Source organism: Simochromis diagramma, unplaced genomic scaffold (genome assembly GCF_900408965.1).
Source record: "Simochromis diagramma unplaced genomic scaffold, fSimDia1.1 OVJJ01000150.1, whole genome shotgun sequence".
NCBI lineage: Eukaryota > Metazoa > Chordata > Actinopteri > Cichliformes > Cichlidae > Simochromis > Simochromis diagramma.
The window spans coordinates 1,224,911-1,346,806 of NW_024387083.1; the positions used below are offsets into that span (position 1 = coordinate 1,224,911).

At 41.6% G+C, this 121,896-nt stretch overlaps 5 protein-coding genes across 10 annotated transcripts; 4 read left to right on the top strand and 1 right to left on the bottom strand.

Annotated features, from left to right (window-relative positions):
- Window positions 1-32,986: 32,986 nt before the first annotated feature.
- On the bottom strand, window positions 32,987-80,243 carry ntn1b (netrin 1b). The gene is made up of 7 exons (XM_040045789.1): window positions 79,965-80,243; window positions 78,748-79,795; window positions 51,933-52,121; window positions 45,316-45,465; window positions 44,163-44,216; window positions 41,818-41,892; window positions 32,987-34,819 (listed from the first exon to the last, which is right to left on the bottom strand). The coding sequence occupies exons 2-7, from the start codon at window positions 79,760-79,762 to the stop codon at window positions 34,500-34,502; spliced, it is 1,803 nt and encodes a 600-aa protein (XP_039901723.1). The 5' UTR covers window positions 79,763-79,795; window positions 79,965-80,243; the 3' UTR covers window positions 32,987-34,499.
- Window positions 80,244-83,169: 2,926 nt separating this feature from the next.
- On the top strand, window positions 83,170-93,584 carry LOC120742458 (phosphoinositide 3-kinase regulatory subunit 5-like). 2 transcript variants are annotated; one of them, XM_040045775.1, is made up of 18 exons: window positions 83,170-83,333; window positions 85,401-85,518; window positions 86,018-86,118; window positions 86,214-86,282; window positions 86,393-86,531; window positions 87,288-87,357; window positions 87,499-87,676; window positions 88,094-88,265; window positions 88,358-88,426; window positions 88,526-89,322; window positions 90,279-90,404; window positions 90,924-91,055; window positions 91,163-91,256; window positions 91,375-91,451; window positions 91,550-91,643; window positions 91,735-91,814; window positions 91,904-92,022; window positions 93,030-93,584. In XM_040045775.1, exons 2-18 carry the CDS (start codon window positions 85,410-85,412, stop codon window positions 93,175-93,177), a joined length of 2,574 nt encoding a protein of 857 aa, XP_039901709.1. In that variant the 5' UTR covers window positions 83,170-83,333; window positions 85,401-85,409; the 3' UTR covers window positions 93,178-93,584. The 2 variants fall into 2 exon arrangements, with proteins under 2 accessions (XP_039901709.1, XP_039901710.1); XM_040045776.1 differs by having other exon boundaries at window positions 85,404-85,518.
- Window positions 93,585-93,798: 214 nt separating this feature from the next.
- Window positions 93,799-102,041, top strand: pik3r6b (phosphoinositide-3-kinase, regulatory subunit 6b). The gene is made up of 19 exons (XM_040045781.1): window positions 93,799-94,180; window positions 94,282-94,377; window positions 95,721-95,833; window positions 95,988-96,056; window positions 96,185-96,320; window positions 96,400-96,469; window positions 96,562-96,745; window positions 97,515-97,662; window positions 97,742-97,834; window positions 97,946-98,291; window positions 98,379-98,475; window positions 98,556-98,660; window positions 98,738-98,848; window positions 100,381-100,483; window positions 100,570-100,643; window positions 100,722-100,809; window positions 100,922-100,974; window positions 101,095-101,195; window positions 101,277-102,041. Exons 1-19 carry the CDS (start codon window positions 94,165-94,167, stop codon window positions 101,419-101,421), a joined length of 2,148 nt encoding a protein of 715 aa, XP_039901715.1. The 5' UTR covers window positions 93,799-94,164; the 3' UTR covers window positions 101,422-102,041.
- Window positions 102,042-102,701: 660 nt separating this feature from the next.
- Window positions 102,702-106,885, top strand: mfsd6l (major facilitator superfamily domain containing 6-like). The gene is made up of 2 exons (XM_040045790.1): window positions 102,702-102,867; window positions 104,012-106,885. Exon 2 carries the CDS (start codon window positions 104,064-104,066, stop codon window positions 105,828-105,830), a length of 1,767 nt encoding a protein of 588 aa, XP_039901724.1. The 5' UTR covers window positions 102,702-102,867; window positions 104,012-104,063; the 3' UTR covers window positions 105,831-106,885.
- Window positions 106,886-107,579: 694 nt separating this feature from the next.
- zgc:171844 (uncharacterized protein LOC100151763 homolog) lies at window positions 107,580-118,740 on the top strand. 5 transcript variants are annotated; one of them, XM_040045826.1, is made up of 7 exons: window positions 107,580-107,598; window positions 109,131-109,213; window positions 113,289-113,409; window positions 116,157-116,230; window positions 117,007-117,121; window positions 117,728-117,798; window positions 117,920-118,740. In XM_040045826.1, exons 2-7 carry the CDS (start codon window positions 109,135-109,137, stop codon window positions 118,042-118,044), a joined length of 585 nt encoding a protein of 194 aa, XP_039901760.1. In that variant the 5' UTR covers window positions 107,580-107,598; window positions 109,131-109,134; the 3' UTR covers window positions 118,045-118,740. The 5 variants fall into 5 exon arrangements, with proteins under 5 accessions (XP_039901760.1, XP_039901762.1, XP_039901759.1 ...); XM_040045828.1 differs by having other exon boundaries at window positions 107,581-107,598; window positions 113,292-113,409; XM_040045825.1 differs by lacking the exon at window positions 107,580-107,598 and having other exon boundaries at window positions 107,606-109,213.
- Window positions 118,741-121,896: the final 3,156 nt, after the last annotated feature.

Genomic DNA, 121,896 nt, shown 5'->3' on the forward strand with positions numbered 1-121,896 from the left:
TGGAATGAAGTAGAAAACCATTTAGACGTCAGCACAAAATCGAATGCTGTTTTATAAGGAGATCAATAATGCTATTCTAAAGTCATCACAAGTGTAAGATCTTTCATTTCACATTTCCACATTCCACAGATCCTTTGGCTGAAGATACATTTGCATCAGTGCATCTTTTATATGGAATTTCCTTTATTATTCCACGTTTTACTGCCAGCATACCTCAACTTCTGTTACACAATGAATCGTTTTTTGCGAAGATGATATTACTTACGTGGGTAACGCTGTCAAAGCTCCCTGCAGTCAGCTCTCTCCCCTGAGGCCAATGCCAGTAAATTAAACTCTTGTTTATTGGCCTTTCACAGAGATATGGCTGCTAATGAAACTGCTAGTCTAATGTCCTGAATTCTAGCAGTTCTGAATAAAAAAGAAGGGGTGCATATCTTGAATGAACATGTGTGTGTGCGTGTGTGTGCGTGTGTGTGCGTGTGTGTGCGTGTGTGTGCGCGCGAGTGACCCCAGTAGCCTCCAGCAGAAATTCATTAGCTAAGCCTTGGAAGCTTTTATCACAGGTTACAGTGTTCTGGATTATTACTATCATTACTGGGCCGTGAAGCATGGGAGAGCTTATCGCATTTGCTCACCACATAGATATGTTTAATCACACTGTGCTGTCATTTATAATAACACTAAAAACTGCAGATTTATTGCAGCAGCGAGCAAAAGCGTTATGACCAAAGCTCCTCCTGCCTTCTAATGCAACCTGATGAGTGAGACTGAGCCAAGTTTTCTCCGAGAGCCTCCTACTCTTCTTCCCTTCAGAGTGGCGTTGATGATGATATGAAATACCTGCTGTTGTTGTCGGTAGGAAACAACAATCCCACCAGGAGGCTCAATTTGAGAGGAGAGAGAGAAAAATCATGAAGTGCTCTAAGCTGAGAGCCTGAAAGAGCTGTCAGTGCATACAGCAGAAGGGCTTGCAGTCTGAATACTACACGCTGAGTCTGAAGGCCCGTACCCAACCAAGCAAAGCCGGAGGCCTACTTTCCAAGCAGCATCTGACTCAAAGAGGAAGTCTCTCTCTGTCTGTCATGCATCACTTCCCAAACACACCACCTTTTCACGTGAAGCCACAGAGGCAATGCAAAATATAGTCAAGCAAATCTAACTTCCATGAAATTAAATCATGTTTAAATTGAAGTCGTGCTTCTGCACAGACTGTTTTTTTTTTTTTATGTTTTCTTAGTCACAGCAAAGCAGATCTGCTCAGGATTTTTTTTAAGTCCAATGAAGCTACAAGGAAGTCTGCCAAAAGGCTTGGACCAAAATATTTGCTTCATTCACTATCCAACTTTTTAACTTCGGAAATAATAAGCCTTGGGCACCTTTGAGTGGCTACCATCTATCATTATAATGCTGAGCTGTCTGTGGCAAAGCCGTAATCACCTCTGTTTGGCAGTTGCCTCCTTCCTGTTTCAGCCTCCTCTTTCAGTTATTTGATGTTATGTTTAGAGAGATTCTCAAACCCCCGTCTCCCCTGGACCAGTCGCCAGTCTGTCGCAGAGCTAACATAGACAGACAAACATTCACACCTACGAGAAATTCTGAATCAACAGACATGGGGAGAACACACAAACCTTGCCTCATGGTGGATTCAAACCCAGGACTTTCTTGCTGCTGGTGTCTGTTCAGGGTGAGTGACTCTAGCAGATCCCAGGAAGGACATCCAAGATTTTTGCCTAGAAGTGCAGTCCTAGGAGGGGCAATGATACCAGGCAGGACCCTTAAGCATCCAGGCCTCTCACAGAGGACCCGAAAAGACTACACACAGGTGAAGAGGGACGACTTTTCCCCAACCAGATGTACCGGATGGCCCCTCCCCTCTCTGAGCCTGGTTCTGCTGGAGGATTCTTCCTGTTAAAATGGAGTTTTTCCTTCCCACTGTCACCAAGTGCTTGCTCATAGGGGGTCATCCAATCATTGGGGTTTTCTTTGGATTATTGTAGGGTCTCTACCTTAAAATATAAACTGCCTTGAGGTGACTATTGTTGGGATTTGGTGCTTTATGAATAGCATTGCATTGAAATTGAATTTAATTAAAAATGCTATAAAGCAGATTGATATGTTCCTGCATGCACGGCCCATGCTTTATTGTCTTTGATGTGAGGAGGCTCGCACATAAAGCCGCAAGCCTTTAAAACATTAATGTAGTACCAACTCAAAGTTCTGATTATAAGGATAAAATACACAGCAGAGTGTTTTTCTTTCAGAGTGCCGCAGCATATATAATCAGTTCTGCAGCGTCTTGGCCCAGTAGTTAACTAATGTTATTCCTCTAAATGAAGCGCCGGTTTTCCCTCCGTGACACTTTTACTGCAAAGAAGAAAATGTCATCCCTAAAGATGAAGTAGACAGCAGAGCCCATCTGGTTTCCTGAGTCACATATGCTGTATGCTGCGGGAACAAATGCTGCCTTAACTGATAGAACAATGCGCTATCACTGTCACGCTGCCCTGTTAGGGCTGCCTTGACACGAAAAAATACAACCAGAGGCAAGAGCACACCAGTTTATAGTTTCTGAACATTTCTGAACTTCATCAAACATAATGGAGCACGGTGAAAGTTTTGTTTCATTTGACTTATGATGTGGAAGCCCCACTGTGGTTCTTTCAGTAATAATGGGAGGTACAGTGGGGCAGTGCAGATCACAATTATTTGTGACCACTTGACAGACACGGAGAGGAAACAGCACACCCTGAGGAAAACAAGTATTTTTACAGGATGTTTTGCAAAAGTTATTAAAAAGTTTAATAAGGTAATGGCAAATATTAGGAACTAAAATCATTTCAATAATTTCTTTACATGAATGTGTTTCAGCAAAAAGAAAGCAGAAGGGGTTGAGTGGGCGAGTTCTGGCTTCAACCGGGTCCCAGATTATGCAGGCCCCATCTGAGCTGGCAATAACACATTCCTTGTCAATGCCTTTAATCTTAATGCATTTGGCAGAGGCCTTATGCTTTCTCATGGACTCCAGGAGCCTGTGAGTCCTGGGCTGGATCTCCCACACACGCACCTGGATGGAGAATAGACAGCCATCAGCTTAACAGCACACATGAGGCAACTAACACAGCACTCCCTCCAGAGACTGGTGCCCAGGCTACTGAGCTATTTCTATTCATGCCCTATTTCATCCACTACCAGTCCTATTTTCACTGTATCAGGACTGTTATCAGTAACAGCAAGAATTCAGCAAAGAACCAAACTGGCTCACATTTAACACTGTGGCAGGAATGCCTTTTATTTCTTTCGCTCAGCACCGTGCTTAGATCATGAATATTAAAGATGTATTTTTATTAAAGTCCCCTGGTGTGTTTTTATCTTTCCTCCCGATCCTCATTATTCTTTTGCTAGTTCAGGTGGTGGCATCAGCTGTCAATCCCAAGCTGTTTGCTGTGAGACCAGACACCATCCTCTGTCCTCTCCCAAAAGTAAACACTTTTCTCGTCATTCCTGTCGAGAAAAAGAAAAATATTTATATATATATTTTATATTTATGTATATGAATGGAAGGAGAACGTTTGTTTTGTTTTGAAGCTGTTATAATTGTTGACATCTAGAAGAAAGAGGGGCATATATGACGGGAAGTATCTGCAAACTAAATAGAAAAGCGAGAGATGAATAGCAAAAAACACTTAGATTTGGTTAAATGAAATCTGCTGGTTAATGATGCTTCTATCTGTCAGGAACTGTAGAACAGCAGGCACCCGTACTGGATGCTTTGCTGCAGTAAAGGGTTTATAATTGCCTGTAGTGCCCCAGAAGCAAACCCAAAAGAAAAACAACCATCATTTTTATAATTTCTATCATCTCTTTTAATAATTCAGAAATTTAATTTCTTCAGAAATAATAGACAAAACAAAACAAAAAGACAGCCTTCTAGTCCATCTATCCAGAGGACTCACACAGGGCTTGTGCTGTAGCGCCCTCTACTGATGTTTTTTTGAGTTTTTCTTGCAACAATTTCCATTTCAAAGCAGAGAGCAAAACAGAGACATAATAACAAATGAATATTTAACAGATGATGCTGTTACTGATGATGATGCTACCAGTGACAACAGGCCAGCGCTCACAGCAGTAGGACTGCCACAGTGCACGAGCATCTGTTACAAAGGGCTGCCCATATCGTTTGCACGGTGAGCTCTGAAGTCTGTGAGGGCGAAAGAGACCATTTGTGCTGCGTCAGCATATCTACGCACAGCCACCTGGTACTCTGACGGTGCACCTGCAGCCACAAAAATGCAATCTGCTACATTCTACGTAAGCCGTGTTGTACCACTGATATCACCAGAAAGGTGATGCCATGTTTGACCTCACGAGAGCAGCAGGGGATCCGCTCCACAACAAGAGGCACTCAGAACAGGAAGAAGAGAAGAAGAAGGAAAAGCAAGAGTGCAAACTCGCTCTCTGGGCAGCATTTACTTCTAAGAGAACGTAACTGCATTTAGCTCATTCATGATATATAGAATCCCCATACACCAGTGTCATGTCCTAAATGTTGCCAATGCAAATAAAGGAAGCAGAATTTTGAGCAAAGTTTTAAAGATAAAAGACATTTTTATAAAAGCTTGACCTTATTTGACCTTTGCCCTGACTATTTCTTTTTCATTCGCCTTTTTTACTCACTGCATGTACACACCATTCTGCATTTAATCAGTAGTTATTAGCTAATCTGTTGCTCTCTTCCACAGTGAGTTTTCTGTTCTGTCTCCTTCCTTTCACCAGAAACCGGTCACAGCTGGCTGCCCGTCTCTGAACATGGTCGCTGGGAAGTTTCTGTGCTATTCACTACGTCTATGTGTTGCCAATGCAAACAATGGGAGAAAAAAACATAGCTTCTTAGCTCTATATATCATTATTATCACTTTGACCTTGAAGGAGGGATCAGAGGTCAAATGTGGCATATTTTAAATCTTTATACTGTAGTTTCTATATGTACAATACACACCAAACTTTCTGTGTTATAAGGCTTGTTGTCAGTTTTCGACCAATATATCACTGAATTAGCCTTGAAGACCTGGAAGGCTTTGAACCCTTAAGGCAGATCTCTCATGTGTTTTCTTCATAGTAGACTTCACAGATTTTTCCTTGGTTTCTGTTTTAAAATATCTGATGAAATATGTCTCACTCTCCTCCATGTTGCCTGCAGTGACATCTAACGGTCTGTTGCCTCAAGAGGAGTTTTTTTTGAAGGAGGCACAGATCAGAATGTATTCTGGTGTTGTGGGATTTTCCTCTTTCTAACAGATCATTTTCTGTCGTTGCATCATTCCTCAGCAAACTGGAGACCTCTGTCGTATATTTGTGTTTTTGTACACCTTACCAAGGTGTACCAATATATCCGTCCTTCATGAAGAGTATAACATTCAGTTATGTCCGAACAGATATTAATTTAAATGTCTGGACAAGCTGCTGTAGTAATTAAGCTTCACTTGTGCAACTGCAGAAGTCTGATAATTTATTGTGTCAGTTTTAGCTAAATAGAACAAATAACCTTAACACAGCATCACAGTTGCATCACAGTCTGCACAGTTTTCAGTTTGCTTATGTGTTCAGTATTACAGTCATGGGATTTGGTTTTACCTTTTCGATGCTGTAAATTACCTTGATGAGACTAATTTCCTGATAAATAAGTAAACATGTTGCTGTTGACTGGCAGTAAATTTCAATGTGTCTTAGTAAGACACGAAAGCATGAATCATTGGCTAACCTTGCTAACTTTATGTCAAGCCCTCGATAATCTAGTGCTAGTGAATAAAAGTAATATTATACACCTGCACAAATATGATCAGTATGAACCACCAGCCTGGGCCTCTGTGGAGACACATTACAAACACTGATGAAAAGTGTCTGATGTGTGAATTCTTCTTGTCCAGGACTCATTCATATACTGAATGAGTCCTGGACTGACACTCAACAACAAAACTTTGAGAATCCACTGATACAATGTTACAGGGAACCTGTGAACTAAATACTTGGAAGCCACGTGGAATTTTCTATCATTCATTGAAACACTTCTTATAGTCATGAATGACAATTTCTAGTTCAGCAACAATAGTGTCAAAAATACCATCAGACAGTCAGAGTTTCATATGTAAAAATATATATGGACCTGTTCATGTCAATGTTTGAGCTTTTGAGGAAAGATACAACAAGGTTTATCCATCACTAGCCACACATGGTTAGCAGTTTGGTAATGTAGTTAACCCAAAGGCTAATGCTATCTATGCTATCTATGCCCTTGTCTTTAAAAGAGGGTGACATAAAATATATTACCATTCTGTTACAACAGCATGCATACTCCTGCACCCTCTGTCATTGTCTCTTCTTCTGCTTCTTCAAATTTGGTGGCTGCAGACACTGGTAAAGAGAGAGGATAGGAGAAACTGGAGAACCATAAATTCACAAAAGATGACAAGATGACATAGTGAAAACATTTTATCACAAGAAAGTGATATTTTAAAAGAGAAAAATTCAAAAGAAATAATTCTGAGGAAGAGATTTCAGCTTTCACTCGTTTATTCAATTCTCAGAGAGGAGCTGTTGCTGTCCTAGCGTAGTTTATTGATGTAGTCATATTGTCATCATTCATTCTCTGATGATACAGATCCACTATATCAAGATCCATTACCAAACTAATCTATACAACTTAATTTGACAGGAAGCCTCTGCAGTGGTGATTTGATGTGATGAGTTTGCACAATCCCACAGCAATAACGAGAACAAAAACATTATTTATGTTATTATGACTAATTTTACACTCAAAAGCACCATTGATGCATACCTCAAAGTCATTTTCATTAAATTCAGAAGAAGAAACAGTTACAAGTAATTACTCTCCTTCGTGTTGTAATAAATAATAATGTTAAAGTGTCAAAATGGATGAATACATTAAGATCCATTAAATTACCAGCATAAGATAACAATAAAGAAGGATATTCATGCCATGCTGTAGCACAATACTCCAAATCTGGAAATGCAGCAAATAAAACAGGTAAGTTGATTATTGTGCTGTTTTTTTTTCACACAACATCTGAATAAACTAGTTTTAGAAATATGCACATAGTATTAAAAAATGTACTCATAATGCAAAGTCGTAAATATGTTTGTATCTCTAGTGCAACACTTTACTATATTTACAATGTATTGTTTTTCACAATTTCAAAGTAAGTCAAGTATACAACACAAATTAAAGGATGTATTTTGCATTATTTTTATTTTTATTTTTATTTTTTGCATAATTAAATGGGATTTCCCTCCAGCTGCAACTATCAAGACGAGGGGTGAGCCCTTGAAAATGACCAAGGCCCGTTCCATTAGGAATGGCAGTAAAACTCATTTTATATCATGCCATAAAATCCAGACGATATCTTTGCAGTGCATTTTTAAGAGCAAACAGGGTTTTATTTGTTTCTTTGTTTTGCATAATGTGTCGTGAATCACTGCCCCCAGACACTTCAACAAAAGCGAGGTTCGCGGCAGAACAGGCGCCGTTTAGAGGCACAGAACTCTTTATTAGGGTCACACTCAGCTGGGTGGGCAGACCACCCAGATGTGTGGGTGGGGACGCTTTCACGTCTACGTACCCTGAGCTTTGCCGCGATGACAAATGAGGAAAAAAAGTGTCATAATTCTCTCTTAGACATAAATGACCCATGACACCTTAAATCAAAGCGGCTTCAGTTGTCCTCTGCGGCTGACCTCCGGGGTGGCATCTGTGCAGGGTGAATTATGGCAAAAATGAAAGGCGCATGAATGCCTTTAGAGCTCTCTGTATGTGACATTAATCCCCGAGTGGGTAGCATGACCAAAAAAACAGTCTTCCTTTATGCCAACATCGTTTCAAAAGTGGACTTGTTCCCACTTCTTGAGCCATGTCGCTTCAGTCCTGCAGAGGGCAGTATTCAGCAGAGAATGTGGCCAAGGGGTACTTCTGTTTTTCTGAAGCACGCTGGAGAGTCCAACATGAGTGAAAACCACAGAGGTGGCCCAGAATAATTATGTCATAGATTTTGGCAGAGCACATCCTTTAATTATGAATGACTTAAGTCGAATGATTGTAATATGTGCTGCTAGTCAGAGTCAGTCCAACGTGGTGGTTTCTCTTCAATTGCAGGGTGTTTTATTGACCACTTTGAGTCCCCTGCATCATTATGGTGCTATTTGAGTGCAAATTTTACAATCACATTGGAAAGGACTGTTCACTTTCTTTGGTAATCAAGTTTGTTGGATGTTTTTAAAGCATTTTTTCTTAGAAATTTTATCAAGCAATATCTGTATGGACGGTCCTTAAGGACACACTGTGTGGTCTTGTCACAATATTGTTCATGCTTCAAGTGTCAAAGCTTTCTCCTCTCTAATGTTATTTATAAAAAAAATCTTCTTTATGTTTAAAATTCCTACTTTTCTTTGTGTTCTGCGGATGTGTGGCGTAGCTTTTGGTTTTAAATGTGTCTGATGGGTTTAGCTGGTCTAGGCACAAGGCTAATTGGATAAGCTTTTAATCTTCACACCCTTGCTGCTCACGCTGCTGGATTCAGGGTGAAGGATAGAGGTGGAATGGCTTGTTGAGTGCAGGGATACAGCCATCATTAAAGTCCTCAGCTCATGTTTTTGGACACGCTTCTTTTGTAACCAACAGCTTGTGCGTGCATTTGTAGTGTTAATATTTTTGGAAAATTGTCAAATCATTTGATCAGTTCTTTTTTTTTCTTTGAGGAGGATTTTTTTTTTCCTTTTGTGTCCTGGCTTGTTGCCTCTATTGGGCCGAGGCATTTGATGTTTTTGTGGCGGGACGTTAAGCAGATACTGTATGTGTTGAAAAGTCAGGTATGCGCTTGGATTACTTCTGTTTACAAAGAATTCCACATGATGTAGTAGCAGCGCGCAGCTATGTTTTTGCAAAACCACAAAATAAACTACTTCTCATATCACCTCACTGGTTTGACTCTGTTCTGAGATAAACATTTGTCGGCTGTTGGTGAAAAAACCCAGATGTTTATGGAGTCAAATCCATGCATGTAAAACATTGTGATCCATAACTGTGATTGAGTGCAGAGCGTGTGCTCAGAGATAGTTTTATTCTTCTTCTCGTGTGCCTACTTTTATTATAAAAATTATATTTATGTTTTGCATGATTTGCAGTATGCATGCAGTTTAGAAACGCTGTGCATTAATAAATATTGAATAAATAGAAAAGGTGGTAGTGTGCCTGCTCCAAAATGCCATGCTAACAGCTTGTACCAGGATATCCTTGAGAGGTATTTCCACCATCAAAGGGTGGTGGTTCCTATCCAGTGTCACCAATACGAAGGAAGTGTCCTTGTGAATGAATATGTGTGTCAGTGCTGAAGGCCAAGTAAATGTCACCAAGTCTAATTGTTGCCCAGACTGTGTTACAGAGATAGAGCGAGTCCTGCTGAAAACTCACACCAAAGCAAGTAATAAAAAGTCGACGTGCATTTCCAGGACCAGTGCTGAGGTCGTCTGGTATGCACTTCTTAATATTAGGCTGGCAATATTTTAAGCGTTAGGTTTAATGTGTGAGGTGCAGTCTAATAAATGGTGATAAAAATCTGTCTTCAAAAGCTCTGCTACCGCTTCCTAAACTGAGTGTGGAGCCGCTGAAGAGGAGTAACAGAGACAGAGTGAGTGAGGCAGTACAGATTCAACCTCAGTTTAGACTAAAGTATCTTAATAAATGTTACGTTTTCTACACACTTTCATCTTTTTCAGAAGATGACATTGATGAAGCCCAGACAAAGCACCACCATGAGGAGGAAATCCCTAAAATCCCTCTTCTGTCGTAAGAATTGCATAGAATTTGTTCCAGATTCAGGTTGCTCTCAGGGTATGAATTGTAACTAATAACTAATAAGGACTTTTTCACCCTTAAATTCTACCTCAGATACCCTACTTTAATATCTATGCTTGCTATTTTCAGTGCATAAGTACTTTTGCTGGAGCCCTACTGATAGAGGAATTTTAAGACAGATACTGGTACCGATATTTGTTGATTTGAAAAACTGATTTTCTGATATATTGCCTGATATTATTTTCCTTTCAGACATACAAAGCATAAACACATTTCTCTAAAATCTACTATGTGTAGTTATTTGTTTAATTGGTTACTCTCTGCTCAGCTCTGTACTGATCTTCCAAATAAGTGATGCTAACGGGGAAGTTGCATAATGCCCTCTAGTGGAAGAAAATGCAACCTCGTCTCTTATAGCATGGTTAAAGAGTGTTTCTTTTTCATTTTTCTTCTTCTATACCCACAGATTAGCAAATAACTAATACTGGTCTGTAACTTTGGTCCCAGCGGTTTCAGGTACTGGTACATATGTAGCAGTGCACTGTGATTACCTGGATGACACACATGATGTGGAATTGTTTGGAAAATGTTTGTTGAATCTTCATCTTTAAAAGCAGAAATCCCAGACGAATTCTGTAATAATTTCCAGGAGTTGACAACTGGCCACGCTTGATTTGAGACAACACTTCAATCCTCAAAATTCAAGCATTGTAAGACAGCTCGTGGTAAGCAAATGGAGACAGTGCAAAATGAATAGCATAACCTTTAACCTCAGATATATTTTGTGAGGAGTGTTATTTATTTGACTGGTGATAATGGTGACTGTCATAAACACAACACTTGAGTATTGTCCAAGAGAGCCATTTTGACCATGTTAGTATGCTAATGTTAGCTAACTGCTTAAGGCAGTGCTGTAGGTTCCTAGCACTGTTGACATATTTGTGTGAATTTGTTATTTTGGCATCTGCAGCAGCTGAAAGAAGTTCAAAGTTTTTTGGGCCTTAAGCGCTACAGCATGTGTGAATGTGTATATGCCAATAACAGCATGCCTGTGCTTTGTTTGTGTCTTGGAATATGTACTAGCAAATTGCAGACATAAGAATTTATGCGTGGCACCATGTTTCCATTTATGTGTTTACGCTGTGTGTGTGCAGAGGTCTTTGAGGTATTTTGGGAACATAAACTTGCCATAAATGAACGTCATTAGTGGCGATTGTTTGTAGCGCGCACGCAGCTCGGTGCAGCAAGGCACTGCAAAAGAATGCAAGATGTAAGTCCAAGTTAATCAGCTCCTCCGCTGCTTTTCTTGGCATTGGCCAGGCCCACCACAATGCCACAGCCCCAGAGGACGGTGTAATTACACGCTGCTATCGCGCTAAATAGGGCTCTTGCTCCAGTGCAGAACAGTGATGACATGATTAGTGTTTTCCTGCTCATCTAGGCCCTGTGAATGGCGATGATGACAGCTGTATGTGGCTGGGGAAACAGCGTCAGATTGTTCTGCAGTACCCAACAACACCTACCACAGTGAAAGCTTCTTGTGTGAGCCTCACAAATTAGCGTTAGAAGAAGGACGGTAATCTGTCTGCATTACGTCATTGTTAAGCCGAGTTTGTGATCTGTGGTATCAAAGGACAGCTGATTTTTAGGAGACGAACGAAGATAAACTGTGTTGCATTGTAAAATGACAAGTTAGAGCTTCACTCCAATACTGGAACCACTTTTTGCAAAGCAGATAGGATTGTGCGCATGTTCAAAACACCAGAATAAGGTTTAAATGAAATGATAAACATCCGAGTACAAATTCCTGCAGAAACTCTATAAATCAAGGCAAATAGTTTACCGTTGATTTTAAAGCATTTTCAAAAAGTCAAACTCTTATAGTCTTTCTTTGCCTTATATTTTATATGCTCTGTCCTCCTAAAAGGAGCTTTTATGGAAAGTTTTACGAGGCTTTGCATTAAAAGAAGACCTCTGCGCCTCTCGTGCCTGACACCTGTAGAAATATTAAAGGGAACTTTGCACTCCATTAAACGTGAGGCCCGGTGAGGAAGTGGCGGGTTCTATCATCAGAGCAAACCCTTGACGCGCAGGAAGGCCTTCACCCAGAAAGACTCGAGCTGGGATCTGCCACGGTGTGAGTTACTGGCGCTCTCCTCTGTCCTGCAGGTGCTGGTTTTTATAGTGAGGAGCTTTTGGGAGTTGGCGGAGGTCGCTAGAGGAGATTCCTTTAGGGAGTAAGTGACGTTCGCTCTAAACGGCATGTACAGAGAAGTCAGGAGGAAACGGTTTTAGTCTGAGCGATGAACGAGGCTGTTAACGGTATGCTTTAATAATGTTTCCATTAACGACTTCTCATTAAACACCTTCTGTTTTCCCCTGTTAGCAGTCCATAAGCTCCCTGCACTACACCGACACCATTTCAGCATTTTATTAAAATATAAGAGCTGGGTGTCTTTTATAATATATCACATAACTCATCCAGTTTTCCACCTCACACTTTCCTGGTGAGTGGATGAAATGTCTTTAAAGTGGTTTAGCAGTATCAGTTCAGCGCAGAGGTATTCCATCCCAGGCGAGGTTTGTTCTTGTTATTTTTAAACTCCAGAGGTTACATCGATCCATAAATCACCTGGCCCACAGTGTCGAAACGTTCAGCTCAGCCTGCCTGTCCGACGGTGGATTTATGATTCGCGGGTGTAGCAGCGAGAGCCAGCGCAGTCTCCTCTGGGCTCGCTGCCGCTCTCTTGTGCACTTGTGTACATATTTAGAAAAAGTGTGGGGTGGCTGAGTGTTGCTCGGTTGTGGGTCAGAGCGCCTGATCCTTTCTGTTAGGATGCTGCCTCACCTCTCCGGCTGCTTAATAAGATAACAGCACTAAAAGCGTAACACACATCCATGCGAGAGCCTTTTATAGGTGGGAAGAATCAACACTAAAAGATTTAGATTCAGGACAACTAGACGCACACAGATACAGTGCAGAGCTGAAACCCGAGGGAGGGCTGGGTGGTGACTGTAGAAAGCCACACTGTAGGGTCTTTTTTTCTCTTCCACATTCATCTTGTGAAACTATGCGATTTCGACAAAGCTTGGCAAAGGGGTAAACAGCAATAAAAGGGGATTGGAGTGTACAAGTCTCCCTTGCCAAGTGTTGGAAAAAAGATCTTCCCTACATTCAGCCTCTGGCAAAAGATCCTAGGCTGGTGATGTCATCTCCAGGTCCACAATTTCTGTTTGTTTCACCTCCATTATATGTGGAGGTTCAGCAGAACTGAATCTCATGTGGCTTCTACCCTTAGACACATTTTCCCTTGTTTGGTGTCCAGTTCAGGCTTCAAAGTAAAAGAAAAAGTTATGCCATTTATCCCCCAGAAAATTTTATTATTCTGACTTGTTTATTAATTCAGCAGGTAAAAAAATATAGTATTCTTAGAAGAAAAAGGAGGTGATTGATGGGAAGGATGGATGATTCAAAGTCCCACAATATCAGAAGGCTTTTCTTTACTCATGCTTGTAATGTCAGTGGCTGACCCAAAAACTATAGCTACAGTAACACTGGTTGGTTTGAATCATCATCACTTTATTACCTTTTTTTGGGGTTTTGTAAAGTTTAACATCAAGTGTCATCAGGTGAAAGTTTAAATGTGCCCAATACTTTGGTTCAAAACCAAGTATGTGAAAATTTTAAAAAGAAGTGCTCATAAGACCCAGCTCTGCAGCCACAGAGCTAATAACAACACTGTGGGCTCTTCATCGTGTGTTTCTTGTGTACAACACGACACTACCACCAAGCAAAGAAACAGAGAATTAAAAACGGAACATTTCTTCTAGTTTTTAAACATTTATGATATAAAGTAAAGCTAGCGCACAAAATAAACTGCTTACAAAAATGATGAGACCACCCATAGTTTTTAAAGTCTCCTAGTGTAGGTATTTACAGCTTAGCCTAACAAGTGAAAGCTCCCCAGTTTCATCTCCGGGGGAGACACAAATCCCTCTGGAATTACATCAGGTAGAGTATTTTGTATTTAAAACAATCTGCCAAAGAACTAAAGTGTGCAGTTACCTGCTGTGGTGACCCCTTTGTGAGTAAGAGAGCAGCTAGTAGATAAGGACTTAACCTTCTATGGCACGATGTTGTCCTTGGGCAACAAACCCAATTTTCGGTGATTTCTCCCTTTTTCGTCTATTTACTTATTTTGTCACACAAACAAACCTTTGACTTGGGGTGGAGCAATCCTTTGAGGAAGAATAATGTCATTTTCATGCATGTTTAAATTTAAATATGCATATTTGAAAAAATATGTGTAAGTTCAAGAACATCTGAAGAAGTATTTGTATTTGTTTATAGACAGATTCTAATTTAACGTATTTATTAAAGCAGGATTTTTTTTCGTTCATTGCCTCAGGCCAACAATGTGCAATAACGGTGCCAAAATGTCAGTATTTTTGTATATACTCATTTAGCAAATTTATGAGAAAACAACTAATTGCTTCAAATTTTTTATTTAACAAACATCAAGGCATTACATTTTCATGTAAGTGTTTAATGCAACAGATAAATAAATGGCGAATGGGCTGCCATTTATATAGTGCTTTTCTACTCTACTTGAGCGCTCAGAGCTCTTTATACATTTCTATCTGACATTCACACATACACAGCAGCCAGGGATCAAACCACCAACCTTTCAATCTTTAATTAATTCATACGAATTTGATGGATTACTCGGGGGTGGTCGTGACCTAGGATGTGAGCCAAAACCACCCCAGAGTAACAAAGTACCAATAACTGTGTGTTTTTGTGTGTCTGTGTCTATGCTCATGGACAAGTTATGTTAACTAACTAACTGTTCAATAAAATTCTTTCCTCCCATAAAATGTTCTTGTTACCATTTCCTGAACACATGATTCAAACGACCATCTGGGTATTATGTGCTGCAGCTGCCCGATAACAGACTGAATTTGAATCAGGTGTCTTGGAGTGAGGAAAGACCTAAATAGTTAAAACAAGCAGTCCAAAGAACCAGAATCTAGAACCACTCCTTCACTATTATTGTCTTCAGAAAAGTGGGCTGACTGGCTGGGGTCTAATTTATTGATTCATATATAAACAAGGAATCCCATGCTCCCATAAAGTAGAGTGGCATATTGTTTTTCTCTGAAATACTAAATGGATGCCATAGAAGGTTGAGCCTAGAACGTTGGCATTTTTTTAAGTAACCGTATTTCAGCTACAAGGTGGACTGATAAGTCTCATCAGAAAGGTGAAACATGAGGCATAGACCTACTATCAGGGCGTTCCAGAATAGTCATGGTTATGTTCTCAACAAACTGAAGCAAAATGGCACCAAAGGCACATTAAAAAATTCTTATACTGTTTTTTTTCCCACAGGTTATGTTAACTATTGAGACCAAAACCATTTTTTCCACCAGCCTGTAAACATGTTTATTTCACTGTATATTTTAGAATGAAAGTCTAAGAACTTTCTTAGCTAGCCCCAAGTGGCCATATAAGGAACTGCAGCTTATTACGCTCCCATTGGTGGCTTCATTTTTCATCTGTGACTCATGGTGGGACTCAAAGCTCATACCACAAGAAGAGAGTGAAGTGATGCATTTATTGCGGCATTCTGATGTGTAAATCTTTCACCAGCAAACTCTGTCATCGTGACATTTCATTCCTGTGCTGGACTCCCACCCACAGTGTCAGGAAGAAGTTGTCCTTTGCCAGGCTCTGTGTAATACGCGAGTGAGAGGATGTATGTTTCCTGTCAGTGAAGAGCAGTCTTCTTATTTCCTGTGGGGATGTTTGAAACCTTTCTGCACAAACATTTTCATTGGCCCTAAAGCTGATTTTTACCACAAAAATCTTCAACCTGCCAGCCACTGTGTTTCCCCAGCTGGTGGATAACCTCCACTCCTCACGCATCTCACCCTGTACCATTTATTTCCTCTTGTCTGCCTCCTACTGGCCTATTTTTCAGCACCTTTCAATAGGCAGTCATCATGAGTGAGTATGACACGATTTGTGCTGTGAGCTCAACTAAAAGCAAAATCAATTTAAATCTTAGTCAGTTCCAGTCAAACACGACGTAGAAATACATACTTAGAAATGAAACATTTTAGGGTTTGCAGACAGACAGGTCACTAACGCTGTCTTTTAAAAAGTGATTGTCCAATAAAACATTTCAAAAGCTGTCACGTTTTGAATTTTTCCATGTCTAAGCAATGCGTGATGTAATACACGTCACTATAGTAAGAAATGTAAGAAATAGTTAGAGAGTGATGCATTTTTCTTGCAAAAGCAAAAGCACAATTTTAAAGTGCAGGAAGCAGTGTATCGATTTTTAACAACTCAGTCTCCACAAAAGGGCTCAGTTCTCGGACTCGGGAGACCAGGTAGAAGTTCACACAGTCTTTTGTTAGGAGAGGATGGCAGAGTTCAGTGCACAGGATATCAATTCGATCAGGGAGACAAAACCACAAGGTGCAGGCAACGATGAAAACCACGAGTGCACTCATGGAAAGTTTAACATGGAGGATAAACAGCTAATGTTTGGCACACAGACAAAGGCAGAGATAGAGATGAAACCAACACATTTGCAGAACTTAAGGCTGAGGAAACCAACCATGGAGGTGGTGAAAATGAATGGACTCAAAATGGGCATTTCTGGGAAGAATAATACTTTATAGTTAAGACAAAGAGTTGGTACCGCACTACATAAAAAAGTCTGTACACTTTCATTTCTGCCCATTCATGCAGGGTAAATGAAACTACTGTGGTTGCCCTAAGAGGTCTAAATGCTCTACAGCTTAAGAAAACTCCAACAAATATAAAAATGCAGTAAACAGCTAATAACAAACATGTATCAACAGTATTATATCGCTTTACAACAGCTCAAAAATGCTGCTTCATGTTCCTGGCAGTGTTCTTTAATTCCATGTCTTGTACACCCTTAAAGCACTGAATCCTGAGTGCAGTCAGCTCGAGCCACTTAATATGGAAATATTAGACAATAAATGCTAACAATAAGATGGTCCCTATGAGCAACTTGGCGACTAGAAGGGAGAGGCAGCTGTCTACCGTGATTAGTTGGAGAAGGAAGGAAGAGAACCAAAAACTATGCGATAAAGTAAACAAAAATTAATGACATGCAGTAGAAAAAAGTAAAAAAGTAATATTGATGGACTTAATTTCAGTTTAAAAGTTAAAAAAGAAGATTGTTAGGCTGTAACTTCATTTATTTTCTACAGTGTATGGGCCCAAGCCCCCTTTTCTGTAGCTTCAAAGCACACCGGCAGGCCCTCCCCTGTGACCTCCCCTGCATATGCCTGACTCTGGTCCCAGCCAAAAATCCAACTATGTGGCAGGTTGGAGATGAGGAAGCCAAGGGTGAGAACAATGGCGTGAATGTGATACTTTGAAGTTCCTGCATGCTCTGGAAACAGGGCAAGGAATCACCTGCCATAAAGGAGTGTGCATAAGTGCTATGCTATTTGTTCTTGTGCCTTTGGGTGGTTATGGGTCTCCAGGGAGGGCTGGCCCAGGTTCCTGTGAGATCACATCAGTGTGGATCGGGCAGGAGTCCACCCGGAGGTGGAACTAATGGGCCCATGTGTTCGCAGACACTTCTAAGAACCAGATGCTGGGAAGAGAGACGTCCATTGAGTTTTTCACAACAGCTCCCCCGGAGAGAAGAGAGGGGAACCTCGTCAAGCTTCACACACATGCTGGACGTAGAAATGCTGGACAGACAGGAATGCTCTCTGTGACACACACACACACATTTTTAGCTTGTTGAGTCTGCACAGAGGCTGTTTCCACTCTCTCCCTCAGTGATGCGGCACGCAAGGTGAAGTAGTCTAATAAAAAAAAGATTTGGGGCTTACATCTATCTTTTCCATATGATTCGCCTGCCCCAGTAAAAGTCACGTACAGGACTTTAGTGGCTGTAGTTTTGCATGCTATTGATGCAATCTTGACCTCTCCAATCTGACATCTTATTTAAAGTGGATAATGAGTTCCATCTTCCAATGTGTTCAAGCTGTGTCACACACACACACACACACACACACACACCATCGATGGGTAGGATTGTTTCTGTGGTTGTTAAGGCCAAACAAGTCAAGGTAGGCCTACTAGCAACAGGCTACAGGATCAAGAGAACTACCCGAAGGCTTTAAATTTCTTTCATAGCTTACTGTTTTCTGCATGAACTCATACATTCATTGTGTCTCACTTAGCCACGTTCGTTCTATTTATTAGCCATTTTTCTTTAATAGACCCAGAATTACAAGAAATAAGTGTTAATGGTCGCCTTGTAAATCTCAAACAAGATGAACAATGCTCACTAACTTCACAAAAACTGACGCTGCCCTAATTGCTACAGACACAATAAAAGAGCAACACTAAACAAGATCTCGTGACTGGCCACCCCAATGAAAGTTTACCGTGCCGTCCAGACACGTGAGCCGCAATCTCTAGTGCTGATGCTGTGAGAAACCTCCATGTGAAACTGAAGGGGAATGCGTCTGTCACCAGTTCCAGTCCAAACCGGAAGACTGGCGCAGGCCAGAGCGCACAGATAATGCGACGCCACCCTCTTCCTTTTCTTGTGTATAACATCCTCGAGTTCTGTCTGGATCAGAGCTGAGCGGTCACATGTATCCTCTTGTAAACCCCAGAGAGTGACTGTTTGGGGGCCATATTAGTGTCAGAGAGGGTTTGTCCAAGTCATCTTCTGCAAAAAAGGTTTGCTGCTGACAGTAGCGGAGGCTCCCCGCATGAGGAAAAACAAGCATAAGAGGTCAGCGAGACCTCTCTGATGAGTGCTTAATAACAAAAACAGAGGTACAGATGAATCAGAAAATGAGATGAGGAACAAAATAGGAAAACAAAATGTGAGTCAGATCTGGCCAAGATGAAATTTCTATCCAACTTCCAAGGCTTTGATGGCTATTAGTGTGTTTAAAGTAGAGCTGTAGTCAACCAAAGCAAATTTTGGACAGTTGTAGCTTATTTTGAATCAGTGTATTAGTTGCGGGTGGGAGGGGAACGCACATGATCTCTAGATGAGTTAAATCTGCTACACTGAAAACTTGTCTTTGTAGCATAATAAATAATTCAGTGTCATTATTTTGAACTTAACTCCTAACTATAGACTTTCTGTGTTGTTGGAGAGGTGGCTTCGCACTACCCTTGATCTGTGCAGGAACCTGATAAGAAGGTGTAGCTGGTGAAGCTGTGCCTGTGGTGCATTATAAAAATGATAAATAGGCCAAACATGTTAACATAGGCCAATGTCCATACGTTCACATTCAAAGCCTGGGGCTTTAAACATGAAAGCTGGTGGAACAACCAAACAGAGACAAATTAGGTTACTGCTTTTACAGGTTATGCCATGTTAGAAGTTGAGCTGTTTGCATTCAACCGTGTTTTCTTTCTTTCTTTTTTTTTTTTGGCTGTTCCTTTGAGTAAAAATGCAGCCACACTGGCGGCATATTTGACATGGTGTCAATTAGTTTGGAGTCAGCTCTGAGTAAAAGTTCAATAAATATAAACATTAATTAAGCTAGTAGTTGCCATTCGGTTTTGACGATACCACAGCTGCAAAAACGTGAGGGAGTGGGTTCCTCTCACCGCCAGAAACTGTGGATCAGTCTTGAAAGGCTGCTGATGTCACACGTTTCTCATTAGGAAAGTGGCAAACAGTCATGTCAGCACATCACCCACTGGTACTGTGCAGCATAGTCCGTAAGCAACCTTGGACACACATCGTCTGGACCAGGAGCTTTCCCAGAGCATAGTCTTCCCAGCTCTCACCCTTGCCTCTGTGACAGACAAGGCTGGAGGAAGACGTGTGAGAGGGGAAGTAGCTGCCACATTAGACGTGGAAGGGAAAAGGGGAGCTGTGGTTGAAAAGCACACTTTTGGAGGAGAAGATGGAGTTGCAGGAGTGGGCGTAGTTGTGACTGCAGAGTCAAATCTATTGAAGAGGAGTGGTGTTTGCACAGATGTGGTACAGAACAATGTACAATGTACTGATCTTACAGGAGATAAACAAATGTAAAAATTGATCTTGTCACGCTAGTATCGATCAAATACCAATATCAGAGTTGTTATCAATACTTTCAGTATTTGGATATTGATCCACTCCTACCAAACAAAAGATCAACCAGCCAATCCTTAAACTACAGCCATAGCTTTTACTTAAAGCCCAAAGTTGATGACGTGAAATTACATCTTCATTACACGCTGCACCTTCAGTGTTTGTTCAACACCCATTCTTCAATTACTAACAATTAACTCATTAAGTTCAGGTAATCTCTGGGACATGTGTCTAGACGCTGCTCGTTAAGGCCCAATAAGATTCACACCACTGCTTACAGGATGAAAGTGCATTGAGATGCGCTGTCACACTCTGATAATGTGTTCGTGTGATTAGAAGTACTTGGTTTATCAGCGTTTTTCCCCACCACATGTGAAAGGCTTAGCTGTTAATTATGGTCCAACCGTGGAGTTCTTGTTTCCTCGAGAAAAACAAATCTGGAACAGGTTGATATTTTTTTCTTGTAGGGCTGGTTATCTTGTCTGTGCACATACAAGCATCAGATTAGTCGTGATAGCCCTGTGTTGATGTTTTTTTAATGTTGTTGTCTTTTGTGTTTAAAAAGAAAGAGGTAGAGAGATGTTTTATCATTTCTCACACAGGTGTAATCCAGACTCTGTTTGGTCATAGAGAATTTAACCGTTCCCCCAGATGGTAGCAGACAGCATGCATTGTTCAGGAATCTTAATCATGATTGGATGAGGAGAAAGTGGGACTCAAAAGCTCCATCCTGGTCACAGGGGTATTTTTAAGGGATAGATGATGTTAGTCTCTGGTTAGAAAAGATCATACAAATTAGTTTTTTGTACTTATCTTGACAAACCACTTATTGCATATTAAACATTGTGACTAGAGGAGTGGGGTTTCCAGCCTCTGTGTTAACTGTGCTGGAGCTCAGGAGTCCTGGCAATCTGTGGTGCTGAAAAATAAAGTGCCAGAAAAATGACACTTTCTGGACTGGTTACTTGAGGCTATTTCAAAAATGAGTGAGTGTCCACAGAGTCCCATATTAAAAAGTCCAACTTTACACAATTAAAAACATATTTACAACCTGTTGAAAAATGAATTTTGTTCACTATAGAAAGTGGATTTGCAGATGTGGCAACACAGGCACCTCCCCTAATCTGAGTCACAGCATTGAACCTCACAAGAGTTTCTTTTCTTTTGTGTTGTTGATGCTTTCTGGAGCATTTCAGTGGACTTGTCTGACCAATAAATGGTCTTCTGTGTAGTACAGCTCACCCAAAAAGTTTCTGTTCCACTTTGATGAGTGAGATTATTATGTTGTTTATCGCTAATTAGCAGTTAGCTTGCTAGCATTAGCTGATAACTTAAGCTGTGTCGACATACAGGGCCTGCATCCTTCGAAGGCTGCATTTCTAGGCTGATTAGGCCACAGCGAGGCAATGAAGGCTCTCCGTATTTAATTTAACAAAGCCTCCTGCAGGACAGCACTGTGGCATGGTGGAACAGTGGTTAGCACTGCTGCCTTAAAGTGGGAAGGTCCTGTGGTCAATTCCACCATCAGGTCGTGGTCTTTCTGTGTGTTTGTCTGGGTTCTCTCCGGGTACTCCAGCTTCCTCCCACTGCCCAAAGACATGCAGTTAGTGGAGATAGGTGAATTAGAAACTGAATGGTTGTCTGTGTCTATGTGTTTGCCCAGTGACAGACTGGCGACCTGTCCAGGGTGTACCCTGCCTCTCAACCTAAGATACAGCCCCCCCTCGCGACCCTGAAATGGATAAGCGGAAGAAAATGGATGGAGGGAAAGCCTCCTCCAAATGTGGCACACTAATGTACTTCTTATTCCGGATATGAGGGATGTATTAGGTGGATCCTTTGTGGTCTGTCCTATGTCACGATTCATTGCATATCTAATGGCACATGGTCCAAGCGAAGCAGTCAAGGAGTCCACATGAGGTCAAATATGGAGACTTTTTTTTCTAGCAAAATGTTAACATCAAGGCTTCAAAATGCAAAGGTTGCTAAAGCCATCATTTGGTTCCTATTTATGATCCTAACAGTTCACACATTCACAGCTGGGTGCTGTAAATGGACTGAGCTTTTCTACTCTAAGCACTCAAAGGGATTTTTACAACAAGCCAACACAAGCTATTCTATGCTTTCAATTTTAACAGTATTTTAACACATGTCCCAGAGATCACTGTCCAACCTGTAACACCAGTGAATAAATTATGCAGCAATATTTCCAGTTTTACAAACTGACTCAACTTGCCTTAAAAATTCACACGTAACTGACAGCAGCGGCAATAACGATTTAAAAACCAGCCCAAAATGAATTTTTGTTTTTAACATTTTTTAACTGCTTACATGAGACACGCTGAATCAGAAGAGCATAACATATTAAAACAGTGATGAACGAAGAACGTTAAAGGCATAAATCTGCCTCAAGAGCTATGTCATCTCTCGGATGGGTGTTTGATCAGCTTCCTGAAAATGGAAGCAGGAAAATGGATCTGTTTTTCTGTTCAGTGCAGTAATTCTTCAAATGTTTGCCCCACAGAGGACCAGCTCAGCCCCCACACATTATCACACACAGGGGACACAGAGACAGGGTGATCATTTTTATGAAAAATTTTAATTTGTGCACCAGTTTGTTTTGAACAAGGTATTTACATGTAGCATTTTTATAGCATTTGAGCTTTTAAACTAATTTGTAGAACATGGCAACAGGTAATCAAAGCCATTTGGACACTTTAGCAACTGCTGATAATCGTACAAAATGTCCTAACAAAAATCTCAAAGCCATAAACCCAAGGTCGCCATCCTGAAGGTGAATGTCTGTGCGTGCAGGTATCTGAAAATGGATTTCCTCCTGGCTCCTGGCCTCCGGGTCTCCCTCCTGTGACCCTCCTGATGATTAGGGTGACTGAGGCGTGTTTGATCCCTGGGTTGATGCTGGGCTTTTGATGGCCACACCACTTTGATGCAGCAGCAAAAATTGAATCCAACCACCCACTGTGAAACACGCACAGGTAGACATTAACACACAAACACACATCGCATCCGCAACAGCAGCATCAGGCCTCACATGTAGAGAGGGGGGGCTGTTTCTTTTCTCTCTCTCTCTTTAATCCCGAGCATTGATATTTGTGGTATTTTTGACACTCTGCACCCACTATTTGATACTTTTGAAGGAGAATGTAGTGTTAGGCCTAAATCTCAGAAATAATATCTTTTATTACCAATGTGTACATTTTTAAATTCCTGTTGACATATATTTGTCTTCCTCTGAGACAAATTCAGTGCTTGTTTTAGACCTCACAGGAAATACAGGAAGGTGCACAAGTAATTGTCACTTGCACTGTCCACTGCTTCGCTGTGCAGCGGTTCTGCTGCTTCCTGACTGTTTGATGCCTCCCTGTGTTAATCTGAGCTAGTGAGGAGCCTGATTTACTAGCAGCGCAGGACCACTTTCCTTTTGCTCTGCTTTTATGTCCGCTTCAGCAGGATGGAACAACAGTCTGACTAATGGCTTAAGCAGACGCAAACCTCTTAAACACACAGCTTGTTGGGAAAAAAAAGAAAAAATCAATGCTTTTTAGTCACAGTACATGAAGACAGTTTCATTGAATAGGATTTATTGTAAAGCCAAAATCCAATACTCGCACACAAATTTGGAAAATATCCTTGTGTGTGAGTTTGATAAAATTACTGATTCTAAAGTTCACTAATCGGCTTGCCACATGACTGAACTCGGCTTTAACTTTTTTCATGTCACAGTATTTAAACTTCCGACTGATCTCTCTACACCCCAAAGATAAGCATTAGTTACAATGCAGCGGTTACAGAATGACAGCTTGGCTCGTCTCGCCGTTCTGGGGCCTCTTGTGTGCTTGTACTTACAGACATGAAAAATTCCTGTAAATGCACTGAAACAAGATCAGTGACGTAATTAATACGAGGAAAATGAAAACAAGAAGCCCTCTGAGAGAGCAAACCATCGCCAAGGCGGGATTTACTCTTAAGGGAACTGTATTGTGTTTTGTGTATATTCATTTTCTTTTCTTTGTTCTTTTTAAACGTACTTAAATCAAGTTGTAGTGCAGTAAAACTCAGATTATGTGGCTGTAGGTAATTGGTAATAAATAACATGAGCTTATTATACAATAGTATGGTACAGTATATGACCCCACGCTGCACCGCTACAAAGTTTTATCAGAATTTATTTAAAGCTTTTCAAGCTTTCATGTGTTCAAGTGTTTATTTATTTATCCTGTCATGATTTTTATGATTCCTTTAGAGATGCAAACCGGACAGAAAGAATGAGATTTTCATCTTAACAAAAGGAGCCCATAGACTCCTCGTGGAGCTCGCATAGCAGGATGTATGTATGGATATATGGACATTGGATGTTGGGATTCTCAGATCACACATCATGGAGCGTATTAAGTTAATCGTTATGATCCAACTTTACATCTTCTTTAATCCTGTAATCTGTGTGGATAAATCAATCTCACCTGTCCTTCCTCTTGACCAGAGTTTGATTCTGTGTTGCACACCACAGCTCCATACTGGCTTCCAGTTAGATTTAGAATTGATTTAAACATTTTAGCTATTTTTAAAGATCACAGGACTCGTATGTAAACTGTGAAGCAGCTCAGGTTGTCTGAAACAGGCTGCGTGGTGACGATCTCAGTGCTGCTGAAGCCGTCACACCACGTCATATTTGATGTGCTCCAATATGATGTTGAAACCAAACCAAAGACGTTCCTTTTAAGTTGTCTTTCACTAATCTTGTTCCCAATCTTAATCATGGTTTTATTTGGCTTCTCCTTTTTTTAAAATCTATTTTAATTTGGAGGATTTTCTTATTTTTTCTATTTTTTTGGTTGTCTTTGATCTTAAATGTTATTTCATTTCATTCATACTTCTTTTATTAGTTTTAGTTTATGATTCTTATCATTTTACTGCTGCTGGTTTTATCTTATCTATTTTTTTTTTTTACTTTTCTTTTGGTGCATTGTTGTTGTTTTTTTCTGTGATTGTTGTTCTTGATTATTTTATTCACTCAACTGATTTAGTTTCACTTTATCCATATGTTGTCTCTGTAGCTCACGTTTCATGCAGCACATCGTGCTTTATTTGGAATGAAAAGTGTGATATAAATAAAATTTTGGTTTAAACAGAAGCATGCAGATGTAGGAAAACTGGCAAAAGTTGCACCTGACCAATACCAATGTTATTTAATAACTATTCCTATAAGATGCTGTTTTTTAAAATGCTTTTTCTTATTTTCTGTCATTTACTGTTACAGTTGTGGATGTTCATATTAAACATGGGCAAAGTGAATGATAATAATAATGAGGTGTGCAAGCCCAATTTACAAATTGCTGTACATGCTCTGATTTTTTCTACTCTTTGCTCTGTGTGATGTCAGAGGATATTCTTAAAATGGAACAGCCAATCAGGAGAAGGTGAGGGTGGCCTTAAAGGGAAAGGCGCTAGCAGCCTGTTTCAGAAAGAAGATGAACTGAGGAGCCCTCATCGTGCAGTTCTAAGTCTAGTAGGTTCTAAAAAGTGTGAATATTCTACTTCCTGTTCTGACCACTGATTGAATACAAGTTATCAGACTGCACACTAGAAAAGGGGGAAGGTTTTGAGAAATTGTTTCACATTAACCTCGCAGCCGCTCTGGAAACTGAAGCGTGGCATTTGCAGATAGTTGCCTTGCGTGCTTTTCCTAAAACTAAATCTCACCATAGGTCTGCGTACGTTTCAGCCTCACACTCGACCCAGAACTGTCTGCTAGCCTCTCAGATCTCCACGGATGGGCCAGAGCAAAAGAAGGAGAAATGGTGATATAGAAAGCGATTGTGAAATGTGGGAGCGAGGAGTGTTTGGCAGGGCTCATCTTGTTTGCTCAGTAAACCCCCGAAGCCTGTGTTTCTTCGCCGAGGGAAATGCCCGCATTGTTGGGCCCGGAGACCGTGGTTACGCGCCAGCCCGGGGCCCAGCCAGGCAGGTTGGGACAAACAACAAGATGAAGGTCAGCTAATATAACAGTTAATTCCACTTCCTGGTCACCATGACACCCAGGCAGGGTTTATTTGAAGATCCCAGACCCTGAAGTCACTCTGCACTTTGTTTAGTCAATGAGTATTTCTGGTCCAAGCCAGCACTTTTAGATATGAGTGTATACAGATGAGAAGGGAAGGGAGGGAGGAAAAGGGGATTGAGCCAAGTCAGTTTTTTCCCGATTCTATACATTGATGCAATATATCTGTAACACGCCAGTAGCCTTGGTAGTATAATTTATTGAATTTGTGACTAAACTACACAAGCTGAGCATTAACTACATCATCTGCATCTTTATTCAGCTTCACAAGACTCACAGAACTGGCAGATTCTGTCACGAAACTAAATGAAAATTTTTTAACTAATAAGTTGAAATTATGTAGGAATAAATTGCTCAGTTATCTCGGAAAAAAAGCCAAAAAAGTTTCTACTTTGGCATTTAATTTGAAACTACAAAAATGTATAAATTGCTTGTAGTTTCTGGTAAACTGTGTCTGGTGTCCCTTTGGATGGGATGCCACTCCAAGGCAACTGAAGGACTCTCCTCATGGCACCAACTCCACAGAGATCTATCCACTCTGGCATCCCCTGGACCCGGCAGCGTAAATGAATAGACATTAAGCAGGGCTAGTTTATGAGCTGATTGTCTTACCGATCATTTAAGTTGAATCACGAGAATGCAGAGAGGATGGGGAGGGGGGAGGGAGGGGTTGCATGGGTGAAAAATATAGCACACACCATCCAAAAGCCAAGTGGCTTAATCTTGTATGGGAATGTTAATGAGGGGAAAAGGAGAGCTAACTCTTTCTGTGCGCGCTCTTCTAACCGGGATGGGATCGAGGCCTCTCTAGTGGGGCTTCTCCGGGATGTATAAGAAGAGCCTTTGTGCTCCAATCTAGTAAGCCAGAAATACAGCTTTTGAACTATGTGCATAGGAAGAAAAGGCAGAAAAGGAGACGCAGTTTTGGGAAAGAGTGAATGGCCGGGTGGGGAGGGCCTTAAAGGTGTTGGTGTCAAAAGCAGGGGGTGTAAAGCATTGTGTGTCTGTGCACGTGTGTTCGCATACGTATCACGCTGATCACATGGCGGGCCGATATAGAGGATTTCCTTCTGTCTCCAAAGGTGCATCATTGTTTGTCTCTTAATTATCCATTTTGCTGAACCCTGACCACTGGGAATCAAAAGAGCGGCCATCGATGGATGCAAAACACCACTAAAAGAAACAAAGGAGAGGAGCTATTAGAGAACCTAATTTTGTCTTTATCTAACAATATAAAACTCCTCTAGATGACTGCTGTTGTCAGCTGGCGCCATGTAAATAAAAGCGAAATGAATTGAAAAATACCAAACACCACCTGCCTGAAGATAAACTGTCAATCCAAATTCCCGAGTTGTCATGTTCTGTCAATCTTCACGCACATTTGCATAATTGCGAGTTGAAATTTGCTCTGCTTTTTTTTTTTTTTTCATTATTCCTCCCGTCCTTATGAGAAGCAAAGCAAACAGAGGTTGGAAATGCATTTAGTCAGCTGAGAAAACACAGTGTTGTTTTGTTCTCTGTTTAGTCGGGTGCTTAGGAGCAAACAAAACAGCATCTGCGGTGCAGCTCCGGTTTTTACAGAGGGTTAAGAAGAAGGAGCAGGAGGCCAAGTGGGTTTCAGAAAAACAAAAGGCTGTGATTACATGTAGTTTCCAATCTCAGAGTGAGCCTGCAGAAATCTCATGCATAAAATCAGGAAAAATCTTTCCTGACTTGATAAAATGATGGAGGCTCTTTGACTAAAATTAAATGTGGTGCTACTCGCGGAGCCCTTCTTGAACTACTACTAGTGATTTTCCTGGAGGCGCAGAGGTCGTCGGTGAATACTGATTAGAATTGATGGATTTAAATATTTGAAGCTGTTTGGAGTTGTGAGATGATGCAAAACAAAGCTCATTAAGGTTGTCCTGTGAAAGTATTAATCGTTATGTTTTTGGTTTGCATGCGTTTAAATGCATGCGCGTCATTCTGTCTCTTAATGCGATAGACTTCATGTTAATAATCCATTTGACTTTGACTTCCAGGTCTTCCACACCAACTTAATGACCTATTGGTGAAAACGTGACCAAAAGCCTTATAACTATGATTCTGTGTGCGGTGTATTGTCAAGATTTAGCACCACATAAGGAATTGAAATATCATGTCACATTTGACCTCTGACCTCTCCTTCAAGGTCAATAGATTGATCTTAAAGTCAAATGGATAATTATGCTATATAAAGCTAATTAAAATGAGAATAGGTCAGACTGGGAAGGACATTTTGCTGAGGGATACTTTGGGAATATAGTTGGTTTGTTTTATTATGACTTTGTTTTGTGCGTTACTGTAACAGTTATAACATTTAAATACACAACAACTTGAATACATGAGCAATTTTCATGAATGTGTTCTTGAAAATCTGGGAGGGGGAAAAAAATAAACATGTTATCAAAAAAATTTTTACACCTACTTTTTCACGTAGCCTTTCACAACGACTGTGCTCTGTGCTTGTTTTTGCTGCAAACTTCTTAAAGTGCATTTAAAAAGAACAAAAACAGTAAAAACAAAATATTAACAATGAAGCTGGAGGATGACTTGGAAATACACTGTAATTACATTGTAATAAGGTTGTTATTAGATGGGTTTCTTTGTTCATTTTCTATTGACTGCTGATTTAAACCTGTTGGTGAGGGTCTATGCACGGGAACAAGGTGCTTCCTGCTCCAATATTGTGGTCATTTTATCAGAATGAATTTTTAAGAGCTTTTGTGTGTTTCATCGATTTCTCAGTGTATGGATTTATTCCAAACTCGTGCTGAAAAAGCTCATACAAACTTCATAGTGTGGGCTCTTGCACAACCAGTTAGCAGGACCTTTCCTTTTACTATTTTTTCCCCAAAGTGTTGGACTACTTTGAGGCCACTTGGGTTTAAGGACCTTGGAGCACGCTGTGTCTCTGTAGACTTTTAAAATATGTGGAAGTTACATAGCCCCTGATGTGATGTTGTTTCAACATTGCAGACAGCCACAGTGGTCTCATAATGGCAGCTGGTTACCTTTCGGGGAAAAACAAGGGGGCAAGGAACAATACGGAAAGGCAATAAATTCAAACCGTCTGGTTGTTTTTATGGGCTCGGTCTGATAAAGAAATCAGGGTCTTTTCCATCCTGTTGTCATCAGCAGACATATAGGATATACTGCTCGTCATGGGACTTTTTAGCCACTTGCTGTTTCCATTTCCTGCACAGCACATAACCGAAGGCCAGCGGGCCACCCTGCCACCAAAGCTACAACCTAAGCCTGTTGAGCTATCAGAAACACCCTGCTTGGCTTTGTTTTCCGAGGAGGACAATGGCTGAGGGATTCGTCTGTGTGGAAAGTTCCAAGTTGCTGCTGCTGTGAAAAACTCGACCCCGCCGTTAGGTCGACTTTGGGTAACTTCCACGCACAAAACTATCGTCATATTGTGTCTGTGTGTTTGTTGTTCCAGCCTCATCTCTGTGCATACTGAGAGGGAAGTTCACACACGCCCAGATCTCTTTTCAGCTCTCCCATCCCACCCAAATCATGAGAAAAACTACAGTCCAGCGGTCTCTCTCTTGTGCAACGCTCGGACTCCGAAAGAGTCTGTTGGTGGAGTGAGATTGTTGGTGTTTTCAGGCCTTTATGACCTCGCTAACTGAGCAGTCAGGGAGCTTGAAGCATACCTTTAACAACAAAACCTAATAGACTTTGACGATGCATTTATCCACTGAGCTCCTCATATCTTGCTCTTCTCTCCTCTTTTTACCGTTGGAGTGATTCTGTTTCTAGTGATCCTGGTGGCCTTATATTAATGGAGAACACAGCTTAAGCTTTCAGCACTCGTTGTATAATTGGTTGGCCCCTTCGGAGTGTTTTGCACTGGGCATTGGAGGAACAGTATATCAATACCCCTCCATGAGCCAAGACAGATGGACTCTCATTTGGACCAGGTTCAGAATAGTGTGCTTTTGTGTAAAAAAAGCTCCCGTAGGAATAAGTTAAGGGTTTCCACCGAATCCAAAACCTCCCAGCTACAACAATAACATCTGCGGTTTGGATTAGACACGTTGGTGATATCACCCTTTTTTAGTAATTTGCCTGCAGAATCTTACAGCCAGTCGTTATTGTCTGTGAAGTCTATCGAGGCACAGGATCCAACACAAATGATCTGCGCTGCAGGACACGGTTCAAGTTCTTTGGCAGCGGCCGATGTTTTCATTTATTTGCTGCTAATGCTTTACTATTGACTTCACATTTTTCTGTCACACTGACACCTCAGTTTAAAGAAGTCACGTCTTCAGAAAAACGAACCAAATCCTGTAGATTTAAAACAACGTAGCAACGCGATCGTTTTTCAGATACTTTAATTATGTAAATGTAATGTAATCTTTGACAATGGGAATATACTTCAACAAAAACGAAACACTATAATTTGTAAGTGCTTACTTTTCTGTACAGCATAGAAATACTCCTTGGCTCCACTCAGTTGCTTTGTAGCAGAGAAAATATGATAGTAATTTGTACACAATATGGACAAAAGTACTGCCACCTACACTTTACACCTACATGAGCTGCTCAGCCATGGAAATCCATGCATGAAGCTCTTGGCACACAGTTTTTGTACTGATGTTAATGATGTTAAAGATTTGGAAAGTTTTACGCACTAAATGCTTCTGTAACGTTACACGGTCCGACACTTTGTGGCTGAGTTGCTATGGGTCCTAAATGCTTTGGAACAGAGACAGTATAAAAGATGCACATAGCTGCTATGACATCACCCACTGCTTTTCTTAAGTTGCATTTTGAACCCTCGACATGAGAGCTTCCTCCATCATAACTGCAACAAAACCCCAGATGTGTGAGTCTGGTTATGAATATGAATATCACACATAATCCTGCATTTTCAAACATGTTATAACGAAACAGAAAACTGCTATGGGACTGGGAGACTTTTTGCAACCACAGCTGCTATCTGGTAGCCTGGTTTGTGGCACTTCCAGGCCGGTTTCATTTATCTGAACCAGAAGCTATGTCCATGTTTTATACAGTTTATGCTTTGCAATAATAGAACTTAAGCAGAGGTGCTTAATTTTATACACCTGGGGACATAGGACTGAAACATAATGATAAATTTAAGATATGTAGCCTAATACGTTTGTCCCTACAGTGTAAGTGTAATGGCACCAAAAAGAAACACCTTCATGCACAGTTCCTATACAATACTGTGCAAAAGTCTTTAGCCACCCCTTCATTTCTCTATATTTTGCTAGGAAAATGGGAAATGGGTGTTTTTTTGTTTTTTGTTTGGAGATATCTCCACACATTCATGAAAACACAGCAGACACGACACTGGTTCATTCCTTGAATTAGATCCCGTCATTTTTATGCTACAATGATCCACAGGTCAGTGTTAAGTGGCTTAACGACAAAAATTAATAAATAAATAAAAAAGGCCAGTTTGTCTTCAAATGGTTAGGTAAAGATAAACTTTGAAAGACCTTCAGAAAGTCAAGAAAACTTCTGGTCAAGACCACTTTAAAAAATTACAAGTAAGTCCGGCTCTTTGGAAGCAAAGTATAAAGAATAAAGGGGTGAGTTGAGACTTTTGCACATGAGTGTAATTTGTTAAATTGATGGCTTTTTATACTCTTTATTCTGTATATTGTGCAATAAATCTCAATAAATGTGCAGCTTTTTTTTATTGCAACGATATGTCAAGATCTAAAAGCTTTAAACTCAACATTGATGCGAGCATCTGGTATTGGATCTGACAGCTGCAATGTCTACATCAGTATTTTGTCATTATTTAAAATGTAACCCTTTTTAATTACCTGCTGCATTAAAGGCAAATCTGTGTGTTTACCACTTTACTGTGTGTCAAATCCACTTATTCTTATTCCTCCTGAACTCTTTTCCTGTACTTAGCGTGTAACTACCAAATAAGTATTTGCATGAGCTCTCATACCCAAATTATACTTTTGGGGGGCTGTAATCTAGAGTGTTACCAGAATGGAAAAATCTACAATTTTATATTTGGCAGGACTTTCAGGAACATTTTATTGTGTTAGATTCTTCTTCTTATGTCTTGCAATGCAAAATTCATGTTACAAAGTGGTTTCCAGTTGCAGCTGAAACTTGAAGCAAATAGTAGGAACTGTGCGTGTTGTGTCGTGATAGCAAAAGAAGCTTTTTGATCATAAGAGGAAATAGGAGCTAAACATGCAATTTCAGCAACAGATCCTCATTTGTTTGTTTTTCTTTCTTTTCTTTTTCTTTTCTTTTTTTTTGCACAGCTTTATTTCAAATTAAATTTCAGGTCTGTTAAGCTGTTCAATAGCCAAACACGCATCAATCATTTTCATTACAGCCGTCTAAAATCCAATGTAAAAGTAAAAAATAAAAGATCGACAGCAAAACACCACAAAAGCCACATTTTTTTTTTGTCATGTGTCATTAAATATATTCATTTTCGATAAACATAATATATTAGTATTACAAGACATTACACAACCATTTGCAATGGACACTGCTAAACAACATTTACAAGCCAATGTATTAACATGAGCAGATAATTATTCTGATATAATATCCATGGAGAACAAAAGTCTGGCGGGCCGTACCTTTCTGCAGATGCCTGCAGGTTGAAAAATGTCGGTACAGCTGAGTGAGCGAAGACTTTGTAAAAACTTTGTAATCAACAAATACATACAGTATGATGCACAGAGTACTGAGGTGTACCCGTGTATTTACGTCAAAGTGTACATGTGTGTATTTGGGTGTTGCTTGTGTGCGCGCGTGTGTGTAAATTCAGTCCAAGTTTCTCTCAGTGTATGTGTGTGTGTGTGATTGTGTGTGAGAGAGAGTATGTGTGATCCCCTGGGTGCACAACATGAGAAATTTGTCTGACATTCATTTGTTTGTCTTTTTCTTTTATTAAGCCTCTAGTATTTAAAAAAAAAAAAACTCTGGTTAATTTCACATGGATAGATCTAGTTAATGTTTTAACAACAACAAAAAAGTAATACTATACAGCTATATAACATGTAGACAATCGGTCATGCCTTTTTGTCCAGTACCAAGTCTTAACGATGAAATTCAGTCCTCAGAAAGTCGTTTTGAGGTGAAGAATATTTTACACAGTGTGCTAAATAAACATCTGTGATATTTTTTTTTATCACTCCACAGGTTATTTTCCCACAACATTGAATATTGTGTACAAAGTAAATGTGTACATAATTCACAATCATCATTAGCCAGTCAGCTACAGTAAATAGTGAGCATGCAGTTTGTCAGTGGTATGAGGTTTGCTTGATAGGTCGATATTCTCTCTCTCTCTCCCCCCTTTTTTTAATGAGGTGAAATAGTTCACTTCATCAGTTCTCCCACTGGGAAATACTTGGGAAGTCCAACTTACAATTAGTCCTTTATTAAAGAAAAAAAAAACTACATTCTGACTCCACTGTAGTTGTGATTTATACAGGGTTGTTACAGTCCACCAGAAACATCAGCCTATGGAGTCATGAGTGAGGCAAGCGGGGTTTCTACTAGCTATACATTCTATTAAATGGTAAAGGCTTGTTTTTTTTCCCTTTTTTGGACAGCACTCTAAAAATGTTGGAACATATTTTATATGTTCTTAAACGTCTGACTAGTAAAAATAAGTGCATGGTTGACAAATCTACTCTACACCTACTTGATGCTACGGCATCGTCTACTAAAAATAATGTCTATGTATCCAAATATGGTTACTTTACATTGCAGAGGTCACAACCACAATATACTGTTGATATATCAATAAGCGCTGAGCAAAGGCTTGCTTGTAGTGAGATCATTGTACAGAAAAATGGCATTTTTTTTCTTGTTTTACTGAGGTAACACTCGCCTATGAGCAAGAATGGCACTATAAGACAACAATTACCATTTTTTCACTTGTATCTGAAAATTTTTTGCTAACGTTTGGCAGGTTGTGGAGAGAAATTACGGCCGTGCTATAAGTCTTCATTGAACTAGACAATGATTTTTACAGCACAGTGGAAAAAGATCCTCTGAAGACACAAACAGGGTGACAGAGAAGATGTGTCACTCTTTAAAAACCGAGCAAGGGGCTTTAATAAAAATGCATTGTGGGTAAAATGATCAGGGTGAGACATATCTGTAACACTAGGTGCAAACTCTGCAATAATACAACAAAACAACCGCTGAAAGACAGACTGTTGAATGAGCTCCTTCACAACTGTTCCTAAAGAAGAAAACACTAAACTCTTCGCTCCAGCTCAGAGCAGCAGCACTCAGTCATTTCCACATTTCTCCTACGTATTACCTGTCTCTCTATTTTTAATTCTTCCAGTTTTTTTTTCATCCATCCTTATCCCTCGTCCTTGATTTCATCCCATCAGAGGCCTAATTCTGCCTCTGACTCTTTTTTCCCTCTCCTCTGCAGATACTTTTAGCACTTCCCCCTCTTGTCGCGCTGTTGGAACTTCCTCAGCCTGCGGCCCCACAGGTCCTTCCAAGGGATGAGGAGGCTTCCCTTGTCGGCAACTACGCCGCTCTGCCCAGGGGAGTCGTCGTCTGTACCCAGGAGCAGGTACTTCCTTCCGGGCTTAATCTTGGGACATTTGCAGGCCACGTCCTTGGCGCGCACCCACAGCAGCTGGTCTCCACGACGGATGCGGTGCTCACCTTGTTTGTAGATAGAAATGATGTTGACCGTGAACTTCCACCACTCGCCCGCCTTGTCACCCTTAAGAACGTGCACTTGAACAGCTGGTTTAAGAGAAAAGCACAGGTTAAGTCACCCACAAGAAAAAGTGATTCAAGTCATATAGTAATATAGTAATATAGTGTGGATATCAGCACCCCTTGTACTGGTTAAAATCTAAATATCTGGCTAAAATTACAGGTAAATGTCAAATTCTTTACCAAATTCAATGCAAACCAACAGGGGTGTGTCTACAGCTGAGGTATGGGGTGCACCATTTAACTGAACATATAATCCCCAACACCAATTAAACATTAAAGATGTATACGCAATAATTGCAGCCCAATAATATCCTGAAGAAGACTGTAAAAAGTGTCATGTTACATGAGTACATTTAAGGTACTTTAAGTATATTTCAATATACTAGTATACAGTGAACTATTGGGGCACTTAAAAAGGATTGTATCTTATACTTCTTTTCTACTTTTCAATAAAGTATCCATCAACAAGGCTATTTTCAAATTGTTAAGCAGGTCTGCTTTCCTGATAACAAATATGCAATAGGATGCACGGCTGCATAACTTGAAAATTGTGACTTGTATACACGTTTTCCACGTTGAAGTACATTAAATATTTCTGACTAAATAGTCTGATTTCCTGTGGCCCCTCTGGTGCATTCTCAGTCACTCCCCATTTTAAAAGTCCTGGAAACAACCCTGGATACCAGTGACAGAAAAACATATTGTAACAGTGTCAACTTGTATAATATAATTATAATTATATAATTATATATCAAATCGACTTCTATAAGTATACACTACAGCAAATAGAGCCCTTCAAAATTATTTTAAATGACCACATTTGCCTTGAGATGAATTGGTGAAGTGGAAAAATAGTGGGAATGATTGACAAGCACCTTCTATTTCAACAGCGTTTATATATCATTGCATGAAAGGGTGAATAAAAATGTCTGTTTGAACCCAGTAATCTGCAGCATATCACAGGCCCCTCCCTTCATCTCTGACCTAGGACCTTTCCTTTTCGTGCCCCTGAGCACACTCCCTATTACAGCAACAGTTTCCACAGCACTCCCTGACTCCCTTTGCACTACGCTTTCTGATGTAGAACATCTGAAAGCACGCATCGGCATAAAGGGCACGGAGGCATTTTACTTTTAGGTGGCCAGGCTGGGTTAAAGAGAGAAGAAATAGGATATAGGGTTCTCTAATTCTCTTTTCAAAACATAACTGGCCAAAAAAGAAGTTTTATAGGAAAACACCACATCTGCTAGTAATATAACTTCTGAAACGAATGCTTTTCAATTGGTCTTTCAGGTGTTAGATCTGAACATCTAAACACGGACGTCCTCAGGCTAAATCAGGCCAAACCTGGTAACTATTGGTGCACCACTTGCAAGTGATATATTCATACCAGGATGTGACTCGAGCTCCACTCGCTGACGCTTTCTTGTGTAGATTCTCCATCAAACCAAGCAGGTAATTACTGCATCACTAAGATAGTAGCAAGAGCCAAACAGCGAAGACGCCGGAGCTAATATGTCCTTCAAGTGAAGGACTCTTCCTGGGAGGGAGGGTTAGCTTGGTATGCATAGTATATCATCTAAGCTCCAGATTCTCAAAGAGAGGCCCGCGGGTGGTTCATCAAGCAATTATATTCTGCTTTTCATACATCAATTGAATTATAAAACAGCAAACCATGAATTGGAATCCCTAAATTGCCATCACATTGTTGGAGCTTGGATTTAGAAATGACTAACTATAGAGTGCTACTGAGATGTATGGAAAATTTGTACACTTGTCCTCTTGGTCGATGTCCGTGCAAGCTTCTCCCGTGCCAGTAAGGACGCTTTTTAGCACCTAAACACAATCTAATCTGGACAAGACTTCATTAGATTCCATATAATGCTCATTTGTATACCCAATTTAACGCTGTGTCAGCTAATGCGTTACCTCTGCAGTTTTATAATAATAACAAAATAGGGTTTACTTTCTCTGTTTTTAAAGCAGGTTGGCCTTATAGTCGCCTTTCTGGCTTAACACGATCACTTTCCGTGTTCATCGCCCGTCTTATATCGTTGCCAAGAATGCAGAGAACTGAAGGAGTGGGGTGTTTAAGTATGTGTGTCGATGCATGGTGTGAGCAAATTGCACACAATTTCAGAAGAAAGAAGGTTTGTTGGGCTGAGTAGAGGGAGCTCTCACAGCCCCGCCATTCATCGCAGCCCTCTCCTTCATCCAGACACATAAAGGGTGTGTGAGGAGGAGGAGGGGGAGGAAAGGAGGGGCCACTATTTGTCTTCGCAGCCACAGAAAAAGTTCCAGCAGAATCGGGATGTGTTTCCGACCTCATGAGCTGTCCGGGTTCTGCTCCCAGAGCCCCATCCAACTTTGCAGCGTGAGAATCCAGTGGAGATAGCGCTCTCCTCCCCAGAGCTGCTGTGCTCGACTCATTGGAGGAGACTCTGTCAGGCGCAGTCTCTCTGTCAGGGTCTGCCTCTCTCTCTTTCTCTCTCAAGTATGTTTTCAGTCTTTGCGACGTATTCAAACACACACAAATCCACACACACCTTCTGCCACTTGGTTTGAGCTAAATAGACAGCACAGAGGGAACGGGAGCACGGGGTCAAGCAATCTATTACAAAATAGCGCACACTGTTTGGTGAGGCAGACTGTGAGAGGAAGTGTGAGATGATCCTGCAACTCGCACAATGGCTGCCAACCGAGCCTCCCTCTCACAGCCAAACTTCCCACTGGGTTTATCTTCTTTGGGTGTGCTGCGACTTGACACTGCGTGCCACCAACAGGCGAGGGCTAATGAAATTAGAGCTCGCTTAATTACCGTGCAGAGGCCCCTGTCCCCTCTGGTTATCAGCTGAGTGAATGATCAGGGACCTGTTACCCTCGGGTGAGCGAAGAGAGGTGGCCAGCTAGGCTGGGAGGCCCTGCCTTTGAGCACCATCCCGGAGCGTCGGTAAACACGCGGCCCTTTGATTCATTGTCCTCCCTGTGGCAGGGAGAAGGGAGGGTATGTGTGTGCAGAGGAGGGTGTCAGGCGAGAATATAATCCCTTTATGTCCTCCGTCTCCGTAGCTACGGCAATGATGAAAAACAAAAATTGAATAAACAAAACATATTTCTTTTTCTCCGGGGTGGCAATCCGTCACCGTCTGGTTAATTTACCACCTGTTTGCGCCCCGAGGAATGCTCTGTGCCGGCGGAGTGCACAACTGTGTTTAAACAGAGGGCCCCTTCCCGTGACCCCCGGGGGGCCTGCATCGCCACTCACACATGGGGGTGCCCCCCCCCTCTCCGAAGAACAGAAAAGAGACTCAAAACCCCCACAAAAGCGAGGCGACAGGCCTGAGAAATGAATTAGACCACGGCAAAGGAAATGCATGCTAAGCAATGATGTCTGCCATAATGCCCCAGTGCCGCGCCGCCAGAATCATCTGCTTCCAGAGTTTTTTTCCGTTTTTTTTTTTCTTTTTTCTTAATGAACGTGGCAGATTTATAGCTGCACGGCCTGTCTCAGCTCCAATAACTAAGACTTAAGTTGAGGGAAATATGAATAATAGCTAAATTTGGCTCAGTAGCAAAATGTCACAAATGGACTGAATTACTGTCTTCCCAACTGTAACGGGCAGGGGCGGGGGGTCAAATACAGTTGGGCAATTTACAGTTGGATGCTGTTTAAAGTGTAACTGATGACGTTTCACCAATGATTTCGATTGAAAGACACATTAGTCAGCTCTGATAGAGATCAACGTAACTGGAAAGGAACGGCTCTCAGCAGCCCTGATCAGGACAAACTTTTTGCAGCAACCAGTTTTTGCATGAATTGACATGAAGTTAGTTTTAGTGAGTTAACTAAAAACTGGGTGGTTTACCTTTTCCGGATAATGTGCTGAAACTTTTTGTGTATCTGTCTCTGTTGTTAACAAATGTGGTTCCACTGATAACAGATAATGGATAACAGTGTGACTGATTAGCATTGCTGAAAATCTGCATTGAATCATTTACCATGTAGATGAATGGAGAGATAGAGTGAAATTAAATAACTGCATATGTTATTTTGTCTATTTTATCACCCCACCACTGTGTGGTTGTGGTTTCTGCTTCATAATGGACCTGCATCATTAATCATCAAAACATCAAATATCCTGCAGCCAGTTTTAACACAGTGATAGTGATATTTATATACACCTGGCACTGCCGTGTTAACGGTTTGTTGCAGCCGCTTCGTGTCCTGCACATTCACTGATGACATAATTTGATTTCTGTGTATTTTGGCCTCCCTTATAGTTTGTGATTTGCTCTGAAATTGCAGTAGGCCTTGCAAAAAGCTTCAGAATAACCAGCCTGGGCAAAGCGTATATGAGTGTGCATGTTTGTGCAATCTCTTTGTCTTTTACAAACTCTGCTGCAGGGGTACAAAGCTGCTATAATTTTAACATAGTTCAGACATCCATACTGTGATTCTTTTACAACTGGTTGTATATATATGGCTTTTACCCAGTACAAAATAGTGAGAAAGCAATGCATCCTAAACAGTTCCTAATCTTCATATCCAAGCATTACTTTCTGTGAGATATAATAACTAACCTCATGTTGTGTTTCAGTCTTTCAGTCACCAAAGTGATTAGATCACCCTTTTTGGATGTCAAGAACAATATCAGATTCACATCTGCATTGTAAATTTTTAGCTGGAGCCAAAAGTCAGTTAGCTTAGCTGGCTATTAAGAAAAAAAAAAAAAAGCTAATTTGCGGAAAACAAAAATCACAAATTATAATGTGCATGAAGTAATCAAATTAAATTCAGGCAAGTCACAAAGTGAAGCTTAGTCACTATTCCAGAAGATCAGCTAGCATCAGCAAATTCCATGTTGGATATCTATTTAAGCTGCTGTAGCCTGCACATAATCGCAGTGCATTTGCATGCCACTTTGCAACCCACCTGAACACCAGCCCCACCTTTCATGCTGTGACTGACTTAATCAGTATCAGGTCTGTTGATTCCTGTTTTGTCTTGCTGCTTCCCTCTCCTGCTTTCAAAGTATTTGTGTCAAAATTGGTAACAGATCCACTGCCAAATCCAAATTACAGTGCATGGAAATAACAATCTTCCTTTAACTACAATGACTGATTGAATTATTACATTTCCAGTTTTCGGCCAAAGTAATCTATTGCAAGCCAAGCTCAACTCAAGCCAGACTTTCTTCACGTTAGCTGGCTCCACAAAACCTAAAACCCCAGTAAGAGACAACCGTGATGGTTGGGCTTACGAAGCCCCAGCTTTCTCTTGTTAGGCTTTGTGTGTGCTCACATAAAGTGAGACTTCTGTCTAATTTAGTCAAAAGAAACAGCTTGTGTAGGGCTGTGAAAAAAACCCCAGTTATTTTGGCAAAAAGCAGCAGAGGTGCTACAAAAAAAAAAAGGCCAGATCAAAGTAAATTTCACATTACTGACTAAATATTCACTCTGAAAAATACTAATAGGCCATAATGGATTAAAATCTTGCAGTGCCCACAATGTCCCTCTGCTCAAGATAGCACATGTGCAGGTCCACCAGACGTTTTCTCATGAAATTGAGCTCTACAGCATCAACTGGACCCATTGTGTTTATAGGGAGCGAAATGGTGAGCATGACCCAAAGAACACCATCCTCTCAGTCAAGCACGGAGGTGGAAACATTATGCTTTTGGACATTTTTCTGCTTAGGGTACAGGATGACTTTGCCGCATTGAAGGGCAAATGTATCCTGAAATGGATGGGTCTTCCAGCATGATAGTGACAGAAAACATACCAACTAAGGAGTGGATAAAGAAGAAGCGCAATACGATCATGTAGAAAATTTGTGCGCTTCCAAGCAACAGCAAAGAAAACGAAAGGATTTAGAGTTTCTGTAAAGATCAGTGGGCCAAAATCCCACCTGAGATGTGTTCAAACCTGGAGAATAAGTACTAAGTGATGTTTTGCTTGAGGATCAAGTACTTATTTCAATCAATGAAATGCAAACAAATGTATAACTTTTAAGTAATGTGGGTTTTTTTTTATGGTTTATTGATTGATATTCTGTCTCTTTGCATCAAAATGAAACTACCATAAAATATTTGAGACTGTGCATTTCTTTGGAAGTGAACAAATTTGCATATTCAGCAAAGGACCCTTTCATTACTTTCTCCACTGTATAGCTCCAAATGTTTGTATACATACTTTAAATACTTTTTTGTTACAATATGACGTTTTTAACATATCATACTTTTGCTGACATATTAATTTTGTCCCATACTTTTCTCATACCTCACACTTTTTAAAATGACTGGTTCTAATCATGTAAGACCAGTAACTCGCACCAGTGTGCCAGTTGCAGCATCATCTGACCATCCACATTTGCGTTCAGGTATGGATCCTGTACGCATTTACATTTTCAAAACATCCTCTATTTCCTAACAAACACACTCTTTTAACACAAACATCTGGTATGAAGTCAGGCTGAGTGTGGTGACTGGCCAACTATTTTTATATCGCTATAGCCACACAACTGCACAAGCAACTTTAATAAGTGACTTAATCAAGGTTAAACACCCACGGTGACCCATGCTAATGGTAATTCTGATGTATACGCACCTTCAAATGAGTCTCTATTGTACTCATGAGGGATAAGAAAAAGAAATATGTCACAAGCGTGATGCGATCAGATCAGCTGAATCAGCATAACAAATGAGCAATTACAACTTGACAGAATGTTGGCTGACGGTCACACATCTTGAAAAGCTTAATTTTCAGGAGAGTGCTTTTTTTTTATAAACCTTTTTTTTTTCCAGGGGTCAAACATGTTAGCTTGAGTGCATGGAAACTCTCAGAGAGAGCAGAGATGGTTTTATATTAGTGGACGTGTTCTAAGGCTATTTAAAATAACCTAGCAGTAAAGCACAAAGACCAGCTACAGGGTGTGGACTGGCTATGCTCCGGATCAGATTAATTGAGACATTTGACCTTGTGACATCTGGCGGGGCATATTCCTGTGTGCTGGGCTCACTCACCGTAGTCTTTTTTACAGTATTTCTTCAACGTGATCTTCATTTTGCCCTTGGAAGCTTTACAGTGAGATTCGCAATCTGAGGAAAAGAAGACAGAGAAGGGGAAGGAGTTTAAGAAAATGTTTTAAATTTACATTCGCAGCATGTGAGCTTCGTCAGACAGGGCTTCAGATGGATGACCTTCACACTTAGTCCCTTACGTCACGCTCCTTGTGCCCCCGGGGTCTTAAGGATGCTTTCAAAGTGCCACTGTGAAACAGATTACAGCTTACACAGATCCTCCTGTGTCCGTCAACACGCTCCTACTATACGCCTCCCATGTTTTTCCATTCCAGCCCGCTCCCTCGTCACTGTCCTGGCATCCCTTATGTCAGCTCTGAGGGCTGCTGAGGTCACTCGTGCACAAGAGAAGGTCGCAGGGGGGGGGAATTAACCGGAGACCTACCAGACATTAGTGGGGACCCTTAGCACACTCTAAGCCACATGAGGCGAGAATGTGAATACTCTATAAGGCTGGCCGGGGCTAAATGTTCTGGATCCCTCCAGAGAGTAGCAGTGACAGAGAAGCTCACAGACTTATGATTAATGTCTCAGCAGCGTCCCCCCCCTGCACTTTTACCTCACTGTATGTGAACGTGGGTTTGAGCGCCATGGGGCTTTATCGATGGCCACTCTGGTGTGCTGTCACCCCGCCAGGTACCTTTTGTAATGAGGAAGGTGGTGGTGGGACCAGAGGCCAAACTGAAAATTGAAATCATTTGTTCCCTCCACTTTCCACTGACTGACACAAATTGGAAGCAGACCATCTCCAAGTGTACCCCCGCCGCCCCCTCCCACTTCCCACTCTGCCTCTCACAGAGCAATAAGCCTTGTGCTCCTTTCTCTGGGGGGATGGGGGGGTGGGGGGTGGGAAAGCTGGGCTGGGCAGTCTGAAGAGAAAGGAGGGGGGCAATTGAGAGAGAGGGGGAACCTTTCAGCTTGCCTGAATATGGACAAACTTCATTATTTCTTCCAGCCCTCTGTCCAGTCTTCCCCTTTCTTCCCCATTATACTCTGTGTGAATGAGGTTGCCTGGGTAATGATGGAGAAAGAAAAAAACACCCCTCTCCTCCCTCTCAAAAAAAAAGGAGAGAGAGAGAGGGAGAGGAAAAAAGAGCGGTTTGGGACGTGGGATGAGGATTGAATTCATGTATGTAGAGAAAGCATTTCTGCTGGAATTCCTGGCTGGTTTCTGGGTTGGCGGGAAAAATAAGAAAAGAGGAAATCCCAAAGTAAATGAATCTGACGAGTCCATATCGAGCGTGCCTGATTTCCATGTAAATGAAGTGGTGGTGGTGGTGGGGCTCTTTATCTCCTGCAGGCCCCTGGGGGCCTTCATCATACCTTTCTTTGATAGCTGACGTTGCCCATTAGCCCCTTAGCGCAATTGCTGCTGTGGGCCATTACACCCACGGCACTCATTAAGGTCCAATCTCCTGCTGTGAGGACAAACGCCCCCTTTGTGTATCTCTGCAGCAGTGCCACGTTCTTTCTGCGGGGTCCCCGGGGACCACACTGCTCCTAATTTGGAGGGTGGTGTCTGTTTGGAGTCTCTGACAGGAATCCAAACTCCACACAGCCTCGGCAGTCACTATAGCAGGAAGTGGGGCTCGCAACAAAGCACGCTGAAGTCAGTGGCGCCACTCTCGTCAGACGCTGATCGATGATCAGAGGTGACTCAGCCTATTTAAACAAACCTGGATCACGGTGAAAACTCATTAATATGCTGAAATTTATTTAAGCTGCTGTTGGTTATTTAAGAATAATTTGAAATAGGACAGACCTTCCCCAAAAACTGCTGCACATTAAAGGTATACTAGCGTGGCACATGATCCAATGCCAGCAGCCTGACATGGAGATTCTTGTCAGAGCACATGAACAATAGGTTCAGGCAGAGCTTCACTGCTGGTACAGCCAGCCTTGATTGAAATACAAACTGGTGCAAATGAAGCATGTAATCAGATTAGGGCCGAAACCCCGGGGAGGCTGCTGGGCAGGCTGGGAATACGGGCAACAAGGCCACAGGGAGCACTGGCAAAATATCTGGAGTTTACATCAGCATCAGTCTGACCTCGCCGACGTGCGTTTAGCTGAGGAGCGTGGAAAGATGTGCGTGTGCTCAAAATGCACTTCTGATTTCACGCATGGAGGAACAGTTGGCTTAGTTAAAAAAAAATCCCACCCATGGTGATACATTAACATAGCTGAATTAATATAAATGAAAGGGCAACAGCAGGTTGAAAACGGAATATCTAGTAAAAAAAATAATTTTATTTTAAAAACGACACAAAATCTGTTTGGTTACTCACCTGTCGGCTCCTCGTAGCTGCTGTAAGTCGCTGTCGGAGATGCAGCTGGGATCTCTGTGACAAAGTAAGGAGCACAGTGAAGAGACAATTTTCTCTGCCGCCATATTGTTCTGTATATTGAATAACGATAATTCCAACTGTGAGAACATGAAGGAATTTCCAAGTGCCGTCGGACACGAAGCTGATTTTGACACACAGATGTACTGAAAAGATTTCCTATTAATGTCCTGCTCCCTCCTGACTCTGGTATGTTGTAGGTACAGTGAGCCAAGGCCGCTGGTCTCGTTAAACTCGGAGCTGGCAGCGATTTAGATATACACAAAAATTTAATATCATACTATTAAAACCAAAAGACATTATCTGAAAAAGTTACAAGAAACCAAATCCATTCTACTCTACTAGCTGAGTCTCTTCCAGCTTTTACACCACATTTGTAACTGCCCCAGCAAAATTAAAGAGATCCTGGTCCAGCAGGTTTGCACTTTGAAATTATCTTTGTGAATTCTGGCCAAACACTCTGATTCTTACTGTACAAACACCACTGCTCCACTTCCACACATGGGCTTTATCAGAAATGTCAACCCTGTTAACACAGGGGACAATCATTAGGGTGTATACATCCACCGTGGACGTTGCTGTTGTCTTATCTGTTCATACCAGCCACCTACGATGTCCCGAGCTAAAGCAGCTACTAGTGACCCATCTTTGCTTTTGTGAGACGTTGGTGTTTACTGCCAAGGGCCTGGAATCTGCCAGGGGTAGATACAGCCAATAAACATATCAGCCATCAATCCCTTGGATTCATTCCGGGGGATTTACTGCGAGTTAACGGCCTCGAAGGCAAACAAGGCCATATTAGTCAAGCTGTAATCGTCTGTTTATCCAGACTCAGGCTTAAACAGCCAAATATCTATCCAAAGTGATGGAACAAGGGGATAAAAATAACATGGGACGAGAGACAGAGAGCAATGGATTCATGGATAAAAAGGCACGGTCTGTCCTTTTCAGGTCCTCTCTGTGAGGCAACCTGGGTGTCACCACCTCCAATTAGAGGTGTAGGAGGTGATCTGGTTAAAGGTGTGCTTGTAGCAACATTTAAAATGAAAAATAAACACAATATTTGATAAATAAAAGTGGTAGAAGTAGCCCTTACTGATACAGGGGGCTATGGGAGAGCGGCTCTGCTGGTAGCCCTTGGCACAGCGGTTGCAGGTGATCCCCGTCACGCCGTCCTTGCAGGGACACTGGCCTGTTGTCTGATTACACGTCTTCCCTGCTGCTCCAACTGGATGGCAATCGCATGCTAAAGAGGGAAGAAGAGCACCAAGCTAAACTGTACACAAGTAAACAACTTGCAAGTTAAAAAAAGAAAAAGAAAGGAAACACGAGCGGTTAAAAGTAAAAAACAGATATCAGCTTACAGATGACTACAGCATGTCTCGGGCCTGTCCTCTGCTGACTCTACATATTCTATACAATAAAAAAAGTCATCTTAGCACTAAAACCTAGTAAGAAATCATTCGCATTAGAGGAGGCTGTGTTTTGCTTCCAGACCATCACAGATGGGGAACTGGGCCCTGCACCAGCATAAAACCTCAATCAAATTACACTGCTTCCCTCCGCCCATTACGACCATAAGATTCTTCATTAGGTCTGCTTTGGAAGGCACGCAGCAGGGTAAATAACTTGATTAATTACAGTGTTTCACTTTCACCGCGCAGCACGACACCAAATGTTTGGCGTGTGCGCGTCGCGGATGTGTCTGTGCGTGAGGGCAGGGAGCTCCTCGCGAGCCGGCTTTGAGTCCTCTGCTTCGGTGCGATCAGACAGGCTGTGCGCTCTTCAGATTGAGTTTCCAATGTAAAGCCTTTTGGCAAAAGGGCTCCTTGCAAATACTGCCTGAATAATGTTTCCCAGTAATGGACCAGTGGAACGCACTTCAAAGTGTGTTTAAGCTTTTAGTTGGGAGGATCGCACGTTAAATGTGAGAAATTTGTTCTGTGTGTGTGTCACTGCCAAACTTTTACTATAAAGCCAGTGTTTGAAGTTGAAGCCCAACCTCCCTATTAGTCCTGCATGTGTACCAGCAGAGTCATTCGAAATTTGCTTGAAGTGGTCCAGTAGACGTTGCTTTTTACTTGGAATTTATGGAGCTTTATGAACATTAGGGGATACTTATTAAATCTTTCTTTAAGAAAGCCTAACGTCTTTGTTTTTCTTCTGCCTCATTCGTATCATATAAAAGCTTCTGCCAGTTTGCTGAAATAAAACCAAATGGTGACATTTTTAGGGATCTACCTCTTTTCCCCTCCAAGAAATCAACACCAGTGTGTTTTTCACATAAATCCAAGGGATGGTCGTTTAACGGAAACCATAGCTGCAATAAAATGATCATCACATAAGCTAACGATAAAAATTAACAATGCGATGGAGAGATGTTTTGTTTCAGTCGAACCATTTCAACCAGCTTAGTTTTCTTTTGACTGCTACTGTATGTTTGCATGTATATACTGCAAAATATCAGTTCATACAAATAAAATTTCAAGCTAGTATGGGAACAAAGCTAAACTGTAACTTCTGGTTTCTGCTCCACAAGTAATTAAACCTCATTCCAAAATCCTATTGACTTTATGACAACACTGATTAAAATCCAGGCTTGGAAGAGGTCTTTTGTCAACAAATGCTGTGAGACTTGCTTCATATGTCTGGATAAAGGCTGTAATCAAAGACTCAAACAATCCAACTTCGTTATTTATTCAATAATTCAGGTTTTTGCAGGAGTTAATTAACAAAATTTCCCATGAGCAACAGACCACAGGGAGTTAAATGTCACTTTGACAAAAGAGTTCATGAGCAGGTTGTGGCTTTGCTTCGGATACTAATAACAGCAGGATGGAGACGAGCATGTTGTCGTTTTCAGGGAGCAGAGAGTAAAGCCAACAACTAAAAGACATTGAAATATGACTTTGGAGGAGAGCTTTGGTGAATTTTATGGATATAACTTAAGATCCAGGGCAAGCAATAGAAGCAAGTATCTGGATGATGACTTTAAAATTAAAGTGGCTCTAATTTATTTTGCTGCAGTGTAAAAAAAAGAGAAAAAGCCTAATTTTTTCATGAGAGACTGTAATTTTATTATGGTGTTTAAGTGGATTAATGAATCTTCCACACACTAGGACAGAGTTGCTAATTGTAAGTGGAGACTCTCTTTAGCACATTTGAGTACACTCATGCTTTAAAGGTACTTACACAACATTATGACCAGGAGAAGTGAATAACACTGATTTTCACTTCATCCTGGCACCTGCAAACATTATGTACTCAAAGTTTATGTGTTAGAAGGAGGAAAATTGGGCAAATGTAAGAACTTGAGAGAGTTTGGCAAGGACCAAACTGTGATTGCTACATGAGTAGGTTAGATCATCTCCAAACCTGCAGCTCTTATGGGATGTTCTCGGTCTGCAGAGGTCAGTATCTTTGAAAGTGGTCCAAGGAAGGAACAGTGGTGAACCAGTGACTGGGTCATGGGCGGGCAAGGCTCTCTGATAGCATGAGAGTAGCAAAGGCTGACCTGTGTGGCCCGATCCAACAGATGAGCAACTGTAGCTCAAAATGGTGATGAAGTTAATGCTGGTTCTCATAGAAAGGCATCAGAATACATCACGGTTTGTTGTGTATGAGGCTGCATAGCTGCAGACAGGTCAGGGTGCCCACGCTGACCCCTTCCCACCACTGAATGCACCAACAATCGGCATATGAGCATCAGAACTGCAGCACTGAACAATGGAAGAAGGTAGCCTGGTCTGATGAATCACATTTTCTTTACATCACGTGAATGACTGGCTATGTAGAAACACCTGACACCTGCACGATGGGAAGAAGGTAAGCCAGCAGAGGCAGTGCAATACTTTATTTAATATTCTGCTGGAAAGCATTGGTCCTGCCATCCATGCGGATGTTACTTTGAGACTTCAGCATTGTTGCAGGCCATGTACACCCTATCATGGAAACAGTACTTTCTGGTGGCTGTGGCCTCTTTCAGTAGGATAATGGACCCTGCCACGAAGCAAAAATGGTTCAGGAATGATTTGAGGAGCACAACAAAAAGTTTGATGTTTCCTCCATTTGCGTTAAAGCCTGTTGTTAGTTTTGGAGAGTTTTAAGCTATTTCAGTATTTAAACACAAGAATTTACCATCAGTATCTTTAAAGATGGCTGCACGAGGTAACGAATGACATCTTTAATAGTTCAAAGTAGAAATTGGGGTTCTTCCAAGTCTAGTTTACATCTCCTGTAGCTCAGTGGTGTCAGATTTGTCAATCATGCTGCTTACCTCTGTTGTTGTAGGTGAACTACGCCTCATTAGCTTAAGCTGGCTAGCACTGCAGTTACTTATTGCTAATGAGGGTCTTTAAGTCTGCCACTAATATGAATGTCTTAATCTTGTAAAATTATTTCAGACTTCTATCAAAGAAAGAATTCAGCTAAAGATTCAGAGTGATCATTATAGATGTGCCTAAACTGCCAAAGTCTAACAATAACACTAACGCTGAAAGCAAGTAAGCATATTTCCTAAATATTATTTTTCTGAATCATATTTATTTAAGTAGTTGTAGACTTGACTCGAAACTCTTTAAGGTTTCCAAAACAATATTTGATCTAAAACTGTGTAAGCGGATGGATAGGCTAGACTGTATATTAACCACTGGAAAACTACAGTACTATTGCCCTCATAACAGGTGTTAAATACCGGAAACATGACTTAATTTCATGAATGGTTACTGAATGGTTTAGGAGGGAAGGGGGGGTACGATGCAGTGAACCATGTACCAGTTCCATCTCTCTGGACTCACCGTGCCTAGTTAAATACTTCTAGGCCGCCAACCGTAGGAGGTAATTCGAGAAAAAACAAACTGTTAGGGGCGGGCGGCGTGCGCTGTGGTTCTCCATGAGCCATGTTTACACTGCGCTTGATGAGGGGTGAAGTTGTTAATCTGGGAAATAAAGCATGAGGCATTCCATGTAGCTATTGGAAAAGTAGGCACAGTATAAGGAAGAGCCTGTTTTTTTTCCCACTAAACCTACAAGCAAATTATTGGGAGGAATGTTTTTTGTTGAGATGTGAAGTATTTTGGGGGGTGGAGGGGGAAGCAGGCGGGCGCAGGAACGGAGAATGAAAGCAGAATTCCTCCTGGCTGTGTTGGCGCTGCGCTGTATTTCCTGTCCAACAACAGCAGAGTGGGATGGTTGGCTGAATTGAACAATAAATATAGCGGTTTTTAACTGATGTCACATCACCGTGTTTTTGTCACCTGAGGAGTAAGGCAGCAATCAGGCTGTTTGGGTTTGATTCCAGAGCAATGAGCAGCACACGTGAAGGGGATGGGAAGAAGGGCTTCAAGTGTTCAGGTTACACTACAGCTGTTTGTAAAGACTTTGGAAAGATGTATGGGTGTTGCTTCACCATTAGGCGCAGTGAGAACCTCTGTTAAAATAACCTGCTCTTAGCTCTGACCCCCTGAACTGAACAACTCCCCAAATATAGCCCGAGAAAATGTTTATGCTGGCAGACTGAAACAGTGCCGCGAAGAACCATTCGTCATGTTTTAAGCTAAGTGCGCAGATGATCTATCAGGCTTCAGTTCGCCTCATGCAGCAAGCTCTGTTTGAGGGTGTCTCTGATATAAAACGCCTCTATAAAACACATTTGTGGGCTCGGCTTCTCGTGCATTCGCTTTCCTTTCATGCGAGCTGGAGAAGTCTGAGTGAATTAGGAGAGGAAGCTGTTGTGGCATGCAGTAGGAAATATCACGTTGCTGTTCCAGTGTTTTGATAGCCAGCGGTGTACCAAGGATAGAGGCACCAGAGGATAGGCATTTCAAGACTTTGTCACCAGCCAATCAGAGCTCAGCGGTGGATGTGGCTGAAGACCACACTATGAGCATCTATCCAGAGTTTCTCATTTGTCATTAGTGTGTGGGAAGAGGTTGGAGATTAAATGCACAGAGGCAGGGTGAAATATTGTTTAAACAAAGCATGCTGAGGCACTGCTGTAAAGTTAGTAAAAAATTACATTATTTGTTATCCAGACTTTCCATCCAAAAGGCAAACTTTAGCCCGACTGATTACAGAAATAAAGAACAACGGTCCATGCACTCTTACTGTACATATCTCACACAGGACTGTTTGTGCATCTGTTGAGTATTTTGCTAGTGCATGTGACTGAGTGACAGCAGTTTGTTTGCTCAGGGCCTCTGAGCCTGTCTTTACTCCCAGAGGTGCTGCAAGACAGAAGGAGCTCAGCTTTTGTCCCCCACGCACATTAATCCTCTGCAGCTCGACGTATGTGCTCACACCTGTGTGCGCGTGTTGTTTTTCCTTTCTCCCCGTCCACATGCATACGTGCGTTGGAAGTATGAATGGAAGAGAGGGACGATTAGCGAGCTGTTTTCACCGCTCCACTCAGTGGATCAGCTCGCACCTTTGCTTTGTTATGTTTGTCTTGTCAGGGATTCACTGAGAACCTCAAATATCTGGGGAGCTGCAGGGGTCCTTTCATCGACACCAAGATAGGTGTGTGCTTTACTCGAAACTTTTTAACGAATTCTTGTCATACCTGAGCATGGTGAAGAGTGAGTGTATAAACTATTACAAAGAGCCTGGTTTTGGAGGTTACAGTTTCTATAAAAACTACATCTTTCCTTTTTTTTTGTGATTTTTGTAGGCATTTTTTTGTAGTATTTCTTGGCCAAATTTGTATTACTTAACTTAAGTTTCATTTATTTTTTTGGTAGCCTCTCTTTTAAAGGGCTGGGATTTCTGGATCCAAACATAGACTGTATATAAAAGATAGTCGCATACCCAGACATTGGTGGTGTGGGCATGTGGTGGTTTTTTCACCCGACATTTTTTTCACGGACCGGCCTTTAAGGTGTCGCGGATAAATACAACAAAATAAAACTAGTACCGGTACCGAAAAAAAGAAGATTTATTCATAACACACGTGAAAAGACCCAGGAAAACCGAGTTAACAATAAAAATGATAACAAAATAACGCTGAAAACCAATAAAAACCCTGAAAACGATACATTTCACACCTGAGCCTCAACTCTCGCGGCCCGGTACTATACGACTCACGGTCCGAGGCCCGAGGGTTGGGGACCGCTGACTTAGATAATGACATTCAGATAATGTTAATAATAATCCAATAATAATAATCCAAAGCACACCAACGCCGAAAACATGCTCAAGAGGTCCAGCTCAGTGGTACAGATGAGTTGAGGTGACACCTAGTGGACATCTCTTTTCAAGCAACCACACCTGAAAGCCCTCAATTTTTGGCTTTAAGCCTTTTTTTGTGCAGCTTACAAGATATGAGATTTTTAGATGTTGCTTACTCAAATCTGTTTCGCCGGCTCTGTAGTGTGGTGGTTTTAAACATTTGCCTAACAAGCGAAACATCCCCAGTTTCATCCCAGGCAGAGATACAAATCCCTTTGGGGATATGTGAGGAAGAGTATCCGGTGTAAAAATCTGCCAAATCAAACACATGGAACTACCTGCTATGCCAAACCTCGTGATAAGGCAGCAGCCAAAAGTCGCTTACTCAAGTCTGTTTTAAACTGTTGTGTTTCTACTTGTATACATTGTATCAAGCACAGCATTTTTTTTCCTTTTGGAAGAGACCTTCAACATGTGTCCAAAGGTTGGTCTTAGAGAAAGACTGAGGATCATTCATATTCCAAGGATTACACCATACCATCCTGTTACCTTTGCAAGCTCTGCGATGAGAGATGGATTTGGTCATGTCCCTGTAGTAACCCTCCTTGCAGTAGTGACAGTGGCGTCCTGCTGTGTTGTGGCGACAGTTGAGACAGACTCCACCGCTTCTACGGCCGGACAGCTTGTACAGCTCCATGTTAAAACGACAGCGGCGGGCATGCAGATTGCAGTGGCAGGCTGAGTGCATAGAGAGAGAAAGAGAGAGGGAGACTTTCATCACTAATGCAGAAACTCCTACCTTGACATTTTGCAGCTGGGCTAAGCATAATAAGTTCATTACTTAGTTTATTGAATTTAAACAACCCTTTGTGGTAATGCCATTGAAAACCGTTCAGTTTTTCTGATTTTCATGTTTTCACTTTGGTTGCGTGGTTACACAGTCCCCTGTCGTTTGACACACTCTAAACCCATGGACACGCAAAACCAAATGCGGTGTCATCAAGCTAGAAAACAGCGCTGTTTTTCTTAGCTCCTGAAAAGGTGACGTTTTAGAAATATGAGCTTGTTATCTGACAGTGACGAACTCGGCACACAAGTTTAAAGACTTTCCAAATTGCAATTATGAGGCAGCCAAATTCAGTCTGAGAAAATGCACTTTCTTAAAAAACATCACAGAGTTCAATCTCCCAGTATGGGTTCGTCAGAGTAAGACGAGGTTATTGAAACAGATGGTGTGCTGTGGTCTGGATTGGAAATAATGAAGCCTCTAAAAGAAACGTCCTGGTTCAAGCTCTGTGACGCTGGGCCACCTGCTTGTGAATTTAACCTCTGAACTCTGGTGATGTCTGGCAGGAAAACTTTCTTCCGCTCTCCCACGCATCTGAGAGACTTGTTAATATCGACCCCAAGATACATATTGCACTGATGCATTAAATAAAGAATTCATTTTTGAAATCATAGCTCGTGTGAATAAAAATGACATTGTACCTGTTTAATTTCTCACACTTTTGTCACTGGTCACACAGTTCAATTCAATTAGCTATTAGATTATTAGCTATAACAAGAAGTGTATCAGAACAAGTATTATTAAACCAAGTACAAGTCACTGAAATGACAGTAATACTTGGTTTAAGCAATTAACAAGCTGACTAGCTATATTGACCTGTGAGCTTGGCTCAAAACACACAAGTGACACAAAGTGTGTTTCCTCCAAGAGCCACTTGAGGCTGCTTCCAAATGTTGAGCAGAAAATTAAGCATGGGGAAAATAAGCATAGGCTAGTACAAGTGTACAGTGTTGATTTTGTATAAATACTTCATTAAATTCTATGAAAATTGTCATAACACTGAGGTATTTATGTCCTAACTAAGCTAACGTGCTAGAGCTAGCATTAACTGATACTGTTTACCTTTCTGGCTCTACCTCCTTGTCCAAAGTAAAAATAAAAAAACAAATAAAAATCAAAATGGCAAGTCAAAACTTTATAAGCATAGTCCATTAAATACATACGGAGCCCCGCAGGGGACATGGGAGAAAAAAAAAATTAAGACGGACTTTTGCGAGATCTCGCAAAACTAACTCGGGATCTCGCAAAAGAAAGCGGTGTTCCTCCCGGCTGTAGTAGGTCTCGACCTCCCGTTAGCTTCGAGCTAACGGGAAGAATGCGGCTAAAAGTTTTGCGAGATCCCGAGTTTGTTTTGCGAGATCTCGCAAAGTTTACGAGATCCCAAGTTTGTTTTGCGAGATCCCGAGTTTGTTTTGCGAGATCTCGCAAAACTTTTGCGAGATCTCGCAAAAGTCCGTCTTAATTTTTTTTTCTCCCATGTCCCCTGCGGGGCTCCGTAAATACATGCTTTTGTGTCTAGGTCAATTTTTTAATGTAAATATGGAGCATCTGTAAAATGTTAGCTAGCTTCTGTTATCTCAAGTCTGTCTTTGTGATTTTCACAGTTATGTTTCTCAGAGGAACATCAATGAGGAAGATTAGTAAGAAAAAATTAGTAAGCTGCTTTATTACCACTGGCTAAACTAAGTAATAAATACCCTTAATTACTATGGGTAGCCAGTTAACAGGGTGTGAACTGACTGAAGTGTGACCTTCTCTCCTGAAAGTATAGATAGATAGATAGATAGATAGATAGATAGATAGATAGATAGATAGATAGATAGATAGATAGATAGATAGATAGATAGATAGATAGATAGATAAATTGAGCTGACATTGTCAGAAACCCATTGTCAGGCTTTCCTGGTGAGGTAATCATCTTCTCTTCGCCCTTCACCGGACATTCAACCCATATTTGATAAATGAGCAGGATGAAGGCAAATGTGCTTGTTTTCTTTCTAAACCTCCGAGGGCCTGGCGTCCACATATGTGGACATCACATTTTGGGTTATCTAGACCACAATACAAAATTCTGCTCTACGAGGGCCTGATATCTACTTACGAGGATATTGTACTGCCACTGTTCTATTGAAATTTTAAACAAATGTCCTCATATGTGGATCTCAGGCCCTTGTAGAGTATCATCAGGTCCCAATCAGCACAAATAGCAAAGGGAAATTAAAAATGCATGCCATGAAAGAGTTCGGGTCATGGAAGGTTAAGGCAGTCGTCTTTATTTGTTTCACCAAAACGTCACCAGACTAAAGTTTCAGCATAATGTCGGCAGACAGTACATGATTGCTGTAATCTCTGTTTCAGTGTTAGTGCTGGTTTTTCACTTTGGCTTTACTGTATGCACGTCCCTTTTCATTCAGCCCATTTCTTACCGTTCCTTCACAAACACTGGCTCACGTTTCTGCACATTTGCTTTTCATTTCTTGTTTTGGTGCAAATAACATCTTTAAGGAGTTGCATAATCTTTTCCATTGTTTCCACTAACAGCTCTCTTGCTGGGGCCACGCTTCCTTTCAATTAGCCAGGTACAACAGCTTATTTTAACATATTTAGATTTGTGCAGGTATTTGTTTCAGACTCGCAGAACACAAAGTGATTCCACAATTCTTCTTCTACTTGGAAAATATATGTGATGAATTAACCTAATTTAATTAAACTTGTTTGATTCATGCGTCACACATTTCAAACTTTGTTTTGTGTCATATTTGTGCTCGCTCTATTTGCTACAAAGTGGTCCTTCAGGTGTTTTGATTCTATAATTTTTGCCAGGTCTTGTTGCATGCGTTGCCTTTTAAGCAAAAGTGAAACAAGACACTGCTTTTGGGGAACTTTAGTGTTTTTTGTGGCAGGGTAATTTTGCAAGTTATTTTATATATAAACACCCAGCACGCCGCTGCGGGCGGTTTATCCTTCAAGCTCGGGTCCTCTACCAGAGGCCTGGGAGCTTGAGGGTCCTGCGCAGTATCTTAGCTGTTCCCAGGACTGCGCTCTTCTGGACAGAGATCTCCGATGTTGTTCCCGGGATCTGCTGGAGCCACTCGCCTAGTTTGGGAGTCACCGCACCTAGTGCTCCGATTACCACGGGGACCACCATTACCTTCACCCTCCACATCCTCTCGAGCTCTTCTCTGAGCCCTTGGTATTTCTCCAGCTTCTCGTGTTCCTTCTTCCTGATATTGCTGTCATTCGGAACCGCTACATCGATCACTACGGCCGTCTTCTTCTGTTTGTCTACCACCACTATGTCCGGTTGGTTAGCCACCACCATTTTGTCATATATATATATATATATATATATATATATATATATATATATATATATATATATATATATATACCATAATTTCATATTTGTTTTAATATTAAACACATTTAAATTCTCAGCTGTTATCATCTTTGTGTTATATATATAATTTATTTTTTCTTACTTTTTTATTTTTTTTGCCTCTGTCAGTCATGTACCATTTTTATGAGCAGCCCCCACAGTACCTCACATTTTGGTAATCTCTCCATCAGTGCGCCCGTCTTGCTGTTATTACAGGGAGATGCAGGCGATAAGACTGTCACATATGCTCCATGTTCATCAGTGGTCTGAATCACGTACAAACGGATTCACACCTGCCATAAGAGACCGGAGCTGGCAGGTGGCTCGGATTCAAAAACACTGCTTTTGAATGGGAGGCCCAGAAGCGCGCGCACACACACACAGTAAAACACAGAGGTGTTTGGCAGCTGTCGCAGGCTTATCTCCCACACCTCCCTCCCCAAGACTGATCCAACACGCACTATGCCAGGCTTTGAAGAACCTCTCTCTCTCTCTCACACACACACACACACATACACACACACACACACACACACACACACACACATACACACACACATACACACACACACACACACACACAGGCTCCCTCCTCCCTTTCCCTCTTACTCTTTGCTGCTTTCTTATCCCAGATGTTATCTCCACTTAAGGGAAGTGTGAGGGAAAATGCAACAGGGCCTTTTCATGACTAGGTAACGGAATGCTCTTAGTTGTCTTTCTCCAAGAAGGCCGATGCTGGTATTGCACTTTTCATCTTTCCACATACTGTAACACTTAAGTCATCATTTAAAAACACACAATCACTTTTCAGACACAACAACATTTGACAAAAAAAGCAGGAAATACATCTTAATTTCATTCTTTTTTAAAAATTTGGTGTCAATGATCCTTAATATTTACTTCACATGGGGAAAAAAACTTCTATGTTTGCGAGAGCATCATGAAAAATAATAAGTGCTATCTCCTCAGCTGTCCCCAGGCTCTTCTAATGAGCTGTGTTATCTCATCCACACATCCCCACTCTGCTCACACTGCCACTGTAGTGGTTTTCCTGCAGTGACAATAGCTTGAGTGCTGATAATAAGCCATGTGCACAGTAGCAGGCTCCAAATGCCTCTCAATAAAATCTGTCACACATTTGCCAAATAACTGAGTTAGTGAAAAGCCCAGCCACAGGTAAATCTCGGCCAGTAACTCCAATAATTCCACTGTATGCTGCTACCATCTAATACTAAAACTGGTGCAAAAGTTCTCAGTCGGGTGACTGCAGCTCATTAAAGAAGAACATTTAGTTAATTTGGTTAAATAAGCTATTTTATTAGGTCTAGCATACTGTATGCAATCAGAGAGACACACTGCAGGACAGAGCTTCATCTTCTATGAGTTTAGAAAGGAATGGTTACTGCAAAACAGCTGCTTGCTTTGATTGGACATCCAGAGTGGCAATGTGTCTTTTCTGGGTCTGCTTTCATTTGGTTTCAAGGGCCTACTTAGAGCTATGCTATTGCAATCTATTTATGTTCAAGTGCCATCTATCAGGGTTAGTAAGGAAGCGCTCCCGGTGGGTGTGCATATTGGATGAAAATTACGCATCCCACAGCTTGGTGGAGGCGGTTTTTCGTCCCGTCTACAAGGGGGGGGGGGGGGGGATTACACTTCAGAAACAATCAAATGTCTGTGCACGATGATCTCTAATGAAATTTTGTTACGGATGGTTTGAAAATGCGCCATGGCGGCAGCAGGAATTTACCAACCCTGTCAACAGGTGTCAGATGTCTAACCATACAACATGTATGAGAGGGTTGTGCGAGGGTTGTATTTTTTCTGTGTGTGTGTGTGTGTGTGTGTGTGTGTGTGTGTGTGTGTGTGTGTGTGTGTGTGTGTGTGTGTGTGTGTCGGCTGAAAAGAATGTGCCGCTTCTTCAGAGGTGGAGAAGGAACGAATTCCAGCGCAATTGTTGCTTATCCAGGAGCAATTATTCTCTCACTGTGTATAATCCTGTACAGTCGCTGGTATGATGAGCCGGAGGCGTGCGCCAAATCAAACAGGGTTCATGTCTCATGGCGGTCTGTGATCTCAGGGAAAGACAGCACTTAGGCTGCAGATTACAGAGCCATATTTTCACGACAACAGTGGGTTTATTGATCTGGGCACACGGAGACACAAACGCGCACTTACTGCGAATGCGTCACGTGTACTTGATTCCAGTGCACAGAGCTTATACAATGCTTGCATAACACCTATGGCGCATATGTGGGTGATATTTCAGAAAAGTCGCAAGAGTTCATTCATATCCATGAAGTGCTTCTGTACTTTATGTGTATTATAAAAAGAAAAGTAACACTTAGATTGTATTAAATGACTTACACTATAATAAGTTAGCTTTCTCCCTCATTTCTACAGCTATGTCTCTGTAGTAGTGTGGTATCATTTAGTAATAACACACAGAAAAGCGATACTTATATGTAAAGCTTTTTTAGGAGGTTCTCCAACACTTTTGATTCCTAGATGGAGCTCAAAAATACATTTACAGTTCCCCCAACATTTTATCATTTCAAAAAACATGTGCATAACTATTTTATGGCTTCAGCTATACAGTTACACCCTTCTTTACAGCTTATTGTTCTCAACTATAAAACTGTATTATAAAATATTTATAATAAAAAGTAGTCTTTTTGGAGGATTTCCATAGCGATTTTTATGCCAATGACATTTTACATACAGTATAGCAGAGTCATATTTTGACCATAAAGTTTTTCTTTTAATGTTATTTAATGCTGTATAGGCAAACACGTCCCCTGTGTGTGTGTGTGTGTATACATACATATATATATATATATATATATATATATATATATATATATATATATATATATATATACTGTACAGATACTGTACAGAGCTGTAGCAGTGTAGTTTTAATAGATAAAGTCATTCCCTAATCTGATGCTTAAAACTAGAAATCCACTTCTAATAACGCAACCAAGAGATTATCCTTAATTCTCTGGTAGTAGTCGTTGCTATTAAGGCTCATAAAGACGCCACGGAGTCACATCATGTTGCATAAAACGGATGGCAGAAAAGCAGATGATTGATGATGAACAGCCCTTAAATCTTTGTCATAAATACAGTGTTGCAGTTGCCACGGCCCCAGAATGGACTCGTTATTAAAGTCAGTGCTTGTGTCGCACAGAATTCCTGGACTTTCTTTAATAAAGCACGTTTTACTCGGTGATGCAAAGGCATAAAAATGATCCACGACCCCCCCACCCCCACCCGCAGCTGCCTCCAGGCTCGCTTCCACCAGACTCACGACACCAAACAATGAACGTTTCGATCACACGACGCTGCAGCAGCTGCGATTTTGATGAGGGCAAAGACAACAACAAAGGACTTCAACAACAAGGACTCCAGATGATGAATCCTTTTACAAGTTTCCGAAACGCTTTTGATGATTTCAGAAAAAAATTTAAACACTGAACGAGAACCAAATGGATCTGCAAAGGGGAGATTTCAATCTCCCACAGAATATGGATCGGGTTTACGCATCGACCTCTGCCCCGTCACCTTGGTGTTATGTAAACAAACAAAGCATCAGAATAAGAAAATTATTTAAAGATTTCGTTTTTCTTTGATCAAGCCAAAAAGGAGATGGCATGAATGAGATAAACAACTGAATCGGAACATGAGGAGTTGGTATTCGAGATGTGGTTTTAATGAGGCACATATTGGAGGTAGCAGGATGTTTGAAAAATGAGAAAGGGGCCTTCATTTTGCTGCATTTTATCACTCATATACTATTTATATTAAACAGAAAAGGAGAGACTCCACGTTCAGATATTCAATATCACAGGAGAGCCAGAGAGCCATTTCCTTACAGAGAGTACATGCTGTATTTTCTAGTGACAAGCTACAGCCTTCTAGCAGCTTTCTTTATATTTTGCTAGGAAAATTGGAAAAGGGTTCAGTTAGTTATTGAAAGATGTGCAGAACACACATGGAAATACAATATATAATGCAAAAACTGTTTGTTTTGTTTTAAAAAGCGTGAAGGCCAATATTTGGTATGACCACCTTTATTCTTCAACACAGCCTGATGTCTCTTAGGCAGCTTTCTTTCTTAAGTAGTTTCCAGAAATAGTTCTCCAGGCTTATTGAAGGATATTCAAAGCTCTTCATTGGATGTTGGCTGTTCTTTGTCAAGATGATCCCACACTGTTTCAGTAATGTTGAGGCCAATCCATCTCTGATTGTTCCATTGTCTGTTTTTCTATTCAGGTAGTTTTTTTCTGCACTAGCAGTGTGTTTGAGATCACTGTCACTGTGAAAAATGTCCCTAATTAAATGCTTTCTACATGTTACTGCATGGTGGATCAAAAATCTGATGGTACTTTTCTGTGTTCGTGATTCCATACATTTTGACAAGATCTCTAACACCACTGGCTGAAATGCAGGGCCAAAACATAACATAGCCTCCACCGTCTTTTACAGAAGGCTGTGGACACTCACTATTACACCTCTGTCCTCTGTACATATTATTTAAAGTTTGAACCAAACATTTTAAATGTGGATTCATCACTCCGCCAGACCTTTTGCTGCTGATGGTCAGTCCAGTTCTTGTGTAATTCAGCACACCTCAGCCTTTTCTCTGTTTCCCTTACTTAAAAGCTCTTTGGGAATAACTTTGTTTATGCCAAAGTATTTCATGTCTGTCAAACTGTGGTGTCTTTGGCATATTTTTTATATTAAAAATGGGGAACAAAGAATGTGTGTTTTTGACAAGATACACTTCAAAATTGGTTCTTTGCTAAGTTGTTTGTTATGTGTAGACACAACGCTGGTTCAAAAATAAAAATAAAAATAATCCACTGAAAATGGTCCGGTAGAAGGACTGGGCTGAAAATGAGTCAAAAAGCAGTCAATGTCCAAAGAAGAACTTTGCAAAATCTTCAGAAAGCCTATTGTTCAAGACAATTTACAAGCAAGTCTGGCTTGTTGGACACAAATGCTAAAAAGAAATGAGGGATGGCTTGAGACTTTTTTTTTGCAGTACTGTAGATCAAAACTATCCTCACAATTACAGTCCATATATTTTCCCAGGGACAAGAAACCAGAGCAACATGCACTTAACTACAGGATTTTAGAAACAGGATTTACTGCACTGTTTATCATACAATCACCAAGTGGCAAGTCAAGTTTGCAATTGCTTAAAAATCCACTTCCTTTAATAGTCAGTAGATGGTAGTTTGGGGGAAAGCAACAGAAATAAAAAAAAAAAAAACCCACCAACTTAGCTTTTTTGTGAAATCAGTTTTTGTCTCAGTCTCGTGTCTCTGTGGCAGCGATGATGCTGCAAATTGTTATTTATAGAGCTCCAAGTCACAGTCATTTTATCTCAGGCCATTTTATATCGTGAGGTAAATAAAATCACTATGATCCTACAATTCCCTATGAGCAAGACCTCGGCAGCACTGGGAAGAAAAACAAATCCTTTTAAAATGAGATCTTCTGTGACCAGTTGGGGCGCAGCCAAACTGCAGCCGTGGGGCGTAATTTTTAAGGTGGACAAAACAGTTCTTTGACATATTTGTGGAAACTGTCAGAGCTACAAGCCTCTCACTGGGTATTTATCTTGACATTGTGATGAGCGCATCATAGCAAAGTGAAGCTTTAAAAATACAAGAAATCATTTGACCAGTTTTTAAACAATAGCGCTACATTTAGTGCGTGATCTTTTACTAAATAAGCATCTGAGAGAAGATTGTTGGGAAAAAAAACAAACGGATTCCTACTATGTGTGGTTCAATCCACACCTCTCACTCACTGTTGTGTTCATCCACATTACATAAAGGAGGAGGTCAAGCCCGTGTTAATGTTCTCTCCCTCTCAAGTCTTCGGCTTTGGCGACAGATAATAGCTGCACGGTCAAAACTCAGATATGCCACAATGTCCTCTTTGGTCCCCAGCTACTAAACTGCCTGTGTGGCCTTTGGGGCTGAATGATCACAGCTCATTTCAGTGCCAGCCCACGGAGATGTTCCACAAATCAGGTTAAATTCATGATCCTGGAGAAAGCACAATGCTGTGGCAGAAACATAAATAACAGTTAAATGTCTTCTTTTTGGTTCATTTCATTTCTAGCCAGGCAGGATGTACATTAAAATACACACTGAGGCTACAGAGTGTCTGCTGGATTCTTGACTTGACTGTTTTCACATTCATTTTGTCCCCCCGACTCCACCGCGTTGCCAACCCACGTGGTCTACCCGCTCAGGGTGATTGGGTATCAGCCATCAAGTGTCAACGCAAGATATGGATAAGGACCAGGAGTCAAGATTTGGGGCTAGGAATCTGTTGGCATTATCAGACTAGTTCAGGGACCAGGGTCCCTCACACACTAAGTATGGCTCATTGCAAACTTTGGCTTGGTGCTACCTATTAGGCATTCGTGACGGCAATGCAAAGCTATCCGCCTTGGGTTATTTGAATTTTTGACTGAAAACAACTGCAACCACATCTTTTACACTTTCATAGAGAGCTAACATTACATCACATATTTTATGGTCTGTGACAGCAAAAGCAAAGCTGACAAGAACCATTACCTCTGTCCACTCCATATGAAGGCCAAAGGCTAACAGAACAGCTTACCAGCATCTGCCTGCTTTTATGAGGGCAGATGCTATCAGGCTAATGATGCCATCACGGCTAATTTGGCAGCCACACATCTGCTCCTTGCTGGCAGGAGTTGCGACAGCTCCGCTACCATAACTGCAGACACAGAAACACAATGAGCCTTCGCTCAGCTCACCTTTCACCTCCGATGAGCTGCCAGACAACACAAGGTTGCACTTTGTACCCGGGGACCAGATAAGAGATGAAAGGTATGAGTGGTGCTAATGAACTGAATTATCCTCACAATGAAAGACTGTCTAAAGCCATCCCTCTTTGCCACTTCGCCCAGGCCCGAGCATGTTTCTTCGTCTGTGTGAAAACGTGCGGCATTACTGTGTTTGCTTTTGGCCTCGGTGCAGATATCAATTGATGGGTTGTGTTTAAAAGAGAGACAGAGAAAAGAAATATGGGATTATGTGAAATAATCCCAGCTATTGGGTCTTAGTCTTTGTGCAGTTCTATCACACTTGAAAGTTGTTGTTCTCTCATATCTGTGTAATAAGGAAAACATATAGCTGCTCCAATCCAAAATCTAGAATAGATTAAATGACTTATATTTATAAAAAACACATGAAAAGTGGATTTTTTTTTCACTACATGGAATTTAACAATGATTTTTTAATCTGTGCTTAAACTCTTGGCTCACATCAGCCTCGCTGAAAGACACCGAACACCTGTCAGCTCACAAAAAGGGAATTTCAGCAACTAAAGCTGGCCTCTGACCTAACAGGAATTTCCCTGTGGGTGTTAGGCATAATCAAGATTTTGGAAGCAAATTTTTTGCACAACACTGAAAGAGAAGGTGGCATGGCAAATGTTTCCCATGAAGCTTATGTGTATATTATTTTATATTTCGGAGTTCTAATAAGGTTGTCATTATACCACCAACCACTTTGTCTAATAGCAGAGTACCCCGCTGCTGATTATTGGTTGCAAAATGTGTGTAAACTCTCTGCCGACTGCATCTCTCAGTGTGGGAAGAAGTCTTTTCCCTGAGTTGCAGGTCCCGTCTCGCCGTGCAGCATGCGCTGATGTCATGGGAGGCGTTCCCCCTCCCTCTTTATGAGCACGGCTCTGTGATCTCTGGTGGAGATCAATTAGTTGAGCAATCAGCCCGCCCCTTGCTTTTGTGTGAGTAACTGCTCGTAAACCGTTTGGTTGCCTGGCGAACGGGGGAATGCACTGCCTCAACATAAACAGCCACCCAAAGTCAGCCTGGCCAGAGCAGAGCTCCACTCTCCTCCTCGGTGTAGTGCATGTCATTAGGTAATGCAGCGTGACATCAGCTCGTTGCAATTTACCATTAGCCAGTGTAGTTTAAGATTAGCTGGTAATAATTTGTGTGGGTCAATTAATGACCTGTTGGAGGTGATTTAAAAAGAGCAGCAGTTGCCTGCAGGTTTTAATGCAGCCAGGTTGATCTGCAGACATTATCCTGGCTTTACTTGTTTAAAACACACACGCAAAAAATGTTTATTCTAACAACATTCAGTGCATTCCTTCACAGTGTTCTGCATGTGCTACAGCACAATGAAGCACTTCCCAGTTTCTCTGCAGTGTGTGAGCTCTGACTGATCCGAGCCATGACCCGTTTTACTTCCAAGGGGGGCTGAACAAAACCGACCCGACATTTTGTAGCAGCCACATTTTGTAATTGTGCAATCAGTAATGACCAGAGTTATTCACTCCCCTTTCTAAACAGCCGCTGCTGGGTGGTGCCAACGATAACACACCCTCGCTTATGAATAATAACGCATAATGGCCAGTGTATCTCAGCCCATTTATCCTCTTGTTGTAGGATTGGGAGCGGTCCAGAGGAGGCGGGAGTGGGCGTAGCACTAGTTCAGTTTGCTGGAACATACGCCATGTAACTGCAACAGCCTCACTTGGAACCTCTGTTGCGTGTCACTCGTTTTTTCTGTCACGCTTTTCATCTCGTCTTTTGGAATGAAATGGGACACAGATACACGAGGGGATGGGGATGGGGTGGGTGGGTGTAAAAGAATGTGTTTACATGCTGGCTATTAGCTCTCTTTTTTCTTCTTCTTCTTAGTTTTTCTTTAAATGTCCAGACCTGTTGTCGAGGCCTCTCTTTCACCTGATCCTCCCACCATCAGAGGTCATGTGTTTAAATTTAACGCAGAGCCAAATCTTGATCGCGTTTGAGGTTCGCTTCCTGGCAGCCCACTGGAGGAAACAAAACTGCACTTAAAATGACCAATTAAAGCACAAAGCTGATGGATTGGTGACGGAACATCCTGCTGTCACTGCTTTTCAAGACTGCGGGGCGTTCACTGGAGAATACTTCCTTTTTTATGCTCTGTGTTGTGTGTGTGTGTGTGTGTGTGTGTGTGTGTGTGTGTGTGTGTGTGTGTGTGTGTGTGTGTGTGTACAACTGCGTCACTGACTAAAAATGCCCGCTGTGACTGTTGCTGAAATATTCTCTTGAGTAATAATCTCATAAAAGCTTATTAGCTTCTGATAGAGCTGTGTGTTTTTGTTTGATGCCTTGTATATTTTCATTTATGAACTGGAGCGCTTCCAAAGTGTAGGTGTGGAAACAGGCTGACAGGAGTGCTGCTCCTTTCCTTCCTCAAGTTTATGGGAGAGGTGATGAAAAGGTCCTCGGTCATTAAGGTCATTAAGCTTGATAAGCAAATTCTGTTCCCCCCGTTCTGTCTCTAAAGGAAGCTTATATGGTTATTGTATGCGGATTGCATCTAAATGCTATAACACCACTGTGCCCAGCTTTCTTAACTGTTCATCCATTACTTCAGTAGCTCGTTACACCATTTAATGTTGAGGTCTAGGCTGTTCCACTGTGTGTTTTTCTATCCAGGTATGCTTCTACCGTGTTATTGTAATGATGAAAAATTAAGCTGCTGGCAGTCAGATGGTTCTGCATAGTGGATCAAAATCTGATATTACTTTCCTGTGTTCATATTTCCATCAATTTAAACAAGATCTCAAACACAACTGAATGAAATGCAGCCAAAACATTGACAGAGCCTCCACCATGTTTCACAGATGGCTGTAGACACTCACTGTTGTAACGCCTCGCCTGATCCCTCTCATTCGTACATATTGATGATCATTTGAACCAAAGATTTCAAATTCACTCCATAAGACTTGTTGCTACTCATTTTCATTCTAGTTTGGGAGTTAGTATGCATGCCTCAGACTTTTTTTGCTGTTTCTTCCTCTTCCTTCCATTGAAGGTTCATCTGCATGTCTCAGGTCCTGTTTCTGGTCTTTGTTGGATTTCTTTCCTATTTTTTAATGACATGATTTTCAGATACTGTTCATCGGCTGTAGATTAAAGCTGCCACTTCTTCTTTTGTCCTCCACTTGTCCAGTTTCCCAGTTTCCTCAAATTTCTTGAGGTCACGCTGGTGGTTCAAGACTTTTGCACGGTACTGTAGGCCAGAGTATATGGAGTTAAAATTACTTTTGCATTTTTAACCTGCATAAGTAAGCAGTGGGATCTGATCAGGAGTCAGTGTTTAATTTTTTAAAAAAATGTTACTAATTTCTTAACATTTGCCAGATTTCCTACATCATACATTATCGCTGTAAGTCCATATACCTTTGTCAAACCTTTCTTCTCCATGTCATTACCAAGATCTTAAAAGTTCTCTGTCACTGAAGTTGAGTCACAAAGCTAGCTGGTTGGAACAGGGCATGACGTAGGATAAGACTTTGGAGCAGTGTGGCCTTTGTGGCACCACAAGCTTTGTACTTATTTTGTCCTTTGTCTAGATTACTGCAGCCTATAGTTCTTATTCATTGTGTCTTGTGAGTAATTTTGGATTATGGGAATTGTGGTTTAGTGTTGATACAATAGGGAGACATTTGAAAATCACCCACTTATCCTAACTGTAATCACCGAACTGAGGCCGGCCTGAATAGTTTCCTCCAGCTCACGGCTTGTATTTACAGTAAACCTGGCATTACATGAATTGAGCCTAATTGAGCTTGTGGTCATAAGAGGTATTCTCCAGACTAAACCTGTCCTAAACAGTCCTGCTGCAGGACTCCAGTGTTAGGCTGAGGTCCAAATCTCCCCCACAGAGCAAGGAGGTTATTTTAACACTCCGGCACACGGCAGCTCCACGGTGTTCACCCGTGCAGAGGGAATAAGGGAGGAAGAGGCAGGAAGCCACTAGGCTGTAAATCATAATGCTGAGGTGACAATCCATCGTTCTTGTGGCATGTTTATTGTGCTTTTCTTCACTTTTCTCCAAAGGCCTATTTATAACTGGCCACATTCCCATCTCAAAAATGTCTCTCCTGTGTATTTTAGATTGCACATTTAACCCCCTGTCCTAGCTATCAAAGATAAAGCTTAAGTGCAATTGTTTTTCAGTTTTCATTCAATTCACTGAGACATTTGTGGAGTTTTTGCACACAGTGGTGTGTAAACTCTTTACAAGTCAAAGAAGGTGTGAAGGAAAGCTGTACACCAACTTAGGAAAACTCTTAGAGCTTGAACAGCATCAGATTTTCTTCAGATAGGAGGGGGGGAAAATTAGGAAAATAATGGTTAATGGTTGCTTTTATGGAAACACTGAGAAGTCACAGGGATTTTGTTACTGCTGTGTACATTTCGTCCCAAAGTTTGTCCTGGTTGCTAGGTGGCTTCCAGGACATGGTACTGAGTGAAGAGGAAAAGGCTTGGTGTCTTCCTGAGGCACGTTAACTGAGGAAATCTTAGCGGCAATGTTCAGTGAACCTGAACCTTACTGGAGTAATGAGTAAAACAAATGCAGTACAAAGGCCTCAGCTGTCAGTCAGACCTGGCTGGTTTATTACTAATATATCATTTTACTGTTTAAAGGGACGTGACCCTTATTTTTGCAAATCATTTTGCAAAAACCTGCCATAACAACAGAGTCACAGGCCAAAGACTGTATGTGAAAGATGGCCACAGTAACGTCAACTGTTAGTTTAAAATGGCTCTTTTTGAATCCTTGATTATAGCGTCTTTTGTTGTTTGTTTTTATCATTGTTGTTGTTTTGTTTTGAACAAGAACTAACGAGACTTGACCCCACTTGCTAAAGCTAGCAAGTGGGGTCGTCAAGGTACACGCACAGATTGCATAGCTGTTCTAGTTACATTATGCCGACCTGCTAATTAGTAACACAACGCAATGCACATGTTTTTTTGTTAGTTGTTAGTGCAATTACTGCAATTACATCTGATTTTTTTTTTCAAATAACTGCATTAAAAGATAACATCATTGGTTAATAGGTCCAGTTCTGTACCTTAAATATATGTGGCTTAGCTGATGGTAAGTGACTACAGGTGCTGATTTGGTACCCACCTGTCATTCAAATCAGATATGGTCCAAATAATCCAACCTTTAACCCAGCGGTCCCCAAACAATTTTTGCGCCACGGACCGGTTTATGTCCGAGAATATTTTCACGGACCAGCCTTTAAGGTGTCGCGGATAAATACAACATAATAAAACAGTACGGGTACCCAAAAAAGAAGATTTATTCATAACACACGGGAAAAGACCCAGGGAAACTAAGTTAACGATTAAAAAAAAAATAGCACTAAAAACCAATAAAAACCCTGAAAACCCAAAAATTTCACACCCGAGCATCAACTCTCGCAGCCCGATACCAAACAACTCACAGACCAGTACTATTTAAAGGTTATATAAAAATTCACTCCCTCTATCCTCTACCATTAACTTAAAAATTAGCTATTAAGACCAAGACCCTTTTTTCTAGAAGAATTTAAACAAGTTCATTTTCATTTCAGCTCAGAAGTTGAGCATTTTAATACTGGAGTCTATGAAGATTGACTCACTTCAGAAGCCAGCCTCAAGTGGTCATTCTAGGAACTACAGTTTTTGGCTCTGGCTTCATTTCTAGCTCCAGAGGCTAATGACTGTATATAAAACAGGGTTAAATATTTATGATTTTACTCTCTGATCTCGGCCTCACTGTATATGCACATTACCCACAATGCAATAGGAATGCTAACATTTTTTTCTGTTGGGGCTTTTTTTGTGGCTAATGCACAATCTGCTAGTAGAGATAGTGAGCGAGCACAGAGGTCTGGTAACCTCAGGTCAGTCTAAGAATCTACTCAGTTTGTGGGTTTTTTTGTTTAGTTTCATTTTTAATTTTGAAATCTGTAATGTTTAGATCAAAATCAGAGCAAGCACAATGAGCTGTGAGATCAAACAGACTGTAACTTCTCAGCAAGCACTGTTGCATCAGTGTCTACATTAAGTCTTTTTTATGTTTTTTTTATGCATTTTTAAATAAATAAATAGAAACCTTGCAGTCACTTCTGTGACTTCTTTAAAGTCTTATGGTTAGTGCCACAAGACAAAAATGGTGCCGTAACAGAGCCCAAATCTAACATAGTGTTTGGTTTCTCTGTTCTGAGGTCATTTTTCCCAAATGCCTGTATAAGTGGGAACCAGATACAAGGCGTTATCTCTAACTCCCTATCATGAGAAACTGCCTCGCTATCCGTGTAAATAAACACACGTAGGTGTTTGCAGGCTATAGGCTGTTCGGCGTTGCCTGAGTTTAGATCGCACAGTCAGCGCCTGAGGTTTTCCTGTGAGCAGAGATGGAAGGAAACCGCCTGTTATATGTCTCAGACGAATCAGGAGAGGAAGGAAATCACTTTATACTGTTTGGTTTGAGCCTGTTAAGGCATCGTGAGCCATCTGCCCCACGGTAGCTGTGACGACCTGAACAAGAGATAAGAGGAGGATGGGAACAGTCTACATGCCCACTCAGACTGGAAGAGTTACAGGAGACTGGAAGGCGGCTTAATCCTCTGCCTGTGGATGATTCCTTGCTCCCAAGCTGCTAAAGCAGTCTGCGTCAGTCACACACACACACACAGAGTGAGCAGAGGGAGAGTTCCTGCTGATGAATCCCCAGGTTTTCCCGCCTTTGAGCAGATGTGGAACCCTAGGATATTTATAGTCATTTAGGGAACGATGTCTGGTAGCCAGAGAATTTTCCTGTTCTCTATCTATCCTGCTGGATATCCCCTCAAATCCAATAAGTGGTTCCTCATTCTCTTTCAGAGAAGAATTGGTCACTGGGGTATGTGAGAGATGAGGCCAGAGCACAGGAGGATGTAGAAATCCATTATGGAGCAACAGGGCCACTCGGAGACGCCTCCGCAGAGGTTATATGGAAAAATAAATATGTAAGCGGGACCAGCAGCTCTATTTCCTCTTTGAGGCCGGCATATTATGTCTATCCTTTGTTTAAAAGTGAAGTTGCTGTTAGTGAAAAGAGGTGTGAGGCAGTTAGCAGCTGGAATTTCTAATGCGTGGTGAAGGTTTAAACAGCAGTCACGTTTAATTTACATGATGTTATTGAGATCAGGCACACACACTGTGAGGCCTAAACTAATGACGGTTTCCCATAAAACTGTAGCAAACACTTACTATCAATGCTATTCTAGTAGGGTTCAAGACATTTTGCAGATGACCATACGTGTTAGGCATCTATAACTGAGCCGGTTGTCACTTGTTGCCTTTGTCTTCCAGTAAAAAGACGCCTGTGTTGACAGCGCAGCAGGAAGGATGGTACCAGCTAAAGGAGCTTAGCGTTTCCTCCACAGTGGAGCTGCTTAATGCTTTTTTTAGTGGAGAGGTTGGGGGGAGGTGGCACCGGGGGAAAGTTGGGTAAGTGACACCGAGGAAGCGTGTTGTGTGTGGTCGTACAAGCGGCGTTGTCACTGAGCTGGCTGTGTCGGGTGGCGGCACAGCAGGGGAGCTGGCTGGGGGTCTGAAGCTGAGCTGCGGAGCGTGTCACTCCGCTGGCCCATTAATCATTCCCAGGCTGCACTGCTTCAGCGCCTCAAAAGGGCTCGATGTGCACGCACTAGGTGGTCTCGATGCCACCCTGGAAGCCCCAGTCAGCTCCGTGTAGACAGACGATGGACACAAAGAGTCGAGCATCCGCACATTCGCACAAACATGTGCATCCATTTCATCTCGGCTACGTGAGCAAGAATGAAGACAAATAAACACTCAGAGCTGTCTTCACCATTCACCTTGTGGCACTGACACTGTGGTCTGTTGTCAAATAAACAGAAGAATTAAAATAATAATAATCATAATATTATTTAGGATCTGAAAGTGAGTGTAATTGGAGTCCAAGTAGGAGTATGTCATACAGTGACCTACCGATCAGGTCTGAAATTTATATATGTCTGATCATAAATAGGAAGCCATTAAAGGGTCATAGCTGACAACCTGGGAGGATAATAAAATTAAAGTTAGTTTGACATATGTCATTTGTTTTAACATACTTGATGTCTTGTCTTGTTTTTCACGTTTGTCCATTTTGCTGCAAATTTTCTGAAGTTTGATTTTAATCCATCTTGCTGGTTTTATTTTGAAGTGGGTGCTTTTATTTTGAAAGATGAGAGTTGACAGCAGAAAGAGAGAACAAAAACACAAAATTCTCTCCAGTTAACTGAAAATATTTAAGTTTTTTGTTAACAGGCACCTGTCTGACAGTGGCATATGGTTCACTTGTATTTAAAATTATGTTGTTCGCACTGAACAAATTTGTTGCCGTTTTTAATAGAGGTTTGTGTGTCTTTGATTTACAGGACTTCAAGCCACCAACGATATCTGCCAATTTGATGCTTTGGATGAATTGTGTGGTAGCTGAGACCTATATATGAGAAATCATATTTCAAACATGCATGAGTCAAGTCTGGTTTCCATATTTTATTTGGTGTAAATTGTGTGTTTTGTGCATCTCCGACCAAGTGGACTTTATCTAAACATGTTTTTGTTCAAATGCAGTAAGTACAGTAGCTCTTATGCTGTGGTCACTGCACTGTTTCATGTGACTGACTGTTTCTGTGAAGCATCAGCTTAAGAGACAATCATTAAGCCAGGGTTACTCTTGGCTGTAAGTTCAGTCATGCAATGAGACACAAGCTGAAGGGGACACCTGTGCAACACGAGTCAAACTTTGTTCTCTACTGTGCAATAAATTCCATTAAGGGAAAAGAACGGCTGGATGAACTGCACTTGTTGTCTGAAACTATATATTTTGGGCCATTTTCACAGCCCATCATGTGTCCAAATCTACGTGTGGTTCTTGTCATCTGACAGAGGCTAAAACTTTTGGATTAAAATGTATAATAAAGCAATCTGTATGCTAGGTGTCAGCATGTTCTGTGTTCTGTGCTAGTCGACACTGCTGTTATGGCGTCCAACAGCTCCTGAGTGAAGAATACGAGCATTAAGCGAGGGTGAACACACTCCTCTCGAAACACTGAGTCACCTCTCCAAACCACCATCCACAACTTCGCAGAACAAGATTTTTCAGTATGTTCTTAAAAGCCCGAGTGAAACCTTTCTGGCTCCTAACAGCCGTGTCTGTGTTGAATTATGAGCTCAACAAAACAAAATCCTCAAAACATGCAGGCTTTACCCAGAGGACACTGGGTTGTAGCGGAGCATGGATTTTTTTGAGATCCCCCAAATACATCTCTTTGTTTTATGGTTTGGTTGTATACAGAGAAACCTCTTACCAAAGGCACATAGGCTTATGTTGCAAGACAGACTGGAGGCGACAGAGTGAAGGCCAATACCAGAAGCATTGTTCTCCACTTGTAATCGTGACAGAGCTAAATGATGTATTTCTGGACGTATCCAGCTCCAGCATGAAGGATCACCTAACATGGAGGCTTAATTACAAAAAAAACGTAGGTTGTAGTCCTACTGAGCAGAAAGGTCTATGAAAGGTCTATGAAGTGCAATACACTAAACACTGATTTCCCTTTAATCAGCCACACAACATGCTTTTAAGTTTATGGTCATGGACAAATAGCTTTAGCAAAGAGCATGTGCAATATGGACTAAGGACTGTATACAAAATATTTGGAGGGAATATGTTTTGCTTTTATCATAGACTGTATAGAAGAGATGGATGGAAGTACTGTGACATCACTCACTGCATAGTGAATCTTCAAGCTGAGCATTGAATCATTTAACATGCCGGTTTTGGAAACCAGTCATTACAAGCAATGGGTGGATTTTACTGAGAAACCGAAGGACACTGCCCTCTCATTAAAAGCTTCTCATACAGAAGATGCTTTATCTTCCCTTATGACTCTAAAGGGGCCATGAATTACAAAATGAACCCCACACCATATTAAACAACACTTTAAACTAGAGATTTTAAAAGTAAACTCATCAAGAAAGTGTTTGCTGAGCTTATACGATAAAGAAAATGAGGGTAGTTTTCCCGTAAACCTCTATAGAGCTGGACTGCTTTTGGCAGCCAGAGGAGTCGCCCCCTGCTGGCCGTGAGAATGCATGAAGATTTAAGGTGTTCCTACACTGGCTTCATTTGTCAAACCCAAGAGGTACAACCACCTTTCATACACTGTCCATTATGTTTAAATACCTGGGGCTAAATTACAGTAAAATTTAGAGTGTTAATTATAGTATGTTGGAAAATGTAACATTTTCCTTTTATTTATGAAATTATTTAAAATGACTGTTTACTTTTCTTTTTGTTATTAACAGTTATATTTGTCCAACTAATTCAGTGCAGTTTTATTATTTTATTGTCATTTTGAGATCATTAAAGTATTTTTTTTCTTTCTTTTTTTTTTACTTAAATGTTGATAAGTGTGAGAAAGTTCTAGCTCAAGTAGATGATAGGACAGACTTTCTTTAACAAGGGGTTCAACCCCCTCTGATAGTAAGTGAGGTGCCCATAAACAAGGCATTGGTGCGGAATAACCATAATGATATGGTTATGATAATAATAGAAAACAAAGTAAATGTTGGAGTGAGCAGCATGCTCCTGTTGTGGGTTGTTAATGATCCCAGGGATAACCTCCTTTTCCTTTGGGTTTGAACCAACCTTCACGAGTGCTGTGCAAACAGTCTAAAGCAGACCAAGACTCAAAAACAGAAGAACTAAGTCTCTTTACTGAAGATTAATTTTTATCCCGCTTCTAAGGTATTTTATTGTCAAGTTAAATTACTAATTTTAAAAAAGTACATCATATATGATGAGATATGGCAAACAAAGCCCTGATAGGCGTTAACTCTTCGCAGTCACATCTCAGTTCTTGGGGTTTCCTTCAACAAATGCCAAAGGAATCTGGAATTGTTCAAATATCATTCGAGATAACCTCGCAATTAAGTGGCCTTTAAAAAATGGATCCAAAAACAAAAGAAAATGATGGATAATGGTTCTTGTCACAGTTTCCACAGCGAGTGTCTCCACTTTTCCTGCTAGGGTCGACCCCAGAGGAGTCCGTCATTTGAGCTGTACCGATAGTTGTTTTTTTTTTTTTTTTCATATTCATAAGGAAAGCACAGGCGGGTCTGCTTCACATTTGATTTTACTGATTGAAATAAATTGCTTCATTACTGCCTGCAATTTTCTCTCCCGTCGGTCACCCCGTTTGAGATTTCCTCCCTGTGCGCCTCCGAGCTGCAGCCGTGCAGCGCTGACAAGTTCTACATGACTGAGACTCGTCAGTCCGGCGGCCTGGCGGTCCGGTCCCGGTTGGACTCTGTCAAGGGTGTCTGACTTTCCACGCTGCTGCAGTGCCAGAAATGTTCCCGAGTGTTTCCTCACCTGCAGCACACCTGTTTCCTATTAACTGCTTTTTATTGAACATCTCTTTCTATTTTCTTCTCATTATTCCACCTTTATTAAAGACACTTTGCTTTGCTGTTGTTGAGTCTGCTTTAGACTGTTTGCACGGCGCAGTGAAGGTTGTTTCAAACCCAGGGGGGAAAGACTGTTCCTCCTGCGATCATTTACAGCCCACAACAGGAGCATGTCGCTCACTCAAACATTTACTTTGTTTTTTATTATCATTATCCCTATTAAAGCTACCCCGATTCCTCGCCAATGTTGTTTATGAACGCTTCACTTATTATCAGAGGGACTAAAAACCTTCCTGTCTGATCATCTGCAAACACAGTGTGCATTGTGCCTACTTGTTAAGACGTATGAAACCCATCAAAACAACAACAAGCCCAAAAATAGCGGTCACCTCTGGCTATTGTTGCCTTAAAAAAACATAAAGAAAGAAAATTCACTCTACCCCGCAACACACACACATGCACACTCACACAAATATGTCTCAGCTTCCAAATTCAACAGAAAGGGCTGACTCTGTGCCCCCTGGCATTGCCACACAGCGACAGGCCAGAGAATAATGGGGGGGGGGGGGGGGGCGACGACGACGAGAGGGAGAGCGAAGGGACCCGAATGCAGCTTCTATTACAAGGAAACCTATGACATCATTGCTTTGCAGAAATTCTTCTCTCCCGTCACATGGGCTGCTGCTAAGGAGCTGAAATGAGACCCAGATGGTGAGCAAGCCTGGCCCGGCCTAACCTGGCATCGCAGGGGCGGGGAGCGGGTGGCACAGACACCGTCAGCAGAAACGGTGTCAGTGGTGCCACTGAGCCATATTTGAAATCATCATGGCTCAGCGGTAAACTGAACATGAAAGCAGGGCTTTAGATGTGGAGTGGCTCACATGGTTGCGGTGTCCTTGTATCGCCAGGCTCTGGTTCCCTCCTGTCTCCAGCAGTGTCTCCTCTCCCCCCTCTCTCTCTTTCTCTCTGAACTGCTGCCATGCAAGGTACTCATAACCCGACTGATTTGAAAGTCTGATTCGATTGAATCCAAGTGCACAGCCCAGCTGCACAAATGCAAATGGCCTTAAACACGGACACTTCTTCCAGATGAAAATATTGTGCGACAATATCCACTTTTCCGCTGGCAGTAAGTGCACATTAACATCCATTTTTAACGGATTTTAAAATTCAGATGAAGGCATTTTAAAAACGAGTGCTGCTGTTGGCAGTACTTGAGTGTCTTTAAGAGGACTGTTGGGATACATGTGACCAGAAGAAGCCACTTCAAAGGCAGCTGTAGCATTGATTTGAATTCTTCTGTCATATTTACCGTCAATCCCGGCGGCTCTTTAAAGATACGTGAACGTGCATTTAGATTCTTTATTACAGAGTGTACTGGCAGAGTCAGCCAGCAGCCGTCTGATACAATCACATCCTAATTCAGCTGCCTTGTGGGTGGCAAATAGGTTGGCTCTTCCTCACAAAGATATCTGTGTAGGTTTAATGAATGCCTGACGCCGTTTTCTACACTACAGGGTTGCTCGATGGAATCTCTCCTACAAACACTTTTTTCCCTTACACTTAGAGACACATAAAAGCAGCTACAGGAAAATTCACCTCAAAATTGTATGAGACTGACTGCACCTCCAGTTGTCCGGAGGTTCTAAAAAAAAAAGAAGAAGAAGAAAGAAAGAAAAGAAAGAAAAACAGAGCATCACGCGGCAGGGTGACAGCAAAAAGCAAAAGCATAAATCGAACAAGTGCAAAATTACACGTATGAGTGAAGGGACCATCTTCATCTGGTCTCGAAACCCACTTGGCAAGCCAAAGTTTCCCACAGTACACTCCCCCCTCCCCCACCCCCACCTTCACAGCCCATCAGTCACTCAGGCCGGAGAGGAGCAGGGGCCTGACTGTCAGGGGTCAGAGCGCCATATACGCGGAACACGAAGAGAATATGAAGCAGCTGCCTGGGACATGAGAGCCTGATGTGTCACCATATGTGCGCGTTTCCCAACATTATGCATTCCTTTATGGCTCACGGTCAAATATCATCACGCACTGAGTAATTAAACAAGCACCGAGCTGTGTGTGTGTGTGTGTGTGTGTGTGTGTGTGTGTGTGTGTGTGTGTGTGTGTGTGTGTGTGTGTGTGTGTGTGTGTGTGTGTGACAGTAGTGTCTGTTACGTAATTAAAAAACAGAGAGCTCGCAATAAAAATATGTTTTGGAGAAAAACTATAGATGCTGCAGTTTTTAACGTGTAACACACTTTTAAAAAATGAATTGCGGATTTAAATGATTTGCTGAGCTTTTGTCAGACTTGAAATCACATTTATTTTACTTTCCACGGCACAGTTTTGAGAGCAGCGCCTGCGTGGTTTTGTTTTCACGGCCGTCTCTTTTACTTGCTTACCTTTTCTGTTAGATTGGGTGAAAGTTTCAAAGAGTTTTGAAAGGTCGCGCATAGTAAAGGCACCTAAATGACTCCGGATAGCTGCGGGCCGCACGGAGATTTAAAAGAAGTGGATACTTTTGCCCAACATGCAAAATATTCCCATTTATAATAAGATGATTAAAAACAACTACGCGAGAGATGCAATACCAAAATAAATGATGCATTTTTTATTTCTAATATAAAATATGTGCAAAAAAACAAACAAACAAAAAAAAACCTCGTGACTATAGAGAGACAGTTTGAGTCTCGCTCTAATCTTTTTTTCAGTCTCTTTACTGTAATTTTGAATGTCCTGGGGGGTTTTCTTGCAGCCGTTCGATGTCTCCTTGTAAATGTTGACGTTCCCTTCATATGGAAGTTATGAAGAAACGCTGGGTGGCCAAACGCATTCCACGGGGTGAGAGTGAGAGGGGGAAAGAGCAGGAGGGGGGGACCCGTGCCCCTCTTGTTTTATGGTCAAATTTGTCAGTCGTTCACCTCCAGCTGATAGGAATGCTGCTGCCAACGTAAATGCGTTTCTTTCTTTCTTTTCTTTTCTTTTCTTTTCTTTTTTTTTTTGATGACGACCCTGCATGCAAAGTCATGGGAAGTTGACTTTGTCCTGAACAATAAGTGAAACCAACTCTCCCATAACCGCTCTCTCTCTCTCTTCCCTCAGCACCGCGATGTCCTCCAGCGGGGAGGAGAAATCCAGACACATCATTAGCGCCACAACTCTGCATCCCCACCGCCAGACCATATGGACCAGAGCGCTCAGTGGAAACAACCCCTCCCCCTGGCTCCTCTTCTTTCATGCAAAAGGTGTCAGGACACCCTTATTATTTTCTCTTAGGGAGACATGATCAGTCTGGCTTTTTTTTTTTATTATCTGATGACACCAGTCGCACAAAAAAAAAGTGAGTTGGTGGTGTAAAGGGGGCCCTCCCTCCCTCCCCTTGACAGCGAGATGGATGCCACAAGTGACAAGCCTTTGTTTTAGTAAAATACACTCACATGCTGGCTTTTGCAAGGGCGAAAGGCGGAGGCCAAGGGGAACAACTTGTTCACTTGTTCCGTTTGGTTGAGCAAACCATGGCAGTGTCGGAGACTTTGTTACATTTCCAGGTTTGCTTCGCTTTAAGCTGTTGATATAAACTTTCCTGCTCTCTGTTCAGAAATAATCAGCATCGCAGCAAATACACTCTCCCTACAATTTAAAAAAAAGAGGGGAGATCTGGCTTCAGATTACCCAGCGCTTTGTCCTCCTCTCTGAATAGTTTACTGCCTCTAAAGTGGCAGTTTATACTCTACGTGCCAAAAATGTCAATAAAACCGCCCTAATCGCCCGTCCAATCTGTAATAGCACCTGCTTATGGAAACACAACACGCCCCTGCAGTGTATCTGTGCAGCTGCAATGTTTCCTTTCCTATTAGAGCTGCTACTACAGTCGGAAACACGCGGGGCAAAACGCAGTCACGCATTTGGGCAGGCGCGCTTTGTTTACTAAAACGACTTCCTGCCTTTTCTTTGCTATTCATGGATTTATTGTGGATGTTGATAAAGATCAAAGGTTGACAAAGTGCGTTTTTGCAGAACTGATATGGAGGATGTGAAAGTTGGGAAACAACAGAAAAAGACTTTTTTTTTCTTTATTTCACGGTGGCGCACCTGCCTCCTAGAAATCATTGGTGTTTCTTTTAGCGTAATTTGTATTTTTTTTTTTCAAACTAAATTGGCGAAATCTTTAATTTGCTGAAACAGCAATTAGTCCTAATTTCTACTGAAAAAAGATCTTGCTTTTTTTTTCCTGTGGTCGTTTCAACAACAGTTTATTTGGTTTGGGAGATATAAAAAGTATAATAAATACCCATATAAATGATAATAATTCACCAATAAGTTGGTTAATTTTCAAGAAAGTATTTTGAAGATATAGACGTTTTAGTTTGAGGGGTTTTCACTGCGCAGGTGCTGAGATTTCAGCTTGTTTTTGACATAAAGGCCTTTTCCTCCTCTTTTCCTCCTATAAAATATATTTAGCCAAAAAGAAATTAATTATTTCTAATTTAAGGAGCACCATTTACCATATTTCCCTGTGCGTAAAGTACGCATTTTAGACTTAGGCGCAAAATGATATTTTAAATTGGAGAGACTAGTTATCAGGGGAGTGAGAAAAACAAAAGTAAAGGCAAACGAATAATCACCTGGCTAGAATTAAGTGTGTGTGTGTGTGTGTGTGTGTGTGTGTGTGTGTGTGTGTGTGTGTGTGTGTGTGTGTGTGTGTGTGTGTGTGTGTGTGTTACAGTAGAAAACGCTGATAACAACACTCATTACGATTATTTTGGCACTGATAAATGCTTAAATATTTCCAGAGTGAATTGGAAAACAGGGGATCCCTTACCGACACATTCGTTAGCTTCTCTAACCGTGGCGCGCTGCCAGGGTCGGTCGTAGTGGAAAGGTTTGCACCTGTCGCACTCCGGTCCCGCCGTGTTGTGTTTGCACTCGCAAACCAGATTCCCCTCTCTGTCCTTGACGCACTTTGAAGCGTGCCCGTTACACTTGCACCGTCCTCCGACCTGCAGATCCGACACTGCGTAAAAGTAGGAATCGCGGGCTAGCTCGGAGTCGTCCTCGTTCTCGTCTCCGAACGTGTGAAGCCGGCTGAAGATCACCTTGATGTCCGTGGCTGTCACCCAGTCCTGAAGCACCGGAGAGTTATCGAAGTCGTGAGCCGACGGTCTGCCGTCCAGCGTGCTGAAGGCTATGAGCCCACCTGTCAGCGGGTGCATGTCTGTGTGGGAGTCCGTGCAGATCGCCTCTTGCTCGTTCTGCTTCGTAATTGCTGCCCTGTTCTGCCGGTTGTACATCTTCTTGCACTGAGTGGAATAAAACTGAAAAGGTACCCACGATTTGCCATAGTCCATGGACTTGTAGATCGCCATGGACTCGGGTCTGGGCGAGCAGAACTGCAGGCTCACATAGGTGACCTCAAACTTTTTACCCAAGGACAAGGTGAGAGTGACGTTCTGCGGATACTGCACGTAGTTTTCAGACTGCCAGCAGGTGAGGTTGTGAGGGTTGTTGAGGTCTGTCAGATAGGCAGGTGGATGGGACTTTTTGGGATCTCCGGAGTCGCACGTGTGACAGTCCCTACTCCTCTCCTCTCCTTTTTCGGTCACCACACAGTAGCGGGCGGCCGGAGTGCCGCAGGTGCTGGACACGCGCACGTCCTTCCCAAAAGCAGAGTTGACAAAGTCGGGGATGCATCTCCGAGGATTCCCGTTCTCGTCATAGCACGGGTCCGGAGGGGAAGACTGTGCAGCAAACATGCTGAACCCGTATCCCCCAAAGACACATTTGGTAAGCGCAGAAACTGTCACCAAGGTGACCCAAACCTCCAAAATCCTTTGCATTGTAATCCGTGAGTCGTAGGGGGTGGGTTTGCGCTGAAATGCGACGAGGACAAGATAATCAGTTAGCAGCGCTGCAGTCAGGTATTAAGAAGAAAACAAGACAGCTATTAAACAATAAATAACGCTCACGAGGAAATTAGAGAGTGGGTTAGGACGCAAACAAATGCATGAAAAGAAATAAATGTGTACAAAATATTCTTACAGGGCCAAGAAAACTCCACCTAGACCACTACCTCCAAATATACAGCTCAGCCTGAAAGTGCAGGAGAACTCCAAAGAATTTGGAGAAACAGCCTATCCGATTTAATCCGAAACTACTGCTATAGTTATACTTCCCCCCCTCTTTAAAAAACCCAGAATAAAACCAAGATATGGCAAATGCCCAGCTGGCTCTGACCCTCCTTCTGCCTCTGCCTGTCCACTCAGTCACACCTCTGCCCACCTCTATCTCCTTCTGTCCCATTCCCTCTCTGTTATAATAGAAAAAAGGGGGCTCCGCTCATTCAGTCAGGAGTCGGAGCTTTTTTTTTTCTTTTTTCTTTTTTAATGTCTCGACGTCGGAGATGGAGCAGCGACATCGTCCGACATATTCCGTGAACTACAAGCTTAAAAAGCAAACTCGAAATGAAACTTAAGAGTCATGCAGTCATTTGATTTTTTCAGCTACCTCTCTCTCTTTAATCAACAGTGAATGTATGTCTTATATAACTAAGATACAATAAATAAAAAAAACACGTCTAAGATACCATCAATGACCACCGTGGTTTCATCGCTGGGCTTTAAACCACATCCTTATCTTCACGCACAGGAAATCAGCTGCACGTTTGCAGCCCCAATAAGCTGCAAGTAGCAAGACACAACCTTCCTTTTCATGTCGTTATTGTCTAATGTGCCAGCAAGGGAGTGATGCAACATTGCCTAACAGGCACACTGTACATGAAAAAAGTCATCTGAACTGTCGTCTCAATGAGATATATAATGAAATATTACATATAAACAGCTTAAAGCCATCTTTTTCTTTTTTCTTTTTTATCATAGGTTAACTTTTGTTAACCTTGTTTTCAGTTTTAATTGGGATTGTTATTTTTGGATTCCATTTATTTTATTTATTTGAACAAGGTTGTAAAGTCAGATAAAGTAAGTGTTGTGAAAATATGAACGAGTACTTAGAATGTCTTGATACATGCTCAGTCATCCAGGTATAACGAAATCCTTTGAAGGGAAAGAGCATCTTTGAATCAAGGAGGGGGGCTAAGGATACGTCTTTCACCATCTTACAAAGCTGTGTTTGGAGCCATTCCCCATCTCTCTGTAAATTGTACGCACCATGACAATTTAGATATTGAAAATGACCTCATGGCCCATCATTCCCCAGTTGGGGAAACCTCTGGTGTTGGAAACTGAAGAAGTCACACACAAGTGGATGAAATGGATTAGGGATAGGGACTATAAATATATATAGTATTATATATGTGTGTGTGTGTCTTTTTTTTAACCATTGTTTATTTTTGGTAACTTGTAGATAAAATTTTACTCTAATTAATGTTTTTAGAAATTGCTGGGTTGTTGATAGGAAAGGGGAAGCTGATAAATGTTTCAGAATTGCAACACTCTTTTGGGTGTTTACGTATGCTGTGATAATGTTAGGTAAAAGAGGAAACATCACAAAACAAAAGCAAATGTAGCACATTGAGCATCACTACTGCTACACAAAGCAACAATAAGTTACACTCAGCAGTTTATTTCTTACATTGTGCTAATATTGCGTTGGACTACCTTTTGTCTTCAGAGCTGCCTTAATTCTTAACGGCAGAGACTGATAAAGGTCGTGGAAATATTTGCCAAAAGGGTTTGTTCTGTATTGACATGACAGCATCATGCAACTGCTGCAGATTTGCATGTGCATCATCTGTTAAAGCACATCCCTGTGGCGCTATATTGGATTGAGATCTGATGACTGTGGAGGAAAATTGTGCACCGTGAACTCACTGTCATGTTCAAGAAACCACTGATATAAGGTTCTTTATCCTGCTGGAAGCAGCCAGAGAAGATATGAACAATGTGGTCATAAGACAGTGGATATGGTCAGCAACAATACTCAGGTATGCTGTGGTTTTACATGATGCTCCGTTGGTACACAAAGTGTGCCAAGAAAATATTCCTCCCACCATTACACCACCTGGATGGATCCATGCTTTTATGTTGTTTACTCCAAATTCTGACCATACTATTTGAATATTACAGCAGTAAGAGACTCATCAAACCAGGCAGTGTTTTTTCAGTTGACTAATTTAGGTGAGTGCACGCAAACTGTAGCCTCAGTTTCATTTTCTTAGCTATTAGGAGTTGTGCCCAGCGTGGTGTTCTACCGCTGTATCCCGCTTCTCTCTGGGGAGCACTGGCAACCCCCTAAAATTTGCTGTCCCCCCAGTGCCTCCCCTGACAAGACTGTCCTATGTTGGTAATACCTGTATTAAACATGAGCACAAGAGAGGAAGACACCCTACAATGAGTTGAAACATGAACTTGTTAACTTAAACAGGTTATTATGGATCTCAGAATCTTATTTGGTTTTCATATGAACCCACTTTCAGCGATATCAACTTTAATAGCAGGAAATTAACCAGGCACATAATTCATTTCTTCTTATTATGTTTTTAAAAAGGAAAAACAGATCAGCGACAGCTTCAGCTCTCCTCTCTTTGGTTTAAGCATCTAATGGGTTTACTGTATTTGCCTGAAACCGCCAAAGCTAATTTTGCATCTAGAAGGATTCAAAATCTACTTAACTGACATCCTACCTCACTTTATCTTCCCTTTATTCTACTCACACAATGCACTAGAGGGAACTAGAGTCCTGCACTCAGAGCACAGAGAAGATGCACACATCTAGTTCCCTCTGACACTCACTGAATTATACCATGTGAACAGGCATTTACCAGTAATGGCATAAATATGTTTCCTACTAAAAGGGTTTTCTTACCAGAAAGAGTAGCTAACATCTCTTGGTGTCATCAGAAAACTGACTGATCCTTTCATTTACCAGAGACTGTTCAAACTGGCCATTCGCTGCCACTTACTACCTAAAACAGCTTTCCTAACTGCTGTATGTGCACTGCTTACACTCACATAGGCCATCCAAAGAGGCTTTGGCATGCTGTGGAGTCTGTGTTCAGAAATTTATATGAAAATTTTTGTGATTGATTTCTCTATGTAAAGGACTAAGAACCCCAGTTTTTATCGCCTTATCTCTGGGGACGGACACATTTGATCACAACAGTCTAGACTTTTATGGCACAATGTTGTGAACAACTTTAGTCAAATGAGGTCTGTCTTAAAAAAAGACTCCTCCTACTGCTTCAGCACAATGTCTTGTGTAAACTACTTCAGCATAAAGACTCATCAAGTTCCTGTTTTGCAGCACATGCTCTCTTAGCTGTGCAGTTGGAGGGTCTATTTTTGAAAAGCACCAACACAGGAGGATGTGGTCTCTGTATTGTTTCCCTTCGTTGGCGTTTCTCAGTTGTGGTACATCTGGGATGATCTAGGACACAGATTACAGTGCTCACTGGTAAGATTTATCTCGCTTTGCTGGTTGTCTCTAATTTTATGCGCATTAAAAACATTTAAGCATCAACTTGCATGTGCATCTCTGCTCATATCGTTTTAGAACGAGCATCTATCACCCAGCTTATAAGAGACCTAACTGCAAACTTTAATTCAACCTCTGCAGATTTCCTGTTCCTCTTCTTTTGTTGAAAGCTGTTGATGTAACCGGGCTGTCACGCCATAAAAATACATTTGATTGCCTTAAAGTGCAGCAATCCTATTGTGTCAAGTTCCCATCAAATAATGGTTTTTTTTTTTTTTTTTGCATTGTGGCACGTCATGTTTACATGGCAGGCCTGAACAATATAGCCTGAAAGCATACAATGGATTAACACCTGCTTCCTCAGTGGACAATTGATGGACTTGCTCGCTGCTAGGGGATATGCCAGGTAGCTGCTGCAAACAAATACTTCCAGCATATCCTTGTTGGTCATGTGCTATGCCCAGATGTAGTTATTTCGTGCCCTGCAGCTTTAGATTTTAAGCTTGAACTACAACTACGAAGCCACAGCGTGACTAAAAGTCATTGTCTGTGTCAGTGACTTGTTTCATGTTCCGCTTTAATTCCTGTTTTTCTGTATCCTCTGTTACGGCCGTTCCCAAGTAGAGGATGTGTGTCTCTGTGTTTGTGTGTGTCTTCATGTACACAAACACATTACACAAAGTTTGAAATCATTACCTATAAGAAATACCGTAGGCAGCTGAAAGTAAGGGATATGTGACTGAAACATCTCATTAGACTGGTGATGTTGGTGAAAGGTTAGCTGAGTTCATCTGACCATGGAAGCAAGCAAGTTCGGCGTCACCACTATGTTGCAATACTGTGAACGCTCTGCATGTCTACCCATGTCTAAAGAGAGTAGTTCCATTTTTCTTTTAAAATTTCAACTGGACTCTTTATCCACATTTCAAGCTACATATTTTTGGTTGTTGCTGAACTCTTTGGATAATTTGCTATTCAAAATAATGCCTACATATTTTACACTGGGCCTGCTGTCTAAAACAAGCTGTTGTTAATCTTCTTCCCCTTCCTTTAAGCTAATTGTCTTCTCATTGACTGCCTCTGGTAAACAAGTTTGGACAGCAGGTGGGCGGGGCTGTTGCGCCTGAGATAACCATATAAGGGATATCCTATCTCAGTGACATCATATGAAGCTGAGACAAGAAAAAAGTGCTGGAAAACACATGTTTGAAGCAGTCTGAAGCCTTGAAACGTTTTGCTCACATTATTTCATTAGGCATGCTTAATATGAGCATCGACAATATATATATAAATGACACAAGATGTTCCCTTTAATTTACACTGTGTGCCTCAGAGAGGCCTTTTCCCGTTTTGATTGGTTGAGATTAGCCCATTTTTCCAGTTACAGCTTCCTTAGAAAAAGTACCAGGGGAAATATTCCTTCTCATCCATGTCAAAGGGTGTGATCTGAGTTTAAGTAAATACTGCAGCAAACCATGTCTCAGGGAAATCTGCTCATGCTGCTACCTACTTCACTGTGCGCTTTTTATTGCAGCTAAATGTGTGAACGCCCAAACCACAGGTGCATGTAAGTGAATTCCAGCAATTCTTTTTTTTTGTGCGACCATTTTTACTTCAAAGTCACACATTTGCTTGATTTAGGACTAAAGAGGCTCAAATAGGAAGTTGTCCGTTTGTAAGTCATTTCCAACTTGCTTGTGAGTCACATGAATGTGGTGTCACCAGCTGATTTTAAGAATGAAAAAGTAGAAGTTGTTGAGCTGTTTTCCACCAGCTCATCTCCGGTCCACTCCCTCAGTCTGTGACTCACTGGCATTACTAGGAAGTGCCAGTCTGCTGTGTTTTTTTACCCTGCTGTGGACACTGGTTGGACACTTGCTGTTTGCTTGTGAGAGCAAGTGTTGGTCTGGAAAGGGATAAACAATGATTGTAAAGTGTGGCCAGCACCATCAGTGGGAAGTCTGAGTGACTGAAGAGACCAGAGACCAAAAGAGACCAAAGCATCAAAGGGAGTAATTTAGCTTTTTTTCTATTTGTCTGCCTCAGTAGAAGACGATGCAGACGCTGGATCAGAGCTCGTGCACCGAGGATCGAATCCAGCATGTCCTCGAGCGCTGCCTCAGTCACCTGGGTGTCGACACTCCTGACACACAGCTCTGGAAAGGTAGGATTCAAAAGCAAAGCTGCTTTTAATGGTAACACCCCAGAAAATGATATCATCAGCCTAACAAACCACTATGAGGGGCGGGGGAAGACATGTTAAGACTACTGGTGGGAAAACTAAAATTATTTAAAATAATATTATTTAAAATATTAAATAATAGCCTTTTAAATAGCCTTTTCCAAATAATAATAATAATGTAATAAGACTTATACCCTCAATGACCTGGGAGCTGTAAGAGAAAAATGGGAATTGAAAGTGGTGACACACAGAATGAGCAAGTATCCGGTTATGCAAGATCCTTTTTTAAAATTTCTAACTAAAAACCCTTCATTGAAAAACAGGCAGCAAGTGAAAGTGGCGTCATCGTTTTCAAGCATCTTTCTAACTATAAGCCGAGTACCTGAACAGTCTGTTTACTGGTTGCCATCAGACTGAAACCTAAAAGGAGAAATACGCAGCTCAGTTCAGGTTTTTTAAAATTTCTCTCTGCCCTGACTAGCCGGACTGTGCATCAATCGCTGGTCTTTGGAGGAACTTGTGAAGAGAGATCCCCACAACTTCCTCATCCTTCTACAGCAAATACTGAGGAAAACAAAGGAGGTGAAAAGCCGAAACACCAACATCAATTTCTGCGCTGTTTATTGCTATAGGAGGAAAGGCAGTGGTTTCAATTCAAGTTTTTTCTTCCTCTACAGGTGCTGGAGCAGTGTCAGTATGAGCTGGTGGTGCCGCTCTCGCTCTTGTTCTCTTCCACCCTCCTGAGAGTGAGTTATTATTTACTGATCAGGACAGAAATGAGAAGGAATCCTCCCATTATCAGCTGCACAGTAAAAACATTTGTGGAACTTACATTAACACTTACTCACTCTTGCAGGCTCCTTACTTGCCAGCAAACAGTGGCGTGCTGCAGGACGCCAACCTGTTGTTCCATGGTTTCCTGTCCTGGCCCGAGCCCTGCAGTTCTGCTGCTAAACGTCTGCTTAATGTCATCCAGCAGGAGCTCCGAGCACCAGGTTGCAATGAAACTAATATGCACAGCAGTAAAATATGAAAGACATAACAATAGATACCACCAGTAGTTACTACTAGCTAAGTGTTTATACAATAATAGTGAGCGTCATTGGCAGCAAAGCCAGTTTAATAGAAACAAAAAGAAGAAGGTTGTATCCTTTAATCAGAGAAGGAGGAAGTAAACTGAGTTCAAAACAAAGCAGCTAACAGATAGTTTAGAGTTAACTCAAAGCTACTTATCAGTTTAATGTTAATCAGACTTGGTTAATCAGGTAATCAGACTTGACCAAACAATCCTAAATGGTGGTTAATTCTGTTGGTAAATGTGGAAACTTCCACCAGTAGAATTAAGTGCCACCTAATATGAATCCACTTAGTGACTGACTGCTGTTGACACTTGTTATGTATTTAGTAAAATCAGTTTATAGTTTTGTGGTACTACTTTCTGTGTAAAGTAGAGAACACCAAGTGTGGTGTATGTGCGCATTGATGTGCCTTTCCTCAAAATGGTTATTAAAGTAAGCTACTAACAACCAAAAAGGCATTGTTACTTTACCAGTTAAGTTATAAGAGAGAATATAACAACACTGAAGGTCTAATAGAGTTCATTTGGTGTTGACACATGAAAATATAGAAACCACTGGTTTGGTTAATTACCATGTGACCACATGGAGGCAGTGTTTCCCTGACAAAACCACCTCATGCATTCATACTTGTAGATCCATGTATTTGACCTTTCTCCTATTTGTTTGCTGTAGGTATTTCATTTCAAAGACTGGTAAGGACGGAGCAGGGTATTTCCCATGAGATTCACGGCTCTAAAACCATGTAAGTCCACGAAAAATGTAATGATTACAGAATGTGAGTGAAAATATTTAAAAAAAGATCTGTTAAATGAGCTAAACATTGCTGCTATTTCTGTGCACACTAAACATCTGCGTGTGTGTTTGTGGGCGTTAATGTATGCAGCACGGTACTGCTGGTGAGTCCAGACGATGATGTTCCTACAGAGGTGCAGTCTGTCTCCGAGCAGCTGAGTGCCTCCCAGCATTGCAGCAGAGACGTCACCATCACTCTGATCCTGCACAGCTTTCAGGCAGCTCTGGGCACCAAACATGACCTACAGGAGCTCCACAAAGCCCTGCAGGTGACTCCTCACTGACTGTTTTGGTAACACTTTCTAATGTGACTATACTTTTCAAAGGCACAGGGCTTCTCTAAAATAAGTACGATGTAATTACAATGTAACATGAGGAAAAAAAAATTTCTTCTGCACAATTACCAAGAAATTGCATATTACTTAAAATCACTTACTTAAATTTGCCTACGGTATAATTATTTCTTTGCTTCCTGTGAAAATCTGACTTGGCTCCCCCTTATTCTAGCATACCGCACCTTTATTTGTAGGTAAATATTATTATATATTATATGTAATTTTACTGTATTACAGGAGAACTACATCCCTAGTTGCAAGCTGTAACTATCTAAAGGTTTTTCACAATTTTTTCCCCTTAAAGTTTTTTCTTTGTTTGTTTTTTTTCTTAATGTTTAATGTTTCTTTCAGAGTAAGCAGCCTGAGGAGCTGGACCAGATTCTGCAGTCACTGACGGAAAGCATGGAGATGGCAGCCTCTGCAGCAGATCTTGGATCAGCGAGAGAGGGAATACTCCAAAGAATGGAGAGGCTCAAAGAAAGCCTTGCTATACCTGCTCGTGCCGATGAAGGCACAGACATGGGTAGGTCAGGGAATAACATGAAACAACATGAAAGCACTATATATGAAAATGGCTCTGTTCACTTTAATCTCAGTATTTCCTCTTCTCATCAGGAGCTGTTGACATTTTCACGCTGCCCTTCCCCAAATGCCACAAATGCCACTGGGAAAATGATAACTTTGGTAACAAGCTCAGTTTAAACAGATTTATGACTAAAGCTTCCTTTAACTGAGCTACAGGATAATCTGCTAACGCTAATCCTGCTCTTTGCATCACTGCAGATGTTCTGAAACACATTCTTGGAGCTCAGAATGACATGGATTCGTCAGACTGTTTCCTTAAAACCGGACTTGACGATGATGACAATAACGACACCAGCTTTGATGAGGAAGACGAGGTGGAAGGAAACAAAGATGATCCTGAGTTTCAAAGTCATCGCATCTCCACCGCGTCCTCGTCCTCCAGGGACTCCGGCTATTCTCTGTCTTCCAGCTGGTCTGTGCCGTCTGGCTCATCGGGTGTGGAATCGGGCGAGGAGACAACACAGGAGGACATAGAGGAAAGACCAGACAGCCAGCCCAAACCTAGAAAGAAACCCAAGAAGAAGTCTAGATCCCTCCTAGGCTTCTCCTTGCTTTTCAAGACCCCTCGCAGTCCTAGGGTTTGCCGCCGTGTCCAGAGCATGGCCTACCACAAAGACTTTGAAAGAACTCAGTCACACCTCAAACCCTCCAAAGTTCATCCCCTTCATGAGTCCCCTGCTCCCTTGGATCCTCTTTCCCCTCAAAAGCATTTGTGCGTCCGCAGGAGACCGATCCTGAGTTGCAACGAGGAGGATCTGGTAGAAGCACCTACCCTCGTCAAGGTGGTGGTGTTTGGAGGTGACAGAGAGGCTGGAAGGCTGGCCAGAGCCTACAGCGACCTGCATCAGAAAGAGAGCAAATGTCCCCAGCTCACCAAGGTGTGCAAGCTGCAGTTTTACTTTGTTCCCACCAAAAGACGAAGTGGAAATCCGGGAGGAGGGCACACACCAACTGAGGAGCGGATAGTAGGTTTAACCAAAACCACTACCTCTGTGGTGAGAACATCTGCCATCTCTGCATCTCAGTTTATCCCGTCTTTTATCTCCATATGTTCATAGATAGGATGGGACCACTTTTAAAGAATAATCCTTAAAACAACTTTTAATTTCATTGATCAGCTATGAATGAGTACTTTATGTGCCTGGCTCCAAAAAAAACCTCTTTTCATTGTTCATAATAAATTCGCTTTCTCTCCAGGACTTAGACGTCAAATATATAGACTGTACATTAAAGATGGATGTAGCCAGCAAATTTATTTTAGTTTTGTTTCGATACCTTTATCTGAGCGTTTTGCCTGCTTGCTGTTTGTTCAACTTTACAAAACCAACTTGATAAGAACTTCATAGCAACACTTCAAATCATCATACAATCAGCTTCTCTCTAAATAGATTCATGTCAAAATTGATACTGCGCTGCGTTAAATAAAACTTCAACAAATGATATTTTGACATCATTAATGAAGAGAGGCGAGAAGTCACTTTCTCACAGATTTCTTAAAAGTCTGGAAGAGAGGAGTCGCCCCCTGCTGGTAATTAGAACAATTTGATCAGACTGTTCCTTTATGAGTGGTTGACACTATTTCTCAACATTACCCAAAGCACTAGCTGCTGAGTTAGCATTAATGTGGTTTTGTAGACATTTTTTTTAACAACCTGCCATTTCTGAAGTTTTCTCGTTATAAACTTAAAACTGATATACACACTCAATGGCCAGTTTATTAGGTGCACCTTGCTATTACTGGGTTTACAGTTACTACTTTTAGAGATTTTTGGTCCATATTGACTTGATAGCATCAAACAGTTGCTGCAGATTTGTCGGCTGCACAACACACCGGGTAGCATTAAGCACTGAGTACTGTAAAATAACAGCCATGTTTTTATGGCTGTGCAAACAGTTTGGATAATAAAATGTCATTAATATAATTGAACAGACAACCTTACTTTTCATACAGGACTCAAATGGCCTTGCAGTGGATGACTGGACGACAGATATAGCTCACATGCTGGGTATAATGGATCCCTGGTATGAGCGAAATGTCCTCAGTCTGCTCAGCTTGTCCTCTGACGTGCTCTCTCAGGTATATTTTACTCAGTCACCATCACCTCTCAGTGTTTCATACGGCACACAGTAGAAGTCTATAAAAGTCGCTGATGTTTTTCCAATCACTATCCTTAAGTGATGAAGTTGAATTACAGGGAATAAAGAATCCAGTGTCCTTGTTTTAATTTTTCTTACAGCAAACTAGCACTAAAAGTAAGCTAGGCCTCATTTTGGGCTCATCCTTTGAGGTTTTGTGAGGCACTTGCTATATGAAAGGAGCAATGAAATGGCTGGAGATCATAGTGATGATCATAGTAAATCTCTCAGTTTTTCCATGTGTGGAGGACTTTTTGGAGATCTGAAAACACCTCATGAGCTGAATCAGTTTTGTGGGGACTTTTCAGTGTTTCAGAAGTTCATCCTAAAAATAGCGACCTTTTCAGTTCTCCTTATACCAGGGGCGAGTTGGGTAAAACTATTTTAATGAGCATACTTAATTTATGCGCATGCTGCCAACATAACAACATAGTTTGTTTTGTTTTTTTAAATGACTCAGGCGGCCTCTAAGGATGACAGCGTCTCGCACAGCAACGGCGGTACGGAGCAGCTTCCCCTGCTGGCTGATTTGGTGCTTTATTACTGCAGACATGCAGACCAGCCTGTTCTGGTGCAGCTTTACCAGGTTGAGGTCAGAGCAGATTCATGCGCACACACACACACACAAACACGCAGACAGACACATACACAGGCATGCACAGGACACAATAACCATGAATACTTCCTTCCTCTGCACAGCTCACCCTGGTTGGAGGAGAGAGGAGAAGGGAAGTATTTATTCAGTCTCTGGAGCTCGGACACACGGCTGGAACCAGAGCTGTGAAGGCCATGGGTGAGTCACACTCTGAAATCAGTCTGTGATGTCTGTAATCAGACAGCAGCGACACCATTCAGGCAAACACACACTTTTGCACATGTGCGTCTAATTTTGCCTTGTGTTCTTTCTGAAGGTGCTGCCAGCAAAAGGTTTGGCATTGATGAGGAACGAGAGGCTGTCCCTCTAACACTAAGCCTTGCATACAACAAGGTATTGTTCCCACACACTCGTTTCCTGCAACACAAGCAATAAGATGATGTTTAAATTCACAGCCTGGCGTATTTCTTTAATCTGTGACTCGGCAACAGGTGGCAATCAGTGGGAGGAGCCAGTGGATCAATAAAGAAATCATGTGCACATCAATTAATCTTCACAAACAGTGGAGGACACCTCAGCAGCTCGGTGCGTGTGATTCCCACTTCTTCTTTTGTTTTTTTCTTTGTCTTGCCTATGCTTTGTTGTAAGTTAAGCTATTCAAATATTGCCGGTGCAGATTCAGCAGAGAGCCTGCAGCTCACAATGACTGAAGTCCTGAAGAGGCAGTGCTCCAAGTCCAAAAAGGGCTACAAACAGGTGAGGGTGATATTAAATGTGATGACGTGCTCACTCTCCCTTTGAAACAACCCCCCTTCCCTTCCTCACACTTCTTCTCCCTCCGGCAGCACATCTCAGTCTCAGAAGTGAAGGTGGACAAGATGCAGGTGAACGGGAGAGATCCCGGGACGACGTTTGCTGTGTGTTTGGATCAGGATGAGAAGAAGTTTATTCAAAGTGTCACCAGGTATAAAACGAAGCATCACCTCTGACTTTGGTGGCAGAAAGAATTCCTCCTGCATTTTAAAGCCTTGGAAAATAAATATACTCTGATGCGTGACTTACATGAAAGAATAAATGCAACGTGTTAAAATTACACTGTTACAAGCAAAAGATGTGGACAGATGTTGAGCTGCTGATCTTTCATATTTATAACTTGAAAAACATATCAGCTCAGTCTTTCATTTGCCCTCTTTCTTGGGACCCCTACACAAAGAAAACACTCTCACCAAACTTCAAAATACTTTAACTTCTAATAATTTTTTGGAGCATAAATTGATAACAAAAAATAAATTTAGTAATTTTATCCAGACTTCCACAAAAACCTTAGATAAAAAGCCCAAAGCTGGTGGATTTATTACAGTTTCTTTATGACCTTTCTTTTCTGTTAACAAAATATGAAAAATTACCAAGACCCACTTTAAGCAACAGGACCGATTGGCTCATTTTTAAAGCATTTTCCAGACCTGCTTCTTCTTCTTCATAAAGAAGGACACCAGATGAGCTGCTGCACTTTTGTATTTGTGCATTACTGTAGCATTAACAACAAAACCTTTAAGGTTTTAGCCCCAATTATGAAGCACAATAAATCAGCAGCACTTAATATTCTTGATTTAAATATCAACTGAACAAAGCTGAACCAAAGTGTGCTGTATATGTTATCTTGTGTTGTTGTCAGTGCCTATATACTATTTATACGTTGTCCTTATGTATATGCTGTATATATAGTAATTAGTTCACTGTCCCTGATTTATTCCATAATTTATTCCAACGTCTTTGCACTCAGCACCATTGCACAGCTACATACAGATATGCCACACATGCTGTTATTTTCTGTTTTATGTAATCTGTTAAATGCATTGAGAGAAAGGGATGGGGGGCAAATTTCTTTCTTGTGCCTCCTTTTTCTCCGAATGTGAATCACAACCTCAGCGTCTCAGAGTCTAATGCAGTGTTGCTCTGTCTCGCCCGCAGGTGTGAGGTGTCTCTGTGCTGTAAGCCGGGAAGCGGTTTGGACTGGAGGACCTACCAACCGCTGCTGGGCCAAGTTCAGCCTCTGCACCCATCCTACTGCTCTATGCTCTGCCTCCCCATCACCTCTTTCTCGTCCTCGTATCCATGACCAGCTCGGTGCCGCACTGAAGAAGAAGAAAGCTGTGGGATTTTTTCTAATGCTGGGATGTTTGAGGGCAGGGACACTGTACAGCTGGTGAAAAATAAACAGACTGACAAAGAGTGACATTTTTTCATGCGTGCGCCACAATTGAGATTAAGGTGTGCCGCCTTGTTGTTAAGGAAGTGTACGCATCTTTTTCTTCTGACACACTGGCGCGCTCACTGCATACTGAGGAATGTGGGTGTACTTGTCGGTGTGTTGGGGGATTTTACAGGTTCTTGTCTTACCGGCACTGTTTGTGTAGGGGTGGGTTAAAATCTGCTGTGGGTAATTTGAAAACTGATTACTTGAGTACTAATGTGTACATTTTCAAGTCAATAATGTTGTGTAGTAAACTAAGCTATTTATTCTCATGTGTTGTTGGTTTTTTAAACCTTCATGAGCATTTGCATTTCATTTTGTTTTTGTAGCTCATCCAACTGAAATAAAGACTACACTCATCTGTGTTTGGATAGTGACGTTTTGTTTCAGAATTTTATTTCCTCCAATAAGTTAATCACACCCTGCCGAGCATGCTTAAAATAGTAATGTGATGATCATCATGGCATTATGTCAGTAACAGGAAGCAGCAGGGAATATTCAGGAGGGAACTGTGTTCATACTTACTTGAAAACGCTCGCTCGGACAGAAGCTTCTGTAGTAAGCTTTGGAGAAATGCTGCACACAGAGCAGGAATGAAATTAACAATGCTTTGCACGATGCGATGTATTTATAGCTGAGCCAGTCATCGGACAACAAAGCAGAAGTGCACTTACCTTTCATTGCAGGGTATCAGGTATTTGTACTCAGTTCAATTTTTGTCGTTTCGGTTGCTGGGCTGTTGGGGACTAGTGCTGAACTCTCTCCTCAGAGGAGAGGGCTTTTTGTGGTTTGTTCTGGTTTGAGTCAGCTGTGCTAAAATTAAGCCTTCAAAAACTCTGAAGAGTGGAAAGGATGGTCGATCCCACAGGTGAGAGTTTTCATTTCTTCATGGGCATTCTCGTTTCACCAGTAAAAGCTGCAGTCTCGGAGTCTAGAGAATGCAAACAAAATGTGTGTGTGTTTTAACAGCTAAAGAGGACCTCTCCTCCACTTGGGACTCCAGCTTGTGTGATGATGTCCAGGCTCTTTTCAAAGAGATGAAGAGCGAGAGTTGTTCCCACAAAGGTATCCACTACTGAAAGTATATACACGCGCTGAAATCAAAGTCTGAAGTCAAAGAGCAACATAATGTATTATTAAAAACTCGTCATCATTGCTGAGAAACGTGTTTGTCTAGTAAAACAGACGCTTCCGTTAGCAGATAGTTTGCATCAACACAGGCGATCATTTTAACAGTATTGTTTAATTACTAATTATAATAAATAGATTCTAAAACTGTGATATATTTCCTTATCACTTCCTGTTTTCCTTCCCTTTGTTTACAATCTATTACACATACAGTCACTGGACACTTTATTAGGCACATGTTCCTAATACTGGGATAGACTCCTTTTCCCTGCAGAACTGCATTAATTCAACAAGCTGCTGGAAACATTCATCAGAGGTTTTTGGTGTATGTTGACGTGACAACATCACTAAGCTGCTGCAGATTTGTTGGCTGCACATCCATGATGTGACTCTCCCAGAGATGCTCTGTTTGACTGAGATCTGGTGAGAAGGCCTGAGCCTCTGATACAAAGCAGAATAGATCCATGCTTTTATGCTGTTTCATGTAAATTTTGACCCTACCACCCAAATGTTGCAGCAAAAATTAAGATTAATCAGACCAGGCAACATTTTTTCAATCTTCTGTTGTCCTGTGCAAACTGTACTGTAGCCTCAGTTTCCTGTTTTTTGGTCACAGGAGTGTCAGTCTGTTGGTGGGGCCCTGTCTGCCTACAAGGTTTAATATGTTCATATTTGCATTCAGAGATCCTCTTCACCTCGGCTGTAACTAGTGGTTATTTGAGTTATCATTGGCTTTATCAACTTGAAGCAATGTGCCCCTTCATCTCTCAATTCTGGACTCAACAAGGCATTTTCACCCAGAGAACCGTCACTAGCTGGATATTTTCTTGTCTTGAGATGGTTTCCATGATCAGCAGTTTCTGAAATACTCAGATCACGGTACCTGGCTGGCACCAACAACCATTCTGATGCTCGATTTGAACTTCAGCAGGTCATCTTGACCTTGTCCACATAATTAAATCCTTTGAGCTGCTGCCACGTGATTGGTGGATTAGATATTTCTATTAATGAGCAGATGAACACGTGTACCTAACAAAGTGGCCGGTGAGTGTAAAGTATTAACACATGACTATGTGACTCCTAAAGCTGTGATTTATAGTTTTGAGTGAGGGATACCTAATAAGGGGCTGCAGAGCTTAGTTATTTTAAGCTAATTAGCTAATAGTAGTGGTATCAACCTTCCACCCTTTTCACACACAGTGGGATAATTTAGCTGCTAAAATAGATAGTCACACTTATCTGAGACAATGCAAGCAAACTACTGTCTGCCTGATTTGCAGGAATGCTGGTATGGAACCTCCAAAGGAAGGTGGAAGTCAATCCTTCCTGCAGCCTTTCAATAATCTCAATTCTGGTCCAAAAGCTGGAGAAGACGTTAACAACAGTTTCCAAGGTTTGTCCTTCATCAAGTCTAGTCAAAATCAAGTTGTGCAGTTGTGCAAAAGCTATGCATTTAAAGACTTTCTTTTCTTTACTTCTGCTTAAAAAGTGCAAAATGAATTCAGATACTGAATTCTTGTTTGTCTGGGTTTTTTTGGCTGGTGTAGCTCCATGACAAAAAAACCTACATGTCTGTCAACCCAGTGCTGCACACGCTCTACTATGTAGTCATTCAGGTAAGACGCACTTGGCAACACACAGCTGAAAATATGATATTGTTCATGAAAACACTGCAGCAACAGCAACAAGCTGTAAATAATGTACAAATACAGGCTGAAAGGCTTTTCTGTATTTCAATATCCAGTCAGGTGTCACAATTCCTAAAGGTCTTTATCACAAAGCGTATGAGTGTTTGGGGAAACTGCTGATACTGCCATCGCCATACTCCGCTGTGGCTCTGCACACTCTGAGGAGCATCAAGATGGAAATGACTGCACCAGGTATCACATATCATTACACGCGTGACCTCGATACTAAAATCCGCCCTCACTCTTACCAGACAAACCCTTTCCTCAACAGGATCTCTGTACCTGAAGAGAGTCATCGCAGAGCAAAATATCAAGAGTGAGCATTTTGCTGCCAGGGAAAAGTAAGCAGGCCATATTGAAAGACCTCCAGGCCTGTATCAGAATGATTCAACTGTATATCGCAACATTATTGTCTCCTGCTTGTGTCCTGCAGAGTGTTTGTGCTGGCAGACCCAGCTGTGTTTTCTGTTTCACTGGAAGCTACGGTTAGAGCATACTTGGAAGTGTCACGCCGGCTCACAAACACACGGACTATGGAGAAAAGTGTGCTTTTCCGTGTGCTGGAGACAGGGTTAGGGACGACCTGCCAAAGCTCCAGACTAGCTCAAGCTCTTGAGGTAAATACATCCATGAGGGTGCTTTGGACAAAGAAACAGTAGTGATCCCCAGAGGATGAATCCCATTCATTTTCATGATCCCAGATTTATTATTTACTATGTATATAAATATAAACATAAGCTACATGAACTAATCACCCATTAGTTCAAATGGTGTATATGTATAAATCAGGTTTCATTTTCCAGGTTTCAAAAACAGAACTTTAGTTCACGCCACCTTGATTTCTATAAATATAAAAAAAATAACATGTACTGCTCAGAAAAATAAAATAAAATCAAGGAAAACTTAACAAAATTAACTTTTTTTGCTGTGAGTTTGAGTCCAGCACTGAAAGGATTTGTTTTCCATTGCACGGTGACACGGTGGTTAGCACTGTTACCGCACAGCAAGAAGGTCCTGAGTTCAAATCCAGTTTGCATGTTCTCCTCGTGTTTATGTGGGTTCTCTCGGGGTACTCCAGCTTCCTCCCACCATCCAAAGACATGCACTTAGTGGGGATAGGTTAATTGATTAATCTATATTGCCCATGGGAGTGAATGTGAGTGGCAAAGGTTGTCTGTCTCTGCGTGTTAGCCGTGCGACAGACTGGCGACCTGTCCAGGGTGTCCCTGCCTCTCGCCCTATGACAGCTGGAATAGGCTCCTGTGACCCTGCGACCCTGAAACGGAGAAGTGGAATGGATGGATGTTCCTGTGTCATTTTGTTCCCTTATTCACATCAAGCTATTCATCCGGATCTGATGTGTTCCCCTGATTTTTCTTCTTCCAGGTTTTAGAGGACCATGATGTGAGGCAATTTTTCCAGGATGTGGTTGAAACTGTGAAGCAGAGTTTACAGCATGGTCCCGGCAGTCGTGCAGATTATCTGAAGGGGCTGAAGCAGATATACAAACACATCTTGGCTGCCTCTGAAAAAGGTCTGAGTGTAGTGTGTTATAACACAAGTTATTCTAAGTGGAGATAATAATAATAATATTTCTTATCAACTTCTCTCAGATGTATTGCATGATGAACAAGGTCCTGTGTACAGCACTACAGTGCCCTTGCCAGAGATGAACTTCCTCATGTGGACAGATGAAGAGATGCTATGTGAGCCCATCAAACAAACAAGAACTGATGCTTCATATCTATAATCTTACCACACATACAAGAAGGCTGCAGTTTTACTTGAAACTGACGTTAAATTTGTCTTTCCTTAAGGGAATCTGTTGACAGACTTTGCCCTACCTTCTGGCTCCAACTCCATTAAGGATGACAAAGAAAGGATCTCAAGAGACAGCGGGATAGTGAAGGACTTAAAGGACTCAGACGAAGCAGAGCAGCTGCCTTACACGGCTCAAAAGACACTGCGGGAACGGAGAAATGCCTTGAAGAACTCAGGTCTCAAGTCTGCAGAAAAACTGAGTCTGATGGAGGAGAAGATGAAGGAAGATGTTACCGGAAACTCGCCTCTACTCAAAGAGGAGCGAAGTCACACGGCTCGAGTTGTGGTACTGGGGGACGACAGCACCCTGGGAAAGCTCACCAAGGCTTATTACATCATACGGTGAGGATCCCAAATACTGGAGTGTGTGTATGTGTGTGTGTGTGCATGCCCACTTTTAAATAAACTTTTCTAAAAATGTCCATACAGCAAGAAAGAGGCCAAACGTAACATGCTGACCAAGAAACTAGACCTGCAGCTGTACTACATCCCAGTCTCTGATGCAGAGGCTTCCCCGAGTTCACCTGTGAGTTACACTGACACATTCAAAGCAGCTCTGACAGGTGTGAGTGTAGAGGACTACGTAACTCTTAATACTCCTCACAGGATGAGAGCAGGTTGTCTTTGGCGTCCTGTTTGGAGAGAGTGGATCCATGGTACAGTGTCAACGTTAGCAGTCTGGGAGCTGCCATCCCGACGCTACCTGAGCTGGTAACCAACTGTAGCGATGACATCTTATTAATAATAACTATATGCAGTCCATCTAATCCTGTCCGCCCTTTGCACAGCCTTCTGTTTCCAGGAAACCGACAGAGCTGAGCCTTTACTTGTTGGACACCCTGTGTTACTACCTTCGCTGTGGGACACAGCCCGTTAACCTTCCGGTCTATTCAGTTAAGGTACAGCAGAGCTATCATGTGTAGATATTGTGTTTTACATGCATTTAAATGTGGAAGGCAAAGAGCAAGGCTGGCTTTTCATGTGTCAAACATCGTAGCAGAATTCAGCTAAAAAGAAAATAATAATAAATAATGTCTATTTTTCTTACTTAAAGCTGGACTTGTGTCAAATCGTGTAACTGCGTGTTGAATTTGAGTTTTAGAGTTTGGACAATGAAATGTTTTCCTGCTGATATGGGGACTTAGACATTTAGTATTAGACCTCCTGTGTCATATCTTTGTTTCATAATTTCTCACATTAGTTTTATTTGTGTGTGGATCTTTGTATCATTTTCAGTGAGTTTCAGTTCTTTTTCTCTGTTTCTAATGTAGTAATATCAGAGTTCACAGCCAAAACTGACTTGGCTTGTTCATTATTCCAATAATAGATGAGGGAACAGCCAAATTCTCAAATTGTATTCTTAAGCTCCTGAACCACATAGTTTAACTCACAGAAAGGTGAACCAGTCCCTGTGTTTGCATCTGAAGGTTTTCCCCTCTCAGGGATTCACTTATGCAACAATTTCTTGTTGTTGTTGTTTTTATGACTGTAACAAATTTCATGTTGATCTAATTTAAATGCTGTGTTATTTTTGGAAACTGTTTTTTTTCCAAGTGTTAGCATAAAATATTTTTCCTACAGTGTGTGGAGAACAAATCTGAGCTAAGATGAGAGAAAATGTTTCACTTTATTCACTAGGTGGACGAAATCAGAGTACAAGAAATGTTGATCTCAGTTCATAATAACTTCACAAGCTTTTTGGTGACATGCACTGGCCAGTTTATTAGGTACAGTTTGCTGATTCCCATCTGAGCTGAATTCATTATTTATGAAAAAGATTCAACAAGATGCTGGAAACCTTCCTCAGAGATTTCGGTGTGTTGATCCACGATAATGTTCAGGTTTGGTGAACCCATTCTAATTCTAAAAGTATTGTGACTCTGATTGTAGATTTAGTTTCCTGTTCTTAGCTGACAAGAGCAGCGAACGGCGTGGTCTTCTGCTGCTGCAGCCCATCTGCTTCAATGTGTTGTGTGTTCAGAGATGCTTTTCTGCATGCTTCGTTTGTAAAGAGTGGCTATTTGAGTAATAATTTCATTCCCATTGGCTCAAAACAGTCTGGCCAGCAGACCAGCAGTTTCTAAAATACTCAGATCACGGTGCTCAGTTTGAACTTCAGCACGTCGTCTTGACCTACATGCCTTTATAAACATATGTGACTTGATCCTTACTGCATGCCTGAATGCACTGAGTTGCTGATTGTTTGACTCCGTATTTGCATCAATAGCAGATGAACATGCGTGCCTAATAAAGTGGCAGATGGGCGTCCAAATGTCTTTCCAGCTCATTCACTGTTTCCAAACAAATTCAAATGTTACAGCTTTAACTAAACTAAGTTTAGCAGTTACTTCTTCAGTGTAGAGTCTGGTAGGTGCTGTCATTCGTTTGTTCACGCTGGTTTTTGATTTGATTAAATATGCCGTGTGTTTAGATGACCCTCTCCAACTCTGATCTGGCCTCAGTGGAGGAGCTGTTTGTGTCCCACCTGGAGGCCGACATCCCAGATTTCAGACACCTTAAAGACCGGCAGCAGAGTATGTGTGCTTTCTGTGCATGTGTGTGTGGATATTGATGTAACCACGGTAACAGATGGCGACATAAACTGGCTCGTCTTTGACAGGGGAACCCTCTGTACGACAAAAGAAGTCATCGGTGGAACTCTTTGGGGTGGTTCTGTCGGTCAACTACACAAAGGTGCACCCCTTATCCTTTTACACTCATTAACACTGTCACACTTGCACACAGACTCACACTCACTGATGTTCTCAACAGGCCACTTTAAGCAAGCGAGACGTTAAAGGAGAAGCATCTATGACCTGGCGTGTGGTGATTACCTCAGAGCCGGCAGCTTCAGCGTCAGGTTTGTTGTTGGTTTTCTTTTTTTGTTTGGTTTTTTTTTATCAATTGCTTTATTTCAGTGCAATAAGAATTATGTGGAGAAAAAACTGAGTCACCCTTTTCATTTTGTTTAGGGGAGAGTTACCTGACTGCAAGGTTTGACTCTCTGAACCCCGCATACAACACAGTAAGACGTTATTCTCTTCTGCCTTGGATTATTGGCTAGTTATATCTCATTATGCATGATGCAGTGGAAGTGCTTTATCCATATCTGAAGGCAACCGTTAACTGAATCTGTTAATGATAGAAAATCGAAACTCGAAACATCAGCATCAGGACAATGGAGCAACGAACACTCTGCGTGTGTCTGGACAAAGACCCTCGCAGGATATACACCAATGTCCAAAAGTAATTTTATGCTTCTTCTGTTTTTACTTGTCCACTTTCACCCTTTAAGAAAAACTAACATGCTGCATTGTTCTTTTACAGAATAGAAATCTCTCCATGCTTGGACCCGGGTTGCACCATTCGGTGTAGGTACAGCATCGGCAGCGAACAAGAGCTGCCACTCAGCAAGTATCTGGACAAAGTCATGTCACTGCCAATCAACAGCTTCTCTGGTGTCAGCATGTGAGGGACACAGGCTGACTGCTTCACAGTCATCTTAATGTTACATTAGCAAAGCATATCCGTCCACCAATCAGTTAATTTTCTTCACCTCGCATACAGTTCAGGGTCGTGGTGGGCTAGAGCTAGAGGCAGAGGCAGGTCACCTCTACATTGCAGAGTGGAATCATCTACACTGTCTTGTGTTTAGTAACATTAATGTTAATCCCTTTGGATCCTCTTAATTTAGTAACACACGATTATTTGGATTCCATTATCTCTCTCGCTAACTGAATTCTAAATGCTTACAAATCCTGTGATAAGAGTTAACGGATCCTCTACATGAGAAAAAGTAGTTAGGTTCTACTAACTAAGAATGCAGAGCAAGTCTGCATGTCGAAGTATCCCAATGCATCGATCTACCCCTGAGTGTGTGAATGTTAGAGGTGTGTATGCAACAGGAAAAAAGTGCTTGTATGAACGGGCGTGATTGGTTGAATGAGGCTTGCAGTAAAATGTGCTTTGAGTGTTTGTATTAAAGCTCTACATAAGTACCTGTCCAGTTAATTTGCTTCAAAGACAAAGTACTACAAGTATCCAAGTGCTTGTTACATGTGGCCATTTTTCAATAATAAACTTTATATTTTATAAGCTGGTTGTGGATTTTTTATGTCATAAATCAACTTAATCAGTGCAATGAAATACTACAATAATGCCATGTGGCATCCAGCAGACGAGGTTAAAGTCCCACATGCTGGGGAGGTAAAAAGAAAGAAGAAGAAAGAAACATATATGTGATTTGAACCTCTTGATGTATGTGAATTTTTAGGGTTGAATCAAGTTGAATCACCCCATGTGACACCTGTTAGAGAGCAGAGGTGTAAAAAAACAGCATGTGCTGGAGTTTGGTATTTTCTGCTTTGTGTCAAACTGCTGTACGATGCTTTCTGCGACTTGAGCCATGATCCAGGCAAACAAACACACAAGTTTCATTGCTCAAAAGAAAAGAAGTCCGGAGATTCAAATCCCCCCAAAAAGGGGGTCATTTTAAAGTCAGCACTAATCACACTAACTGAAGTGGTTCTTACTGAAGATTTTTATCTTTGCACTGAGGAGACAAATATAAAATTCAAACCAGATGACCTGCTTTAATAACGTGTAATTAGACATCAAAACAGAAGAGTTGGAGCTCTCTGATCACTCTCTGATGAACTGCGCCTATCGCCTAATCGAGCTGCGACGATGCTCTCTGTAGTGCACACGGGCATCCACACCAACAGGAGGAGCTATAGTCGTGGGAATCTGCGCCCACAGGTGTGAACTCGCACTGCTGCTGCTGCTGAGCGCGTACCCGACTGCTACAGGTGTCCTGAGCTCAGAGCAACAAAGGTTCAAACCCGGGAGTGCGCTGTCGGAGTCGCGGGTGGGAGATGATCGACAGAAGAGGATAAGGAACTTGGGCAGAATTTAAAAGGTAAATGTTAAAACTTTGTTTTTCTTCCTTTATAAAGTTGGCGTGACGTGGACTAGTCCTCCACATCTTGCAGGCACAGGTGCGTCCAGCCTGACGGGTGGTTTCCTGACAGTCTGTCATTTCCTCGTTTTTTTCGTGTCAGCTTATTTCCTCAAACACAATGAAGTCGCTGTAGGGTGATCATTTGAGTCTGTCTGCTTCGCATGTGAGTGTGGATAAGTTACTATAAAAACAGATACTTTATTATTGTTGGAGCTACAGCGAAATAAACGAGGGCCAGCCCTCAACTCATTTATTAAGGGCCTCTATCGCATTAGGAACAGCACGAGGAATCATTTTATTACCTGAGAACAGAAATAAATCGCCTGGAGTCTTCAATTTATTTATTTAAACAACTCTATATGGCCAACATAATGACAAAACATAACTAAAATGAATGTCTGCATTTAATATTTCTTAAATGCTATACAAGGATAGCATGACAGGTGTTTACTTTGACTGCACAGGTGTTATCTGTGAGCAAGTAATGGATTCATTTTTAAATGACTGGACATGAATAACTTGAGCTTATTATATAATATTAAACTAAAGTGTATTTCTATCTAGTTTGACATCTTGACAATCCTTTCTTTAAATATGTAACACATTCTAGGGTCAACTTAAAAAAAAAAAGCAGATCTGAAAATGTAAAACTGAGGTCAGAGGTCAAATGCGACTGATATTTAGACGCAAAATGTAATGTGATATTTAGAGTCCTCATACACCAGTATCATTTCCTGATTTTTGCCAATACAAACAAAGTCAGCAGAATCTAAAGCACACTTCTGAAGATAAAAGACATTTTATGAAAGTTTGACTTTATTTGTCCTTAAAAAAGGTCAGAGGTCAAAGGAACGTAATATTTAAAATCCCTATATATCTATATGCTGCCAATATAAACAATGGCAGGAAGAAACATAGTTTTAAATAGCTTTATATAGCATTATTACCACTTTGACCTATAGATAATTTTGCTTTTCTTTAAGGAGAGGTCAGAGGTCAAATCTTTGTATGATGATGCCTGATGCCTTTTCAGAATGTATTAGTATCAAAAGACTGAAATGTCTGCACTAACATTTTTATATTTTCTCTCTGTCTCTCTCAGTTTGAATCGCTCCATGTGACAGCTAGCAGGACGGACTCTAAGCTGCTCAAACATGAAGAGGATCAAGCAGATTGACATAAAGCGAGCCCTCGCTATGGCTGGAACCTTTAACTTCCTGTGCTCCTGCGCTAAAGCATGCCTGCTGCCCTTCCTCACCCTGTACTTCAGACAGCTTGGCCTGACTCCTGCCATGACGGGCATCGTCATGGGTACCAAGCACTTTATTACGCTGGTCTGGAGCCCCGCGGCGAGCCTGCTCTCCAAACACTACAACAAGAGACGAGCGGTGATCTGCGGCTCTGTCGTGTTTTCGGCAGCAGCCGCTCTGCTCCTCCTGCTCATCCCGAACACGGATATGCATGCATGGACTTGTAACGCCTCGGACCCGCACGTCGGCCCGCCCCAAAATCCATCTGATGTACTGTCAGTGAACATCACTGGCCCTGTAACATCCCATCCAAAACCTCATGTTTCCCAGTCGCTTGTCACTCATCTTCCTGATGCTGATAGGAAAGCTCCTGTTATTACAAATGAAACTTCACCTCATCATCATCACAATCACAGTCATACCACTGAATCTCCTCTTCTTTATGCGCCACAAAAGAATGAATCAAAGGTGCTTGAAAGTTCCAGCAGCTCTTTGGCAACTCCGGTCAGAAACAAGAGGTCTGAGCTGAAATCAGAGCAGCAAACGGGGGAGAAAAAGGATGAGAGTTCTTTGGGCTTCCTGGGCAGCCTAAAGGTGATGGACACTCAGCATCAGCTCTTCTTCTTGATACTCATCATTATGTGTGTGTGGGAGGCGGCATCCGCACCCTTGGAGTGGAATGTAGACGACGGCCTCTACGAATATTTAGATTTCGCGGATGCCTCAGACCGCTACAGCAGCACCAGGGTGTGGGGTGTACTTGGAGCAGCATGCGGGGTTGGGGTAACCGGCCTGCTGGTGAGCCGACTGGCATGCCTCATAGCTGCTCAGACCTCAAGGAGTGTGGTGCATTTCTACTGCTATGCCAGCCTGGCGTTTCTGGTCCTGCCCCTGGCCATGTCCCTCCCTCTCTACCTGAACAAGAAGCGAAACAGGACCAGCGGGCTCCTGAAAGCCCTGCAACTGGTGCGCGGCTCCCCACAGGCTGTGCTCTGCGTCTTCACCACCCTGCTGGTCGGGGTGGCGAACTCGGCCATCGACAACTTCCTCCTGTGGCAGATGCAGGATCGCGGAAGCAGTGAGCTGCACATGGGACTATCTCTTGCCCTCGCTCTGCTCTCGCAGGCCGCCTTCCCTCTGATGGCTGGCCGAGTCTCCAGGCTGCTCGGCCCTAGGAGGATGCTTGCAGTTGGAGCCGCGAGTCTCGGCCTGCAGTGCTTCTACTACTCCTTCCTCTGGGGAGCGTGGGCTGCACTGCCTGCTCAGGTGCTGAGTTGTTTCAGCAGCGGAGCTCTCTGGTGGGCCGTAAAGCTCCAGTGTGAGGACATCGCCACACCAGGGGCTGAGAGGAGCGTCAGGAGGGTATACAAGTCCCTCTCTATTCATCTGGGTAGTGCACTGGGGAGTTTGGCTGGAGGGTTTGTGGCCCAAAGCATCGGGCTCACATGGATGTTCAGAGGACTGGCGATGGTTTTGATGGTGTGGTGTGTGTGCCTGCCCCTGCTCCAGTGGAAAGCCCCCCACCACCGCAGGATTAACTATTCCCGCCTGCTGGCAGCGGACGCAAGCGAGGCCAGTGACTCCGAGTCAGAACAGGAGAGAGACTGGCTTGATAAAGCAATGGAAAATGACAAAAGCAACAACAACAGTGCAAGGAAGGTAAACCACTAAAACCTCCAGACGGTGAAAATACTAAAAGGAGCAATTCTGTGAATAAGAAGAATAAATTCACTGTCACATAATAAATGAATCAGATTTCGCTATTAATATGGAAATGGGAGTCATCGTTCCCTTCGAGCTCTGCAGCCTTGCTTAAAGATATGTCACTCTTCATCACCAAGTTGCACAGTCCAGATGGGGATGATTAATTTCCCACCCTGACAGGATTCATTACAATCAAAAGTGTTGACTTTTCCTTCTCATTACTTTTCCATCAGAATTAAATGTTACGTCATCCAGTCTGTCCCTCCATTTTTTCTTTTCTTTTCTTTTATCAGACTGTGAGTGTCAGCTGTACGGATGGATTTTGGGATTCATCTCTGGGCCTCCTGAGCTTTTACTAATGTACATTTGCATAAGCGGTTATTGTTTTCTAAAGCAAAGAAGGCAGCAGGATTACAGCCGAGCAAATCAATTACTCAGTGCCACCGGGCAGCTTAAACAGCCTGAGGTATTGTGTTAATGGAAGCATGGAAGCTTCTCTCATGGTGTATAAACACAAGACGTGTGCAAAAGGTGAGGCCAAACTGTTGCACCACCACACCCGAACCTGCTGTTAATCAGCTGGAGGAGTCGCAGCTGACTGCTCTCACTTATCAGCTTTGTGTCTCCCTCTGGGCTCTAAACTCTGAACTGAAGATATAGATGAAGCGAGATGAAAATCTTTGTTTATGTGTATTGAACTGGGGTAACTTGAGCACATTCAGAATGTCTTGTGCAAAAATGACTTGAGTTGTACAGCCCTGAGCTGTGACGACAGTCAGAAGACACCTGTTTAAAATTTTATTTGTCTAATTTATATTTCTGCTCATGTCAGATGTTCTCTCTCCATAAAAGATGGATTTAGACTGTGAAACCATAAATCTGCATTTCTTGCACTGACCAGCAGGGGGCAAATGCTACGTTTGGAGAAAGGACTCCAATTACATAGAAGTCTATATGAAAGAGAACCTATTTCTGATCCAATTTATCATAAATGCTTTTCCAATGAGTTTATGGTCTCAATTTTGAGCATCAAGTGTTCTTATTTTGTAAATTTTGGTCCAGTTTAGAGTTTAATAGACAATAAATGAGAGTATACTATAGGACGGGGTGGGCAACTACAGGCCCCGAGGGCCGGTGTCCTGCAGGTTTTAGATGTGTCCTTGATCCAACACAGCTGATTCAAATGGCTAAATTACCTCCTCTACATGTCATGAAGTTCTCCAGCCGCCTGGTAATGAACTAATCATGTGATTCAGGTGTGTTGACCCAGGGTGAGATCTAAAACTTGCAGGACACCAGCCCTTGAGGCCTGGAGTTGCCCACCCCACCCCAGCTATAGGACATGGCTTCACAAGTACAAGTGTAACTTCATAGAGTCCTCAGTCAGATTCAACGTTGCTCAAGATGGCTATGGCCAAACTGCTGAACTAAAAGCTTTAAAAACCAGTCAGTGGAGTAACACTGGTTAAGTCCATCTTTTGTATACAGTCTGTGGGAATGCTGTAAGTCACAGGTGTCGAACTCCAGGCCTCAAGGGCCGGTGTCCTGCAGGTTTAGATGTGTCCTTGATCCAACACAGCTGATTCAAAAGGCAAAATGACCTCCACAACATGTCTTGAAGTTCTCCAGAGGCCTGGTAATGAACTAATCATTTGATTCAGGTGTGTTGACCCAGGGTGGTATCTAAAACCTGCAGGACACTGGCTCTCGAGGCCTGGAGTTCGACACCTCTGCTGTAAGTGGAAAAAAAATCCCGAAACGTTTTGTCTCCAAATGAAAACTGTGAAATCTGATATTTTACCTCCGGTTTTGTCTTCACTTAAAAGTGCTAAACATTTAATTTCTATGCAGTGAAGTAGCATTGATCTAAGAGCTCCATAAGATTATTATAGTTGCAGGGTTGTTGTTTTGTTTTGTTTTGGTTTTTTAATGGTATATAAAAGAAATGATTGTGATGTGTTTGGGGGGTTTGAATAATTATATTGCTACTTACTTTGTATGACCTGAAAGCCAAAGTAGATAGTAAAAACTTGAATGTGCGACACATTTTGAGCCAGTTTTAGAAACAGTGTTCACTCTGTCGGGCTTACAGATGTTCTTGCCTTGTCATATAACATGAATGGCAGTCATTTTCCTTCATGTGCTTCTGGGCTTGTGGCAACAAATGTGTGAAGTGTCTGGCTGGCTTCGTGGCTGTGGGACATGGCTATCTATGGCACAGAGTGGCAGCTCTAGTGTGCGGGCAGACGCATGCTGCACTCCCCGAACATCTGGCCTGCTGCCTCGAGGGCCCGCCTGCGTGAAATCGAGTTCTCTCCACTTTGTCGAGAGCTGAACTCAGTCAGACTAGATGGAAAATTCATGATGATAGACAGCTGGATTCTCCTGTGGAGAGTGCTACTGTTGTGGTTACAGTGGAGGAAACCATTAAAACGGAAGACGTCTGTTTAACCTTTGTTGTCTTTTGTTGTTTTAAAATGAGGATACCTTTGTGCCTTTGCCTAACATCCAGTGAACCTGCATAGAGATTTTTTTTATGACCACCATAGTAATCCACACTGAGGTAGACTGCCATTGACGCTGCTGCTGATGGTTCTCTGAGAGTGGAACCATGAGAGATATACCTGAACTTTTTGAGGGAAGTATTTGAAAGTTTGACTAAAATGTCTCCGTTCATTGATCTCCATGAATTCTGATTCAGACTTTTGTGCTCCTCTGAAGGTGAAGTGAAGGGAAGTCGGTTCAGTTTTGGATTTAAAAAAGCAGAACTTGCTTATAAAGAGATTTCATTCCCCAACTTTGGGAAAGAGTACATTCATGACAAGCACTGCTGTCTATAAATATCACCTGGCATGGCTTTAGGCTCCTTATAATCTGACATCCTTTAAGATCTTAATGTGACTCAGAGTGAAAGAACAAATTTAGTTTGGAGCATTTTTTTTCTCTCTTGATGGATTTAATTATAATTTTCCACATTCTCCCACTTTGCACTCATTGCTTTGCTCCTGCCAGTCAGTAGGTGGAGCCTCGGAGCTCGCATGAGGTGCAACAGCTTTCTTTTTTCCATGCTCAGAGATCCACGGCTGTAGGACTGGATGGACTCAGCATCAGCTGGCAGCTGTCCTCTCTTTGTGTTTCCTCACACGTTTGGGCAATGCTGCATGGACCTGGGGGACACCTTTTAATATTAATTTTAAGCTTGTGCGAGAATCTCCTTTGAATTTCCTCTGCAGACAAAGAAGAAGTGTCTTTTTTTTTCTTTTTAAGAAAAATGGAAAAAGAGAGAAAATCCTCTCAAGTGTGTGGCGCTCTGGAAGACACGCAGGTGGATGAAGCAGCGGAGAAAGCAGGTGACTTTCTGAGCATCGTGTTTGAGTTTGCCTGTGCTGTTGCTGCAAGAAGTGATCTAGGAAGGAAGCAGACTTTTAGATCCTTGAAGATCACCACTGTGAGCATCATGTTAAAGTTGTATGTCAGCAGGGCCGTAGCCAGGGCTCCCTCGGGCTGGGGGCGGGCTATGTGTAAGAAGTTTACTAGAATAGATCAGTTATCAACATTAATCCCATCTCGTATGGACAATTAATTAAATTATGTCAACCTTTTTTATTACAATTGTTTCTCATTCCCTAATATATTCAAATTTTAAAATATAAATACACAAATGGCAATAAAAGCAAAATGAGGCAACCAGCAGCTTGGTCTGCAGCAATGTGCCTGAAAGTAATCCTTTAATTTAGTTTTTTTTTTTTTTTTTTTTTAATGGGAGCAAAAACTGTCATTGATCCTGTAATATAAGCAATCTCTTTAACTGACATATAGATTTTTTTTCTCTTAAAAAAATGAAACGCAGTGGAAGATAATCTCCACATATTCACATTTCTGTGACACAAGAAGAAGAAAAGTGGTGCATTCAGCTGAGGCGTGCACTTTTTTTTTTTTTTTTACTTATAGAATGATCTGTCTGTCTGAACTCTGCAGCCCAAACAAAGTCTCCTCGGTGAGTAGTCCCAACAGCTTTAGTTTATATGCCGACCAAAAGTAGAACATTATACTGAATTTGTAATATATATATATATATATATATATATATATATATATATATATATATATGGATGGGAACATCTGTATACTGTTAGGGCTATAAGTATTTGGACAATGACACTTTTTTCTGTAATTTTATCATAATTAATCTTAAATCAAAAAGTAAAAGCTGTGATTGAAGTGTGGAATTTCAGCTTATAGTTAAGAGACCTGACAGAGGTTAGAGTTAAGTGTCAATCATATATATTTCACCCTGTAATATTCTTAATATTTATAATTGAGCGATTTGTATATATTAGTGCTGTTTCTTAAATTTTTAATTTTTGTAATATATCGTATTATTTAATTAGTCTGTTACTGTTACTGTCTTAGAGCAACTATAACCTACATAATTTCCTATGAATTATTAAAGTATTCTGATTGTGACCAACAAAGTTTTTCATTAATTGTTTTAGGAATAACATTTTTATGCCTTGTTCTCTGTATTCGGAGACTCAAACGTAATTAGTAATTAATGGTCCTCAGCTGGAAAAGGGTGGAGTGCCCACTCCGGGTCAGGGACGAGTTCCTGCCCCAAGTGGAGGAGTTTAAGTATCTGGGGGTCTTGTTCACGAGTGATGGGAGAAGGGAGCGGGAGATCGACAGACGGATTGGTGCAGATTGTACCGGTCTGTTGTGGTGAAGAGAGAGCTGAGTGTAAAAGCGAAGCTCTCAATTTACCGGTCGATCTACGTCCCTACCCTCACCCATGGTGACGAGCTGTGGGTAGTGACCGAAAGAATGAGATCGCGAATACAAGCGGCGGAAATGAGCTTCCTCTGAAGGGTGGCTGGCCTCTCCCTTAGAGATAGGGTGAGAAGTTCAGCCATCCGGGAGGGGCTCAGAGTAGAGCTGCTGCTCCTTCACATCGAAAGGAGCCAGCTGAGGTGGTTCAGGCATCTGACAAGGATGCCTCCTGGGCGCCTCCTGGGTGAGGTTTTCCAGGCATGTCCCACCGGGAGGAGGCCCTGGGGCAGATCCAGGACATGCTGGAGAGATTATATCTCTCGGCTGGCCTGGGAACGCCTTGGTGTTCCCCCGGACAAGCTGGGGAAGGTGGCTGGAGAGAGGGAGGTCTGGGCTTCTCTGCTTGGGCTGCTGCCCCCGCGACCCGGCCCCGGATAAGCAGAAGAAGATGGATGGATATTTTTAATAGTGGGATAAAATTTAGAACTCGTGCTTCTGTGCTGTGTTTCCTGCCTTGTGTTGCTCTGCTTGGTCTTTGCTGCAGTCACCTTCAGCTGCTGCTTGCTTGTGGGTCTTTGCACCTTCAGTTTTGTCACACACTTATGGACCTACAGCCACATTCAAAAGGGTAAAAAAAAAGTTACGGTTGACAGCAGCAAAAATCTGAAAGGAAACGACATCAAAGATTTTTGGATTGGGTGCTCGAGACGAGTAAACGATACAGTTTGCATGTTGACATGAAGCTTCTGTACAAAGTGAATAATTTAAAGTGACAGGGTGAAATAAAAAGCTTCAAACAGTTTCTGACAGAAAGCTCGGAGCCAAAAAAAAATGACAAGAAAAGGAACGCATGCAGATTGCTTCAACACTAAAACACCTGCTGATAATTAATATGTAGATGAACAGCGGTGGGGTTGCCATGTGGGGAGTTTTGAGGGTTTGTGTTTGTGTTGGCTCGCTGTTCCCCGGTGAGTCAGTGTGATTGTAGTATGTTTTCACACAAGGTCGGGTAATTAAAAGCCAATCCAAGCTCTGCTGGATGACTCATCGCTCCTGGTGAGGAGTAGGAGGCTGCGGAAGCAGGGTGGGGAATGCAGTTATTCAGGGATGTGCAGAGAGTTACTTGGGGGAAGTATCCACAAAGCTCTGATCACATCGTAGCGGGAAGCTGTTTTAGACCCAAGGTGGTTTTAATTGCTTGTTTGACTATCTTGATTTTGATTTTCCTGGAGAAATTTGCCACACATGGCTTACATGTTAAAATCCATTGTTGCAACCAAATTAAAATAAAAACTGCAAGTATTCGACAAGCCAACAATCCTGACTTTGCTTTCAATATGCACAGACAGCAACAGCTTGCATAATTAGCCTGTGATGCATGAATCAGCACCCACAATACCAAAGTTCTGCACCTGGATCTCTTGAAAAAATCCAGTTGTACACCTGTCCTGCTGCTACATTTAAATATTAGAAGTATACATAGATTAAGGTTACACATGCAAACCACACACTGGTAATAGTAATCAGCTGTTCTTATGAAGACTGCTCATCACACTCTATGCTTTGCTGGGATTTCCAGGGTAATTCAGTTAACAAAAGATACTTAAAAGGGACATATCATGCTTGTTCAGATTTTTTTTTTTCATGTACTCTACCAGAGTAGCTTTGCACAAGTCACAGTTCAAAATAATGCTTATTTATCTTAACAAGTCTGGAGGCTGTAGCCCCTCTGTTTATCCACCATCTTAAACAAACTGTGCTAGCTCTTTCTCCTCTTCTTTAAGCTAGTTTCATCTGATTGGCTGCCCCTTAAATATAAGATTTGAATAGTAGGTGGGTGGGGCTTCTGTGGTGTGCGCCCGACATGACCATATCAGGGGTATCTACGGTGGCCCTGAGTGGTCAAACACACTGCAGCTTAAGAAAACAGCAGCAAATAGAAAAATACTGATGACCGTCAGTGCTACACCTCAGCCTCTTAGTAGATGCACCTATGGTAAATATTTGAAAATCCTAGGTGACTTCCTTCTTGACTTATAGCATTCAGAGATGGTTTTGGGAACACAATAACGTGACAGAACAGCTGTGAAAGTGAAGGAGACTGAGACACTCTTAAAAAAAGCGGAGGATTCATCTCTATTGTGATGGAGGAAAAAGAAGCCACTCATGTGTGTTTTAATACTGTAGATACATGTTTGCTGTTAGCTTGTTGCTTCATGGTCTCTCCACAAAAGACAATAAAGCAACAAGATTTTTGTGATATTTTTTCTCAGTGTTTTTTCTTTTTCCATTGTGTTTTATTCAATTTCTGTTGTGTGTTGTGTGATATTTGCAGTATTTTATATTTGTGCTTTTGACCTCTCAGGTCTACTATAGATAACCGCTCCCAGTGACTTCATTCAGAGCCACAAGGTGAAAAAATGGGCAAAACAGAGCACTTAGGGCACTCACGGATTACATACACTGAGATCATCATATAAAACTCTGGCTATGTTTAATACGAGTGCACACTTTGCAGCTATACATACATGTTTAAAAATAAGGAAAAGCGTAACAGGTCCTCTGTATGCCTTCATGTTCGGAGCTAACTATGAGTAAACTCTCCAAGGTGTATTATCAGACCCAAACAGCTGTATTCTGATCTTGTCTGTCTCTCAGCAGATGATGTCATTTCCATGGCCGACTCCACAATCACCGTCGAGGATATCGAAGGAGAGCTGTTCAGAATCGAACGAATACGAGACATTCTCGTGCGGAGAGAGTCAGAGCTGAGATACATGTAAGATCTGCCTGTTCTCCAGACCTCTTCATGTTAGGTACATTTAAACATGCTCGAGGCATAAATCCAGACTACATCTCATTAGTTTAGTTTGTTTTTTTATGGTTTTATGGATTTATGGTTCTCTGTCTGTTGGAGGAGGAGAGCTTTTGTAAGAGGATGAAATATTCCTCTGTTATCTCATGTGATGTTTTACTGTTTGGTCCCCTGCTGCCACATACACTACAAAACTTTAAAGTTCAGGGATCTGAATGCACCAATATACTGCTAAGATACCCTCAGGAGTCAGAGATGATGCACCACAACTGTCAACCATCAGTGACTGGAGCAGCCATGTGGATGATGGAAGTGAGGAAAACAGCCGTGCTATTTCAGGCCTTAGCAGACGAACAGCACACCCACAGTTTGTTTGTTATTTTATTCGATCTTGAAAGCTGGCTTTTGTTTCTGCTGGTCTTTTCTCATTATTTTGGCGCAGCAGAGTAAGAAAGAGAGGCTAGCACTGCATAATATAGCCATATGGTGAACTTGATAACTGAAAATAATCATTGCTGTTCTGGGTTTTGTTTTGTCTTTTGATGAAATATGTCATAAATATCATCTCTTTTCATGTTCAGCCATAACCAGAGGGTGAGAAGTGATGCACAGTCTCAATGTTCCTATCTCTCTTTTACTTTCACTCACAATTATTAAAGCCGTGTACTAAACATGTAGCTGGGAGTCTTGGCTTAAATACATGAAGCAGGAAAAATTGTGCAAATAACAACAGTTCTAATAAGAATCCCGTGAAAAATCTGTTAATTTACTCTGTTCATTAAATCTGCATGGTTTCATCCGTTTCACTGCATGCAGAAACCAAGCTGGTGCAATTACTTTTGTAGTAGTTCCCAGACTACTTTTAAATCAGGGTTAGCGCTCATCCTATTCCAGGAGAAGTGAAACCCAACTTGTCAGATCAATTATAGACACAAAGCCTATTTCAGATTCCCACTGATACGTATTGTGGTCAACATATGGTTCCATTTCCTAAGTTAAGACGTCAAACTTTAGACGTCACTTGTTCATGTGATTTATTTGTTCATGTAATTTTACATGGAAATGAAATTGATGACACAAATAATATTTATTATAGTTTATTTCTTTGACCTTTAAACAACAGGTTTAGCTGTTTCCTGTGTAGAGAGCCTTTTACCCGACCTTTTATAATAATAATTGCCAATAGATGACTTTTTTATTCTACTATGTGGATAGTGTTATAACTTCAGACTTTGTCACATTAAAAATAAAATTGTACAGAACTGTGTAGAGTACTGCATAAAAGTTTTAACACAACACAAAGTAGTCATGGATTGGTCTCTCCAGAGCCCGGATCTCAGCATTATTTAAGCAGTGAAGGGTTAATCTTGACAAAGAACAGAACAAAAGGCAGCCAACATGAAAAGAAAAGCTTTCAATGTCCTTCAAGAAGTCTAGAGAATTGTTCCTGAACACTACTTAAAGACACTACAAGAAGTCTGCATAAGAAAGTTCAGGCATAACAGAGTTCAAGAATAACGGTGGTCGTACCAAATACTGACTTTCAAGCTCACCACAATTGTAGAAATTCTCTTTTTGCCTGTTTTTCCATGTAAGTTTGCACACATTTCATTTAATCACTGCACATACTTTTCCATTTTCCTAGCAAAATGTAAAGAAATGAAGGGTTGCTCAAGACTTTTGAAGAACTTAAGTTTACTTTTGCCCAATGTCAACAACTAAGCAGGTCATATAGTTAATTTCTTGGCTGACTTTCCATTCTGTTGTTAATGTTTAACAGCACATCCTTTAAGCAGTTAATATAGTTAGCTAACTATTAGAGAACAGCATTAGCAAAGAGATAATAAGATAAACGTTTTACATTCAAGGCTCCCCTTTATCTGGGTAGCAAAGCTTAAAAACTAAAAAGATTAAAAGTAACAAAATTAAGTAGGTGAATCTCAAACTCAACCTTTGAAGCATAGTTCTATTATTCATCCAACACTGTTTGGGTTTATTTTGATCTCTTTGTTCTCTATGTTCTCTGAGTATCTTTCCTGGGGTTTTTTTTTTTTTTTTTTTTGGTGGGGGGGGGTTGTACCACAGAAGTCCTCTTATAGGCAGCAAACACATCCTCGTCCTTTAGGCTCTCTGTGACGTTCATACAAACTCCTGCTTTCAAGCATTTTGAATAAACACGTCGCTGTGAGCCTATGAGTCACGCTGGCATATATACAGCTGAAGTACACTGAAGTGAAACCTATTTAATTAAAGCAGCAGCTCAGAGCACATCTATTACAGTCACTTTCCTCTTTTTAACACCACTGTTATTTATAGCAGCCCACATGTATGCGCACACGCCGCCACATACACAGATAATACCCATGCAACCAGCCCCTGTTGTTTGGAAATCGCCATCAGAGTCAGAGGACGAAATGAGATCTGATACTGTTGGGTGTGATTCATTCACAGAGGGCAATGTGGTGGCGTTACTTCAGCTAATAAACCACTGTCATCTGTGGCCAAAAGCTGAGTCCAGTGGTTGTTTCTTTGATATACCCATACAATTGTCACACAAGGTGGGAATTACCACATAAAACATATTTTTTCTAAAGCCCATGTGAAGACAAGTGTAGCTTAACTGTTGTTTTACCTGAATATCAGCTTGTTTACTGCAGATATCTAAAGTTTGGTAAAGAAATATTTTCTTTATTTGTCTTTTTTTCTCTCAGGATGGACGACATCCAGCTCTGCAAAGAAATCACAAGGCTGAAGCAGGAGTTGCAGAAGCTTGTCTCAATTCCAGGTAAATTAAAAAGTAGCCTGCGCATCTCGACTTTAACCTGGTCACAGTGTGCTTTGAGCGGGCCCTGTGCGGTGCTTGTTTGCTCTGTCATAGTTGAAAAGATATGAGCTGTCTCCAGTAATGCAGTTCAGCGAGGACTGGAGTGAATTAAGCACATCTTCAGAACGAGCTTGCTGTCAATTAAAGAAAAATACTTTTTAAAAAGGTTTTCAGGTCAAGCAACAATGAGCCTCTGGAGCCTTTTCTGTGTTCTACTTAAATTTTAGTTCTTTATTGTCGAAGGAATACTCGCATTCCTCTGTTCATTAAGTTGAGATGGCAACCCAGAGAGAAAAGACAGTTTCTCCGGCAACTAAAAAGATTATGGTAGTAAAACTACCATAAAAAATTCCAAACTGTTCATTTGTTTGGAAGTGAGCAAACTTACAAAGTCAGTGAAGGACGCAGTACTTATTTCCCCCGCTGAGTGCAGAAGGGCATAAGAATCTATATTCTTGGTCGACTCTTGTGGTCCCAAAAAGAAGTCAAGATGAAAATGACCCTACTCACTCACCTCACTAACATTTATAACAAATTCGTTTCTCATCGTACTGAATACAACATGATGGGAGTAAAATAGAGGATGAAGCAGCTTTGAGTTAAAGCTCAAGGCTTCTCAATGAAACTGACAGATGCTGGCACAGTGGCTACATCCATCTCTTTTTATAAAGTCTGTTGGTACACTGCACAGTGACTACAATTTCTAACAGAAGGCTTGTCTCGTGACTACTGAACAGACAAAGACAAGTCCAAAGAGGACCGGGAGAGAGAAGAGAAGCTGCTGCAGCAGATCAACAAGCTGGTGGAGACCAGAGACTTCCTTGTGGACGATGTAGAGTTTGAAAGGCTGAGGTGAGGCTAATGGATGAAAACAACTTTGACTGAGTGCCACACTCTGGTATTCAGAGGGATTACAGAGATGAGTCAGAAATAAAAAGCATCTCCTGACTTGTCTTTTAATTCTACAGTTTATTATTGATTATCATGTCTGACGGTTCTGTCAGAGCACTTCGGTTCACCACCTTTGCCGTGTAACAGAATCTGGACAATAATCTGATCCTTCATGTGATGTTTCCACTGACAAAAGCGCATACAGCTTTAAAGCCTTAATTAGTTATTTGTTACTTAATTCTTCATATAGCTCCACTCCTACGAAGCCCCTTTGTATATTTTCCTAATTAATGATAGCATGTCCACCATCACTCACAGATCAGCTGTCGCTTCTGATAACTAGGTTGTTATTTCGGAGAAAAATCTGCCTGTAAAAACTTAGCAGGAGGGTGACAGTCACCTCCGCTCGTTAGTTAAAGTAAATGCGAAAATATTCTGAACTGTGAGGATGCTGTGATGCCCACAGCCTGGGATTTAAAGCAAGCCTTGTGGTGTTTAACAAGATGTAATAAAAATTTTAAACCCTGTAATTCACAGCGAATAACAAGGAAATATGCTTTTTCACAGGGAGAGAGAGGAAGACAGAGAGATGGCAGCCTTCTTACAGTCCAAATTTCCCAAAGCTTTGGCTGCAAAAGGTGAGTCTAACCAGAAAGCTGGCAGTTAACAGTTAACTATTAAAGCCAGTTAAGTAACCAGTAAATCTTAATGATTGTGAACCCACTGTGGTGATTGTACTGTCATGTCCTCTCCTTTAAGCTTCAGGTGCTTCGCAAGATCGAAAGGTGGCGTTTAAATCCCAGCAGACCTCAGCGCCGCTTCTCACTAAAACCGGCCTCACGCTGCTTAAAGACTGCTGCGGCTTCACCTGCTCCGTCATGTGACTCAGAAAGCCCAGAAAGTGGGTTCTGCTCATCTGGGCGTTGAGTTTTCAGTGGGAGAAATGTTTCGTCACACATCCCAAGTGACCAGACGTTAAGACGAAAAGTGACAACAGTTGATACTATCTTCAGATGTACGTTTGTTAGTGTGTGTGTGTGCGTGTATGCACATAAACAGGCTTCCTCAGTGCTTTCTTGTATCAGCTGTGTCCTTACAGGAAAGATTATATGTTTGCTGCTGTAATGTGAGTGACATGTACTGAAATAGTTTATCTGGTGTGCTGCTGTGAAATACCGTGTATTGCAGCAGGAGAGCTTGCCGCCTTATGAATCTGCTAATGATTCCTGCTCGGTTACAGTACTTAGATGTTATTGTAGCTGCTCTGACGGTGCCATTAGCCTTTGAAGATATATTAGAAAGTGGAAATGCAGATATCTCTCTGAGAGCAAACTCTTACCAGTCTCACTTTGGCATTTGCTGTGGCGGATTGATTAATGTAATTACATTGTTATGACTGTAACCAGGCATAACTTGTTTTTTAGTAAGGAGTCATGCGGTGTTTGTTTAAAAAGAACATTTAAAAGACGAGTTTCACATGTGAGATCTGATTCATAGTAAACAACTGTGTCCACTGTTTAGTAAGTTTCATGTAACTCTTAATGTAGCATCTTGGAGTGTTGTAATAAAGATTTTTAGTGCTCTTCCTTTGTGTTTGTCTTAAATATTAGATCCACGGGTTAAAGGAGCCTCCTCCCTTCTGTAAGTGTTCAGTGATCGCTCGCTGATATTTCCCTGTGCTTCGTTCAATATGTGGTCCACGTAGTTCATGGACTCCTTCGCTGACTCCATCCAGAGACTACTCCAGCTGTGTGTAGCAGCAGTGTCAGCTCTAAAGTTCCCATTTTTAAAAGATATCATCAACACATCAGCAACATCAGACTCAGCTATAAAATCATGAGCAATTTTTAATAATAAGAATAATGTTTCATGTAATTATTAATATAGTACATATTACATAGATAGAAAGAATGATTGATATGCATTGTTTATTAGATACAGCTTACTAGGAGCACCTTTTGCCTTCAAAGCTGCCTGAATGACATCTATGTCCAGATCTCCAACAGAGCATTTGACTACAGTGAACTCATTGTCATGTTTAAGAAACCAGCTTGAGATGATTTGATCTTTGGGACATGATGTGTTAACTGCTGGAAGCAGTCATCAGAACATAGGAACACTGTGGTCATATAGGGATGAGCATGATCAGCAGCAATACACAGCAGCATGGATCCATGCAATGTTTTTGCAGTCATTTATTGTAAGATTTTGTAAACTCTCTCTTTTGTAAATTAAAGCCTCAATTTCTGTTTCTTAGCTGATGGAAACGACACCCAGTGAGGTTTTCTGCAGCTGTGTATCATCTGCTTCAAGCTTTGACATGTTTTGCATACAGAGATGCTCTTCTGCATACCTTATTTAACATAATGTTGCCTTCCTATCAACTCGAAGCAGTCTAGCCATTCTCTTCTGACATCTGACATCAATAACACATTTTCACCCAGAGAACTGATGCTCTTTGGACAGTTTTTCTTTCATTGTGATGGTTTCTGAAATTGTCACGATTTGCTGGGCAGGACTCAAATGCAGGATTCTGAGGTGTGCAAGCACAAAAGGGTTTATTTACAGCACCAGGTGAGATTTGTACATATATACAGTGAATGTGGGGAGAGGGTTCCTGGGGTTCAGAGGGAAGGTCCAGGGCTTGGGGGAAAACTCACTCACACACCTCTTCAATCAGTCTGTGATAATGAAAACACTCAATCTGAAAGGAAGGGTGAAGTAAGTACAACGATCCAACGAGGACCAACACTCCACCGAGGCCTTAAGTACTGCCTGGAGTAATCAGTAGAGATGAGCAGCAGGTGAGTAGAGCGTGGACGTGGAATCCAGGATGGCACAGACGCCGCCCTGGAGGAGAAGGTGAGCACAGCAACCAGAGCAGCAAGAACCATGACAGAAATGTTCAGTTTCTGAAGTACTCAAAGCAGCTTGTGTCGCACCAACAACCATGCCACATTCAAAGTCACTTAAATCACCTTTCGTCTCCCATTCTGATGCTCGGTTTGAACTTCAGCAGGTTAGAGTTAGACCATGTCTACATGCTTAAATCCACTGAGTTGCTGCCATGTGATAGGCTGATCAGATACTTGCATTAACACACAGCTGATCAGAGGCTCAGTGGTGAGTGGGATAAGATGTGCTGAAGTATTTTTAGTTATGTATATGTGTATATGTGTGTATATTTACATGGTCAAACTAACAATTAGGTTGGTTTTCAGTATAAAGCTTATCAGATGTCACTCATATTGAATAGTTATTTTATAATCCATATAATGTTTGCACAGTTCAGTCATGTTGATTACATATTAAAAAGCTACTGTGCGTGTGCCACACTTCTGCCTGGTACACGTAGTGTAATTACCAGATAACAAAACCAGCTGTTTGGTGGAAGCCATGAACATAAATATCTGACCTGCTCAAAGAAATATTTTTTCGCCATCCTGCGCTTTACTGCCATGACAACAGGATTAGAGGCTGTTGTGTGTGTCTGGTGACGAGTTGAGGTATTTCTGTTCTCTGTGATGAGGAAGAAACCAGATGGTTTCAGTTCCACATAACTTAACTCAGCTGCCCTCCTCTCCATACGCACGCACACAGAAATACACACTGCGGCCACTGATGACTCATACAGTGGAGATTTATTGTGTCCAAAAGCAGAACTACTGTCACCAAAAAAATGCTTCCTGATGGACCATCCTGCTTGAATATGAATTTTCACTTCAGTTGCTGTTGTCTGTCCTGCTTTTGTCTGCACCTCTCCTCCAGGCAGTCACTTGCATTTATCAACTGCATTTTCATGACAGTTGATAAAGCTGGTTTCAGATAAACAGACCTACGTACGGATGAGCAACACTCTCCACTGCATTTCATTTGCAGGCTGAGAAGACTAATCAGGGCTCCATAGTGTGTGAACGTAGACAAGTTACTGCCAAGCCACTCTAATTAGATGCTTGTGGAAGCGCTTGTTCTCACACATAGCGCTGGATGAGACATTAAAGAGTCCCAAGAAAGGCAATATCATGCTTTGCCAATTAAAGACTTTATGCTTTCTTATTTCTTTCTTCCCTTTCTTTTAACTGCTTTGACAGTATGTTCTTCTAAATGCCCTGAATAATCCCCAGCGGTGGAGAGGAAGCACACCAATTCATGGTGCTGCCCACGCGTTTGGAGAGGCCTGCATCGCTCTGAGTCAGTTTGTATTCTTTCCCTCTGGAAATCATCTCTGACATTTACTCCAGGGAAAGTAAATGAAAGATCTTTATGTGCCGGCATGTCAGGCGCTGGGAGAGGGAACCAAACAGAGCATTATAGTGGAATGCAGACACTGTTGGCTGCAAGAGAAGGAGAAGGTGGTGGGAGGGAAAACAGAGAAAAGTTATAAAAACATTGGTCACAGACACACTTTTTACAACAAGGAGTTTTAATTGCTCCATGTGTCGTATCTGTGATTACACAGAGGGAAAAGGCACTTTTATATAACATTTTGAACCAAATTAGCCCTAAGAAATAAAAATTTTCTTGGGTGAAACAGTCACACAGTGACTCTGAGGGCTGGTGACTGCCATCACTGTTTCTGTCTCGTAGCAGGACTGTGTCCTGATCTCTACAGGAGAAGAAATATAATTGTCTGTGATCACTTTTTAAAATCTTTTTATGTTCTCAGCTGATTCTTTGATTGACTTTGATGATGAAACACCACCACACTACTCTGCATTTAATCATTAGTTATTATT

Bases quoted from the DNA above. Each gene is read 5' to 3' on its own strand.
- ntn1b (XM_040045789.1), bottom strand. From the start codon at position 79,762: ATGCAAAGGATTTTGGAGGTTTGGGTCACCTTGGTGACAGTTTCTGCG. The intron at 52,122-78,747 runs GTAAGGGATCCC...CTATGCACTCAG, and splicing joins AGAAGCTAACGAATGTGTCG to CCTGCCACTGCAATCTGCAT. The intron at 34,820-41,817 runs GTGAGTGAGCCC...CTCTTAAACCAG, and splicing joins ATACTGTAAAAAAGACTACG to CTGTTCAAGTGCACGTTCTT.
- LOC120742458 (XM_040045775.1), top strand. From the start codon at position 85,410: ATGCAGACGCTGGATCAGAGCTCGTGCACCGAGGATCGAATCCAGCAT. The intron at 88,427-88,525 runs GTAACAAGCTCA...GCATCACTGCAG, and splicing joins CTGGGAAAATGATAACTTTG to ATGTTCTGAAACACATTCTT. The intron at 91,257-91,374 runs GTGAGTCACACT...TTCTTTCTGAAG, and splicing joins CAGAGCTGTGAAGGCCATGG to GTGCTGCCAGCAAAAGGTTT.
- pik3r6b (XM_040045781.1), top strand. The intron at 95,834-95,987 runs GTTTGTCCTTCA...TGGCTGGTGTAG, and splicing joins CGTTAACAACAGTTTCCAAG to CTCCATGACAAAAAAACCTA. The intron at 100,810-100,921 runs GTTTGTTGTTGG...CATTTTGTTTAG, and splicing joins GCCGGCAGCTTCAGCGTCAG to GGGAGAGTTACCTGACTGCA.
- mfsd6l (XM_040045790.1), top strand. From the start codon at position 104,064: ATGAAGAGGATCAAGCAGATTGACATAAAGCGAGCCCTCGCTATGGCT.
- zgc:171844 (XM_040045826.1), top strand. From the start codon at position 109,135: ATGGAAAAAGAGAGAAAATCCTCTCAAGTGTGTGGCGCTCTGGAAGAC. The intron at 116,231-117,006 runs GTAAATTAAAAA...ACTACTGAACAG, and splicing joins GAAGCTTGTCTCAATTCCAG to ACAAAGACAAGTCCAAAGAG. The intron at 117,799-117,919 runs GTGAGTCTAACC...CTCTCCTTTAAG, and splicing joins CAAAGCTTTGGCTGCAAAAG to CTTCAGGTGCTTCGCAAGAT.